At 37.0% G+C, this 105,193-nt stretch overlaps 2 protein-coding genes across 3 annotated transcripts in view; both read right to left on the reverse strand.

Moving 5' to 3' along the window:
- Positions 1-160, reverse strand: part of LOC306876668 (E3 ubiquitin-protein ligase Midline-1-like) — a gene marked incomplete at its 5' end in the record, with an annotated part of 25,903 nt that extends 25,743 nt beyond the window's left edge. The window contains one exon of one of the 2 annotated variants that reach the window (XM_079428010.1): positions 1-160. This exon is cut by the window's left edge and continues 527 nt beyond it. In XM_079428010.1, the coding sequence (XP_079284136.1) occupies positions 1-157 (157 nt within the window). The other variant, XM_079428009.1, reaches the window with a different exon arrangement.
- Positions 161-51,539: 51,379 nt separating this feature from the next.
- LOC306877461 (rho GTPase-activating protein 6-like) lies at positions 51,540-97,556 on the reverse strand (the record flags this gene model as incomplete). Its single annotated transcript, XM_079429227.1, has 13 exons — positions 51,540-52,274; positions 53,710-53,790; positions 54,830-54,987; positions 56,741-56,838; positions 57,545-57,724; positions 59,120-59,268; positions 59,729-59,879; positions 61,074-61,129; positions 61,408-61,603; positions 69,024-69,271; positions 72,452-72,520; positions 72,648-72,807; positions 97,110-97,556. The coding sequence occupies 13 exons, from the start codon at positions 97,554-97,556 to the stop codon at positions 51,853-51,855; spliced, it is 2,415 nt and encodes an 804-aa protein (XP_079285353.1). The 3' UTR covers positions 51,540-51,852.
- Positions 97,557-105,193: the final 7,637 nt, after the last annotated feature.

Genomic DNA, 105,193 nt, shown 5'->3' on the forward strand with positions numbered 1-105,193 from the left:
AGTAGGGTTTGCTGGACTCGTCGAGCATGGGACAGTGGGACACCAGAATGCGATGAGCGCAGTTGAAACACAGGCTGTGGGCGCAGGGCAGCAGTAGAGGATCCTCGAAAAGCTCCAGACAGATTGGACAAGTCAACTCCGACTCCAGTGTGTCCATCTTCAGTGAAGCGATGGGGACGTCAGCGAAACCCAGGGAAGCCGTTTAGCCGTCTGCGAACAAGCGAAACACAACCTCTGCTGTTACATTACCGCTCAAAAATTCCTGAAATTAATACATAGGCACTAGATTTAAAAAAAAAAAAGATTTTAGTTGTTTGCTCAGTTTACTTAACCCCCTTAACTGTCCAAATCAAGTTCTTAGCAATGCATATTACTAATCAAAAATTAAGTTGATATATTTACGGTTGGAAATTTACTAAATATCTTCATGGAACATGAAAGTTTTGGTATAAAAGAAAAATATTTCAAATAAATGCTGTTTATTCATCTGTGAGTCATGAAAAATCACAGAAATAAATTACATTTTAACATAGATTCACAGAGAAAACAGCTATTTTAAACTGTAATAATATTTCACAATATTTTGATCATAAATGCAGGTTTGGTGAGCAGAAGAGACTTCTTTCAAAAACACTACCGACCTCAAACTTTTGAACGGGGGTGTATATTGCCTCAGCAACCACTCAAAGCTTTCATGACTCATTTATATTTCATAATCATAAGCTGCAGGAAAGAAAAACCAAAAGTGAGACCTTTTTATCTTAGTCGATTCCCCTAAAAAAAATGATCCTGCAATTCCAATGTTCCTCCCGAGTAAAAGACCTCTAGGGTTTCAGAAGAGATCTCAACAACAGAGATCTCAGATTTGGCATAATTTGAGTGATTTATAGAGTCAAATTGAGTTGAGTGACATTCTGTGTCTAATCAACCAAATTTTAGAAAATTTGGTTGAAAAACAAAAAATTAGATGCCATGAATGCATATTTATCTAGTAATCCACTATTTTGTTGAGGGGGGCAAAATTATAGTATTCACCTGAGATTTTGAGGCAAATTACAGACTTTGTAAATGACTTCATCATGTTATTTTTATACAAAGATTAATCTGTTGGCTTCAGCAATCCTGGTTGCATTATATGGTGATGGTGATGGGGTGGTGATGGTGCAGTGGATAAGACACATGCCTTTGGTGTGAGAGACCTGGGTTCGAATCCACTGTGAGACACCAATGTGTCCCTGAGCAAGACACTTAACCCCTAGTTGCTCCAGAGGCGTGCGACCTCTGACATATATAGCAATTGTAAGTCGCTTTGGATAAAAGCGTCAGCTAAATGAATAAATGTAAATGTAAATATATGCCAACGGTGACAGCTCACAAAAGGGGAAAAAGCAGTTTTTGTGTATATTTTCCAAAGTTTGCATGGCTGCAATATTAAATATATCTTAACATCCTTTCAGATTAACAGTAACTGTGATTTTATTATAAGCATTTTAAAATGTAATATAATCTAATTACAGATACAAGTACTACATGTTTGAAATCAGACTACATATTCCAGATTACAAAAAAAATGGGAAAGCGGCAATGTCAAACAACAATAAAAGCACCACCCAGGTTCTGCATTGGGCTTGTTTGCATTGTGATTTTCATTGTTTAATATTACAATTCCATCTGCTGCTAGTACACTAAGGCTTTGTTTCTGACAGCCCCATCAGCGCAGATGTAAGCAGGCGGACTATCGGCCATCACGATAAACTGGGTGAGTTCTCATCATCCACTCATTATGTGTGAAAAGAAGCTAAAGCTCATTACTCCACAATAGCCAGTGAAGCTGTGTGAAGATGCAGTAATCACTGCTGGCACATCGACTGAGCAACTGTTTCTCAAAGCCATCAGGAAACAAAAGAACAATTGTTTGATGTTAATACAATATCTGTAAAAATTTGCACAGAAACAGTAAACGATGACCTTCCGTTTCTATATGAAGAGTCTTGAACACAATAAATTAGTTTAGTGATACACATATGTTGGTTTATCATTATTCGCTCTCCTTGAACCCAAATGATGCTCCTATTACACAAAAATATAACATTTTTCATATTTTGAAATAATAATAATAATAATACTACCATATAATAAATGATTCAAATGAAAGAATGGCAATAACATAGAGAGCAAACACTATACTTGAGAATCTTTGATGAAGTTATGTGGTTATAACCACAATATGGAAGCTCAAATAAAATATATTATATTAATATTAATAAACATATGTGGGTTTATCATTATCTGCCCTCATTTAACCTAAATTCTGCTCACATTACACAAAAATATATATATATTTTTTTACATTTTAAAATAATAATAAACTCAAGAAAACTCAATAATATAGTATAATAAATCATATAAATGGAAAAATAAAAACTGAGCCTCTCTGAATAATTTTTGAATCTTAAAATCACAATAAAGAAGTTAAAACAAATATGTATTAGGTTATATTAAAAAACTAGTTTAGCAATGCACATATATTGGTCTATCATTATTTGCCCTCCTTTAACCCACATTATGCTCCCCTTACAGCAAAATATGACCTTGATTTCACGTTAAAATAATAATAAAGTCCATAAGAAAAATCTATATGATATAATTTAATAATACAAATGGAAGATATATATAGAGAAAACACTTATATTTGAGCCTCTTTGTCTAGAATCCAGCTCATTCATCTACTTCATTTCTACTTTTAATGCATCCAATTAAAAGATAATAAATCAAAAGCTGTGATGAATGATGAGGATGAGTGAAACGGGTTAAAGTATGAATCCGATGCATCAGGATCAATTCATGTTTAACTGTTCAAATCCATTCAGAGCAAAAAATGACTAAACATTTACTGAGTTCAAACTCGCAGTTCAACAGAACAAACGTGGTCCAAATATCTCATTTCTACAGGAATTAACTTTAAAGTATTAAGCTTAAATATCGGGTTTCCAAACCCTTTGAGAGCTTTACAACACATTTGATTCTCACTCGAGAGCGTTTAAAGTGAAATCGCATGTTCTCCGGAGAGTACGGTACAGTAAATGCTGTCACACACACAGTTATTACAGTACACAGCTGTGTTTGACCCACCGATGGATTCCGCGTCGCTTCACGCTTCACAGCCATTTCCAGAACTTCTCTACAGATTCAGAAAGAGTGTTTTTCGCGGAAAAAAGCCCTTGTGCCAGGGCAGGAATCACAGATGGTGCAGTCACCCATAACACGATCATCCAAAGACACTGCCGGAGCAGAGCGCTGCCCTCACTCTCACACACACACGCACACACAGACGCACGGAGACACACACAAACGCGCGCGCACACACACACACACATGTTGGTTTTTGTGGTTTATGGGGACTCTCCATAGGCGTAATGGTTTTTATACTGAACAAACTGTGTGTGCTATTGCCCTACACCAACCCTACACCTAAACTTAGCCCTCACAGGAGACTTTGTGCATTTTTAGATTTTCAAAAAAACACCATTTAGTATGTTTTTTAAGCCTTTTGAATTACGGGGACATAGGCAGTGTCCTCATAAACCACCTTCATATTGTAATACCTCTGTCATACCCATGTCATTATACAAATTTGTGTCCTCATAAACCACATAAACATGCACACACGCACACAGACACACTCACACACACACTACAGATGGGAAGTCCGACCCATTTCCGCGAATCGGTTCTTTCGAGCGGCTCTTTCACTGAACGAGAGAGTCGTTGATTCTTTTGCGTCATCGCGTAACCCTTGACATCACGACGCCGCATTTTAGATTAACTTTCGTTCACTTAATGAAATGTCATCTATCGTTTGAAGTGACTATAAAAAGGGAGCAGAATTTTTTCGTTGACGACAAGTGTATTTATGACCCAAAATGTAGTAATAAAAATACAAGAAATAATTACTCCGAGGAGAATTCTTTAATAGACCAGATTAATTGGAAAAAAGCATGGCTCTTACCTTATAAATTCTGTGCCCCAATAAAGTTAAAGAAACACATTTAAAGATTTTGCATAATATATACCCCACTAATGAGATTACATCCAAATTGGGTAATCTTCATTTGAATTGTAACTTCATTTGAGTCTATTGATCATCTTTTTTTTTAAATACCTACTCATATCCACCCCTAAAGACCCAGTCATCTCCACCCCTAAACCTACCCATCTCCACCCCTAAACCTACCCATCTCCACCCCTAAACCTACCCATCTCCACCCCTAAAAACCCACCCATCTCCACCGCCTAGATGTGTATCCCCCTGGATCTTTGTTCTGCAGTGAGGGGCTACTGCATTTCTCTGCAGTTTAGTGGATTTGATGTAATAACATACTTCAGTGATCATGGATTTGAAAATGATAAAGCATATTGTTAATTTTAATGGGGAAGTTTCATATTCATAAAATGAAGTGGTCAGGCTCCAAACCAAACTTTTCTCATTTTATAAACGATTTCAAGCTGTATTGTAAGGTCCTGTGTAACTGCACAAGTAAAAGCCTATTAGAACTCATAATATTGTAAGTAAGTATGCTATTGTATAAAGCGACGCCCCATTTATTTATTTTTTTGGTCTATTATATGCTGTAACTGTCCTCTGGCACTGTTTCAGTATATTAATGTTGTTCATCTTTTTCTATTTTTTCTTTACATCTGAATGTTTGGCATAATAATAAAAATAAAAAATAAAACTTTCCAATAAACATGCAAGCATTTCAGTGCTCTTTTACACTGATTTACTATTATAGTTGTTGTATATTTTGAATTGATCTTGACACCGGTTAAGTGATCTTTATACATATTTTATAAGTGGTTTTGTTGTTTTTGTCATTTTTAAATGTCTGAATGGTTTTTATTAAGTTTTAGATTTTAAGTTAATTTTAATTTGTTTTAGTTATTTTAATACTTCAACTTAAACTAAACGAAAATGAGCTGTGAAAAATCTTAAAGAATTAAGCATAACAATTTTTGTATATTTTATTGTATTTCAGCTGTTTACATTATTACAACAAGTAATTAATGTTTTATATTTTTATGCTTTTAGGTTTAGTTTATATTTTATGAATTATTATTATTATTGTTGTTGTTGTTGCAATTTCATGGATTTCAGTTATTCATAAAAAAATACATTATATTTTATGTAACTATTGCAAAACAAGCATTAATTAACTTATAACTTATATTATAATTAGAAATTATACTTTAATATTAAGCTAATTTAATATTATTAAATTACATAAGACCTTATATTACATAAGTTAATATAATATTAATGTTTTGTTTTTGTTTTTTTCCTGTCTTTTAGATAACTCAAAAATACACACACACACACACACACACACAAACACACAATTCAATTTAAGATTAACTGATCAATTACTTGATTAATTGAAGATTTCTAGAAATCACCACTAGTCCGAAAGGAATCAAACGAATCATTTAGTGGTTTTTCGAACTGACTCGAGAAAAGATCCAACTCAAAAGAATGATTCGTTTGGCGAATCGGACATGACTAATAAACACAGAGAGAGAGAGAGTGACTGTAAGTAAAATTAGCACAACAGGAAAAGCTGTCCGATAATTCCAGGAAAAGCGACTCCACCCTGAGAAACACCGTTTAAAGAGAAACGAGAGAAGCGCAGAGGGTCACTGTCTATCTGCCGCTCACAATGCGCCCTTCATCCGAGTGCCCTCACTAGGGAATGACTTCATCTTCAATCTATACATGTGCGAAAGACAGAGAAGAGAGCAAACAAATTTCATTTACTCATCACTCCGACTATCAGCGCGATTAAAGCAGACTGAGCTGGTTACCCGTGTGTAATTATACCTCACTGCTGTCCGCTCAATTGGTTTTGCTTCACAACCCACGTTACACGCATACCCTATAAAGAGTCCTTAATGTCTTTGAAATGAATTAATGTTACCATGAACTGAAAGCCCGACAATGTGAAAATCATTATGACAGGCTGAAGATGCAAACACTGTGTGTTTTAACATTAGCAGGACACACATGGAGCAAACATTGGGCCAAATATTGTTTTATAGCCTTAATACCAAGTGACAGATGGATTTGTATCAAAATATCATAGTTTGTTTGGACACATGGCCTTTGATGACCTTAGCACTGGGGTTTTCTTCTCTGTGACTGCAGTCGAGATCATAAAATGTATTCAAAGGATATTGCAAATATCGGTAGGCTATTGGTAGGTAAGTAAATAAATATTAAACTATAAATAGCATATTGATAATTAATATATATACTGTACACGATTTCTCTTTTCTTTATTAATTTATATTAATTATTTTTATTGTCTTTTGTATTATTGATTACTAAATTATAGTTAATATAAAATATTAGTTTAAATAATAAAACAATAATATATATATATATATATATATATATACACACACACACACACACACACACACACACACATATATATACATATCGGGCAGCTTTTCCTGTATATATATAGAGAGAGAGAGAGAGAGAGAGATGTATTAATATTCTATAAATATTTTTATTGGTTTGTTGTTAATATTAAAATTAATGTAAACTAATTAACAAAATAATGTATATTTTTTTATTTAAATAAATGAATAGATGTATCATATAAAATATATTAATTACTAATATGAAATATCTATATACATAATTTAAATTTTATTTATTTTATTAATTTAATAATATACAATTATATATAAATAATTTTATATTCATACGTTCTATATATATATTATATATATTTTTTGTTTGTTTTTTCATATAAATTTTATTAGAGCACAGAGTAACGTTTGCAATGATATATGTTAAGTTTAACAATCATAAAAAAATTTCACCTTTCACCAAACTTTTACCGATATCTTTGGCGTGGAAAGACGCACACATTTCAAATTTTCCACGATTAAAGAGAACACTAATACACGTGTGGAGCAAAAATCATGGCTCTGGGTTCTTATGTATGCAAGTTATTTAAGGTGTTTCAACTGTACACGTCTCAAATGTACTCAGTCTACCCTAAATGTCATAAAAATAATGTTGCAATGCAAAATGCATCTTAACAGTTCTCAAAATATTAATTTTATTTATGCAATGTATATTTACTTATTTCTTTCATTTGATTTTGGAATGAAAATCTGATCTGCGAATGAGACTGGCTCCACTCCCATCAGTGACAGTTATTAAATATGTATCATGAATAGAATTTATTTCCTGATTCGGCTGATCTGCGATCTCACTCGTCTCGGCAGTTTCACAGGCTTGCAGCATCTCTCTGCTCTCATGGAAAATGAGTTTTGACCGAGCGGGTCAGTTTTTCCTAGCAGCTGTCCAAGGCTTCAGAGCAGCTCACGTCAGACGTGGACTCAGGACCAAATGACTATCACACACACAGACGACACTCTCACACAAAAGCACACTGACCTCCAGTTAAACACCGCAGACCTGCCAGCTCTGAGCACCACTGAAAACACTATCTTACAACACTGCATTACACTGGATACATCGTTTGTTGACAGAAACTTATGAATCAATAATACTGCATTTATCTCGTCTTTATTTGCATGTGTGGCCTTGAGGCAATCCAAAACCTTTCATGAATGCAAAATAATCTAAAGTCTGGGCACATAAAACTGAATTAAAATTAAACAAAACGTCTCCAGTTTACGTTTGTTACCATGGTTCCCCGAGGGAACGAGACGCTGTGTCGAAAACGCTATGGGAATGCCTTCAGCGTGACCACGATCTGAACCACATGTATAATCAGTCCAATGGATGGGCGAGACGTCACGGGCGGGGTGACGTAGCGACCAGGAAGCTTAAAAGCACATCTGGTGGAACTGGCATCAGCTTCTAGGAATGAAGCAAGCGCTCGCAGTATGGCCCTGAGACGCAGAGTCTCGTTCCCTCGGGGAACCATGGTTACATACGTAACTTGTAGATGTTCCCCTTCAGGAAATCGAGCTGCGTCGAAAACGCTATGGGAACGAGATGCCCACGCCGCCAGCCTTTCAAATCCCTGCCTAGTGTGGAAGAGCATAACTAAGGTGAGAGAACAGAGGAGCTGGGAGTGGCTAAAGTGGGCGGGACCCGCGCCCCGAAGGCCAACTTCTGGGAGGAGTGAGCCTTGACCCCCAAGGAGAGATCAGAGGACTCGAGGCTATGGAATAGCATCCTGATCCACCACTTAGCATAAACTTCTCTGGCCGGAGGCCTCAGCGCACCGTGGAGGAAACGTGTAAATAGGGGGTGTCTGACCACTGACTGGCTACCAAGAGGGGCGTAGTAGGCTGCTATAGCCGCCACGTAGACCTTCAGGGTGTAGTGGGTCAACCCTGCAGAGAATCGGGCCTGCAAAAACTCCAGCACTGAAAGGAGATCCTTCCTGACGAGAATCTCCCATGGAGAGCCGTCGAGGAGAGAAATCAGGTCCGAGAACCATACTCGGCTCAGCCAGAACGGGGCTACTAGCAGCAGACGAACCCCGTCCCGGCACACACTCTCCAGAACTCCTGGGAGCAAAGCGATTGGGGGAAAACCGTACAGACGAAGCATCAGCCCAGTCTGTACCATAGCATCCAGCCCCAGTGGAGCTGGATGAGTCAGAGAGAACCAGAGGGGACAGTGTGTCACTCGAGTCGCAAACAGGTCCACCTGAGCCTGGCCAAAAACTCTCCATATCTGCTTCACCTCCATTCCACGGGCCTCAGCCCCTGCCTCGACAGGATGTCTGCTCCCATATTGAGATGCCCAGGAATGTGAACTGCTCTCAGTGAGAGGAATTTACCCTGGGACCACAGAAGTATCTGGTGCGCCAGCTTGTACAAGGGGCGCGAACGCAGACCTCCCTGGTGGTTGATGTAAGAGATCACCGATGTGTTGTCGGTGCGCACCAACACATGGTGATCTCTTAGGTCCGGGAGGAAGTGTTTCAGTGCTCGAAACATGGCCAGCATCTCCAGGCAGTTGATGTGCCACGTGAGATGGCGACCCTTCGACAGACCGCGGGCAGGGTGGCCAATCTTGACTGCTCCCATGACGGATGAGTCCGTCGCTAACGTTACACGGCGACAAGGAGATCTCTGCACTGGGCCCTGAGACAAGAACCAAGGTTTCCTCCACATGTCTAAGGCATGTAGGCATTGCCGTGTGACCTTAAGCATGCGGAGCGGGTTTCCCCTCGGGGAGAACCCCTTGGTCTTGAGCCACCATTGTAGGGGTCTCATGTACAGCAGGCCAAGAGGTATCACGTTGGACACAGCTGCCATCAGACCCAGCAGTTTTTGAAACTGCTTGACAGTGAGTGACTGGCCTTCTCTCACTCTCTTGACTGCCGTGGTCGAATCCCACACCACGCCCAGATAAGTGGTTCTCTGTACTGGAGAAAGCACACTTTTCTGGCGTTAAGTCTTAACCCCAGCTCTTTCGTGTGGGTGAGAACGACATCTCGATGTCGAACCACCATCCGCTCTGAATGAGCTAATGTCAACCAAACATCAATGTGGTTGAGTATGCGGATGCCCTGGAGTCACAGAGGAGCCAGAGTAGTATTCACACACTTCGTGAAAGTGCGGGGTGAGAGTGCAAGACCGAAAGGAAGAACCCGGTATTGGTAAGCTTTGCCCCCAAAGCAAACCTCAGGAACTCCCTGTGATGGAGAAGGATGGAGATGTGGAAGTATGCGTCTTTTAGATCGATCATGACAAACCAGTCCTCAGACCTGGTCTGAGACACGACCTGCTCAATAGAGAGCATCCTGAACTTCAATCGCATGACTGAGCAGTTCAGTTGACTCAGATCTAAAATAGGATGCAACCCTCCATTCTTCTTAGGAATGAGGAATTACCAGCTGTAGAACCCGGACTCTCTGTCGAGAGGAGGAACCACCTTGATGGCCTCCTTCCTCAAGAGAGTTTTCACTTCTTGTTCCATTACCAGAGCCTGCTCAGGACCCAGCAGTGTGGGACTGACCCCGTTGAAAGGCGGAGAGCCGAACTGAATACAATAGCCTCTTTCTACAGTGTGCAGGACCCATCAAGACACATTTGGCAGTAGTTTCCACGCTGCCAAATAGTCTACTAAGGGAACCAGTCGCTCGAGACTGACCTCTGGTGTGCTTAGAGCTGCTAGCTCGGCTCTAGCTAGCTGTGCTAAGCTCTAAGACAGGTGGAGCGTCAAGCCGGGGGAAGAAACCATGGGGCGGGCGCTGGATCTGGTGGTAAATAGAGGTGGGACAATAAATAAAAAAAATGTTAATGATGTAAATCTAAAATTAAAAAAAATGTATGCTTAACACCTAATAATATAAAAATAAAAATAAGAATGTATGCTTAAGACAATAAAAACAATTTTCTCAAGATATAAAAAATAAAATACAAATGTATGCTTAAAGCAATAAAAAATTATTTGCTAATGATATTAATATAAAATGAAATTAATGTACGCTTGACAATAGAAAATTGTGCTAATTATATAAACATTTATATTAATTAATGAATATTACCTTGAACTGCAAAAATCTAACAATATGCAAAATTATTAACATGACATATATTGAAAACAAGACTTTTAAAGTAGTAAAAGTATCACGTAATATTTTTCAGTAAAAGCGTCTACATTCTAAAACAAGGAACAATACTGATTTAGAGATTCTTTGTCATATTTGGATGTTAAGCATTACATTTTTAGGAAGTAATTAGTCATGTCTCTCACGTGGCTTGATCTCATTGATCAGTCTTGTGCCGGCTGTTTTCCATCGTCCAACTACTTAAAAAGCCCCTTAAACTATATCACCATGAACCAAACTGGCACTGGCGATCAATGAAAGCACACATGGTGCCAGACGCTGTGCCATCTGCATCACAGATCAATGCTGGCTGGATAATGTTGTGAGAAAGAGCCATCCTTGTTTTACCAAACATCCAGAGCTTTCAAATGACGTGCTTTGAGGATCCCATTCAATCCCTCATCATCCCTGCAGTGATTATTGACAGATTCCAGCCCTGCCCTGAGAAAACCAGACCTTCTCTGCTGATAAATACTAACAGAAGGTTCAGCCCAGTTCTGCTCTTGATCTCACCTCCAAGATATTTCAATAGTTCACTCGCTGTTGTTCTTCTCCCAGCAACACAACTGTGGTAGAGTTTGTAAGTTTTGTGCTCCAAAATGTATTAAAACAAGTCACTGTATAAGTGCATTAAAATTAATTTCCTCTTCACTGGCATCATTTTTGCTCAAAGTCTTTTAATCAACTAATATTTTGGTGATTTTTAGTGGATGTATGAAGTTCACGCATGCATTATTATCACATTATGCAGGGATGTTCACTAGTGTTTGACAACTAAAGATCATTGCTTATCTTTTTAACACAAACTGTTGCTCCTTTAATTTTAAATTAATTTATTTATTTATTGCATTTAATTAAATAAATTTGGGGATATATTTGTGAATTGTATTTTTATTTCCAACATGAACTAGTTTTTTTGCATTTAATGCGTTGCATATTTTTAATGAATTGCATGCATTAGAGCATGCATTTTTATATATTGTATTGTTATTTAAATCAATGTTCAGCATCAAGGTGCCATGCATTAATAAAAATATATATATATATGCAAAACCTTTAGTTAAAACTTTATGCACATGTTTACCAACCATTGCATTTCTACTGTTTTATCACTTCCAACATAACTGTTGTTTTACTGTGAAATGTTTGATTTGAAAAGTCTGCTTGTTCCATTTTCCTTTAAAATAGCTTTTCACTTGATATTTTTGCATTGTATCTGGTTTAAACAAATTTTGGGATATATTTGTGAATTGCATATTTTTAAAGCATGCATTTGTATTTTGCATTATTAAATAAATCAACGTTCAGCATTAAGGTGCCATTCATGTATAAGTTGTTCAAACGTAATGCATAAGTGTGACAACCAATGCATTTCTATTGTTTTATTATTTCCAACATAACACTAAATTTTATGCATCTTTCGTGCAAGTATTTTATTTTTTTTGTAACGTTTACGTTATGAAACTTTCCTGATTTTTGTTACTAGTTGTTTCAGAACATTAAAAAGTAACGTTCATATATTTTTTGTAAAATTATATAATGGAATGTTACCTTAATGTTCTTGCTACTTGTTAATTGCATCTTTTTACAGCATGCATTTGTGTATTGCATGGTTAATTAAATCAATGAATTGTAAAATGCATTCATAAAACGTGCAGAATCTGGAGTTCAAACGCAATGCACATGCTGTGGACTGAAATATGACATCTTAACAGTGACATCTATTGGTAGTTATTAGAAAAATAGAAATGTCCCGAGATAAACTTTCAAACATCTGAGGCTCTGCGAGTTTTCTTCCCACCTTCTGGCAACAATCATGGAAGTAAAGAGACTGACGAATGGAATCAATGGCTCCTACTGACTTATTACTTTCACAGACGTCAGAAACTGCTGAATCTGCAACAAAAAAAGCTCCTCGAAGCTGCCTACGCCTGTGTCTGTACTCAATATAGCGCTGAAAAGTGTAAATCACTTCTTTGAAAGCACCTGAAGGAATGCAGAGTCTCTTCTTACCTGCAACATGATGAAAGTCTCGCTGTCAGATGAGAGTGCGTTAACAGAAGCCAACAGGCTAAATGAGTTCAGAGAGCTGCTGTGCTTCACTGGCGTCTTTCATCTCTGTTTCTGCTCTCTTTCCATCTCTCTCTCTCTATCCGCCGTCATTCCCTCTTCCATTTCTGATAGAACAGCAGATCCCGCTCATGACGCACCGCCCAACCAGCCAATCAGAGATCGGGGGCGGGGCGTATGCAGTGTGGGCGGGGCTGAGTGAAGGTTGTTTTATTTCTGTGGAATACTAAAGAAGAACCTTTTCAGCTGATGTTGTATGGAAAGTGCATGGAAAGTTTGGTAACACTTTACAATAAGGTACCATAGTTAATGGGTTACTCCACCCCAAAATGAAAATTTTGTCATTAATCACTTACCCCCATGTTATTCCAAACCTGTAGAAGCTTCGTTCGTCTTCAGAACACAATTTAAGATATTTTGGATGAAAATCAGGAGGCTTGTGACTGTCCCATTGACTGCCAAGTAATTAACACTGTCAAAGCACAGAAAAGTATGAAACGCATCGTCAGAATAGTCCATCTGCCATCAGTGGTTCAATCTGACTTTTATGAAGTCCAGCAGATATTCTCCAAAATGGTGCTACGCTGATGTAGAGGAGATGAATTGTTGAATAAAGACATTATTATTGTTTTCTTTGCACAAAAAGTATTCTCGTAACTTCATAAAATTAGGGTTGAACCACTGATGTCACATGGATTATTTTAAAGATGTCCTTGCTACGTTTCTGTGCCTTGATCATGTAAGGATCCTTGCTGTCTATGGGAGGGTCAGAGAGCTCTCGGAATGCATCAGAAATATCTTAATTTGTGTTCCGACGATGAACGAAGGTTTCACGGGTTTGGAACGACATGAGGCTGAGTAATAAATTACAGAATTTAAATTTTTGGGTGAAATGCTTTAAAATATTTGTTATTCTGTTCTAATGCTAGTTAAAGCGCAGTTGAGCTCACAAGAGTCCGAAATTCTCATCCGGAATGTTTGCACGTTAAAAAATAAATACAACCTCGTGTCAATCGTGTTTACACACTGCCTCCGAAAGTTTCTTCTGTCATAAAACAATTCCGATCAGGTTCGGTTTTATGCGTTTTAGCACCAGTAGCAAGTATTTTGATAGGAAAGGATGATGAATATGAAAATTCGAAATTTCGTGAGCGGAATCCAGTCATTTCAATATGAGCTCGCACAATCAGATTTCTATTGAAATGAAATTAGTTCATGTAAGATCTGGTCCATTAGAGCTACACCATGCTATTTTTTTTTTATTTTTTTTGATAAATACATATAAAAATTATGAAATTTTTATATATAGCCTACTCATTATTGAAAGAGTCTAATCGTGCCTTTCTTTAGCCAGATGCACTTTAATAAACCTGTAATAATGATTTATATCTTAATGAATTCAGTCGGGACGGATTTTGCGGGAAATTGCACACAGGAGCAGAGCGGAAGCGCAAACAAAACAACGTTCTTCTGATTTTAATAACGTAATAAGTATATTTAATTGTTAGTTTATCTTACACAATGCAGCTACCTAATGTTAATAAATGGAAAAGTGTTACCGAAAGAGTAGTGTTCCAGAGAAAAATAACAGCATAAAGGTTTGAAATGACATGAGGGTAACAAGACCTTTAAAACTAATGATTAAAATCGGCAACAAAGGCACGTTTAGTTCATGCTATACCGCACAACTCATGATGACAGTGCTGAGAAATCCAGTTTAATTATCCCACGGCTGCCAGTCAATGTCAGCAAGAGTTAATTATCTTATGGAGAGACAGGGACCGAATCACTGTGTGACGAGCGCTACATAAATGTCTTCTAATAGAGCTACATTATAGTCTTGAAGGTCTCTGGAAGCACCAGCTGATGCACAAAATGACAAATTGCATTATAACGATATTAAGTGCTTTAAAATGTATGGAATAAAAGGCGATTTCCTTCACATCTTGAACAGGCCAAACTCATGTTTCTACAACATGTGTGACGCTGAAACATTCAACACATTGCACAACTTATAATTGGGTGTTTCTCAACTTCAGGCACTTTTCCAGTATGTCACAGGGGTTGATTTTTATTCAGACTAACATATTTGAACTCTTTGTTATATGAAGGTCTCATCAAAACTTTTTGGGAACTTTTAATCATGACTTCATCTTTTAGATTCGCTAGAATTTTCGATTTTATTACGTTAAGTCTTAATGTATGAATATCAACCATAAAAATTTTAATTCAAACATTTTTAAAACTACACTGTAAAAAAATTATAATTTTGACCTAACTCAAAAACATAAGGCAACCTATCGTTAACTCAACTAGCAACCGACAACTTAAAGCGTCATATGATGCTATTTTATAGAACATTATTTTGTGTATTTGGTGTAACAGAATATGTTGACATGCTTTAATGTTCAAAGAACACATTATTTTTCAAATACTGTACATTATGGTAGTTCCTCTATGCCCCGCCTCTCTCAAACGCATCATTTTCTATAAAGCCCCTCCTTCCAACAAGTGCAGTCTGCTCTGATTGGGCAACTGACCCAGTGCGTTGTGATTGGCCGAACACCACAAGCATGCGTCAGAAATGTAACGCCCCTTTCCATAATCGTGAGCTTCAGCTTTCAAGCTAGTTTTACCATCAGTTCATCAGAGGGGAGCAGAGTCGCGTGACAGACACAGTGATGATGCTAGTATGTATTTGCACACAAGCCGCGGTTAAGATGATTTCTGACGGGCTGTACACACTGCTGTGATGTGACCCTGTTCCCCTCACACACACACACACACACACACACACACACACACACACACACGACCGGTTACGCTCAAAACTCCACATTTGAACAGTCAATAGCAAATGCTTGAACTAATAACGAAACATATTTACAGTCGCTGATTCAGAAGCGTCAGATTGTCATAGCAAAGTCAGAATTTACCCTTTTTTTTATAGAAAAAGCCTTCGTGCACAGTACTCTACTAGGTTCACGAAACTGTCGTCCGTGAAATGCATTGCACAAATTCGAACATTTGAGTTTTGCTGTGTTGTAAACAAATCTTAACCAATGATCTGCTTTCGGAAGGAAAAATAAAGTGACTTTGCTTTCTCATAGAAACACACAGCGTCTCCCTGACCCAGCTACATCAACACTACTGCGATTACTGAAACCACGCGTGAACATGTGGGCGGCATTACGCAAATATTTACACTTTGTGATGTAGACATGTGGGGGTGTGTTTGAAAGAGCCGTTTTAGGGGGGCGTGGACAAGTCTTAACTTTTATAAAGAATATCTCTTTGGGTTTGAGACTTTAGTCTTTGCAACTTTAGGGATCTCATCTATGCACGAACAGCTTGTACAGTAACACTGAAACTTTTTACATTGGTTAGTAGAACTTTTCAAAAGTTGGATTTTTTTACAGTGTATGACAATCAGATAATAATTTCATATATAGTTTTAAAAATCGCAAGAAACAGTATTTTCTTTTAAAACGTACTCAATAAACTTTGACAAACAAAACTAGAAAAATAGTCTGAAATATACTAATTATTATAATAATTGCATTAAATAATTTATAAATATTTGCAAATTATATTTACTACATTTCAACTGCCATTTCCATCAAAACCAGCAAACTAATGAAGAAAAAAACTAATATAGTTTTTAAATGTTAGTGTACTTGTTTACAGAAGATGGCAATGAAGAGCTTGAGATTAAATATAAGATGCATGATGTAATTAAGATAAATATGACTTTTTGTGAATTTTTTCCCAATTTACTAAATTATGCACAAAGCGTGAAAATATTATTAAATACATGCACTCACTTTAAAAAAAAATACTGATGCAATAGATACACAAATTCAATATTATAATAACTTATAATATGTTGTGTCAGCTTAAAACTATAGTGTTCATGTTGCCTTAAAATTTAAGTTTAATCAACTTGGATTAAAAAAAAAAAAAATTGCAGTGAAAACTAAAAAATGTCAGTTCTACTAAAATGTTTTCAAACAAAATGCACAATCTGAGATAGAAATGATTGTTTGTTGGTTGACCGATTGACAGAACTCCTTTGATGATGTGCATTTGTGTTTTGAAAATGTTAGTTGTCAAATTGTTTTCTAAATGCTCAAGAAGGCAAGAAGTTCCCAGCGTTGAAGAAGCAGCCACTTATAGATTTAACACGCCGCATTTGAGGATTTGACACGCAATCTGATCGCCTGCTTTATGCACTCTAGGGAAACGCTCATTTCACCCAGCCGCTTTCACTAAACAAACGTTTATTCTGCTCTTTATGAAAGCGTCGGTGTTTCCAGTCAGTGCCGTTGTGTGCGAGTGTGGAAATACTTTGGTCGGCTGCTGTAATATTTCGTTCCCAAGTCTGTGGTAAAACTGAAGAATGCTGGAATTTCTGTAGTTAGACGTGTTCACCCGCACTGTTTTGAGTTAGATGATGTTCATCAAATGCAATGTTCACCAGCTCTTGTTAGCAAGAATGCTATTGATACCTCCAGCCGTCTGATATGGATTGTGATAATGATTGTTCCACATATGATCTGTGGATCTGTGCCTGGAGCGTGCATTTTTTCCAAGCCTCGCTCTGGCATTATTCTACAGCTGTAATTCTGTCCAAAAACCTTCAGCCAAAGCAGAGCAACAAAACCAAAACTTCAGTGAGTGTGCAATGGTGAACACAACTAACTAACTAACTAACTAGTGAGTAAACTGAGGAACAGGGCTGAGAGTCTACCAGGAACTGATATCGATTCCAAGATGAGATCATGAAAATCTGCAATTTGTGAATTGAAGGGCGAGTTCAGATGGAAGTTAATGATGCTCGTTGTTTATCCCAAGCCACGTTTCCCTGTAAAATGCAATGGAGTTGCACAACTATATGCTTCTTTTCTGAAGGATGTATTAGTGTTTGTGCAGCAGTAGTAAAGTGCCATTGAGTTCGTGATAAATTCAGGTTTTAGTCTTTGATTCTGTGTAAAAAAAAAAGAATCAGAATGTAATCTGTAATCTGTTTTAATGGCACCTAAACAGTATATAGTTGAACAGATGCAAGAAAGAACACCAATCAGAATTCAGTATCCAAATATTACAGAAGGCCATCACATTTTGAATGGTGAACAAATCAATACGAAAAGTTTGAACCTTTTAAATCGTAAATTTCTCTCAAACTTCAGCTATCAATAACTAACCAGCTAGCTAAATAACTAAATAAATACAACATTAAAATTATCCACAAAATAAAGCTCAAATGAAAACTGCATGGTAATAAAAAATAAATAAATAAAGCTAAATAAATACAAATAAATAAATATGCACCCCTAAAATTAAAATTATCTACAAAACAAAGAGACTGCATGGTAATAAAAAATAATTAGAGATGAATGAATAGAGCTAAAAAACCAAACAATTAATAATTAAATAACGAATACATAGATAGATAGATAGATAGATAGATAGATAGATAGATAGATAGATAGATAGATAGATAGATAGATAGATAGATAGATAGATAGATAGATAGATAGATAGTAGCACATACTAGACTATAATTAAGTGCAAAACAAAGTTTACATGAAGATTGGATGGAAATAAATAAATAAATACATAAATGATAGTATCACTAATACTAAAATTGACTGCAAAATATAGTTTGCATGAAAACTGCAGGATAACCAGTTCAAGCTGAATTAATTGCATTAGTTTGTTACTTTAGATTTAGAGATTTAGAACAAATCCTGAGCAGAATGACTGACACAAACACTGTAGAAAGAAAACAGTTTGATGATCAGTCATCTTCAGCGGACCGGATATCAAACAATCAGCCACTGATACACAGCAAGCAGAAAGCAACAAACAATCTCTCCTCACCAGTCTGAGATCCAGCGTTTGGCCATTTCTGAGACGCTCGAGAGCCGTGTCCGTTCCTTGAGCACCTTAAGAAACAGATGCTAAATGTGATATTTTCCCTCCAGCACTATTGGCAAATCATGCCGGTGAGTAAGAGAGATCCCAATCCAAACCCCTTCCTTCAAGCCCTGAGCTTTTGTATCTGTATTTTTGTCTCTGGACACTTTAGAGGTAAATTTCCCCCCGTCGTCTGGCAAAACTGCCACTCAAAGTGGAGAAACATCCGGAGGGAGGCGTCTGTGGTCACAGACACTTGCTAATTAGGACAAAAGCATTAAAACAAGGACCTGACAGCATGAGGGCTGCGTCTAAATAACACCTCTCATTCCCAGTGCTCTTTTCAATAAACCTATTGTTTGTCTTGCACTTACCTCTGTGTCCCGTGTCTATCTGCTGACAGCGCTCATTTGCATGGAAATCAAGCCAGGCTGCATTCACTTTAAAACAGGCCGTGAAAAGCTGATTCAAAGTGAGTAGTCGACTTCCAGAGTGAAGGGGCTTTTTTAACCAATTTGTACCCAGAATGCTCAACAGAGCCAGTGCATAGCCATAGGCCTAAATTAAAGATTTATGTAATTGAATTGCATATAAACAATAAACTAATTCCGTTAAAAAGTATATGAACATGGTGCAAATATGGCTAGCTGTGGAATAAGCAATATTCAGTTATAGATAAAATTAGAGATTTTTTTCCAAATATATAAATCAGCAAATAACATACTTTACAATATTCCAAAGCACAAATAAATTAATATATTACAATATAAAACTAAAAATAAACTTAAATTTTAAATCTTTTTTGTATTTAATTTTGATCTCTAGTAGTTACATTTTGATGACTGTAAGATTAGAATGTGTTTTTTAATGTTTTTTATTTTTTGAAACATTTTGAAATATATTTTGACATGGACATTGTGTATTTAAAACACATTCGGTTACAGAAATCTGACCTAGTTCATTTACAGTCTTTATGACGGACAAATATGAATGAATATCATTAACTTCATTAGTTTTTAGAACTATATAATCCAAATGAATGAACATTTTATATGCAATTCAGATACATAAAGCTTAAATTTAGTCCTAGGCATACATATTTTGGGTGCAGACTCTGCTCCATTTTTATGGTTTAAAGATAAAAGAAAAATATTCCAACTAAATATAAGATTAAAAAAAAAGTTCCGTAGTATATGCCACAAATTTTCAATTTACTAGGAATATTTCTGTATTTAAAATCTGGAATAATTACATCATATACTGGACTCCTGTAAAATATCCCATAGAAGTAATAACAGAGAGTAAGTTCTTTTTGAAGGTCTTTTGGGGTGAACTGCTCCTTTAAAACCATTGCATGCTTGTCATGCCAGCTGTTGCCATGGCGTTCTGCGGGCATCTGCCACACATCTTGGCAGTCGTGTAAACCCAGAGGCTCCTTCACTCTCTGAGACACTAAGGAGTTTGGGCCAAAGCGACTGGATTTAAAGAGTCGTAATGGCAGAGACTTGTCTACTGCAGGTTACATGTAAACTAGTCCCAGCCTGAGTTGTTCCGCCCACAGACGGGTTTACCAGCACCAGAGTTTCTGAGGTCAGCGGCATCAAACGCTATGCAGAGTTTATTTTCAGACGCAAGATATTCACTCAATATATTCTGCTTGGTTCTGCAGCATTCATCATTTTCATTTAAAAATAAAAACTAATACAAACTACTGATAAAAACTATAATAGTATCTCAGTCATGCTAAAATAACACTGAAGACTTATTATTATATGAACAGAATTCTCATATTTACAGAATCTGCCTAGCAACCTCCATTAGCACCTTAGTAACCATTTATCAACACTCTAGGAACCATTAAGAACATGTTTGCAGCTGCTAAGCCACTTTATTGTCATTCTAGCCTTACAACAAGTGTCCAGCAGAAAGAAATAGCGTTTCTCAGAGCCCAATGCTCAATGTGTGTAATAGTGCAAACATAAATAACAAAACCAACATTAAATAAACATAATGTACATCATGACAAACACATAATATCATATACATTACTATACATCTTAAGGTAGTGCAAAAATGGGTGTATTGCACATAATTACACTATGAGTGTATAATCAATGCTGCTCATCTTAGCAGCTATCTAGAACAAATTAGTAACTGTTTAGCAACACCTTAGCAACTGCCTGTAAATATCTTAGCAACCGTCCTAGAACCATTAGGAATACCTTAGCACTGGTCTAGCAACTATTTGGAACACCTTTTAAACTTTTTAAACTATCCAGAACACATTTGTAACTGTTTAGCAAAACCTTAGCAACCACCAACCAGTCTTACCAGTCACCTAACCTAACCCTAACCCACACCTTAGCAAAAACCCTAGCAACTGCCTAGCAACCACATAAAATACCTTAGCAGTGGCCTAGAAAGACAAGCAAGGAAATTTTCAAACTCAACAGTGCTTATTTACATAATCTGCCTAGCAACAGTTTAGCAACCTCACTGAACACCATAGTAACCACTTATCAACATTCTAGGATCCATTTAGAACACTTAAAAAAAAAACACAAATTCAAAGGAAATTCAATGACTTTTGCAACTGCTTAGCAACACGTTAGCAACCGCCTGGCAACCACCATAGCAGCTGCCTAGCAACCAATTAGAATACCTTAGCAATAGCCTAGAAACTGTTTAGAACATCATAACTTCCACCTTACCAACCTCCCTTGCAACTGCCTGGCAACACCTTAGCAACCACCCTAGTAACTACCTAGCAACCTCCCTGAACACCATAACAACCACTTATCAACACTCTAGGATCCATTTAGAACACTTTTGCAACCGCTAAGCAACACCTTAGCAACCACCATAGCAACTGCCTGACAACACCTTAGCAACCACTTAAAGAAGTAGCCTAGCAACCATTTAAAACTTCTTAGCAACCATGCAGAACACATTAGTAACTGTTTAGCAGCACCCTAGCAACCACCCAAAACACTATTGTAAAAGTTGTCACTCCACAGGGCTTTTATAAACCCTTTCAGGCGAATGTTTGTCAAACTTTCCTTGTCTAGTTAAAATATAAATGATCTCTTCTTCCTACATCACACGTGAAAAACACGTTCAATCTGAGAGTAAACCTATCAATTTGATATGTGCAATATATGTGTCCCTCCTTTCATTTTCTGTCATGCTTATTATAAAAGTCGATGCAAAATCCATGCATGTTTTGCAAATGAAAGTTATTTGCTGGCGGTGATGAAGCGGCCTTGAGAGAGGATCGTATTGTATCGACATCAGTTGTATTCAGTGTTTGCCAGCAGCAGCAGTGTCAGTGAATGACTGTATGCTAAACTCATCTCTGTCATCTCTGCCAAACGCCGTTCTGCCCTCCTGCCAGCGATTCACAAGCTACAGCGATTCAGCTCCAATAACAAATGCTAAGCATTATTAATTTAGCACGCTTGAATTATACATCAAAGGACGCACTGACCGTTTCAAAATCAACAGAAAATATTGCTTTAGGCAGTGAGCTTGTACAACTGTACATTAAAAAGCCATTTAAAGCAATGCATATTATATTTGGCAATGTTTACATCATCAGACAGAATTATAAGCATGTGCACATTTGTGTGGCTCTACTAAATTAATGCAGTGTTTCCAAACCTTTTGAGCAATGAATTTCAGTAATAGCCTAATATTTGTTTTAACATTTAATAGATTTTAAAAATATATAACAATAACTTTTAATTTAAGTGAACATAAAACAGTCTTTACATAAACTATAAATTGAATATAGAGTCATCTTTATTCAAGCCACTAAAGTTAATCAGCGAAGAACAGCGAGTTTCTCTCAAGTCCTGTGATTTCCATCAATGACAGACTGCAGCAGGTCTTACTTTAAAAGCAGCGCTGTATCTTTAAATCCTGACACACATGACGCAGATCTGACACACATCCAGTTTTCTCCCAACTCTTTGTGGTCATTTAGGAGTTTTTAAGTCATTTAAGACTGTGCTTACTAGGTCACCAAAAACTGGCATTTTGACATAATTTTGAGGGGGTTTTTTGTCTGTAAAAGCACTTTCTGTGCGCGTCAGTGTGTTGATGCCTAGTACCAAATTAACTTCTCTTTTGCATCTTAAAGGATGCCAAGAAAAAAGATGCTGCATTAATTGCATAATTAACATGTTAATTTTGACAGCTGTAATATATATGTATAGTATATAGAGCTGGATAGATTACTTACAAGTTGTAGTCCGTTACTGATTACAGATTACATGACTGTAGTTAGTAACGTAATCTAGGTTACTCATTTTAGGTAATACATTCTGACTACTTTTTATGACGATTTTACTTTTTATGTAACTTGTTTTAAGCTTACCATTAAACAAACCATATTCATATTGACATAAAACAGCAAAGAGAAAGGAAATATATTTCATTTTCAACCTGGTCTCATAAAAATACGTACGTCTGTGCACTTTCTGTGCGACACCGTTTTACGTACCTTACTGCACATTTCGCCGCAGTTTCAAAGAGAAATGTGCATTGAGTGGCGCTAAAACACAAGTTAAATATGTGAACCCTGGGTTGATATAGGTACGTATCGCTGTGTTTTTATGATGTTGATATAGGTACGTATCGCTGTGTTTTTATTATGTTGATATAGGTACGTATCGCTGTGTTTTTATTATGTTGATATAGGTACATATCGCTGTGTTTTTATGATGTTGATACTGTCAGGGTTCTGTCACTTCGGTCTAGTTTATTCATGGTTATGTGACGGAGCCCTGACACTCCCTTCTTGTCTTGTTTTCTGGTGAGCGCGCGGCTTCGAGTGTACTCGAGCTGCGCGCTCTCTTGTCTGCGTGCTCTGTTTCATGTTGGGGCATGGTGTTCGGATCCCGGCACTCCTGTCTTGTTCAGACTCTGTTCTGGTTTTGTGTCGGGGTTCGGACACTCAACGCTCCAGGGTTTGTTCTTGCTGGGGAGCATGCGATTTCGAGTTCGCTCGGGCCATGCGCTCCTCTGTCCTCTGTGTGTGTGTGTGTTTTGTTCGGCACGCGGTTCGGTTTCGGCCGCGTGCTTTCTCGTTTTGTTTTGCTCCGTGTTGCACCCAGCTGGTGTTTTTTCACTGGCTGCGTGCTTTCATGTTTGTTTTTTGTGAACACGTGGCTTATGAGTCTTCTCATTAGCTGCATGTTCGTGTCCTGTTTTGCACATGGCTAGTGATTTGTTTTGCTTGTGTTTTTGTTTTGTGTGAGCACATGGCTTGTCTTGTTTGGTTCTATGTGCCATGTGCTCATGTCAATTGTCTTGACCCCACCCACTTTGTTTCCTAATTATTGGTTAATTTGCCCCACCTGTGTTTACTCATTACCCTCCTCATTTGCTCCCTTTATAATCTCCTTGTGTTTGCAGTCCTGTGCGAGTTCGTCGTCGTCTTTACCCGGTGTGAAGTCCTGCCCTGCCCTGCCCTGCCCTGCCCTGCCCTGCCCGTTTTCCCCTACGGGGTAGTTTTTGTTGTTTATTTTATTTTATTATTAATAAAGCCCTTTCCTCCTGCAAGTGAGTCCTCGCTCTCATCCCTTCTCCCCACAACCCTGACAGGTACGAATCGCTGTGTTTTTATTCTGTTGACACAGGTACGTATCGCTGTGTTTTTATTCTGTTGCTACAGGTACGTATCGCTGTGTTTTTATGATGTTGACACAGGTACGTATCGCTGTGTTTTTATGATGTTGACACAGGTACGTATCGTTGTGTTTTTATTCTGTTGACACAGGTACGTATCGCTGTGTTTTTATTCTGTTGACACAGGTACGTATCGCTGTGTTTTTATTCTGTTGCTACAGGTACGTATCGCTGTGTTTTTATTCTGTTGCTACAGGTACGTATCGTTGTGTTTATTCTGTTGCTACAGGTACGTATCGCTGTGTTTTTATTCTGTTGCTACAGGTACGTATCGCTGTGTTTTTATGATGTTGACACGGGTACGTATCGCTGTGTTTTTATGATGTTGACACGGGTACGTATCGCTGTGTTTTTATTCTGTTGCTACAGGTACGTATCGCTGTGTTTTTATTCTGTTGACACAGGTACGTATCGTTGTGTTTTTATTCTGTTGACACAGGTACGTATCGCTGTGTTTTTATTCTGTTGACACAGGTACGTATCGTTGTGTTTTTATTCTGTTGCTACAGGTACGTATCGTTGTGTTTTTATTCTGTTGCTACAGGTACGTATCGCTGTGTTTTTATTCTGTTGCTACAGGTACGTATCGCTGTGTTTTTATTCTGTTGACAAGGGTACGTATCGCTGTGTTTTTATGATGTTGACACAGGTACGTATCGTTGTGTTTTATTCTGTTGCTACGGGTACGTATCGCTGTGTTTTTATTCTGTTGACACGGGTACGTATCGCTGTGTTTTTATGATGTTGACACGGGTACGTATCGCTGTGTTTTTATTCTGTTGACAAGGGTACGTATCGCTGTGTTTTTATGATGTTGACACGGGTACGTATCGTTGTGTTTTATTCTGTTGCTACAGGTACGTATCGCTGTGTTTTTATTCTGTTGACACAGGTACGTATCGCTGTGTTTTTATGATGTTGACACGGGTACGTATCGCTGTGTTTTTATTCTGTTGCTACAGGTACGTATCGCTGTGTTTTTATTCTGTTGCTACAGGTACGTATCGCTGTGTTTTTATTCTGTTGCTACAGCTACGTATCGCTGTGTTTTTATTCTTTTGACACAGGTACGTATCGTTGTGTTTTTATTCTGTTGCTACAGGTACGTATCGCTGTGTTTTTATTCTGTTGCTACAGGTACGTATCGCTGTGTTTTTATTCTGTTGCTACAGGTACGTATCGTTGTGTTTATTCTGTTGCTACAGGTACGTATCGCTGTGTTTTTATTCTGTTGCTACAGGTACGTATCGCTGTGTTTTTATGATGTTGACACGGGTACGTATCGCTGTGTTTTTATGATGTTGACACGGGTACGTATCGCTGTGTTTTTATTCTGTTGCTACAGGTACGTATCGCTGTGTTTTTATTCTTTTGACACAGGTACGTATCGCTGTGTTTTTATTCTGTTGTTACAGGTACGTATCGCTGTGTTTTTATTCTGTTGTTACAGGTACGTATCGCTGTGTTTTTATTCTGTTGTTACAGGTACGTATCGCTGTGTTTTTATTCTTTTGACACAGGTACGTATCGTTGTGTTTTTATTCTGTTGCTACAGGTACGTATCGCTGTGTTTTTATTCTGTTGCTACAGGTACGTATCGCTGTGTTTTTATTCTGTTGCTACAGGTACGTATCGTTGTGTTTATTCTGTTGCTACAGGTACGTATCGCTGTGTTTTTATTCTGTTGCTACAGGTACGTATCGCTGTGTTTTTATTCTTTTGACACAGGTACGTATCGCTGTGTTTTTATTCTGTTGACACAGGTACGTATCGTTGTGTTTTTATGATGTTGACACGGGTACGTATCGCTGTGTTTTTATGATGTTGACACGGGTACGTATCGCTGTGTTTTTATGATGTTGACACGGGTACGTATCGCTGTGTTTTTATTCTGTTGCTACAGGTACGTATCGCTGTGTTTTTATTCTGTTGACACAGGTACGTATCGTTGTGTTTTTATTCTGTTGACACAGGTACGTATCGCTGTGTTTTTATTCTGTTGACACAGGTACGTATCGTTGTGTTTTTATTCTGTTGCTACAGGTACGTATCGTTGTGTTTTTATTCTGTTGCTACAGGTACGTATCGCTGTGTTTTTATTCTGTTGCTACAGGTACGTATCGCTGTGTTTTTATTCTGTTGACAAGGGTACGTATCGCTGTGTTTTTATGATGTTGACACGGGTACGTATCGTTGTGTTTTATTCTGTTGCTACAGGTACGTATCGCTGTGTTTTTATTCTGTTGACACGGGTACGTATCGCTGTGTTTTTATGATGTTGACACGGGTACGTATCGCTGTGTTTTTATTCTGTTGACAAGGGTACGTATCGCTGTGTTTTTATTCTGTTGACACGGGTACGTATCGTTGTGTTTTATTCTGTTGCTACAGGTACGTATCGCTGTGTTTTTATTCTGTTGACACAGGTACGTATCGCTGTGTTTTTATGATGTTGACACGGGTACGTATCGCTGTGTTTTTATTCTGTTGCTACAGGTACGTATCGCTGTGTTTTTATTCTGTTGCTACAGGTACGTATCGCTGTGTTTTTATTCTGTTGCTACAGCTACGTATCGCTGTGTTTTTATTCTGTTGCTACAGGTACGTATCGCTGTGTTTTTATTCTGTTGCTACAGGTACGTATCGCTGTGTTTTTATTCTGTTGACACAGGTACGTATCGCTGTGTTTTTATTCTGTTGACACAGGTACGTATCGCTGTGTTTTTATGATGTTGACACGGGTACGTATCGCTGTGTTTTTATTCTGTTGCTACAGGTACGTATCGCTGTGTTTTTATTCTGTTGCTACAGGTACGTATCGCTGTGTTTTTATTCTTTTGACACAGGTACGTATCGTTGTGTTTTTATTCTGTTGCTACAGGTACGTATCGTTGTGTTTTTATTGTGTTGCTACAGGTACGTATCGCTGTGTTTTTATTGTGTTGCTACAGGTACGTATCGTTGTGTTTTTATTCTGTTGCTACAGGTACGTATCGCTGTGTTTTTATTCTGTTGCTACAGGTACGTATCGCTGTGCTTTTATTCTTTTGACACAGGTACGTATCGTTGTGTTTTTATTCTGTTGCTACAGGTACGTATCGTTGTGTTTTTATTGTGTTGCTACAGGTACGTATCGCTGTGTTTTTATTGTGTTGCTACAGGTACGTATCGCTGTGTTTTTATTCTTTTGACACAGGTACGTATCGTTGTGTTTTTATTCTGTTGCTACAGGTACGTATCGCTGTGTTTTTATTCTTTTGACACAGGTACGTATCGTTGTGTTTTTATTCTGTTGCTACAGGTACGTATCGTTGTGTTTTTATTGTGTTGCTACAGGTACGTATCGCTGTGTTTTTATTCTTTTGACACAGGTACGTATCGCTGTGTTTTTATTCTTTTGACACAGGTACGTATCGCTGTGTTTTTATTCTTTTGACACAGGTACGTATCGTTGTGTTTTTATTCTTTTGACACAGGTACGTATCGTTGTGTTTTTATTCTGTTGCTACAGGTACGTATCGCTGTGTTTTTATTCTTTTGACACAGGTACGTATCGTTGTGTTTTTATTCTGTTGCTACAGGTACGTATCGCTGTGTTTTTATTGTGTTGCTACAGGTACGTATCGCTGTGTTTTTATTCTTTTGACACAGGTACGTATCGCTGTGTTTTTATTCTTTTGACACAGGTATGTATCGCTGTGTTTTTATTGTGTTGCTACAGGTACGTATCGCTGTGTTTTTATTCTTTTGACACAGGTACGTATCGCTGTGTTTTTATTCTGTTGTTACAGGTACGTATCGTTGTGTTTTTATTCTGTTGTTACAGGTACGTATCGCTGTGTTTTTATTCTGTTGTTACAGGTACGTATCGCTGTGTTTTTATTCTTTTGACACAGGTACGTATCGCTGTGTTTTTATTCTGTTGATACAGGTACGTATCGCTGTGTTTTTATTCTGTTGACACAGGTACGTATCGCTGTGTTTTTATTCTGTTGACACAGGTACGTATCGCTGTGTTTTTATTCTTTTGACACAGGTACGTATCGCTGTGTTTTTATTCTGTTGCTACAGGTACGTATCGCTGTGTTTTTATTCTTTTGACACAGGTACGTATCGCTGTGTTTTTATTCTGTTGATACAGGTACGTATCGCTGTGTTTTTATTCTGTTGACACAGGTACGTATCGCTGTGTTTTTATTCTTTTGACACAGGTACGTATCGCTGTGTTTTTATTATGTTGACACAGGTACGTATCGTTGTGTTTTTATTCTGTTGCTACAGGTACGTATCGCTGTGTTTTTATTCTGTTGCTACAGGTACGTATCGCTGTGTTTTTATTCTGTTGACACAGGTACGTATCGCTGTGTTTTTATTCTGTTGACACAGGTACGTATCGCTGTGTTTTTATTCTGTTGACACAGGTACGTATCGCTGTGTTTTTATTCTGTTGACACAGGTACGTATCGCTGTGTTTTTATTCTGTTGCTACAGGTACGTATCGCTGTGTTTTTATTCTGTTGCTACAGGTACGTATCGCTGTGTTTTTATTCTGTTGACACAGGTACGTATCGCTGTGTTTTTATTATGTTGACACAGGTACGTATCGCTGTGTTTTAATTCTGTTGCTACAGGTACGTATCGCTGTGTTTTTATTCTGTTGCTACAGGTGCGTATCGCTGTGTTTTTATTCTTTTGACACAGGTACGTATCGCTGTGTTTTTATTCTGTTGTTACAGGTACGTATCGTTGTGTTTTTATTCTGTTGTTACAGGTACGTATCGCTGTGTTTTTATTCTGTTGTTACAGGTACGTATCGCTGTGTTTTTATTCTTTTGACACAGGTACGTATCGCTGTGTTTTTATTCTGTTGTTACAGGTACGTATCGCTGTGTTTTTATTCTGTTGACACAGGTACGTATCGCTGTGTTTTTATTCAGTTGCTACAGGTACGTATCGCTGTGTTTTTATTCTTTTGACACAGGTACGTATCGCTGTGTTTTTATTCTGTTGTTACAGGTACGTATCGTTGTGTTTTTATTCTGTTGTTACAGGTACGTATCGCTGTGTTTTTATTCTGTTGTTACAGGTACGTATCGCTGTGTTTTTATTCTGTTGATACAGGTACGTATCGCTGTGTTTTTATTCTGTTGACACAGGTACGTATCGCTGTGTTTTTATTCTTTTGACACAGGTACGTATCGCTGTGTTTTTATTATGTTGACACAGGTACGTATCGTTGTGTTTTTATTCTGTTGCTACAGGTACGTATCGCTGTGTTTTTATTCTGTTGCTACAGGTACGTATCGCTGTGTTTTTATTCTGTTGACACAGGTACGTATCGCTGTGTTTTTATTCTGTTGACACAGGTACGTATCGCTGTGTTTTTATTCTGTTGACACAGGTACGTATCGCTGTGTTTTTATTCTGTTGACACAGGTACGTATCGCTGTGTTTTTATTCTGTTGCTACAGGTACGTATCGCTGTGTTTTTATTCTGTTGCTACAGGTACGTATCGCTGTGTTTTTATTCTGTTGCTACAGGTACGTATCGCTGTGTTTTTATTCTGTTGCTACAGGTGCGTATCGCTGTGTTTTTATTCTGTTGCTACAGGTACGTATCGCTGTGTTTTTATTCTTTTGACACAGGTACGTATCGCTGTGTTTTTATTCTGTTGACACAGGTACGTATCGCTGTGTTTTTATTCTGTTGACACAGGTACGTATCGCTGTGTTTTTATTCTGTTGACACAGGTACGTATCGCTGTGTTTTTATTCTGTTGCTACAGGTACGTATCGCTGTGTTTTTATTCTGTTGCTACAGGTACGTATCGCTGTGTTTTTATTCTGTTGACACAGGTACGTATCGCTGTGTTTTTATTATGTTGACACAGGTACGTATCGCTGTGTTTTAATTCTGTTGCTACAGGTACGTATCGCTGTGTTTTTATTCTGTTGCTACAGGTACGTATCGCTGTGTTTTTATTCTGTTGCTACAGGTACGTATCGTTGTGTTTTTATTCTGTTGCTACAGGTACGTATCGCTGTGTTTTTATTCTTTTGACACAGGTACGTATCGCTGTGTTTTTATTCTGTTGACACAGGTACGTATCGCTGTGTTTTTATTCTGTTGCTACAGGTACGTATCGCTGTGTTTTTATTCTGTTGCTACAGGTACGTATCGCTGTGTTTTTATTCTGTTGCTACAGGTACGTATCGCTGTGTTTTTATTATGCTGCTACAGGTACGTATCGCTGTGTTTTTATTCTGTTGCTACAGGTACGTATCGCTGTGTTTTTATTATGCTGCTACAGGTACGTATCGCTGTGTTTTTATTCTGTTGCTACAGGTACGTATCGCTGTGTTTTTATTCTGTTGCTACAGGTACGTACTGTGGCGGTTCAGAATTCAAATAACTGAGGTCTGTCCCTAAAAGTTAATGCTCTATCGTTTTGGAAATATGCCCTACACAACGCACAAACACACACACACACACACACACACTATATATAAATAAATACATATATGAATATATATATAAAATGTTTTATATATGTGTGTGTGTGTGTGTGTGTGTGTGTTTTGTGTGTGTATATGTACATATTGTATATTTCTACAGTAAATGCAACTTAATTTCTTGTTACAGAGTCATATTCTTAATATTATATTCTATATTTATTTTTTTATATTACTTTCTGTAACTTTTCCATAGCATTATAAGACTTATTTGCAGAGATGTTTATTTTTTTATTTTCCTTTTACTGTGTTTTTCTTCTATTAAGTTTCATAAACATCACAACATTGTTGCAGTGCAAAAATAAATGTACTCACAAAGAATATTTTCAGCTCAAATATATCAAGGTTGAGCATTACTAGAAAAATTATTATAGAAATAAAATACTGTATATTGTTACAATAAATTATACTTTTTTTTAATTATATTTAATTCATTTCAAAAACATTTACAGGCCTTGGAAATCACAATTAGTTTTTCCAAAAGCGTGGGAACCCTATTAATAAATAATCACTTCTTCTTTTAAATGCAATGCAAACTTTAATAACTTCATGAACTACATAATCACATTTCCAGATTGAGTTCTCTATTCAGATCTCATGAGCGCTGGTAACTGACATCATCCGCTGCTCAACCATAACTAACTAAATAAGTAGGTCATCAATTAAAAGGACAAAACAACACACTAGTAAAGACATTCAGAGTGACTTACGGTGAATCTCAGCTGAGTTTCCACGAGTAAACAGCTACTGAGCAGAGCAGAGCAGAGCTGATGTACAGACAGACGCATGTGAAGGACAATGAAGCGCTGCTGTGTGTGTGTGTGTGTGTGTGTGTGTGTTCATGCGAGTGTGAAGCGTGCAGCAGCATCATGCGTTACTGCATGCAGGGAACCCCTCGAACAGACATGCTGTCGGCCTCGACACGCCTCTATCTCTCACAACAAAGGACTGCTAATGGTCATGTGTGACGAGGCCCAAGCACTTCACAAGAGATTAACAGCAGCTTAAAACCAACAGACAACTCTGTGAATGAACCACTGATTCACACGAGAAACACTCACAAATGATTTGTAGAGTTTGGCATTGTTGCATGTGTAAGACGATGCTCTCATAAACATACTTTAATAAACAGTAGGCTAATACGAATGAAAATACACTGTACGTAAATGAATTATTTTGTGCTGAACTTCAATGCTTTCTGTGCAATTATGAATATATATATTAAATTATATTTACATATATGAATATATATATATTTTAAAATATTTTTATAATATATATTATGCTGTGCAATTATTTACATATTTTAACATTACATTTACATACATATGAATATATATACATATATCTATTTATTTTATATAATATATTATGCTTTGTGTGCAATTGTTTATTTTACTGTTATTTTAAAGTTACATTTACATAAAGTTACAGTTACATATACACATTTACATGTATTAAATTTGTATTATATTATATATGAATATGAATATATACAAATATACATTATTTACAAATTTTAATGCTACGTTTACACGCGCACACACACACACACACACACACATGTGCTTTGTGTGCGTTTGCTTACATATTTTGGCGTTACATTTGCATATGATTTACATTTATTCCATTTTATTATATTATATTTGAATTTATAAAACATATTACATTTACATATATGAATATATACATTTATATGATTTGTGTGCGATTACGTATATATATATATATATATATATATATACATACATATATATGTTTATTACACACACACATATGTCTGTGTGTATATAATATAATTAACATTATTTTGACAATTTTATTTTTGAGTTAAATGATGCTCAAAAATAAACTATATTAAAGAAATATTTTAATTACCATTATATATAGCTTTCTGTGCATTTGCCAGTGTTGTGAAAGAGTTTGAAATTGTAAATGAATGTGAATTCTTCATGCGTGTGGCTCTTGGCTGTTGTATAATTAGCAGGGGACATCATCTGAATTAACAGCCGCTCGTTAGGCTGTGAGGAGCTCTGAGAGCGCTGACCCGAACAAAACTCTCTCTTCTGCTCTTACAATAAAGAAAAACCCACTGCCCATCTCCCATCATGACTGTATGTTTGTTATGCCTCTGTCAGTTATTGTGGTGTGAGCTGTTTCAGAATGAACTGTGATTGGTCGCTTTACACGTCACTCAGATGCAGCTCCTCCTGTGATTAGACAGGATGTGAATCTGCGTGGGATCGACAGATGAGCACATTTAAACTGAGAGGGAGCTCACAAGCACCCTTCAAACCCGTCCCACACGTCACACTACATCACCATTAGAGACGAGCACAAGTGCGCCTCAATCTGACCTCCAGTAAAATATTCATGTTACAAATAAAACTAGACTTTCACATTTCTGAAGAAAAAGTCAGTTCTTTCCCAGTTCTGAAAAACACTACCTCTTTTTAAATTAAACTTAATATATAAATATGTTATATTTTTTAATAAAGTTTTATATATATTATTATGTGTATTATTTAATTTAAATAAATATTTTTTTTACATACAGTATATGTAAAGTTAACTTTACAAATGTTTAATGTCAATATTTCATATAAAATGAATATTTAAACATTGTATTATTATATAAATAAATACATTTTATTTTTATGTACATTTTATTTTTGAGTTTAATGTAACTATTACGTAAACTAAAAAATAAATATATGAATTATTTTACATACATAAATATATGATTTTACATTGTATTGTTATATAAATTATTATTATATAAATGACTTTATTATTGAATTTTGTGTGTATATATATATGTATAGTTACAGTAAATTATATCCAAAAGTAAAAGCTATATATAAAATACAATTTGTTATGAACATTTACACATATATTTACGTTTGCATAATGAATTATTGAATTGTGTAAATTACGGTATATATATATATATATATATATATATATATATATATATATATGTGTGTGTGTGTGTGTGTTTATATATAGCTTTATGAAATCAAATAATTAATTTTATTTTCTAAGTCTATTTGGTGTACATTAACTAGTATATTAAAAGTATGTTCATAATTATGTGATATTTATCGAGGCCTTTCAGTCGATTGTTGAATAAACTGGAAACACATAATTACATTATAATGCTGAGTTTAATGGTCATTGCTGGATTTCTAGCCTGAAGTCTTTCAGTGTGATGTCTGTGGAGTTTAAGAGGCTCATGTCATTCAGATTTCAGACCTCCTCAATGACATTATTACAAACATCACCGCTAATGCTGAACATGCCATAATCATAGCAATATTTCTCCAAACAGGAACGCTATACCTCTCGTTTAGTGTGAATAAAGTGCAGAAATATTTGAGGAACCACAGACCTCCACTGCAGAAAGATGATCAGAAAAACATGCTCATGTTTTAGTTGAATGCGTATTGAAAAAATCTGAAATGTTGATGGACAACAGATCTGTCTTCATGAGGATGTTGCACACTTTACACACCACTTCTGCATCGTTAAACGATCCCACACTATACGAGGCTGGAGTCTCACCTGCTTCCCCATGATGAAGATGATGAAGATGACGCCGTCGCTCCTGATGATCATCTGAGAGAAGTGCAGTGAATCTGTGGTATTATTATGATCTGGGTGTGTTTGCAGGCAGGTTCACACAGGAGCGCCGTCACTTAACCCTTACAGAACAACACTACCCACTTCAGTCAGTCCTCATACTTCATACTTATTTAAATCTGCATGCCGTCGGTATATGTTCTGTGCACAAGAGGAGAATTTTACAGCTGCGATCAAGTGATCATGACTCTAGTCTAAAAAACTAAATGTATAAAGGTTCTTATTATTATTTTAATATTATTATCACCAATATTATAATAAATTTCACTTATTAAACTTTTGTATTTATTTTTTATTATTGAATTTATTTACATTTATTTTAAATAAATTGATTAGTAGTAGTAGTAGTTTAAATTAAATTTAAATTAATTATTATTAGAAATAATATTAATAAACAAATAAAATGTAATTAGGTTATAAACAAACAAACAAACAATATTAAAAATAATTATTAAAATGTACTGTATATATTATTATTTAAATGTAACATTTAACATTGATTTCTGAAGATCATGTGACACTGAAGACTGGATAATGATGCTGAAAATACAGCTTTGAATACAGAAATAAATTACAGTTTAATATATATTCACATACAAAACAGTTATTTTAAATTGCATTAATATGTCACAATATTACAGATTTTACTGTATTTATAAACAAATAAAAGCAGTTTTGGTGAGCATCTTTCTGAAACATCAACAAACTTAATCATTCTAACATTTTTACTGTAGTGAATCAAATTCTAGAAGCAAGAAGTCTTTTTCCACTATAGTCTAATTTAGGCTGGATATAATGTAGGTTAGGAATGAATCACACTGTTTGTGCTGTTGTTTGTTTATCTGTGTTTTTAGTTGTTTGTTCAGGATCTTAATGAGCTTAATGCTTTGCACACACGTGCTGCTCTGAATTCTCCAGCATGTTGAGAAGAACCTCTATAAAGTCCTGCTGCAGAACATTTGGTGGTTTGGGTTCAATGCAAGTGGAAACAGAGCTATAAACAGCAGTCGCAGGAATTTCCCTGCTTCTCAAAGCCTGTAAAGAAACTTTCCTGCTTTTATCAAGGCACCTCTCTTTCTGCCGCTCCGCATGGTTACCATCCGTCTGTACGAGCCGCTCCCAGACACCCTGCAGACGCTCAAAATCATGAGTAATTGTGGCTTTCCAAGACAGGCTTATTGTAGTTAATAAAAACTAAAATCTTTTCAAATTCATTTTAATTTAGCTAAGCACTAATATAACTAAAACTGAAATAAAAATAAATAAACAAAAAATAAAGAAAAATATTTAAAGAAAATTTCGAAATCTTAAGATTAAAATAAAAATTTTCAATATAAGAAAATAAAATATATAATCAAAAATATTTGTTGTTGCTGTTTAAGGCCAGGTTATTATAGTATAACTAAAATGATAAAAAGACAAAAAAATAAATTTAGCTTAAATTTGAACTTAAAAATAAAATAACAAATAAATATTTATTTATTTAAATTTAAATACATTTTCAGTTGCCAATGCAGCATTTCTCAATTCCGTTTAGTTTAACTGATTTGATATACTAAAATAACTAAAAATGGAAAATAATAATAAAAACTTTCAAAAAATTAACTAAAACATATTTAAATGAAAATGATAAAAAACAAAAATAAAACAAATTAAACAATTTTTTTGTGGCAGTTCAAGGCAGGTTTATAATTGTAACTAAAACCGTAAAAATAAACTAAACAAAAACAAATAAAACACTTTTGTTATTTAAAATAAATGTTACCTGAATTTAAAAAAAACTAAACTAAACTAAACTTATTTTATTTCAGCTAGAAAACATTTGATATTTTCATTAGTCAAACTTGATGTACTAAAATAACTGAAATGGGAAAAAAGAATAAAAACTATATAGACAAAATTACTAAAACTTTAACTAAAGTAAAATAAAAATAGAAAATATGATAATACAATTTAAAAGTTTAACAAAAATGAAAATGAAAATGGAAAATATAGAAATAAATGAATAATGATACTAAAATAACACTAGTTTAAAGTGTAATTTACAATAAAACACAGCGCAGGAAGAAATAATTTCATCTTTCCTGAAATAAATCAAAGCAAAACATCCAGAAGCAGAGTTTGGGTGAAATCAAAGATCCTCTTGATGCTGTAATTATTTCCATTCAGCCTGCAGTCGCTGGGAAGGGCGTGAGTGTGTGTTAAGTGTGTGTGTGTGACTATGAGTGTGTGTTTCTGCTGCGGTGTTTGGTTGCTCTGTGTTTGAATGATCCATATAAAAGTGTTTTGCATAGCTGTAAAACAGACATGCATGAACTTGACGAGTTTACAGAAATGTTTTAATGCCAATGAAGGTAAAATATGTGAGTGGTTTAGATCAGAGACTCTAAACCGGACGCTCACAGATCACAGACAGCAGGTCAGCAAATAATGTTACATGCAAATAATACCATGCAACTAAAAGCATGACAAGCATTAAGATACAAAAGGGTACGAAAACACTTCCTGTGATCAATCAAACCAGAGTTGGTTAACTGAAACAAACTAACTCTAAAAATATTTATAGAGACTTTTTTATTTAATTTCAGTTAGTTGCCAACATTTCTCATTTTCATTTAATTTAACTTGATATACAAAAGTAACTAAAACTAAAAATGATTTAAAACTGTGTATACAAAATTGACAAACACACAACAAAATGACAAAAAGTTTATCTAAATTAAAATGACAATTGAATACACACACACACACACACACACACACACACATATACAGTATATATATATATATATATAATATATAACAAAATATATTCAAAGAATTTGTGGCTGTTCAAGGCAGGGTTATTATAGGAAAACGAAAACGAAAACCATAAAATTGTTGTTATTTAAAGGGACCTATTATGCAAAAATCCCTTTTACAAGGTGTTTGAACACAGCTGTGTGGCCGCAGTGTGTGAAAACAACCAGCCTGTAATGGTGAAATGGTGTTGTGTTTTGGGATGCACTAACAAACATTGGAGTCTCCAGAGATCTGAGCCGCTGAGGACACTGTGGTCAAGTTTCATTGTTTAAGTAAATGTCCCGGAAAAAATCTGTAAAGTCCCCAATATGTGTAGGGATTAATACCAACGTGAACATCAGCTCCAGACAAAGTAAGTATCACGCGTTTGTTTTCCAAATTGCCTTTCTGAAAGAGCCTCTTGGCACTCTGTAAGGCTAATGATGCTAAAGCTACCATTGTCTTTGTCTGTTTTCACTGATGCTATCTTCATGAATGATCGTGAATAGGAATGTGGTCGTTAAAAGTTGCATATGAAAGCAATGTGAGTCGATCGCTTGAGTTTATTGAGCTCATAATCACGAGTGGGACTTATTAAGTTTGTGATAGCATGCCATGCACCATGAGACCAACTATGTTTTTTTCCCGCCGTTCTCCCTGTCTGTGTAATTCACAAACATGAATTTATTATGCACAGTATAATCAGATGACTGACTTTTAAACAGAGTATGTTTTCTGTAAAGATAACAGGCTTGTACTAATAGTGGAATGTTTATTTGCAAAGGCTAGCACTGCCTAATAATGAGGAGCTTGAGCTCTTGAAGCTCCACCCCAAAAACAGCTCATTTGCATTAAAGCAACATATTCAAAATCAGAGCGTTTTGGCTCACACTCTAAAAGTGGCAATTTTAACAAGCTCTAAAAAAATTTTGTCGGGTATTTTGAGCTAAAACTTCACATACACAATCTTGTAAAAAGGAGCATAATAGGTCCCCTTTAAAATAAAACATAATAACATTTTCTAAAATAAAATAAAATAAAATATGAAAAAACATGTTATTACAGCTATTTGCTAAGGAAAATATTTTTTATTTAGCAAATGAATAAAAACAGTCAAAAACGAATGAAATTCACAAAAACACACAACGTTCAAAACATTTTTGTTATCTGAAAAAAAACAAAAAAAAAAACATTCTAATAAAATTTAAGGTGAATTTAGGCTGCCAAGGCAACATTGCTCATTTTCATTCAAACTAAAATAAAAATGATTAAAAGCTAGACAGATATATTTTAAACATCAAAAACTTATAAAATGTCAAAAACACAAGAAAATTACTAAAACTTTAACATTTAAAAAATATAAAAATACAATTGCGTTTCAAATATTTAAAAAAACTATGATAGTGGTTCAATGATATTAAAACTCTGAATCAAACTCACAAGGATGAACATCTTTTCTAAACCCAGAATCACAAGAGCTGAATAAAAATGCTTGAATCGAACACATGGAAATAAAGAGTTTTTAAACGAGCGTCTGCAGTCAAACATCTGGAGATGTGATTGGGATTCAGTGGAGGGAACACACACACACACACACACACTCTTCTCAGGCCTGGATAAAGCCTGCGATTGTTTCTGAGGTTCAGATGGATGAATTCTCCTGTGACGATGTGAGGAAATGAATGTTTGATCAACAGCACAAATACAGCTTCACTCTGTTCCTCTCTTCTGATTTAATGACCTGCTCAGAGCTGAATTCAAGATCTCTGAGACTCCACAACGAACGCTTTACTGCTAACATTACATATAAAGATGGTCAAATAGATGAACAATCCTGTTCAATAGCATTTCAGTTCATTCTGAATGATCATTAAACTGCATCTCTATATTCATCCTGTGGGTCCTCTTAAGGTGTAAATGTATCACTTTTTTTCTTTCTTAACCTGGCAACACATCCCTTATGATTTTACTACAAACAAAAAAAAAGTTTGCTATACTTAAACCATGGTGACCACAAATTAACCATGATTTTGCTACATTAACCATAGTTTAACCATGGTATTTGAAGTAAAACTGTGGTTATACAAAAACACAAACAAAAAACCCCCCCAAAAAACATGGTTATTACACTTTTACGATAATAAAATATTAGAAATATTTCTGTTTTAAACCACGAAGGCTGATATCAAGCAATGTGCAAACTTAGCGCAAGAGTTATGCCGGTAAACGTCTTAACTTCAGTCAATTATTCAGAAAGTGAAAGTAACAAAACTAAAAGCTAATGGCGCTTTGGCATCTGACGCTGCATTAACGGCACATATTCTCTTAGAGATGACGAGATACGAATCTATTTCAATATATGCTGACAACGGTATATGGCTGATATATAACTGTCTTGAGTTATTCCTTTAAAGGTGAACTATTATGCTCCTTTTTACAAGATGTAAAATAAGTCTCTGATGCCCCCAGAGTGTATATATGAGTTCTAGCTCAAAATAGCCCATATTATTTTTTATAGCTTGTTTAAGTTGCCACTTTTAGGGTATGAGCCAAAACGTGCCGTTTTTGTGTGTGTCCCTTTAAATGCAAATGAGATCGACTCACATTGCTTAACTACCACATTCCTATTTACGATTATTCTAGTAGCATGTGAGGGCAGCATCAGTGAAAACATGCAGAAACAATGGTAGCTTAGGAACATTAGCCTTACAGAGTGCCAAGGAGCACTTACAGAAAGGCAATTTGAAAACAAAATATGATGTGCTTACTTTCTAGCTCAAACAACATGGACAACATGGAGGCGCGCACAGACGCAGTGGCTTCTCTCTCTCCTGACAGAACAGTGTTTTCGTGTTTTTTGTCTTGTAAGTCGCAATGTTTTTGTACATCTTCGTCGCGTCTACCTGTCTTTAAGCGTGCATACAGTCGTGAGTTTCTGCTCGATGTCGGCAGAATCACATATTTAGAGTTAAACTCTAAAGAGCTGCGGGACCTCGGTCTGCTCCGAAAGCCCTCTCCATCACCGACCCCCACTACTGCATCTCGCCCACAGCGGAGGCGCTACACGCGGCGTGAGAGGAAGCAGAAGAGGGGTAAGCGCAGAGGTATCCGAGCTAGGCTAGCGGCCAACCCACACAACCCAGCTATCCCCACCATCGTACTGGCGAACGTACACTCTTTGGACAATAAACTGGACTACATCCGACTACTTCGCTCTACTCAGAGGACTGTAAGAGACAGTTGTGCTTTTGTGTTTACAGAAACATGGCTTAACAACAGCGTACCGGACTGCGCCATACAGCTCGACCAGCTAACATGCTATCGAGCTGACAGAGCTCTCGTCGAGGGAGGTAAGATCTGCGGCGACGGGCTTTGTGTTTACATCAATGATGCATGGTGCCGCGACGCTGTTGTGGTCTGCAAACGCTGCTCACCCTTGGTGGAGTTTATGATTATTAAGTGCCGGCCGTTCTATCTACAGAGGGAATATACAGCCATACTGCTCGTTGCTGTATACATCCCTCCCAGCTCCAACAACAACAACAACAGGAGTGAGGCACTAAATGATCTGTACCAGCACACCAGTGAGCAGCAGACAGCCCACCCAGATGCTTTTCTCATCTTGGCTGGGGATCTCAACCACGCAGATTTAAAGAGTGTGTTCCCAAAAAATACATCAACACATAGACTTTCCAACTAGGGGAAAAATACTTTGTTTACACCACCCAGAGAGGAGATTAACCCCCCCACCTCGGAGCCTCAGACCACATCACTGTCATGCTAATGCCTGCATACAGACTGCTCGTTAAAGCCATCAAAGCAATACACAAACAGATACAAGTGTGGCCGGAAGGGTCGTCAGAGGCACTTCAAGACTGTTTTGACACCACTGACTGGAATATGTTTAAACAGGCTGCCACATACAACAACACTACAGACCTCCAAGAGTACTCAGAGACTGTCACTGCCTACATCACCAAGTGCATTGATGATGTAACGGTCACAAAGTCCATCACTGTCAGGGCCAACCAGAAGCCTTGGATGACAGGGGAGGTCTACAGACTTCTGAAGGCTCGGAACGCTGCCTTTAGAGCTGGAGATGAGGAGGGCCTGAAGACAGCTAGGGCCAACCTTTCCCGCGGCATCAGAGAGGCCAAGAGACAGTACTCCAGGAGGATAGCATATCGTTTCAGCGACAGCAGAGACACTCGGAGCCTGCGGCAGGGGATACAGACCATTACGGACTACACCACACCACAGACCTGTGACAGCACCATCCCCCTGCTGAACGAGCTGAATGTCTTCTTTGCTCGCTTTGAGGCACAAAACAGCACCACTAGGGCAGAGAGTCACAAATCACAAATGGGCGGGACTTTTTCCCTTCAGTGAAGTGTATAAAAGGAGAATCTGAAACTGCTCGTTTGGAGAGACTGTTTTGATTTTGTTACGGGGTTGACAAGACGTGAGACGTGCGGATCCATTTGCAAGGCTTTATTGCAAAACGTGGTCAAGACAGGCAGGGTCAATAAACAGCAGACAGGTATGGCAGAGGCAAGACACAAGAGCAATCCTAGAGCAAGCGTGGGTCGACGATCGGCAAACAGTATCCAAAACAGGGCAAGGCAGAGAGAATAATCCGGGAACACGGGCAGGAATCAAAACACAGGCAATCTAACTAGGGATACAAGGAACGCTTGGTAATGTAACAAGGCTAACAATACTCAGCGATGAGCCAGAGGAAGTCCCAAGCTTAAATAGTGTGTGTGATTGGTGATCGTGATTGTGAGATGGTACTCAGGTGTGAGCGTGATCAGTGTGAACAGCTGTGAGTGATTAGTGAGTGCAATGGATGGTGGGAAATGGAGTCCAATGTGCTGTGTAGTGTGAAAGTCCATGTGGTGAGCGGGTGACCTCTGGTGGTGAGTGAGTGGAAGTGTATGGCCAGGATTCGTGACAGATTTATTGGGATTATAAAAAATGAGTGGATTTTTACCATTATAGGCTGGTTGTCTTCACACACTGCGGCCACACGGCTGAGTTCAAACACCTTATAAAAGTGATTTTTGCATAATAGGTCCCCTTTAATATTTCTCTTATGACCTGTACAAAATGAGAAACGTATTTCATGTTAAATTTTATTTCATGTTTTTGAAAGTCGGAGCTTGAAATAAAGCTGCTCTCAATTTTCACTGATGATTGCAGTGTCAATAATTAAATTATAGGCCTATAAATCATTGTATAAATTAATAGACTTATTTTATAAGACCTTTTTAAAAACATATTCAATGAGGTGTAAGCTAATTGTAAACAGTATCCAAAGGGGCAAGGCAGAGAGATAATCCAGAAAAGAGAGCAATAGTCCAAACGGGGAGCGAACAGAGTCCAAACGGCAGAGGCGAAGGGTAAAACCAGAAAACACGGGCAGGGTCAGACACGGAAAGGAAAACAAGGCAAGACTATGAAAACTAAGAACGCTTTGTAAGGTAGCAGGCTAACAATACTCAGCGGTGAGCAAGAGCAAGTCCCAGGCTTAAATAGTGAGTGGTGGTGATTGTGAAATGATGATCAGGTGTGGGCGAGATAGTGAACAGCTGTGCATGTCGTCAGTGCAATGGATTGTGGGAAATGGAGTCCAATGTGTTGTGAGTGAAAATAGTCACTGTGGTGAACGGGTGACCTCTAGTGGTGGTTAACCGGGAGAGCATGGACCAGATTCGTGACACTAATAGCCTAATGTTTAATTATCCTGATGCGCTATGAAATTATTGTGGGACAAATTAATTGTAATTTAATAATATAAGTAACTTAATAATAATAATAATAATAGGCCTGATAATAAGAAGAATGTAACTGTCACATTCACTGGAGACCGGGAACGAGGAGACAAGGGAATCATACATCAAACAGTATTTATTGACCCAATCGCTTGAACACAGGAGTCGCAGGAGACACAGAACACAAGGAATGACGTATAACAGCTGACACCAGAATCAGGGAACACAGGGCTTATAAACAGAGGAGTAAGCTAGATAATAAATGACACACGGCTGGGGACTAATAAACTGATAAGCAAAATGAGGACAGGAACAGGAACTAACCAAATATGGGCACGAGAGGACAGGAACACAAGACACAGGAACACAGGACTGACAGTAACAGGCCTACATAAATTGGAAATGCTAAATCCTCTTAATATTCCAAATATTTGATGCTTTTGACAATATCTCTGGCTATAGCCGACACATGATACGATGCAACCCAGCACGGGGAGGTTATCGCGCTTTGATTCGCGTGCTTCGAAACAGTGAATCATTTTGAGATGCAATGTTTTAATTGATTCTGAGTTTCGAAAAGTTCCATTTCATCAATCACTCTACCTGTTTTTTAAAATCATTACAAGCGATGTCGTTCGAATCGGAGCGGTTCCAGCATAAATGACTCACTCAATTGAATTGACTTGTCTGTTGTGTCTTTATTTTTTGCATGTTTATACAACACTGACAAAACTAGTGAGATAAGCAAACATTAGTACTAAGTAGTAATACATATTTGAGAAATTATTGTTGGATCTGATTGTATGAGTCTATAGAGTCAATGTAAAAAGAGCAAATGGGAGAAGCAGATGAACACAAAACAGCAGAACAACATAAAGTTGAAAAGGGTAAACTATGCCATTCAGCTGAACTGTGCTCTTATGTTTGAAACACTTTGGCTCTTACATGTTCTTTCTCTGCTCATATATTTAATGTGCGTCCTTGAAAGTGCACAGTTTTCTATTGTATGTATTTAACTCCTCAATATCAATGGTATGACCTATTTCAGATGCATCTGAAATTACAACAACAGTGGTTACATACACATATATTTAATTGTTTGATCAAAATTATTGCTAAGGACAATTTAGTAGTCACTGGATATTGGGACATGCCCCTATAATGTCCGTACTAAATTCTACACCCTTTTATTTTATTAATGTACTAAAAGCAGTGTATTATGTGTAGTAGAGTATTATGAGAGAGAGATTGACTAAGCGAGTGTGATCACCTGCATCTGATCCAGCATTCAGTTTTCAGCTCAATCTCATATTCACAATAAAACATTAGTTTGAATGAGGAAAGCAATATCTTTGTCGTAGGGTGATTTCCGATGACAGCGCTGCTCAGTGCATTTGTTGACTGCATCTTATAAGGTGTTTATAAAAAGTAAAAATAACTTCCTTGTTTACAACCCTGTTTCAGTCTCTTTCAATATAAAAGTATTTACCACTACTGCATTATCTTTATTAACAAACTGCATATTTGAAGTCTAAACAAGTAAATTCTCACCTAAAAACTCTTAAAACTACATTCCGTGACACAAAAATAGTATTATTTATAAAATGATAATGGATTTGGGCGTCCGCCATGACACTTACTGTGAGAAATACTGCAAGCGGAGTGATACAAATGGTTCACTAGAATATTGCACCGCTGGAAGAGGCTCTCAGCCAATCAGACTCGAGGATCAGAAATAACTGTTGTATGAATATAAAAATCATACTGAACCAAATCTAATTATAAATTCAAAAATATTATTATTATTATTATTATTACTAACAGTCCCTGGCAGATGTGGACAGTAGTGAAGTATTTTTACTTTACTCAAGTAAATGTAAAAAGTATCTGTAATTTATCAGAGTGTTTTTCTTGCACGATGTCATACTTTTTACTGCACTACATTTTATAAATAAAATTTGTTGTTTGTTTTACCTTTAATACTTAAGAACATTAAAAATGTAGTACTTTCTTGTACTCAAGTAAACCTTTGAAGTACTTTTACTTGAGTACAAGTAAGAAAGTACTAGATTTCTAATGAAATTAAGTATTAAATGATATTTAATATGAAACGTAGTGCAGTAAAAAGTACATGGGGAAGTTGTGGCCTAATGGTTAGAGAGTCGGACTCGTAATCCAAAGGTTGCGGGATCGAGTCTCGGGCCGGCAGGGATTGTAGGTGGGGGGAGTGAATGTCCAGTGCTCTCTCCACCCTCAATACCACGACTGAGGTGCCCTTGAGCAAGACACCGAACCCCCAACTGCTCCCCGGGCGCCGCAGCATGGCTGCCCACTGCTCCGGGTGTGTGTTCACGGTGTGTGTGTGTTCACTGCTGTGTGTGTGCGTGTGTTCACTGCTGTGTGTGTGTGTGTGTGTGTGTGTGTGTGTGCATGTTGGATGGGTTAAATGCAGAGCACGAATTCCGAGTATGGGTCATCATACTTGGCAGTATGTCACTTCACTTCACTTTATTATGCTTTGGAATGTTGTGAAGTAGAGTTTTCTAAAGAAAAACACTCTGATAATGTGCAGACACTTGAAAAGTACTTTTAAAGCAGAGTAAAAGGGGCCTCTGGTCCCTGGCAACCACTCTTTTTTACTGTCACTATTTTTCAGCTCCGTCCCTCTCCATTATTCTGGTATCGCCCACTTTTAGTGATCCAATCAATTGCTTATGGATGAAATCAGTCTTTTTCTCACTGAATATCGTTTTTTTTCACTCTGAAAAGCTTTGAGTGACAGGCTATCATCTGAGGATCATGCAGCAGCAGACAGAATCTGTCATAAATCAGTGTGAATGCTGCTCCGTCGGTTGAGCCGTATATCACGGTTAACTGTTAGTCAGAGCGACACACAGCTGTGCTGCAGATTGGCTCATAAAGCTGAAGCACATGTTACGAGACAAGGGGAATCCCACTTGTTTCAGCTTGTTTCATCAGGAAAGCAGCTCGTCAGACGACAGTCTTATTCTGCAAAAAACTTCAGTCACCATTTAGCCGTGATCATGTATTTTCTTGTGTCTGTTGAGCATAAAACACATTTGGAAAAATGTTCAAGCTGCTGTTTTCCATGCAGTGAAAGTGGAGGGTTTTACTAAAAAACTATAAAAATGTAATGAAATATGACTCCATATAACTGCATATGACATATATTTACATTCTCCCACTCTCTCTTGCTATTTTTAGTAATTTATATATATATATATATATATATATATATACAGTGCCCTCCATAAGTATTGGAACAGTAAAGAAAAAAATTGCTCTGTTGGCTGTGGACATACATTTAATATAATGTTGTTGTTCTTTTAAAAATACTTTACTAATTTACTACATTTATATAGTAAATTTATAATAAGATTTTAAATGTTTACACATATTTTTATATATTTAGGGATTTTTTTTAAATAAATAATAGTAATAATAAATTATTTAATATATATTATATATATATTTGTAAATGTATCATTATATTTGGGATTAGTAAGCTTTATTATTATTATTAATATATTATTTATAATATATTATTAATAATTATGTATCATATCAATATTTATAAATTAATAATTATATTTGGGTTAGGAAGATGTTTTTTTAAACAAATCAATGCTTTTATTTAGCAATGACATTAAATGGTTTCAAAGTGACAGTAAATACATTTATAATGTTTCAAAAGATTTCTATTTCATAAAAAGGCTGTTCTTTTCAACTTTCTATTCATCAAAGAATCCTGAAAAATACTAAATACATAATATATATAAAAGATTTTACACATTCACATATAGAAAACAGAGCTTTTTTGTGTGTTCAGCAGAAGCGCACACATCTTTCTGATCTGCGTTTGTGTTTCACAGAAAAATGAAAGTCATTCGGTGGGTTTGATCATCATGAGAGGCCGTTTATGATTTCTGGGTGAATTTTCCTTGAAATCATAATAACAGACCTGACGAGACATGAATCAAATTTCCCACATTTTCACCAGTGAATTTCCGTGATTTTTTCAAGACCTTTCCTTGACTTCTCTAGGCCTGCTAACCACAGTTTTAAACTTCCCTGCCATTTCCAGGTTTTCCATGATTGTGGGAACCGACATGACCCTGGAGTCCGGAATTCTCAGACCACAATATGGTTTGTCATGTTCTAGTTTTTTAAGCACACTCAAACATTTCATATAAATCACTCAACACATCGAAATTATACTGTTTTCTTCTTATAATGTGATGCTTTACTGTAGTGTTTTAAATGCTGAATGTGTTTAATGTTCATGACTGAACTGAACTCTTGTGTCTCCCTCTAGTGGCTTGTCTAGTAACTACTCAAACAGCTTTACTGCTAAAAATATGTACACCGCAAAAAATCATTTTCTTACTTAGTTTTTTTTGGTAACTTGTTTTCCAGTACAAATATCTAAACATTATTAAATCAAGATACATTTACTGGAGAAGCAAAAGGACTTTATTAAGTCTCGTTTTCTAAAAAATGGGTCAAAATTAAGTGATTTTTTTTTGTAGTTGTTGCTTAAAACAAGAACAAATATCTGCTAATGGGGACAGAATTATCATATTCATGAATATTATTTCCTTGTATCAAAATTTAATTCGTTTTTGATTACAACATGTTTCAGATTTCAGTTTTTCAGGTTTTTATTTTGTTTCTCAATGAAATGTATCTTGATTAAAAAAAAAAAAATACTGAGTTTTTATTTATTTCATTTTTGCAGTTTAGGATCAACCCCAAAATGACAATAAAATTGTAAATGTAATCAATAAAAAGTAAAAAAAAATGAACGTACCTTAATATAAATGTCTGTAATCAATCATCTGTAGCCATACTCCATAAAGACCTGTAAAATACAAGAATCATTGTAAATGATTGAATCAAGGGTGCACCATGAAATATTATAAATAAATAAACCAAAACTACTACATAATCATCTCTTACCAAAACTGCTGCGTAGGAAGAATGTTCAAGCTACTGTTTTTCATGCATTATAAGTAGAACTAAATAAATTAAATTAAATAAATAAAAAGATTATAAATGTTTCCATCCATATATTATTAATATTATATATTAAATTTTTATTATTACATTTAATCTGATTCATTTTAATTGATTAATATATATATGTATATATATATATATATATATATATATATATATATATATATATATATATATATTAATAATTGACTATATTTATAGTACTTTTACAAAAGTCAAAATATAATTAGAAATGTCTAAATTTATAAATAATATTTTATGTGTGTGACTTGAACAGGTCACTCCATCAGCATACTGAAATGTGGCAAAAGCAAAAGTCCCAGAACAGAGCCAAGATCCGCCAAAAGCCTCGCTGTCCACTTCACTTCATCAGATCACTCGACTGTTTGTAACTTCCTGTTTGAAAGGAATGTGAATGTGGCTTCATGCTCCTGGGAAACCAAAACAATGGACTAAATACAAAGCCTAAGGAAACCGACAAGCATAAACACACAATATTTACAGTAAACATCAATCTATTTGTAGTACAAATAAAGTACAATAACTCCATTCTGAACGGAAATTAATGCTGAAGTCTACAGGGTTATTATAGTAAATAAAACAAAAACCATTAAAAACATGTCCGTTACTTGAAATAAAATTAACTGAAATAAAAAAATAAATAAATAAATAATAATAATTTTATTTCAGGTAATGCCAAGGCATAATTTTTCATTTAGTTTAACTTGTATTAAAATAACTAAAACAAAAACTGTATTAAAAATCAATAAAAATAAAAAAAAATAAAAAATTAAGTAAAAATGACACCAAAAAAACAAACAAAAAAAAAAACACTAAAATGAAAACAGAAAAAAAAAATAATAATGTTAATAAAAACTAGAATAGTATCTAAATGGTAGTAAAATAACACTGTACTGTGGAATAAAAATAAATCTTCATGTTGCACAGATGGACTTTGAGAGACATTCATTTTATTGTGTTTCTGAACTCAGATGCTTTTGACTACAGGCAAAAAAAAAAAAAAAAAAAAAATCTAAATTAAAGCACAACCCAAAAACCCAATCTAAGGCTCTTGGAAGAGTTTCATTGAATTCTATTGTGTATGAACTGCATGATGAAAACAAAGAGACTTTGATACAACGTCATAAAACACTGTATTTTGGTCTTTCACCTACTATTTGGATAAAAATAATTGATTATCAAAATATATATATTTGTTTTATAAAATGATCAACATTATATCACTCTCGGCTGTACACATACCACAAATATCAAACAGAACTCTGACAGAGAAAATAAAGAAGTACTAAAACTCACTTATAAATGTATAAAACTCATATACAGGACATGATTGCTTTGTTCTTCATGTGGTTGTAATTTAAAGGAATAGTTCACCCAAAAGTTATACTTAGCTGAAAAAATAAAATAAAAAATGCTCACCCTCAGATCATCCAAGATCAGGATGAGTTTGTTTCTTCATCAGGTTTGTAGAAATGTGTCTCTGCATCAGTGTCTCAGCAAAGGATGCTCTGCAGTGAATGGGTGCCGTCAGAATGAGAGTCCAAACAGCTGATAAAAACATCACAATAATCCACACCACTCCAGTCCATCAGTTAACATCTGGAGAAGACAAAAGATGAAAAACATCCAGCATTAAGATGTTTTTAACTTGAAACCATATCCATAATCCATAAAAATATATCTCCTGTTAGAGCTGTTCTGGAATGTTTTAGCTTGTAAACGCTGGTTGATCTGTGCAGATTTCTCTCCTGATTCAGACCAGAACACTTTTTCACTGGAGGAAGAGTTATTATGGATTATAGACTCATATTTGAGTTAAAAATGTCTTCTTGATGGATTAGTTTGAGCTTTTGTCTTCTCCAGATGTTAACTGATGGACTGGAGTGGTGTGGATTATTGTGATGATATATCAGCTGTTTGGACTCTCATTCTGACGGCACCCATTCACTGCAGAGCATCCATTGCTGAGACACTGATGCAGAGACACATTTCTACAAACCTGATGAAGAAACAAACTCATCCTGATCTCTGATGAACTGAGGGGAGGAAATTTACAGCAACATCAGTCAAGAAATAACGTTGTTTCAGAGGCAGAACAAATTATTACATTAAAAAAATATATATAAAGATAAACATGTTTCTTCAGAATAATGTGCCCCATTGAATCACAGGTAAGTAGAACCAGGAACATGAATTAACAGTCATTTTGACTTTAATATCTGAATATGGTGAAGATAAAAAAATCTTATTGATTTTATGCAGATAAAGCAACACTGAGGCAACAAACTAACTCTGAAATAAATCATTCTGTGATGATTATACACTTTATACACAGTGGTAGCATACTAGTGGCTAATTTAATAAATAACATTAATAAATAAATACATTGGATGTTGTATATATGATGTTCTCTATGTTTGCAGCACTGTAATTCATCTGAAATGCTCGTTACCTTATGAAATGATGACGTGACGACAGGAAGTCAAATACTTCCTAAAACATAATCAGCGACAAAATCAACTGATGATGAATGAAAGAAGGATAAAGCTGGAAATATGAGGCATTATTAATAGATAAATCTGAATGAATCTTTAAATCTCCAAAGCGTGTTTAAAATCAACTACAAAAAAATAGAGTCTTTGGAAATGACCAAACTACTGAATGGAACTGAACTGAACTGCAGTTATTTGATATATTCTATATATAAATTCTATTGAGCTTCATCTGAGGCTGAAGTGAATTCAGAATTTAAGGCTTATTTTCAGTTCATTTGAATTGAACTGGCCACAACACACAGAATGCAGAATTACAATTTGATTTGCAATCTATGGAATTAGAATTAAAATTCTATTCAGATAAATTAATATAACTGTTAAAAGAGTAGTTTAATTCTTCGGTATAATTACCAATGACCATGTTCATACACCCAACACATGGTTTTGGAAAGAAGTCTCTTCTGCACAGCAAGGCTGCATTTATTTGATCAAAAATTCAGTAAAAATTTGAAATATTATTACAATTCATAATAGCTGTTTTTTGTGTGAATATGTGTTAAACTGCAATTTATTCCTGTGATGCGCAGCTGAATTTTCAGCATCATTACTCCAGTCTTCAGTGTCACATGATCTTCAGAAATCATTATAATATACTGATTTACTGCTCAACAAACATTTCTGATTATTATCAATTCTGAAAAGATTTTATGTTTTTGTAGAAAGTGTGATATATTTTATACAGGATTCACAGATGAATTGAAAGTTCAAAAGAGCAGCATTTATTTGAAATATAAATCTTTTGTAACATTATAAATGTCTTTACAGTCACTTTTGATCAATTTAAAATGGTTAATATTTTGTAAAAAAAAAAAAAAAAAAAAATCATAATGACCCCAATCTTACATTTAAAACATTAAAATATTCATCCCAAATTTTTATATCAATAATATATATTTAAAAAAAATAATAATTATCTGTAAACAATGTGCTAACATTTTGTGGTGCCTCCTCTCATTCCAATTCAAATTCTAATTCAACATTCTGTGTTCTGCCGATTCATTTCAAATTCACTCACAAATTAAAAGTTCCTTAAAGGGACAGTTCACCCAAAAATTATCATTTTGTCATCCTTTATTCATTCCAAACCTGTATGCCTTTTTTCTTCTGTGGAACATAAAATAAAATATCTTGAGAAATGCCTCATTCAATGAAAGCCAATGGGGTCCTTCAAATATCTTCTTTTGATGACAGTAAGTTCATTTTTGGGTGAACTGTCCCTTTAAGAAGCGTGTTTCACACCATAGTCTCTGGAAGTGTGTCTATGCTGTCTGATGACAGGAGTTGCCATATTTGCCACTTTTCTGTGGGCCAGTCTGGATGCTGCTCCGCTCCGAAGCTCTTCGATGGCATCTGTGATGCGGCACCCTGACGGGAAGTGACACGTGGCTGCATGGACACGGCAGGAAGTCTGTCGGGAAATGCCACCATCTCCTCTGAATGGTGAAATGCAGTCCGGTGGCTTGATGCGATTGGATGCATTTGATGGCGCGGGGCGCTCAGAGGACTGCCGTCTGCACTGGTGACCTGCAGGCGCGCTTTACATTCAGCGGTGATATTTGTAGGGGACGCTTGAGTCTCACGCACAGGTTCTGTGTAGTTATCGTCATCGTAGAAAACATCAGAGGAGGCGCGTTTATACAGGTGTCCATCCGAACCTGAAGGACAGAGACACATTTCCTTATTCATAACCCTCATAATGAGTTCAGGACATTTTGACCTGGAAGAGATGTATAAAAATGTCTAAAAAATTCAGTTTTTAGTAAAGGAATGAAACATTGCAAATGCTTTTAGACCCTTAAAATACATTTTACATGATTTTTACAAATACATGTCATTTTTTCAGATTTTTTACAAATATGTTTTAAGAGATATAACATGTCTTGTGTTCGGCTCATTTTTGACCCAGGTATGTATGGAGTACCATTAGTGTCAAAAATACTTTTTGTAAAATTAGTGTCCAAAAACTTTTGTAAAATACACTACCGTTCAAAAGTTTGGGATCAGAAAGATTTTTTATGCGTTTCATAATGCTTATGAAAGTTGCATTTATTTGATCAAAAATATGGAAAAACAGTAATATTATGAAATATTATTGCTATTTAAAATAATGGTTTACTATTTTAATATACTTTAAGACATAATTTATTCCTGTGATGCAAAGCTGAATTTTCAGCATCATAACTCCAGTCTTCAGTGTCACATGATCTTCAGAAATTATTCATTTTCACTATATCTAACACTTTTGGACTGAATTTTGTTGATAAACATGAATGTGCATCTATTGACGAACCACTGCAGCATGAAAAAAAAAAAAAAAAAACACTTTTTTAATTTGAAAGTGAAATGTATGCAATTAAAACAAATTTATTTAGTTTTAAAAAATTTGTTTTGTTTGATATAAATATGTAGGTTTCATAAATTTGGTCTGTTTTTCAGCAATCATGAGTTATAAAGTCAAACAAACTTAATTTCCATTCATTTTAATGGGGTTAATAAGACTGATCTTGCTGTGATAATACAATACATTTCTAAGGTTCATGAAACATTTTTAGGAAACAAAAACTGCCATTTTATTCTCATTTTCTTATTTATATTCTGTATTCCCAAAAATACTTTTTAAGAATCTTATCTTTTTTTTTCTCTCTGAAGACTGTTCTTTAGACAACACTCAGGAAGAATTCACATTTTTGAATATTCTCAAAAGTCATCAGAAATAACTTTTTTTAATTTTTTTATTAAGGGCTGCAAAATATCACTATTATTTTAGTTTTGACACCGTAAATTACATTTTTTGAATTTACACCACAATTCAGCACACATATGTGTATGTGGTTGAAAAATAATACATTTTAACCAAAGGATACAGATTCACTATCTGACCATTTAAATACTGTAATAAAGATTATCAAAAGAACAAAAGTGAATTGTGTAAAGACAAAATGTTAGTGCTTAATGTTTCCCTTTGATTAAAAGAACTTCTACTGTATAAAATACAGTGTATTGCATAATACAGGATCGATTATGTGGTTCTTAAAACTCTCATGCATAGTTTTTTTTTTGACTGACATGTCTTTTGTTTCGTGTTTGTACCTGTGAGCAGTTTGTCATGAAGTCCTGACAGAAGAGCATGTCGTGTTCGCCAGATACGAGCCTTATCATGCATGGTTTCCCCTGAGGAGAAGAGAATATTCATTACTGACACGTACAACTCTCACAAAACCTGTGCTGCCTCCTTTCAACACATTTATAAGACAGCATTACATGAATGCAGATTTTGTGCTGTGTTGAGTTCAGGTAAAAAAAATTTAATAAAAAATTCTATATACACATATACACATACACACATGTATGTGTGTGTGTGTGTATATATATATATATACACACACACACATACACTATATTGCCAAAAGTATTGGCACCCCCTTCTAATGATCAGGTTTGACTACTTTAGTAATTTCTATGAGTACAAATCTTAATGTTTAAGCATATAATGATATTCTAGGGAATTGTGTGCTTCTAATGTTATAGCAACAGTTTGGACAGAACCCTTTTCTATTCTAACATGACAGTGTCTCTGTGTATAAGACACGCTTCAAAAAGACATGATTGATTGAGTCAGTGTGGAAGAACTTGACTGGTCTGCAGAAAGCCAAGTCCTGATCCCAGCTGAACTCCTCTGGTGTGACTTTATATGCAGACCTTGAGCCGGAAACTCATCACCAAACACCAATGATTTGTATAGACACTGTATGGACAAAAGTATTGGGACACCCCCTTCTTTCGAACAGAAGAAGGCACTTCCAAAACTGTGGCAACAAAGATGGAAGCATAACTCACATATTTAAAAACTGTATTTCCATCTCTGTTGCAACAGTTTTGGACGTGTCTAAAATGACTGTACCATTATACAAGTCATTGGTGTTTGGTGATGAGTTTTTGGCTCAAGGTCTGCATTTAAAGTCACACCAGAGGTGTTCATCTGAGATTAGGACTACTATAATGCCCCTGGTTTGATCTAATATTACTATTTTACCCAATATTTGTGCTGTGTGTTTATGCTTATTAGAGTATCAGTAGCAATAACCTAATGACAAACTCCATTCACTGAGAGTTTCTTGTGTGATGCAGATGTTGAGCACTATTTGTATGAGTTCTCATTTAAATCAGTGGTCAGTATCACTGACGTCTCTTCATTAGTGAATAAACCCACCGGCGCCGGCTTGTGAGGCTGAGAGGCAGAAGTTATCAGGAGCATGCTGGAGGTTTGTGGGACTCTGATGCTCGGGTCCTGATGGAAGAAACCACTCTGAGAGCACCGGAGAGTTGTTATCATACGGAGAGATTTCTCCACTCGAGCTCTTCATGTCTCTGCAGGACCACAGATCCAGCACAACATTACAACACTTCAATTGTTTATAATAGAATAATATAAATTATACTAAATAATTTACTTTATTGCTGTAAAAATTAATAATATTTAAATAATTATATTTATTATAGTATATTATATTATAAATATACTGTATATATATATATATATATATATATATATATATATTATAAAAATGTTTTTAATTTTGTAGTTCATGACACAGAGTAAACCTAATAAATTTTTTACCCCTTGGAATAATATATAACATCATAATAAAAATGTATAAAAGAAAATATAAGCCAATATGATTTCCTTTAATGCTGTGAAAATAAATAACATTTATATATTGTTATTTATATAATATAATATAAAGCCCACAAACTGTCATTTCATATTAAGAAAGACCTTTGACTATCTTTGTGCACTTTTTTAACAGTTTATATATTCTTCATTATTTTTTTAAACTTGGAATTGTATATAATATAATAACAAAAAATGATAATAAAATTATTTATGATATAATTTACTGTAATGCTGTGAAAATAAATAATATTCATAAGTAATATAATATATTTTTGTGTACTATATGAGTGCTTTTTATATTCTTATGCCCGTTTCACACCGCAAGCGTGAGCGGCGTGTGAGCAGCGCATATGTTTTTGGGCGTGCATGTTAACAAATGAGTGCATTCACACTGGGAGCGGGAGCAGGAGCAAAATTGACCCGATTAACATTAAAAATAACACAATATGAATTTTCATAATCACCATATGAAAAAATTAAATGCACGAAAACTCACTTCCACGAGTTTTTCCCCAAACTCCAAAGGTCTGTTAAATTAATAAAACTACAGGCATTTGTGAGCTTTAATATTACTTTTTCAATTCAATTATTCAATCCAATTACATCTTTCCAAAATGTGTCTTGGATCTCAGTGCATCTCACATCAATTCACATAGATAATTACTAAACAAACAATAGATGCACCTAATACAAAAAAACAACATTATATACATAAACACACGGCTACAGTACATTAGAATAGTGAGTCCTTTCTATTTCCCAGAGCCCTATTTGAACCCCCAATTCTGATTTATTAATTTTATAGACTGATACACAAAATACTTAAGTAACAGCCAATTCAATCTAGCATATGCAACATACCTTCTGTTAGATGGCAAAAAATAATATTCCTGTCAGACATAATTTTTCCTGACAGGATCGGCAAATTTTTCGTATACACATTGAAAACTTAGCTCAAGTTTATTGTGTAAACTACCTATATATTATATAGCATGTTATTTACATGTAGTGTGGGACAGAGGGGAGGAGGCATGGTCATGGCATGGCCATATCATACATCAAAGCACATGGCACACAGTGTTCGGAGGAGAACGCTGGAAAATATGACAGAAATGACGATACTCGTCTGTATTGCATGCAGTACAAGCCACGGTTCAACTGCACGCGACAAACGCTGCCAGTGAAAGCACAATGTGCACGCTCTGCATGCGCACTGCTCACGCTTGTGGTGTGTTATATTCTTTATTAATACTTAAAATTGTAGATAATATCAAAAATTTATAAAATATGATAATATTCATATATTTAATACAATACAATATAATATAATGCAGTCTGATGAATTATTACTGCACAGTTCTTGTCTATTGAGGGTTAATCAGTAGTAGTGGCAGGTATAATTGGCTCGTCAGTCTTGTTGTTCAGAGGAGACTCAAAGTCACTTACTCACACTGTGGTGTTTTCCTCCTCAGCAGATAATCCACCACATCACTGTCCGTGTCCAGCAAACTCAGCAGAAGCTCGTTCTGCAGCTCCGCTGAGATCTGCGGCACAAATCACATCAACACCTTCCATCAAAACACAGCCGAGTCCAGTCACACCACTGACACACACACAGCTTTACAGGGGCTTTAGCATTGGGTGGCTATCAAACTCTTTACAAGGAATACAATCTTTTTACATTAAGAGACACAGTCCAATGCACAGCCGACTCAAAATCACTGAACTGTGACAGGACATTTACTAAAAGTGACTTTAAAGAGCTCATATCATGAGGAAACAAACTTTCCTTCATCATCTGAGATAACAATATTTGATTATATATATATGTATATATAATATGTCCAATATTACTCAAAGGAAATTGTGATTAGCAAAATTAGGACCGTAGGAAATAAATAAATATATATATATACACACACCTTAATAATGTTTGTTTGTTTTTAATTTTTTATGTAAACTATTACCCCTTTAAAAGGATGCAATGTTTCTATTCTGCAAGCATACTTGTCCTTCATTCAAACAAATGGTCCAAATCATCTCAGCAGCCCTTTTTTGGGCATGCCAGAGAACTGTGCTGGAAAAGCCGAGCGTTTTAGCGCTGAGCAGCATAAACTACACCTCAAGCACTTTCATAAAACTGTCATAACAAACAGCCATAGAAGTGGTGATTTATTTTTATTGTTGTATTTTCTCTGGCTGGGCATGCTCATATCTCAGTCATAAGGTCATGGTGCGTGTGTGATGTACCGTGAACAGGGACTGGTGCGTGTCGATCATGAGCTGCACCACGCTGATGATAGCGGCGCTGTCCTCCATTCGTGCCGAGCTCTCCACGCTGAACTCCTTCTCTGAGCTCTTCTGCTTGTGCAGCAGGTTCGGCCCGAATATGGTGGCCAGGTTCAGAGACGTCATCTTATTACCAATCACCTATTACAGCATAAATAACACAAACACAGCCATCATTTCTAACTGCATTGAGCTCAGTGAACTTGTGGGTTTGTGATCGTCCTGAAAAACAACACATGACCTCCAAAACCTACCGTTTAGAGACTTTTATTGTGCTTTCAAGTGCTTTTGTCCTTTTTGTAGTTTGACAGATGTTGTCAGCATGATGTTTTATGGAAAAAAGCTGCAATGGTCATGGAAGGGAAAAAAGGATTCCTTTTTTTCATTCAATTAAAATGTACTAATCAAAAAGCTTGTGTAACTGAAATCATGAAACTTACACAATTTAACAACACTATTTTTTTATTTAACAAAAATGTATTTTTTAGGGAACTATTTTTTCTTTTTTTTTTGTTCTTTTTTTTTTTACCAAATTATTTTTTTTATTTATTTTAATAATTTTATTTTTTACTAATCAAAAAATTATGTCCAATTTAATTGGAATCATGAAACTCACACAATTTAACAACATTTATTTATTTATTTTTTTACTAACCAAAAATCACGTCTAATTGATTGAAATCAAGAAACTTGCACAATTTAACAACCATTTTTTTATTATATTTTTAGGGCCCTATGAAATCTGTTTTATTTGACCCAAATTCTATGTTTTCCATTTAATTTTTTCTATATTCTGATTTAAGTTACATCAATTTTAGTATTTAAAAAACATGCATTATTAATTAAAATAATAAAATGTACATAATTTAATAAGTTATCAACTTTTTAACAAAAATAAATTTTTTAGGGCCGTATGAAATCCAAACTAAATGTAACAAATTCTGTTTTCCGTTTTTTTTTTTTTTTCCGATTCTGTGTTAATGAATTAATCAAATTTTGATAATCAAAAACATGTCAAACCAAAACAACTTTTAAGTTTAAAATTTATTATTATTTATAATTTGTATTATAGTTTAATTTAATTGAATTATTGCATTAATGTTTTTACAATAATAGGTCCCTGTGAAATGTTTTATGTTTTAGAAAGTCTGTGCTGTCTGTTTAATTTTTTAATGTAATCAATTCCTTTAATAAAGCTAAACACAACAGACATTTACTGACAAATTCCCCTGGAAGAAATACATAAAAATTATAGTGATCAAAAAACATGTCTAAGACAAAATGGGTCTTGTATGGGTTTTGTAAAGCATGTTTAACAAAATGGGTCTCTAAAAATGTCCAAAAATGTATTTTGAGTGAACGGACCCCAACTATGTTTTTTCTTGAAGTTTAATTGAGATATTCTATTAAATCAAGAATCAGGACAGTCGTCTAAATTACATTTATACAAATAAATATGAATGAAACAAAACACATTCGGCTTGCCACAATTTTGCTTAATTGTAAAAATCATCACAAATGAACCACACAACTCACCTCGTTTCCATCAGTGTCCTGCGAATCCTCCGCGTGATTGGCTACATCTGACAGGAAGTGAAGTAAACACTGAAGGGTGTCGCTGTTGCAGGCGGGAAGCAGACAGATGAGTAACTGTATGACCATGTGCTGATCCGCCTTGTCTAGAGCTGCACAAACACCACAGAGAAGATAGAGAAGAAGAAAGTGTTGATTTATTAAAGGAATAGTTCATCCAGAAAAAAATAAAAAATTTACTCACCATCAGGTCATTCAAGATTAGGATGAGTGTGTTTCTTCATCAGGTTTGTAGAAATGTGTCTCTGCATCAGTGTCTCTGCAATGGATGCTCTGCAGTGAATGGGTGCCGTCAGAATGAGAGATGTTAACTGATGGACTGGAGTGGTGTGGATTATTGTGATGATTTATCAGCTGTTTGGACTCTTATTCTGACGGCACCCATTCACTGCTGAGCATCCACTGGTGAGCAAGTGATGCAATGACACATTTCTACAAACCTGATGAAGAAACAAACTCATCTGCATCTTGGATGGCCTGAGAGTGAGTATATTTTCATTTTTGGCTGAACTATTCCTTTAAGAATGGTTGTCTCAGCATTGTTTTGCTTACATGTGCAGCTGATAAACGCGGAGTACAGTTCTCTGGTCAGCAGAGGATCAGGCATGTCTCTCAGAAACTCTTTGAGCAGCGCCGCCACGTCATGAACACTGTGCCGCTGATCCAGAACAACATCGGCACCCTGATCGAAGGCTTCACGAAGCTGAACGTCACAACAAACACACGTCAACACTGTGAGAACTGACATCGGTCTTTAGAGGCTTCACATACTTCTTCCACCAATGAAGTCGCACAACCTTTCCAGTTATTTGGGATTATTAATCCCAAATAACTGACCAGCAAAGACCAGCAATTGTTTGGTTACCCTCATTCTTCAAAATATCTTATTTTATGTTCAGCACAAGAAAGAAATTAATACAGGTTTGGGACAACATGTGAGTGAGTAAATAAACTATCCCTTTAATGACAGTCGGCAGCATGTTTAGTACTGTCCCTTTAAGACCTGCACGCATCTACAGACATGTATCCATTTTTCTCTCAACAGTTTACTTTCATTTTAGACATAACGAGTGTGTTTTAACAGTATTAGTGCAAAAGATAACTTAGTTCAGTAATCAGGTGCTGTTTGAAAGGGTTTTCTGGTGTATGCGCTCAGACCAGCGTGTGAATGAATCATTTAACCGACAAGTGCAGTGTCCTGTCAGAGTAACTCTACTGCTGTATGTCATGTTGTACAGTATATAGAGACGGAGGCCAGAACTGTATTTGATAGAATATTTTCTGGTCGCACGATACTATGATATTTCTTCAAAAGCAGATCGTGGAGAGATTTTATCGTCCACGATCAAAAATCGTCATATTGCACACCCCTAATTCATTCATATTTTAATTCATATGATTTCCCTCTGTAAAACCTTTCACTGCTTTCCGCCATATTTACAAACAAAACAAAACCTACGCTGCATGCTGCGACTGTGTGAGATTGTTACTACCTTTGCTTAATGTTGGACGGTATTTAGGTGAGTTTTTATAATCCTGGTAAACAAATGGTTTTAATCATAATACAGAATATTAAACGGTAGCACTAACTGTCGGGAATTTCATCTTGTGGTCAAACTAGACCCCTTGTAAATCTTTAGCGACCCCCAGGTTGGGAACCACTGATCTAGATGACGAAATATTTTATAATGAGAAAAATATACAAAATAGAATAAAATGTCGTTATTTTATTTACCTTTATTTAAATATAATAACTGAAATATTCATTTAATTTCATTTCATTATCATAATATTTTGCTTTTATGTATTCTGGTTTCCTTACTGTCATTTAGTCAGAAAAAAATAAATAAAAATTGAAATTAAAATATATCTAAAACATAAAACATTTGATTCTCACCTGTCGAACTCTTTTCTTGGAGCTCCCGACCCGGAAAATGCCCACCGTCTGCAGACCTTAACAGCAGCAAAGCAAATAACCGGCAGTGTTACGTCAATGTCTATATGGAAACAGTCTTAAAACTGTGTTTAGACTACGCTCTAGTCTGGCTGTTATTGTGAACTCTGAACAGAAAAGTTTTTTTTTTTTTTTAAGGTTTTCTATTGAAACAGGAAGTTGGGGCAGGGCTTATCCAACCTTAAAGACAACCTCAAACTGACAGATGTGACCTCAGGACCACAATTTAGATTTTTAGGGGCTCCTTAAAACACATTTGGGTTTAGGTGGCACTGACCATACTTCTGCAGGTGCTGGCAGCAGCTGTCCAGAACGCGCGGCACCTGTCTGTAGATGGGGTTGAGGCTGAGCTTGGCGTCGCTCGTCTTCTTCTTCTCGCTGTGTGACTCCACAGGCATGGAGAGCTGAAGAGCCTCCAGCAGACGAGAGTGACTGTCATCCAGATCAGTGATGCAGTCCACAGACATGCCGCCCTGCAGCGGTCAAACACAGATATAGACACTTCTGTCAGCATATACGGCTGAGAAATACAGTTTGAACCCTATTAAAACCATTGCATTATTATTAATAGCATTACTTAATATCATAGCAAATACATTTTCAATATGCAATAAATCATCATCCCTGATTGTCTTGAACAAACTAAAGAAACATTTGCTCATGTTTTCTGTATCAGTTTCAACACAATTTGGTTTTTAATGACAATTTTATTCCACAGACGGTGTTTTTTATGGTTATTTTATGGTTATTTTAGTGCTTCAACAAAAGAGAAAAGTTGGCTCATCAACCAGCTGAAATAAAATAAGTTTTGCGTAAATATAGCAGAATAAATATGTAAATAGACAAATGAATAATAATAATAATAATAATAATAATGATCATTAATTTATTATTGTGCCTGAAAAACGTTTTAATTATTATTATTGATTATTAATATATAATTGTCACAAAAAAGTGTTTTTATGATCATTATGATGAATTATTGTGTCAAAGAATTAATGATTATTACTTTATTGTGTACACAATTTTCAAGTCAAGTCCAGTCAAGTTGAGCTTTATTGTCATTCCGCTACATATGGGGACATACAGTGGAACGAAATGTCGTGCCTCGCAGGACCACGGTGCTACATAAATACAGACATACAACAATGAAGTAAAAAAACACTTTAAACCTATACACAACTAACCTACTCCATGTTTCAGGAGATAGGGGTGGGGGGTGGTCCATGTTTCAGGAGGTAGGGGTTTGCATGGGGTTTCAGAGGGGGGCAGAGTGGTTTGAGTTCAGGGCTCTCATAGCCTGGGGGAAAAAGCTGTTGAGCAGTCTGGTGGACCGGGCTCTGATGCTCCGGTACCGTCTTCCTGATGGTAGGAGCTGGAAGAGACTGTGGGAGGGATGGGTGGAGTCCTTCACAATGTTGTTGGTTTTGCTGGAGCATCGTGTAAGGAAGATGTCCAGGATGGAGGGGAGCGGGGCACCGATGATCTTTGCAGCTGTGTTCACTGTCCGCTGGAGGGTCTTGCGGTCAGCAGCACTGCAGTTCCCGTACCAGACAGTGATGCAGCTGGTCAGCACACTCTCAATGGTGCCTCTGTAGAATGTGGTGAGGATGGGTGGAGGGAGACTTGCTCTTTTCAGCCAGCGGAGAAAGTGTAGGTGCTATTGTGCCTTTTTGGAGAGTGACATGGTGTTGGTGGTCCAGGTGAGATCCTCTGTGATGTGCACCCCCAGGAATTTAGTGCTGCTGACTCTCTCCACAGTCAAGCTGTCGATGGTCAGTGGGGGGTGGTCAACAGAGTTTCTCCTGAAGTCCATCACAACCTCCTGTGTCTTCTCCACATTGAGGGACAGATTGTTAGTGCCACACCATTCAGCCAGCTGTGCCACTTCCTCTCTGTAGTGGGTTTCATCGTTGTTGCTGATGAGACCTACCACTGTTGTGTCATCAGCAAACTTGATGATGTGGTTGGAGCTTAACTTGGCAGTGCAGTCGTGGGTCAGCAGTGTGAAGAGCAGCGGGCTGAGCACACAGCCTTGTGGGGCACCTGTGCTCAGTGTGGTAGTGATCGAGGTGTTGTGGCCGACACGGACTGACTGAGGTCTTCCAGTTAGAAAGTCCAGGATCCAATTACAAAGGGAATTGTTAAGGCCTAGCAGGTTTAGTTTATTTATGAACTGTTGTGGGATTATTGTGTTGAATGCCGAGCTGAAGTCAATGAACAGCATTCTAACATAGGAGTCTTTATTTTCTAGGTGGGTAAGAGCCAGGTGAAGGGTGGAGGAAATTGCATCGTCCGTAGAGCGGTTTGGACAGTATGCAAACTGGAGCGGGTCGAATGTGTTGGGGAGGCTGGTTTTGATGTTGTGCATGACTAGCCTCTCAAAGCACTTCATTATGATTGGAGTCAGTGCTATGGGACGGTAGTCATTTAGACAGGACACAGGTGATTTATTTGGTACCGGTATGATTGTTGTGGATTTGAGACATGTGGGGACGACTGCCTGGCTCAGGGTAGTGTTGAAGATACCTGTAAGCACATCTGTCAGCTGTGCAGCGCAGTCTCTCAGAACACGGCCAGGTATGTTGAAAGGACCCGCAGCCTTGCGTGGGTTAATCCTAGATAGGGTCTTCCTTACGTCGGCTGGAGACAGACAGAGCGCCCGGTCATTGGGAGGTGTGGGCAGTTTTTGTGCAGGTGTGTCATTCTGCATTTCAAACCGTGAATAAAAGTGGTTGAGTGCATCGGGGAGGGATGTGTCCTCATCACAGGCCTGTGGCGGGGGCTTGTAGTCAGTGATGGTCTGAATGGCTTGCCACAGGCTCCGTGTGTCTCTGCTGTCTGTGAAGTGATTGTTGATTTTTTGAGCATATGACCGTTTTGCATTTTTGATGCCACAGGACAGATTGGCTCTTGCTGTTTTGAGGGCTGCTTTATGTCCTGATCTGAATGCTTCATCTCTGGTCTTTAGCAGCCCACGAACCTCTGCTGTCATCAATGGCTTCTGGTTTGCACGTGTGCTGATGGTCTTGGTGACTGTCACATCCTCAGTGCACTTTTTGATGTAAGCAGTCACAGTTTCAGTGTACTCATGCAGGTCTGTGTGGTTGTTGTAGGTGGCTGCCTCTTTAAACATGTTCCAGTCTGTGCACTGAAAGCAGTCCTGTAGTGTTGATGTGGCATTGTCTGGCCATACTGTGATCTTCTTTTGAACCGGTTTGGCGAGTTTGAGAAGTGGTCTATATGCTGGGATTAGCATAACAGTGATGTGGTCCGAGTACCCGAAGTGGGGGTCGGGTACAGTCTTGTAAGCGTTCTTTACTGTTGTGTAAACAAAGTCCAGTGTGTTGTTTCCCCTTGTTGCAAAGTTCACATGTTGGTAGAATTTTGGCAAAACTGTCTTTAAGTTTGCGTGGTTGAAGTCACCGGCTATGATGAAAAAGCCATCGGGGTTAATTGTTTGTTGTTCACTGATGGTGCTATACAGTTCACGAAGCGTGTCCTTAGCGTTTGCACACGGGGGGATGTAAAGCATGACGAAAACAATGGCCGGGAACTCCCACGGCAGATAGAACGGTCGACACTTCATTGTTACACCAGTCTTTGCAGATGTACACACACAAGCCACCTCCACGGGTCTTACCAGACAGTGATGAATCTCTATCCGCTCGGTAGCCCATGCTGCTGAATGGCGGAGTCCGGGATGTTGTCGTTTAGCCATGTTTCGGTGAAAACAAACACACAACAATCCCTTGCCTCATGCTGTGTAGACCGACTGAGTTGAATTAAGTCCAGTTTGTTTTCCAGAGAGCGAACGTTTGAGAGCATGAGTGTTGGAAGAGCCAGTCTTGTGGGGTTAGCTCTTAACCTAGCTCGTATACCTCCGCGCTTACCACGCTTTTGTCCTCTCTCACATCGCTTGCGACGCTGCCTTGTGCAGGTCAGTAGCGTCAGTAGGCGAGGCCGCGGTCTCAAGGTCCGGCTTCCGCAGTAAACAAAGGCCTCGTAGCTTCTCAGTAGCCGCCGGCGAGAGTTGGTGATTGTATGCGTTGCCGATATCCAAAAGACTTTGGCGATCATAGATGAGTTTTAGGGTGATTTCCGTATGAATTAGCGGTAAACTGACACTATTTGGAGAAGAACAGACGACATTAAAAGACATAAAAGCACCGTCTTTGGGACCCGGAGCAGCCACTGCGTCTGATTGCGCCGCCATCTTGGATCTTTTTAATGATTCTTATTGATTATTACTTTATCATTGTGTCAAAAAGTTTTCATATGTATTATTAATCATTAATGAATAATTACACATTTATTATTGTCAAAAATTATGTAATAATAATACTTATTATTAATTATTAATTTATTATTGTGCCAAAAATGTTTATTGATTATTAATTTAGTATTGTGTCAAAAACATTTTAATGATTATTATTATGTACAAAAATGATTTAATGACAATTATTATTGATTATTAATTTATTACTGTGTCAAAAATGTTATAATGATTATTACTTATTATAAATGTATTATTGTCTCAAAAACCTTTTTTCTGCATATCTGTCATGAATCTGGTCTATGAACTTCCGTTAACTCACCACCAGAGGTCACTTGCACCACACTAACCGTTGCACGCCACCTAAGACTACAATTCCCATCATCCATTGCACTGACGACACACAGCTGATTGCACTGATCACACACTCTACATAAACCATGGACTTCCTCTTCCTCTCGGCCGAGTATTGTATTGAGTTTATCACTCCCCTAGTGTTAGCTGCCTTACTGAGCCATTCTGTGTTTTTCTGTTTAGTTCCAGTATTGTTCTACATTTATAACTCTCCTAGTTTTAGCTGCGATACGGAACCCACTTTGTTGTCATAGTCTTGCCTTGTGTGCTTTTCTAGTGTTTTGAATCTTGCCCGCGTTTCCTGGATTTACCCCTTTGCCTTGCCGTTTGGACTCTGTTTGCACCTCTCTTGGACTACTGCTCGTATACCTGGATTATCTCTCTGCCTTGCCCTGTTGGATATTGTTCGCCGATCGTCGACTCTCGCTAGCCCTAGGATTGCTCTGTGTCTTGCCTGTACCATATCTGTTTTCCGTTGTTTGACCCTGCCTGTTTATTGACTATGTTTATAAATAAAAGCTTGCATTTGGATCCGCACGTCTCACGTCTCGTTCGCCCCGTTACAATATCAGTTATGAGATATTTCAAAATATGATAATGCTTTACAATTCTATCGATTCCATTTGTCAACATGAACTAACAATAAAAACACTAAAGTATTTAGTAATCTTAATTAATGATCATTTCAACATTCACTTTAAATATTACATCACCGGACCCTTACTGGACCCCCTGCAGTTTGCCTACACAGCAAACAGGTCTGTGGATGATGCAGTCAACATGGGACTGCACTTCACCCTGCAGCATCTAGACAGACCAGGGACTTGTGTGAGGATGCTGTTTGTGGACTTCAGCTCTGCTTTTAACACCATCATCACGGACACCCTTCACAATAAACTAACTCAGCTCTCCGTCCCCACCTCCGTCTGTCAGTGGATCACCAGCTTCCTGACAGACAGACAGCAGTTAGTAAAGCTTGGTAAATTCACATCCAGCACTCGTACCATCAGCACTGGAGCTCCTCAGGGCTGTGTTCTCTCCCCACTGCTCTTCTCACTCTACACCAACGACTGCACATCTAAAGACCCCTCTGTCAAGCTCCTGAAGTTTGCAGACGACACCACACTGATCGGCCTCATCCAGGACGGTGACGAGTCTGCTTACAGACAGGAGGTTAAGGAGCTGGCTGTCTGGTGCAGTCTCAACAACCTGGAGCTCAACACGCTCAAAACTGTGGAGATGATTGTGGACTTCAGGAGAAACTCCCCTGCTCTCCCCCCACTCACCATCATGAACAGCACTGTGACTGCAGTGGAGTCATTCCGATTCCTGGGCACCACCATCTCACAGGACCTGAAGTGGGATATTCATAGATTCCATTGTCAGAAAGGCCCAGCAGAGGTTGTACTTTCTTCGCCAGCTGAGGAAGTTGTTCAGAAGTTTTCAGCTGCCACAGGAGCTGCTGAAAAAATTATACTTTCAAGTCTGGAAGTCGTGGCCTAATGGTTAGAGAGTCGGACTCGTAATCGAAAGGTTGCGGGTTCGAGTCCCCGGCCGGCAGGGATTGTAGGTGGGGGGAGTGAATGTCCAGCTCTCTCTCCACCCTCAATACCACGACTGAGGTGCCCTTGAGCAAGGCACCGAACCCCCAACTGCTCCCCGGGCGCCGCAGCATGGCTGCCCACTGCTCCGGGTGTGTGTTCACAGTGTGTGTGTGTGTGTGTGTGCATTTGTTCACTACTCACTGCTGTGTGTGTGCACTTGGATGGGTTAAACGCAGAGCACCAATTTCGAGTATGGGTCACCATACTTGACAATACGTCACGACTTTACGACTTTTACTTTACTCCGCCATCATTGAATCCATCCTCTGCACTTCAATAACTGTCTGGTTCAGCTCAGCTACCAAATCTGACCTCAGAAGACTATGGAGAGTAGTATGGACTGCTGAGCGAATCATTGGTACAACCCTCCCCACTTTCCAAGAGCTGTACTCATCCAGAGTGAGCAAAAGGGCTGGCAAAATCACTCTGGACCCCTCACATCCAGCACACTCCCTCTTTGAACTGTTACCGTCTGGTCGACGTTACAGAGCTCTGAGAACCAGAACGACCAGACACAGGAACAGTTTCTTCCCTCAGGCAATCCATCTCATGAACACTCAACAATAAATGTGGAACACACAACTATAATACACTATCCATTCACCACACCCACTTATTTTATTTTTATTTTCTCATTTCTAATTTGCACATACTTGACCTGTACATACATAGTTGTCTATATTATATATTGTGTTTTTGTTGCTTTGTACATTGCCTATTTGGATATTATTATTTTATTACCTGTGTCCTGTCCTGTTGCTGTCCTTCTGTTGCACTGTGGAGCTTCTGTCACTACAACAAATTCCTTGTATGTGTAAACATACCTGGCCAATAAAGCTCATTCTGATTCTGATTCTGATTATTTTACACACTTGAGCTAACATGAACTAATGATGAATAGTTCTAGAATAGACTATAATTGTATACTGTAACAGATGCATTGCTCATTGTTAGTTAATGTTAGTTATGCATTAAAGGGGTCATCGGATGCAAAATTCACTTTTCAAGTTGTTTGAACATAAATGTTCGTGCAAATCATTCGTGATCCAGCTTTATCTACAGAAGAAGTGAGTATAAGGGTTTTTTATGATTCTTTGCAAATCACCTTTCCTAATAATGTGCTAGTTAGCCAGTTTCACGGCTGAAGTTTAGTATGCTCCATAGATATCTAGATGCCTCATTATGGACTGTTTCTATGGGCCACGATACATAAGCCATCCGCCATTTTTGGAACAGTCTGCGAATATTTGAGCGCATTTGTGTGCTTCTACAACAGCAAGTTATACACTTGTATATCTTTGAATATTCATTGATTATTATGGTGAATGCGAGATGGCTAACGTGTCAACGTATCTGGAGTGGTCGAATAGGGATCTTCACATATCTATGGTCTGTTTGTCACACCACAGAAGAGAGGGGCATTTAAAGAAACATGGACTAGATCAGCGTGCTGAAATCAGAGCTGATTTTGACAGGTTTAAAAAGGTGTTTTTTACACTACCATTGAGAATTTTAACCAACGTATGTTATAGACTTTTCATTAAGACCCTAAAGAATCATATCAACTTGTGTAAAATGGGCATCCGATGACCCCTTTAACTAAAGTTAACAAATGGGACCTCAGTGTAAGCAGCAGTATGGTTTGAAGCGTTACTCTACCCGTCTGCGTGAGCGCAGCGCCGTCTCCGGTGTGCCGGGTGTGGTTCCCTCATTGGGCGTCTCGGAGGATGAGCTGAGGGACGAGTTACTGCTGGAAAGCTCCTTGTTGGTGGATCTGCGGCCTGTCAGGTGCAGGAGGGAAGAGACGCGGTCCGCCGGACTCCGCTGCTCCTCCTGCAGCTGCTTGTGCCGCCGGTCGTTCACAATCACCTGCGAGAGCGGCACGCCGAACGCCTGAGGATCCGACTCTGACAGAGAAACACACACATATTTACTTCTGCTGCTCTAATCCAGGACTTCACTAATTTACTGCCAAAGAACAAATGCCTTTGAAACTCAAATATTTACATGAAGTCAACCCGGGGTTTTAAGTTAATATTTATTAATGTTTTACTCATGTTTACTAACGTTTTAACAACACAAAAAATAAAGATGAGATTAAATAAATACGAATAAAATATATATTTTATTTTGGCTTTATTACTAAATAAATGTGAAGTAAAATAATATCAAATAAAATAATTGTTAATATTTATTTATATGTGACCCTGCAGCACAAAAGCAGTCATGAGTAACACAGGTATATTTGTAGGAATAGACAACAATACACTGTATGGATCAAAATTATACATTTCTCTTTTATGACAAAAATCATTAGGATATTAAGTAAAGATCATGTTCCATTAAGATATTTTATAAATTTCCTACCGTATATATTGTATATCAAAACTTCATTTTTGATTAGTAATATGCATTGCTAAGAACTTCATTTGAACAACTTTAAAGGTGAGTAATTACTGCTATTAATTAAAACAATCATTAGCATACTGTACATAATAATGTTTTATGGTTTTAATTTTAGCTTCAGTTTTAGTTTTAGTTATTTAGACTAATAACCCTGTTTTTCATGTGATTTCTCCAGTGCTTTTTACTGCAAAGCTTTAGTTCTGGTTCTTTAGTCAAGGATTTCCCAAACTTTTTGCCTTTGAACTAAATATTTACATGAATTCCCCATGGTATTTTAAATTCAGATTTCAATAATTTAACAACAACAACAACACACGCATACACACACACACAAATAAAAAATGAAATAATAATAATTAAAAAAAAAATTCATATATACATAAAAGGATATGGATATTTTTGATGCTTATAAACAAATACAAACCTGACAAATTCATTAAGCAATATCACACATAGACACTCCTGCTTATTTCATATTGCTTAATATGTAAAGTAATAAAACATGGCATATACAAATATTTTTGTATTGTGGCATTCTCACAACTTCAAACACAAGCGGTTTAATGTAAACATGAAAGGAATGCATCCGGTGCGAGTCGTCGGAGGTCTGATCTGCAACACAAATAATCGGAGCGAGCACGGCGCGTCTCAGATTGTTGTTGTTATTTCTCGAGGCAGTCGGAGCGCAGCGGGAGCGTCTGCATTCCAGCACACATTACTGCGCAGCCGCTGAGGCGGATCACTGCTGTCACGCTGCATTCTGGGTCGAAGCACTATATATTAAAATCATAATGGAGCTATAGGACATCAGACGTACAGTATGAGAGCACTGTGAACATCTCTAATATTTGGTTCTTCATTTAAACCTATAAATAAATGTTTTAGGATCTAAACATGAAGATATAATGTAAAAGCAGATTGTGCTCCGTTTCTATGTGACTAATCAAACGGGAGTAAATGAGTGTCATTGATCATGTGACTCTTTGTTCAGACGGTCAGATGTTCTTCCACTGAAGCGCAAGATGATATTTGGAACATGTTAGCAAATGAGAAGTGCATAAATGGACATCTGCTTATAATATTTACTCACATTTACATTTAGTCATTTAGCAGGTGCTTTTATCCAAAGCGACAAATGAGGAGAATGGAAGCAATCAGAATCAACAGAAGAGCAATGATACGCAAGTGCTATAACAAGTCTCAGTTATCTTAACGCAGTACACATAGCAAGTTTTAATTATATAATAAATCTAAAGAAAACAGATAGATTAGAAAAATAATAGAGCAAGCTAGTGTTAGAAGCCTTTTTTGCTTTTGCTAATTGTATAATAAATAAAAAGAAAACAGATAAAACACAAAAAGATTAGAGCAAGGGGCAAGTTTAATACTTAACATTTAAAACATTCAATTAATAAATAAACATTAATACTGCGAGGAATGCTCTTCTATTGTAATTCACTTTGGATTAAAACATCTGCTAAATGCATAAATGTAAATGTCAAATGGTTTATTATTCACCAAGTGGACACTGTGCTTATATTCTTAAAATAGGTCACATAACTATTGATATATTCGTCTATGGTTAACAGTGTTATTTTTGTATTAATGAGATACTTTTTTTTTGTTTTTGCTGTTGTTTTGAATTAGACTTAATTTGGTCTTCTCTGCATTCATGTTAATTTCTTTTAAACTTTTATTAATTTTGATGTGTGTTTTTGTCATTTTTATTATTTTTGTTATATGTCTATATCGTTTATATATATAGACAAGTCAAAATAAATGAAAATGTAAAAACTAGCTGACATATAATAAATGTAAGTTTTTTTTAAATATTTTATTATATTTCAGTAAAATTTATTTCAAGTAGCAATTGATGTTTTTAGTTTTAGTTTATCTACAGAGTTTTTAAGATCAAATTAGGACCCTTTTTTAAGACCTGCATGTTTTATTCTATATGAATACTGAAATTGGTTTATATACCAATGCATCAATATATTGTTGTTGATATAATAATAATGTGTTTAAAGAAAGGCATGATTATTGCTCTGATACTTCTCTATATTGAATGTGTTAAATAATAAAAATAAGACAAATGTAAAAAAAATTCTGCATAATGCCGGACTTTTAATTTTAAACCTGCCTGAAATACACCAAATATACAAAACAATTAAATATACAACATGTTAGAATATAAAAACAAAGTGATCATTATGATAAATTATGACAATATCTTACAATAAAAAATAGACAAACTATGCATAAAAACTCATTTTCTGTTTAATACTGCTTTGACACAATCTGTATAGTATTAAGCACTATTATAAATAAAGGTGACTTGACTAAATGCATGGTATTCATTGATTTTGACTTTAAATGTTGCTCACATTTGATTAAATCATCGCCTTTTGAAGTTTGATAGACCATATTGTGATTCCTCTTTTTAGCCCCAATATAGACCTTTTAAAAAAGATAATTAGGACTTTTGTTATACCATTTAAGATATGTAATCGTTTTTACAGCCTTAAAGCATTTCTATATCTCATTAAGATGTTTAATTTGTCATACAAAAGCAGACACATCTAATCAAAGAAATCAGATCTGACCATTATTTCTCGTGGTCAGCTTGCAGCTTTAACTTCTAGATGTGCATGAAGACAAATATCTAAAAACCAAATGCATACCTTTGTCTCTCTTTTCCTTCGATAAAGAATCCAGCTTCCTCCTGAGTGACTTTTTCCGCTTCTGGCCATCTGGAAAAGACATTGCATGCAAAACATCAGACGCAGAGCAGAAAATAACAGCAAAGCTTTAAGACAATCAAACCAGTGACACTTCAGGACGTCTCTTAATTATTGAAATGTGAGAGTCTCGGTGTACCTTTGGGGATGGTGATCTGGCATCCTAAATCGAAGTCTTTCATCAGTCTGACCAGAGCGACTTCCTGCAGCCGGACTCTCTCCAGCTCCGACAGACTCTGAATGGAAACCGACTGCATGTGGAAATTATGACCGGCTGTTTTCTTACAGGTGAAATCTCCCTATGAAAGATGCAAAATAGACACACAGAAAGAGAAATTCTTTAATAAAGCAGCAGCAGCATCAACTAAATATTACAACATATACAAATATGCACTGCTGGTCAAAAGTTTGGAATAATTAAGATTTTATGTTTCATTAAATACCGTTAAGTCTCTTCCGCTTACCAAGGCTGCATTTTTTCAAAATCAAAAATACAATAAAATGTGAAATATTATTTAAATTTAAAATAGCTGTTTTCTATGTGAATATGTGTTAAACTGTAATTTATTTCTGTGATCTGCAGCTGTATTTTCAGCATCATTACTGCAGTCTTCAGTGTCACATGATCTTCAGAAACCATTATAATATACTGATTTGAAACATTTCTGATTATTATCGATGTTGAAAACAGTTGTGCTGCTCAATATTTTTGTGGAAACTGTGACAATGCGATTCAAAAGTCTGAAGAAAGTATGAATTAAAAAAAATACTTTTTTCTAGCACTGATGCATTAAATTGATCAAAAGTTACAGTAAAGACATTTATAATGTTACAGAAGATTTCTATTTCAAATAAATGCTGTTCTTTCTGTTCATCTGTGTATCCTAAAAAATATAATGTATCACAGTTTCCACAAAAATATTGTGCAGCACAGCTGTGTTCAACATTGATAATAATCAGAAATGTTTGTTGAGCAGTAAATCAGTATATTATTATGATTTCTGAAGATCATGTGACACTGAAGACTGCAGTAATGATGCTGAAAATACAGCTGCAGATCACAGAAATAAATTACAGTTTAACACATATTCACATAGAAAACAGCTATTTTACATTATTATAATATTTCACAATTTTAAAGTATTTTGATCAAATAAATGCAGCCTTGCTGAGCAGAAGAGACTTCTTTCCAAAACATAAGAACTATGTAATTATTCCATGTATAAGTATGTTGAGAACGTTTCTCATTGGTGCATCTCATTTAAGGATTATAGATAGATAGTTTTTTATTTGGTAAACAAATATGATTTCTGGAATCTAAAACTTGAATCATAGGCTTGTGTTTTGTACAGCAGCCTCTGAGCTCATGTCAGGTTGTTTCTCAATGGAGAATGAAGCTCCTGGAATCCTGCTCTTATGCTCTGCTGGCTTTATATTGTGATGTTAGGACAGATACAGTTAAACACACACAGCGTCTCTATACTCCCCCAGAATAAGCCCAGGTCTCTGTGAACATGCAGTGACAAGCACTGGAGAATTCCTGCGCTGACGTTCTGGCAGACGTTTGCTGATCGTCCGGATCTCCTCGGACTTGAGAAATCGAACCCAGACTCTGGCAGGCGCTTGTGTTTTATTGGTTTGCTTTTACTCCTCTTTGCCTTGCAGGGCTTTCTGGGAATAATCACTGAAGTAAATTTAGCCGGGAGTCTCAGACTGAGTTAGATCAGATGACACGTTTAAGACAATAAATTAGTGATTTTCACAAATCACTAACAAGTTGTGTAACAAAAACCGTCTGGCAGGACTATACTGGCAGATATAATCACCTCTTCTTATTAATATTAACCTCTTCATTATGAAAACATGCCTTGATTATTTTAACTATAGTTTTTACAATATTTTACTACTTGTAGCTATTATGACCATTTGAAATAATTAGTAATTATTAGATACTCACGACCTCTGATTAACCAGCCTCGACCAGATTATGCTTTCTTTGATCCGTGTTGAAGTGTAAACTATCATGAGTCCAGATCCAAAGAGGCTTACAGTCCAACAACAATTTCTAGGGCCTTTCTAACAATTACAGCTGAACTTCATGACATTCATGGATCATCTATTCCTTTGAAAACATTATTTATTCGTGCAGCTATTTTCTTCCTGGAACACATTTTCTTTTGAAGAAGCTCTTTTCAATGTAATGGTTCATTATGACTAAGTACCAAAAATGAAAATCAAAACAAAACGGTAGTCCATATGACTAATGCATTATGTTGCACGTCTTAAGTCATGTGATTCTTTGTGTGGGAAACAGAATTTTGATCATTTTCTCTTCTACTGCAGCTCTCTCCTTTTATTATAAAGTAAATACCTCCTATTATGGGTCATTGCGTAGCGTATGTGATGTGCAACTGCACTTTTTTGTTATTTCACTTTTCTGCTCTAGCCAATCTCATAAACTTGGACCACATGCATGCCTAACAGCACAAGTCAAACATTCACAGAGCATTTCCTTCCCAGCTGCACAGGGTCAGCACTCAATCCAAACACCAGCAGCTGCTCATCTGCTTGCATAATAACCCAGATTAAATCACACGAGCAAAGACATTAGCTGCATCCACTCAAAATGAGATCAATAAAATAATCATATATTTTTAATTATTCTTTTTTTTCTACTGATACATGGTAAATTACCTAATGGAGTGCCTTAAAGGTGAAGGAAAAAAATTAGATGGGGGAAAAAAAATTCATTGCTTTAACTTTCTCTTGCAAAGGTATTGTGTTTCCCCAAGAAATTTTCCATCCGCTCATAAAACACTTGTTTTATTCTCGTAAGAGTGTTGCATTCCCTTCAGAAACTTTGCATTTGCTTGCAAAACATTTGCATTTTTTGCTAAATTTGTGTTCGCTTTTGCAAAAATATTGTGTTCTGCTAAGAAACTTTGCATTTGTTCCTGCAAAAGTGTTGCGTTTCCCTGAGAAACTGCGATCATTCTTGCAAAAATATTGCATTCTCCAAAGAAAGTTTGCGTTCCACTAAGAAACATTGTGATCACTCTCACAAAAGTGTTGTTTCGCTAAGAAACTTCGCATTTGTTCCTGGAAAAGTATTGGGTTCCCAAAGGAAAGTCACTTTGCATTTGTTAGTGAAACATTTGCATTCTTTCACAAAAGTATTGCATTTCACTAATAAATTTTGTGTTCCGCTAATAAACTTTGTTCCTTCTTGTAAAATTATTTCGTTCCCATGAGATACTTAGCATTTGTGTTCTTTCACAAACGTATTGCGTTCCCCGAAGATAATTTGTGTTGGCTTGAAAAATATTGAAAATGATTGCGTTCTACAAAGGAACTTTGTTTTCGCTTTCACAAAAGTATTGTGTTGCACTAAAACTCTTTGTGTTAATTCTTGCAAAAGTTGTTGCCATGAAAAACTAACTTTGCATTTGCTTGCGTAACAGTTGCATTTTTTGCAAAAGAATTGTGTTTTACTATAAAGAACTTTGTGTTCGCTCTCACAAAGGTTTTGCGTTCCATTGCAAAAGCATAGTTTCACCTCATAACTCATATTTCCATCACAAACGTTTTGCATACGAACTGAAAGGTTTTGCTAAAAGCTTTGAAAGCGAATTAAATTTTTCTCAGGCGAAAGCAAAAGTTTTGTAAGAGAGAACAAATGCATTGAAATAAAATTTATAACACTTTACTTAAAGCTTTTATGTATAATGCATAATAAAAGAGGTTTTAATGAATTAATTATGCCTTGTAATGCACCTTATAACGCACTGTACAATCTCATGAATAATCGTAACCACAGTTAATGCATTGAAACCCCTACAATATGCATTTTAAATTTGGTTATAGTTATTTACAACATTTATAATGCATTGTACATAAAGGCTTTAAGTAAAGTGTTAACAAAATGTTTCCTCCCATCTTGTTTTTTTTTTTTACCATCACCATGTTACACATTTATTGAACACTTAATTTCAAATGCATGGCAAAAAAAGCATTGCAGCTATAGCAGCTTCCACTCTTTTGGAAAGACTTTCCATTAGATGTTGGATCATGGATGCAGGGATTCACTCCCGTTCACTCCCAAGAGCATCAGTGAGGTCAGGTATTGACGTCGGGTGATGATGGTGTCTAGCTCGCAGTGTTCAAGTTCACATCAAAGTTGTTCAGATCAAGTCCTTCCATACCAGACTCAACAATTCATTTCTAGATGGGCCTTACATTATGCAACCTATAAAGCTGATTTTAAAACCACAAATATCTTGATGCCACACCTGCATAGATAGAACACAATGTGAAATTCATTTACAACAAATACAACAGATATTTAGAGGTGTTGCGCCATTGTGGTCAAATCTGCACAGACAGTTCATCTGACTCATGTTATATGAATGAAAAATGTCATCAGAACATTACATGATGGCATTCTTTCTTAAGTACTACACTACACACCCCACTAACACCTGCACTTCATCATTCTCCGACATCAAATCTCTGCTCTTCCCGACAGCGGACGAGCTCTCCCACTGAAATCCTGAGAAATATCAGCGAACAAGATAACGTTTGTGCACAGATGTGGAATTAAACAAGGCTGGATTCACATAAGCTGCATTCGGTCACAACATAGTGTGAACTACAGAGTGTATGTAAATCTGATCATTTGGAACACAGAAAATGCATATATATTACATACACAAAAATAATAATCAGAAATGCTTCTTGAGCAGCAAATCAGCATATTAGAATGATTTCTGAAGATCATGTGACACTGAAGACTGGAGTAATGATGCTGAAAATACAGCTTTGATCACAGAAATAAATTACAGTTTAACACATATTCACACAGAAAACTGATATTTTAAAACTGTAAAAATATCTCAAAATTTTTACTGTATTTTTGTATTTTAAATAAGTGCAGCACTGGTATGCAGAAGATACTTCTTTCAATAACACTTAAAAACATTTAAAACGTTTAACAGCAGTGTATATATAGTGCAGCATTTCTAGCATTGTATCATAAAATATCAATATCAAGACAAGCCAAAAACCTTGTCAACCAAGACAACTAACATCCAAGGCATCAACAACACAAAATACAATAGCACAGGGGGAAAAATGAAAACAATAAGCAGGAGGCTTATTTAGTAAAGTATAATTTATTTATTTATTTTTAAAGATATTAAGAGAAAAGTGCAAACACGAGTCGCTTCATCCTTTGGTGCTGTAGTGCCACTCGACGACTGCACACTAACCAGAAATGAAAGCCTCGCTCATCAGCATAAAAGGTGAGCAACAGTTTCATCTGAACAGCTGTCTAACAAGAGATACTTGAGGATCCTCAAATAAGCATCACATTTGTGTCTGATGGTAATTTCAGGCCAGCTGCCCAGCTTCTCCACGACGATTTCACCAACGCTATCGCATTAGTATTCATAAGTATTCAATCATAACATGTGTTTCTAATACACATACATTTATATCAATGTATGAACAGCTTCTAAATGCTTTTATGGATGTACAAATTTACATACAAATGTTTACAAATCCTTTGAGGTTCTCAGAAATGCAATGAAAACTATGAATTTAATATTTGAATAAATTAGATTAATTAAATGTTTAACAGCATTACATTTAACATGTTGACATTATAATGTTTTCACTCAGTTCTGTGTGATTTCTAAATACTGCCAACATGTACAGTTCTATCAGTTGTCAAAACATACAAAAAAAGTGCAGCATTTATTTACAAATACAAAGGGCTGCACAATTCATTTAAAAACAAAACAAAAACATGATATGGCTTAGTGCAATTATCTGATTTCAAAGGCTGGAATAGTTAAAAAGTTCAATTGTTTAATGTTTGAAAATGAAATTAAGCCATAAATATTATTATTTTAATTTCAGAGTTACAATAGTAATTTTTATTTTCAGTTTTTATTTAATATTTTGTTCTATGTTTATTTAGTAGTAATAATTATTGTTATTTCATACACATATTGATATATAATCACTTTTTTTTTTATCAGATTTTAAATCACAATATTTATCAGAAAAAAAAACGAACAATTCGATTTGTCCCCAAATCATGCCGTCCTACAAATATAAATGCGGAACTAAAAATATACCAACTGAAATGCAGACAGCGAACAAAGTTTTCTCAGTCTTCTTGTGGTTTTTCCTCACTCTGGATCAGTTTAGCCACTTTCGTTTTGATAGGAAATAAGAGCTTGGGGATTCGGGGGCTTCTTTGAAGAATTTCTTAAGGAAAACAAACAGTGCTGCTTTCTTATTAATGCCGTCTTCACGCTATGCTTGAGTCAAAGCATCTTGGGAGTAAGGTTCCCATAGGGAAGAAAAAAAACATGAGTGAGATCTCCTTAAAATCTCAGTTTCTTCTCAACAGCAATGAGATGGAGCGCAAGTGGAGACTTTTTCACCTGGTTAATCTCATGCATTTTCACTACATTTTCCGAAGAAATCTCAACAACATTTCAAACTACTCAGATTTCCCAAGAAACCACAGTCTGCAACCACAAAAATTGAGATTTCAACATTATTGCATGTCAAATTATTGATTCATTAGTGTCTGTTTTCATTGTAAACTGAAAAAAAAAAAAGACAAAATTCTTGACTTTCTGTCCCACCAATGGCTAGAAGATGTCAAATGAAATCTCTCCCAGAGAAATCACAGCTTCACAGCATTGTTACGTGGTTTCATGCGAGAATGTCACATTCACAGACTTATCACTTCCAGCTATTGAGACACTGAAGGGTAGAAAGTGAGTCCTCTGGGTGTGTCACTTCCTATGTGTCTTTTTCTTCTGAATGACAAAGTAAAACAAGTGGACACATGCTTTTCCTGGGGGTGCACATCACAGAGGATCTCACCTGGACCACCAACACCATGTCACTCTCCAAAAAGGCACAACAGCACCTACACTTTCTCCGCCGGCTGAAAAGAGCAAGTCTCCCTCCACCCATCCTCACCACATTCTACACCATTGAGCGTGTGCTGACCAGCTGCATCACTGTCTGGTACGGGAACTGCAGTGCTGCTGACCGCAAGACCCTCCAGCGGACAGTGAACACAACTGCAAAGATCATCGGTGCCCCTCTCCCCTCCATCCTAGACATCTTCCTTACACGATGCTCCAGCAAAACCAACAGCATCGTGAAGGACTCCACCCATCCCTCCCACAGTCTCTTCCAGCTCCTACCATCAGGAAGACGGTACCGGAGCATCAGAGCCCGCTCCGCCAGACTGCTCAACAGCTTTTTGCCCCAGGCTATGAGAGCCCTGAACTCAAACCACCCCGCCCCCTCTGAAACCCCATGCAAACCCCTACCTCCTGAAACATGGACCACCCCCCCAAACCTTACCACACCAAAGAAAAAACTGTATGGAACTTTTTTTGTGCAATTGGAAGTGTGTTACACACAGGTGAGTGGGCCTGTAGAAACCACCTGTAGTAACACACTCTCCTCTATGTGCACTAGACACTTTACACACACTGCTGCGTGTACACAATCCCACAAAAGACTCAGCAGTATATGTGTTTACATGCTCATGCTCTACAAATCATCCTGCTCTGTTCCCCAACCAGCTGCTTGACTCAAAATGTCTCTCTTTGCACATGCACAGTATTTATGTGAAGCATTCGTATAGTTTGTATATTTTATCTTCTATTTTTTAGTTTGTATAGGGTAAATATTTATATATAGTATACTTATAGTTAAAATCTGTCAGTAGGTTAGTTGTGTATAGGTTTATAGTGTATAGATTTATAGGTTTATAGTGTTTTTTTACTTCATTGTTGTATGTCTGTATTTATGTAGCACCGTGGTCCTGCGAGGCACTCGTTCCACTGTATGTCCCCACATGTAGCGGAATGACAATAAAGCTCAACTTGACTTGACTTGAACTTTGTGAGGCACTATTGTTTGTATAACTGCTTTGGAATGAAAGATGCATTATGACAAGTGCTATACAAAAAAAAAAGAAAAAAAAAAAAAAAAGTTTAATGTGTCATTGTCCATCCAGATTATACAGTACAAAACTGAGAAATTAGTTAAGAATTTCTTAAAAATTCCAAATAAATTCCTGCCAAGGAAATGCAACCCCAAAATATTGGGTCAGTAATGTTTTTTTAAATATTATTTTTTTTTTAAAGTCAGGAAGGTTGCATTAATTTGATTAAAAATACAGTTAAATTGTGAAATATTATTACAATTTAGAATAGTTGTTTTGTATGTAAATATCTGTTAAAATGTAATTTATTTATGTGATCAAAGCTGTATTTTCAGCATCATTACTCCAGTCTTCAGTGTTACACGATCCTTCAGAAATCATTCTAATGTACTGATTTGCTCAAGAAACATTTTGATTATCAATGTTGAAACTAGTTGTGCTGCACATTATTTTTGTGGAAACCGTGATACATTGTCAAGATTCTGATGAATAGAAAGTTCAAAAGAACAGCATTTATTTGAAATATAAACATTTTGTAACATAAATGTCCTTACAGCCACTTTTAATGTGTTACTGCTGAATAAAAGTATTAATTTCTCTAAAAATCGTTTACAAAACTGTGAAAACCTTGAAACTAAGACATTCTAATCCGTTCTTGCACATTTTATTTGTGCTGGACTAAAATGTTATAATTTTTTGTAACTAAAATTCCTCTTTCTGTCATTCAAATTCCAAATTGAAAATCCAATGGGACTTGGTCAATTCACTTCAAATTCATACTCATGACCAGTGTTGGGGGTAAGCAATGCGAGCAATGCGAGTTATGTAATAATATTACTTTTTTCAAGTAACTAGTAAAGTAACGCATTATTTTTTAATTTACAAGAAAATTACTTTTTCAAAAAAAAAAATCATCTCACTCGCAAAAAACAGATTTAGTATTCATCAAAATGAATTAAAACTTTTATTAACCAATGTCTTTGCTGCTGACCTCTGATGATCCAGTTCAACCATACTAATAAGCAAAAATGACAATTGTGCTCCATTGTGCTTCATTGCTGACGAGTGTTGAACCTTCTTCTCCTGTGTTCTACTGGACAGACGTAAATGTACTTTTCCTTCAGCCTGAGGTTTATTAATTACACTTTTTGGTGTGAAAGGGCTTTTATATTTGCTATGATTAGAACTTCCTGTATTAAAAACAATCAAGCCCTGCTCATATTTAAAAAGTAACGCAAAAGTAACGTAACGCATAACTTTCCATAAAAAGTAGCTAAGTAATGTAATTAGTTACTTTTTTAGGGAGTAACAAAATATTGTAATGCATTACTTTTAAAAGTAGCTTTCCCCAACGCTGCTCATGAACTGAAACGAGCCAATTTGTTCTCCAATTCGTCTGACTCAAACAATACTAACTAAAGATACAACAAAGAGTTCAACTGTTCACAGAAATCTCTTGAACAATCAATTTTAATAGCTGTGATGATGTAAGAGCATTAAATATCACTTTGTCTCGTTCCCAGTGTCATACCCCCGACTGGCACAAAGAAACAGGAAGTACCACATTCTGGGTTTCAACATCACTACATTAATCACTGAGTCAGTCAGGACGCACCCTCACAGAAGAACACATGAAAGTCATACAGTGGCTGCCTGACAACGGAAACATGTCTTCCTCTCGCTCATTTCAACTCTTTCCAACCAGACTTGAAAGGAAACAGGTGTGAGAAAAATTCAAGATTCAAACAAACTTCTTTTGTTGGCCGTACAGCATTGTTGAAGCTGATAACAATGGATTTAACTGATACATGAAGTAGGAAAAACTCATGCAAACACAACACTTTGCAAAAAGACCAAAAAAAAAAAAGTGAGTGATGCTTGTCCATGCAAAAGTTGTCGCAAAAATTAGATCATGTGCAACCGAGAACAGAAGTGAAATACAGAACATAAATGTGACTCATGCACTCATTATAGGAACAGTTGTCACCATTCATAGGCCTACAGACTAATGCATCTGCTTCATCATTGCAAACGTGCAAAAACAGACACGTCCCTTATGTGTTGCCAAAAAAAAAAGCTTTGATGCAACTTGCAGACCTAAATGGAGTGCTGCAATCATCTATTTGCATGATTAATTTATTTGCGCAATCATAATCTTGACTTTTTAAAATTATTATTATTATAATGTGCGCAGCCATGATATGGACCAATTGGCTTAGGAAACGTGTTTTTTAAAAGAAGAAGTCAGTTTTCAAATCATACCTCTGTTTTTCCCAAACCATACAGGTATCTATAGATGACAAATTAAGCCACTTTTATGCATTAAAGACACTCTAAAAGGAATTTCATCAGAAAACTTGTCTACTTTTGAATGAGTCAATCAAGAAAAAAACAAAAAAAACAAGGTGTATTGATGAAGTCTACCAGCAGAGGTAAAACAGACAAACTTTGACCCTATAGGTAAAGCATTTTAACTGAACAATTCACCCAAAAATAGAAATAACCTGAAAATGTGCTCACCCTCAGGTCATCCAAGATGTAGATGAGTTTGTTTCTTCATCAGATTTGGTGAAATGTAGCATTGCATCACTAATTCACCAATGGAACCTCTGCAGTGAATGGGTGCCGTCAGAATAAGAGTCCAAACAGCTGATAAATACATCACAATAATCCACACCACTCCAGTCCATCAGTTAACATCTGGAGAAGACAAAAGCTGCGTGTTTGTAAGAAACAAATCCATCAAGACATTTTTAACTTCATACTGTTGCGTCATAAAAGTCCATCATCCATAATAACGCTTCCTCCAGTGAAAAAATCCATCTCCTATTGTCTCTCACATCAAAATCCACCCACATAGGCCTATTTGTTTAAAGCTGTTCTGGACTGTTTTGGCTTGTAAACGCTGCTTGATCTGTGCAGAGTTCTCTCCTGATTCAGACCAGAACACTTTTGCACTGGAGGAAGCGTTATTATGGACTCTTATTTCAGTCGGAAGCAACGGTTTGAATAATAATAAAAAAAAAAGTCTTGATGGATTTATTTCTTACAAACATGCACCTTTTGTCTTCTCCAGATGTTATCTGATGGACTGGAGTGGTGTGCATTATTGTGATGTTTTTATCAGCTGTTTGGACTCTCATTCTGACGGCACCCATTCACTGCAGAGGTGAAATCTGATGAAGAAAAACTCATCCACTTCTTGGATGGTCTGAGAGTGAGCACATTTTCATTTATGGGTGAACTGTTCCTTTAACACTAGGTGTAAACAGGGCCACAAATCTGCAGTATGAGCATGAACATGTGCTGCACATACGTGTGTATTTGCAGCAATACACTGAGATGATTGGCAGGCAGAATATAAAGAGGTTAAAGGTTATGCTGATACTGATGTTGCAACTGCTTTAAATGTAGCTTTAAAAAGGTCCAACCTCAGGACTAGCTTTTTCCACTCATCATTCTGGAAAATCAGATACATGACTTTGGGGATCGGAGATGTTTATCGCATGTTGCAACTGTACTTGTCTGGAGGAGATGCAATAATCTAAACCATCTTAGTGAAAACATTGAACCACTCATGGTCTCTTACACTGGCACTGCTCCAACTGAAAACAGCTTAAGGTGAGTCAGTCTTCACGAACATGCCCTACATTCACTGGTCTGTGAACGAACCACATATTCTGCAAAGATCTTGCTATCTAAACTCAATAGTGTTGAATCACAGCAACCTGTCAAAGCTAAAACACTGACTTCCATAGAATGATGCATTTCAAAGGGAAACAGGACATTCAAGGAGGAACAAAATTGCAAAATAAGACCAGGAACTTGTTGACTTCGAATACTGCCTAATTTTAGACATTCCCAAGAGACTCTCCATTAGCACTCAAAAGTGCATGTTGGTTTTATCGGTGGTAAAGACCACTGCAAGCTTGAAGATTCACGAAACTGTTGAACATGAAAGAAGACCTTAAAAAGACCCCAAAGTGCTGTTGTACTCAGTTGACAGTCTCCAGTGGGAAGAACTATTTGCATGGGTACCGCTGCCAAAGATCAGGTCATGCTGCTCTGCTGTGAGAAATAGAAGCGGAGGCAGACTTCATGTAAACCAGATGTCACTTCGCTGAAGAATTACGCTCCACTCTTACACGGTTTCTTATAGCACATGCAGTACAAAGACTTGCTGCAGACAATTGCAACACAAAGTATACGGGACTATAAAAGAACAATGTGGGCTTACTGACTAAAAAAAAGCTCATTCAGTTTAATTGTTTTCAATGTGAAAATAGTGAAAGAACATGCCGTTTTTATTGTTCTTTTCCTGTTTCGTTATTCTACAGAAACAGAAAATGCCAAAAAAAGCTATTTCTCAATAAAACATTTAACATAACAGCTAATATTTTAAGCCAAGTCTAAATGTAAGCATTGCACAAGAGCACAGATGAATGCAATTTGACCACAGATGGGAATTTATTTAAAAGAAACCCAATAAAAGTTGAATGCGGCTGTATTTTAGTGAGATATATCAGAGCACTTTGCCTTGAGATCTAAACATTGTTAAGCTTGTTACTGCAACAACAGTCTGCAACAGGCAAAGAGGGAAGCAAAGAAACACAAGTAATACTGTTGTGTCTTGCAAGTCTACTACTTTAAGATGTTTCTTGTCTGTGCAAATGAGCCATTGTGGCTGCTTATAAATCAAAGCATATATTGCAATGCACATAAGAAAAAATATATGAATTTACTGCCTACAGATTCCAGCCTTTATTAGTTTTCAAATCCAACATTTAAGACTTTTTGTCATTTTGCAATGTGGTTTCAAACCACCTACCAATCAAGAAGCATGCATTTGAGTTTAATGTGGCAAAAACAAAAAGTCTGCCTTTTGCTGCCTGTCAGTTTCATTGGCCAAATAATAGAAAGAGCAGTGCTCTAAAAGACTCAGCTGAACTGCTTTATAGGAGGAGCTTTATAAACTCCAGATTCCTGAGAGGTTAGGTAACTGTTACAAAGAGATCTCCCCTTTGGGCTGGCCAACACAAACATCTACAAATTTGGTGTTTTGGTATCTCAATATTGTAGTATGGCCACAGTTTGATAAAAAAAAAAAATGCATTATTTATAAAGAGGTGTTTGTTGATTTGTCTCTAATCATATATGCTTTAATATTGTAATTTCATTAGATCACCAGGGCTCGCAAAATTTCTAAATCCCTGGTATCCCTTCGGGCAGGTACTCTTCAGATTTTGGTAGCCCGAAAATTAATAAAATAAAGACCATAAATGTCAATCAAAAACATTTTCAATACACAAATATCAAGGAAAGAGTTTTATTTGACTATTTACAAGGTATCTGCAGAATTCTTAATTTAAGGCAATTTGAAAAATTATTTCTTATACCATTTAACGTATTTAAAACTGTCTAAGGCCTTAAAAACTCTTCAGTTTATTCGTATCAAATTTAAGGACCCGTGGGAGCAATGTTCCCTCTAATTTGTTTTCTTGCTGAGCAAAACTTTTCTCTATTGGCCGGACATTTCTGTCACCTGAGCAAAAGCATTCTTTATACCAGACCTGTACAGCATGCACACACAAAAGTGTGTAACTTTGAACTTTAATGTGCTATTTATATTTGATTTGACCCTTGATGTAACTAAATGATGTATATTTTAGGTTAGCTGAGAATTTTTTTTTACTGAACAATACACTGCATAATTACATAATTTTTTTTAAAGAAGTTTCTTATGCTCATCAAGGCTGTATCTATTTAATAAAAAACACTGAATATTATTTCACAAAATAATATTGTGAAATATTATTGCAATTTAAAATAAATGTTTTCTATTTTAATATACTTTAAAATGTAATTAATTCCTGTGAAGCAAAGCAGTATTTTCAGAGTCACACGATTATTTAGAAATCATTCTAATACGCTGATTTATAATCAATGTTGGAAACAGATGTACTGCTTTTTTATTTTATTTTATTATTTATACTGTATTTTTTGGGACCCGTGATATTTGAAAAAAAATAAAAAGTTAAAAAGAACAGTGTTTAGATAATATTGTAACACAAAATCTCTATTTTGACTATTAAAAAGTTTGGGGTCAGACATTTTTTTCTTTCTTTTAAAAAAAAAACGTTTAAAGAAAGTTCAATAAACTTTATTCAGCAAGGATGTGTTAAATGGATCAAATTGATAGTAAAGACTTCTATTGTTAGAAAATATTTAACATTTTGAATAAATGCTGTTCTTTTAAAATTCTTATTAATCAAAGAATCAAAGAAAAAAAGAAACACAGGTTCCAAAAACAATATGCAGCAGCACAACAGTTTCAACACTGATAATAAATCAGCATATTATTATGATTTCTGAAGGATCATGGCACACTGAAGACTGGAGTAATGATGCTGAAAATACAGCTCTGATCACAGGAATAAATGCTATTTTAAAGTATAGGTATTACAATAGGAAACCAATATTAGAAATTGCAATAATATTTCACTATATCACTGTTTTTTCTGTATTTTTTAAATGAATACAGCCTTGATGAGCAAGAGACTCAAAGTCAAAGGTCAATTATTTATCAGGTTTATAATATAGCCCTAACATAATATATTACCAAAACAAACTATTTAAACTGATAGAATAGAATAGAAACTGAAGCAAAACTTAAGCTGAGATCTGTAAGTTAAATATAAAAGCGTGAACATATGAATTCTTCTATATCTGTCTAAACATGGTTATGAAGTACAGTTTGTACAATACTCTTGTGTGTGACTGAACATGTTTCAGAGTTTTGTTACCCATCCTCCGTTATTTCCAGCACTTAATCAAGCCACTCTTCTTTAATACATGAGGACGTTTTATTTCATTTCATTTTATTTTATTTTATTTTATGTCATTGCGTTTGTGTTGTCTCTCATGTTGAGTGCACCGCAACCATTGAATTATTCAGTTTCTACAGCGACTCATTTGGTGCATCGTTCTCTTTCTATGAAACCTGTAAACCGCATTCACCGGCTCTAACTCTGTCGTGACATCAGCTCTACAGCAGTTTGCCCGAGCATTGCTATTCTTTCCCTTTTACTGGCGGCATTTAATCAAATGGCTTCCCAACTCATTTTTGTGTGTGCGAGAGGCACATTATTTCTCTTGCACTGCGTGGGAACCCTGTATTTAAGGCCCGTCGGGCAGGGCAGTGATACATTTTGGTAGCCCGACTGGAAAACACAGTAGCCCCGGGACGTCGGGCTAGCGATTTTGCGAGCCCTGATCACATTCCTGATCTTTGCAAAGCTACTTCAAAAAAATAGCACTTTCACAACACCTTGGTATTTCCTGGCACTTCAGACATGTGTGAGATTAATGCCACTTTAATTTACCCTGAACATTTAACACATCTTGACAACAGGTTGCACTTCAGAAAGTCCCATTCACTGAACTGCACATTATTTAGTCATTAAAGCATGCAAATGCAATTTTTCAATCAGCTGACAATGACAGCAACAATGCACATCCATTTTGGTCTCCTATTATCCTCATCCCATTGTGCACTTTACTGCATTGAATTAGTCATTTTTCTACGGTTTCCAGTGGAATTTAGTGTTAAGTTCAATGGTTTGAGGATGATACGTTTATTAAAGTCAGGATCAGCAGCTAAACCACTGTATGAGTTCAATATCTTCAGTTGTCTTTAGGGTTAGTATTTTATATCTGTATTGGATTCTGCAGTGGAGGAAAGCGGATATTCCATGAAGACTTCCATGCTGTCTGCTGCTGAAACCCTGAGGCTGGCAAGAGTCACGCCAAGTCATCTGTCTTCATCCTACCAGCGCTGTCTGCTGCCTTCGACAAGCTGAACCACTAGATCCTCCTGTCCACACTCTCTGCGTGTCTGATCTTCAATCAACCAAACAGAGTTCATGTCACAGCCTTCTTGGTCTCACTCCACTGGTTATCTTCAGCCGACTGCATTAAATTCAAGGCTTTGACGTCAGGCTGTCACTGGAACAGCGCTCTCCTACCTCAATACACTCCTACAGGTCTATATTTCTTCCCATCCTCTACATGGTCAGTAAGCAAGTGTCACTTGGTTTCATCAAAACAGAACCTATACACTGTCGTTCTGTGGTGGATCTGCTGAGATCGTCACAACCTTCAAGAAACTTTCCATAAATTGTTTTTGCTTTTCTCTATTTGTGCATTTTATTTATTTCAGCTCTAGTTTCTATGCAAGCACACTTTTGGAGGGGGTGTGTGGCCAAGTATGGTGACTGTATAAAAGGTTCCTGGAGAAAGATAGACTTTTATTGAAAGACTTCTATTTTGATAGTTTAAAGAGTGCAGTTCCTGATGCATCCAGTAGGAGGTACTATCCTTCTAGTTTTCTGCAGGTTACGTTATTATATTACTGACTGATCAGCGGCATACCTAGAAGTTCCTTCCTGCCTGTGATTTGGATGTTCGTTGGTGTTTTGTGGTTCAAAGTGTTAGTACATGACCTTAAAGTAAGTTTTCTTTGATTTATACATTAAGCTATGTTTGGAGTGTATTACTTAACTTTGTACATTTTGTTTGGGCATGCACGGGCATGTAACTACCCGCGGGTGATTGCTTGATAAGCAAGACGTGCGATGCAATTAATGCTAAATACAGAGTAGTTTACATTGTAATCGATCTGTTAATGTGATGCTGCATACAGATTATCCAGCATTATTGTTCCTTTGATAATGCTATTTGACAACCTGCATTCAGTAATATCTTCCGCTACCAAAGTCATTTCATATGACCAAACTAATAGTTATATAATCTTCGATTGCACATCTCCTGCATATTTAGTGTTTGACTGTTATTTAGAGACAATGAATGTGTATCCATTTATTTTAATACTAATGTTATGTTCTTGTTATTTTTAGACTAATATTCAATACACTTTGGAAAGAAGTTCCTGTCTCCTCATTCTTTGTGTCCTGACCGACACTTCAGGAGTGTATGCTGATGTATAGTTAGAACCAGAGCCTAACAGTCTCCTTTCCTTTTCAACAACTGGTCCTTCGAGCCGGATTAGTGTTCATTCCTGAAACCATGGAGTCCGATGAGGAGATCATTGGGGCAACCAGACCAAAACGCCAAACACGTCCACCCGCCCGACTCCAAGACTTTGAAGTACAGTATGTAAGGGGCAGACCTGTAACTGAATATGCTAGCTCACCTTCCTGGGAGGTACCTTCTCATATGACACCTCTACAATCATCATGGGAGCATCCTGTCTACCTTGATGATGATGCGGCTCCTCGCACAGTCCCTCGGTTGAGACCAAGCTTCAGTTATACAGATCACAGGGAAACCCTCCCTCAGTCATTCATGTCAGCACAGCGGCCCAGTTATCCTGAACCTGAACCCTATAATGAGCTCCAAGCTATTCGCCGAGAGAATGCACAACTGTTGCAATCACAACAAGCCTTCCGTGCTGACCTGATGGAATTGAAAGCAGTTCGTACTGAGTTCAATGAACTTGTAAAAGTTGCCCAAACTCTTAGGGCCGACCTTAGCCTAAGTAAAAGCCATCACAGTCCTCCAGTACGACCAGTCCCCCACTTGCCATCTGATCCTCCCGGCCACATAGATCAGACAGATCAGATGTCGGCTGATGTAGAAGAGGGTTTTGAGCTTCCCCCTTGGCCTGAGCCCGAGCCAGAACTGAGAAGAGGTATGGAGACTTTAAAGTTATCGAAACCTAGCCCCGCTACCTACGAACCAGAGGTACCAAAGTATTCCAAGATTTCCCAGGCTCCCCTTTCACAAGCATATCAACCTTCTCAGTATTATTCTCAAAGCCCAGATGTGCTACCTCCGCCTCCAACACCTCAAGAACTCAGAGAGTTGTTATCCTCAGCTGCACCGCCCTTATATTGGAAACCCTCACGGGCCCAAATTCCAGTTCCCTCTTCCCAACATGGGGCCATACCAGGTCAGGCAAATCGTCCAGCCCCCCCAGTTAAGGTAGAGTCAAATATACCACTTTTAACCCACACCTCAAGATCAGAGTCCGTCTATAGAGGGCCTACCCCTTCTATCCCCAAGTTCAACCGGCCAGATCCAAGCGAGTTCGCCAGACTTCGAATCGCTTTGGAGAATCTGCTTCCTCCAGATGGGACTGAACTTTTTAAATATCAAATACTCGTAGACCACTTAAAGTTGGAAGAAGCTAAGCTGATTGCAGAAGCATTCCTGAATTCCCTTACCCCTTTTACCGACACCATGGTGGCCCTTCATGAGAAGTTTGGTCAGCCCCACCAACTAGCATTGAGGAAAATTGCCAGTGTCCTGGAAGCCCCTGATGTGAAGCGTGGGGATACCATAGCATTCCAGAAATTTGCTCTGCAGGTACAGTCGTTGGTAGGGTTGTTGAAAACTTTGGGATCTGAAGGTGACATTGAGCTGAATTGTGGGTCACATGTTGCCCGTCTTTTGAGCAAGCTTCCTTCTGATCAGAGAGCAGAGTTCCGCCGTCATATGTTCCGGCAACCTGGAACTACACCTACTCTGCATGACCTCTCAAACTGGCTGCGCTATGAAGCGTGGTGCCATGACTTTGATGTTGAGATTGCCTCACGAGGATTTCAAGACCGACAGCCTTCTCGACCTGTACAGAGTAAAAGGACTGTAGCCGTTCTTCATGGGGTTGGAGAGACGCAAAATTTTACTTTCCAGTCTCCTCAGAAAGGTACCACTCAAAAGACAAAACCAATTGAAGTGAAACGGTTCTGTCCCTTCTGTGATAGTACAGAGCATTATTTAAGTCAGTGCAAAGAATTTGCTAAACTCACCACTGACCAGGCCAAAGACTGGATTCGAGACAATAATCGCTGTTGGCGCTGTGCCAGGACTCATCATGCTGCTCAGTGTGACCTGAAGAAGCCCTGCAACCTGTGTCAAGGGAAACATCTTCGTCCTCTTCACAAGGTAAACGTCAGATCCTCCCAAAATGATACAGTCAGTGATGAGAGGACCTGCCTTACCAATTCCTCTCCAGACAGATTTTACCTGGACAAACCCATTGTTGGGAACCGTGCCATGCTCAAGGTAGTACCTGTGCATATTCATTATGAAGACCGTACTTTAGATACCTTTGCACTTCTGGATGACGGCTCTGAGAGAACTATCTTGCTCCCCACTGCTGCCAAAGCCCTCGGCATTCGGGGCACACCGGAAGATCTTCCCTTGCACACTGTGCGACAGGACATTGAAGTTCTTCATGGATCGTCTATCTCCTTCCAAATATCCCCAACCTACAAACCACAAACCCTGTACAAGATTGAACATGCCTTCACTGCGGACAGCCTCAATTTGTCTCAGCAGTCTTATCCTGTGGATCAGCTACAGAAGAAGTATCAACACTTACGTGGTCTTCCCATCCTGCCAGTGAAAGATGCTCAGCCTCTACTATTGATTGGATCAGATCAGCCACATCTCATTACCCCGATCGAACCTGTCAGATTAGGATCTCCAGGTGGACCTGCTGCTGTCCACACACGCCTGGGATGGACCCTCCAGGGCCCTGCCTCATTCATGGGGCGGCCTGCATCCTCCCAACAATGCCTGCTGACATCTGTCCCTCCAACACAAGATGAGCTCTTTAAGAACGTCCAAAGACTCTGGCAGATAGAAGTTGTCCCCCACAGGGATGATAGAGATGTGACTCGATCCAAACAAGATCAGGAGGCTTTAAAGCTACTTGAAACCAAGACCATCCGCACAGAAGTGAACGGCATCCTTCGACTGGCAACACCCTTACTACGCCAGAAGGATATGCCTCAGTTGCACGCCCCTAAGGAGTCAGTCATGCCTAACCTGCGCAGTATTGAGAAACGTTTGTTGAAGGATCCAGTGAAAGCAGAGACCTACAGAGCAGAGATGGAGAAGCTCAAGCAGACAGGAGCTGTCCGGGAAGTAACTAAAGAGACAGCAGACTCTGACAAATGTTGGTATATACCTCACCACCTTGTCAGTCATAATGGGAAATCTCGTGTTGTTTTCAACTGCTCCCACCAATATCATGGGCAGAACCTCAACCAGTATCTGCTGCCTGGCCCTACACTTGGTGCATCGTTACTTGGAGTGCTCCTCAGATTTAGGGAACATCCAGTCGCAGTAAGTGGTGACATCAAGGCGATGTTCCATCAAGTCTGCCTCCTTCCTGATGATCGTCCCCTACTGCGTTTCCTCTGGCGTGATCTGAAAATGGATGAGCCCCCTAAAGTCTTTGAATGGCAGGTGTTACCATTTGGCACTACATGCAGTCCATGCTGTGCCACTTATGCTCTGCAGCGCCATGTGATCGAGCACAGCATGGCTGATGAGTCTATTAGGTTCTCAGTAGAGAAATGTTTTTATGTAGACAACTGCCTTCAGAGTGTGGACACCCCTGAGGCAGCCAGGCACTTGGTTGACAGACTGAGAGAGATGCTTTCCAAAGCTGGATTTGAGATAAGACAGTGGGCCAGCAATGTCCCCGGGGTTCTGAGTCACTTACCCACAGAAGCTCAAGCTGAGAGCCTGGAAATTTGGTTAGCTCAAGATAAGACCGACATATCAGAGTCAACCTTAGGCCTACTCTGGGACTGGCAGACAGATACCCTGTCGTTCAAGCACCGACCTGTAGTGTATGAGGCTCCCACCCTCAGGAACATTTACAAGGTCTTAGCTACTCAATACGACCCCCTGGGACTTCTTTTGCCCTACACCACGCGAGCAAAGGTTATAATCAGGCAGCTATGGAATAAACAACGAGGTTGGGATGACCCAAACTTACCACCAGAGCTCCTGCGGTCATGGCATATCTGGGAGAATGAACTTCAGTACCTGCCAAACCTCACCCTACCTAGGACTTATGTCCCTCCTGAGGTGGAGAAGGATGGTGCCTCCCATGAAGTCCACATATTTTCAGATGCTTCAGAACAGGCATACGGAGCTGTGGCATACTTGAGGACCACGGACAAGAGAGGCCAAGTGTACCTGTCGTTCATGGTAGCTCGATCCCGGGTGGCCCCCAAACGTTCTCATTCAATTCCGCGATTAGAGCTTTGTGGAGCACTTGTGGCCGCGCAGTTAGCTAAATTGCTTCGGAAGGAACTGACCTTGAAAATAGAGACCACAGTGTTATGGACAGACTCTTCCACTGTCCTTACCTGGCTGAGCTCTGAATCCTGCCACTACAAAGTTTTTGTTGGCAATAGAGTCGCCGAAATCCAGGAACTAACAGAAAATTGTTCCTGGCGCTATGTGGATTCTGCTAGCAATCCCGCAGACGACCTCACCAGAGGCAAACCGCTGACTGTCCTTACCGAGATGAACAGATGGTCTCAAGGACCTCCTTTCTTACTCCAAGATCCAGCCAACTGGCCAGTGATGCCAGGTACAGACCCGGCAGATGACCCCACCGAGCTACGGAAGTCTGTCTTCTGCGGCACAACGGCAGTACCACCCCAACCCATTATACCTGATGCTTTGGACTGTCATACTTGGCAAGAACTCCTGGATGCCACTGCCAAGGAAATTCAGGTGAACCCTACCTCTGCTTCCTTTCCTGATGCGGACGATTATCGTCGAGCGGAGATCCTTATTCTTAAACGGGTTCAACAGGAGTCATTCCCCAATGACTATGAACGTTTAGAGAAAGGGAAACCAGTGTCTTCTGAAAGTCGCCTTCTTACCTTAGCTCCTGAACTGGACAAATCTAGTAGTTTAGTCCGAGTGGGAGGTCGCTTGAGGAAAGCTGAGTGCATTGATGAATCTACCTTACACCCCATTGTTTTGGACGCTCATCATCCAGTTACACAGCTACTAATTAAGCATTATGATTGCAAGCTACATCATCCAGGAGCTGAGCGTGTGTTTGCCGAAATCCGGCGCCATTATTGGATTATCCGTGGCCGTGAAGCCATTCGTCGGCACCAGCATAAGTGCTTTGAGTGTCAGCGTTGGAGAGCTCAACCAACTATTCCCAAAATGGCAGACCTGCCTTCCGCCCGTCTCCGTCTCCACAAACCTGCCTTTCACTCCTGTGGTGTAGACTGTTTTGGGCCAATGCTGATTAGAATTGGGAGACGCACAGAAAAACGCTGGGGGATCATCTTCAAGTGTTTAACCACTAGAGCGGTACACTTGGACCTCCTCAATAGCATGACTTCTGATTCCTTCCTAATGGCTCTCAGGCGATTTATAGCACGAAGGGGAACACCAGCAGAACTGTGGTCAGACCAAGGTACGAATTTTAAAGGAGGTGAGAGAGAACTGAGAGAAGCCTTTACTGAAATGGCTCCCGAGTTACAGAAACAGCTTTCTCGTCAAAGGATCCATTTTCAGTTCAATCCTCCAGCAGCCCCACATTTTGGAGGAGTGTGGGAGAGAGAGGTACGATCTGTAAAGTCAGCCCTTCATACCACCGTAGGAACTCAATCAGTTCCAGAAGAAGTCTTGCTGACCGTCCTTTTAGAGGTGGAAGCTATTCTGAACTCCAAGCCTCTAGGTTATGTGTCATCTGATGTTGCGGACATTGACCCAGTGACCCCAAACAGCCTGCTCATGGGGCGGCCAGACGGCTCCTTGCCACAGGTAATCTACCCAGAGTCCGAATTGTTGAGTCGAAGGCCCTGGAGGCATTCGCAGGTTCTAGCTGATAACTTCTGGTCCAGGTTCATCCGAAACTACCTTCCAGGCCTCCAGACACGGCAAAAGTGGCAATCCTCTCTCCCGGACCTAACAGAGAAAATGGTCGTCATGATTGTTGATCCCCAGATGCCCAGGGCTCTCTGGCCTGTTGGGCATGTCATCAAGACGCACCAAAGTTCGGATGGACATGTCAGATCTGCTGATGTGGATATTAAGGGGCAAGTCTACACTCGACCAGTAGCACGCTTAGTGATCCTCCCAACCCTGCCCGAGAGCGGGACCTGTCTTAACTTAGGGTGACCCGGTAAGTCACCTTTTAGTAGGAACAAAGTTGCGCAGCACCTTTGGGGGCGGCTGTATAAAAGGTTCCTGGAGAAAGATAGACTTTTATTGAAAGACTTCTATTTTGATAGTTTAAAGAGTGCAGTTCCTGATGCATCCAGTAGGAGGTACTATCCTTCTAGTTTTCTGCAGGTTACGTTATTATATTACTGACTGATCAGCGGCATACCTAGAAGTTCCTTCCTGCCTGTGATTTGGATGTTCGTTGGTGTTTTGTGGTTCAAAGTGTTAGTACATGACCTTAAAGTAAGTTTTCTTTGATTTATACATTAAGCTATGTTTGGAGTGTATTACTTAACTTTGTACATTTTGTTTGGGCATGCACGGGCATGTAACTACCCGCGGGTGATTGCTTGATAAGCAAGACGTGCGATGCAATTAATGCTAAATACAGAGTAGTTTACATTGTAATCGATCTGTTAATGTGATGCTGCATACAGATTATCCAGCATTATTGTTCCTTTGATAATGCTATTTGACAACCTGCATTCAGTAATATCTTCCGCTACCAAAGTCATTTCATATGACCAAACTAATAGTTATATAATCTTCGATTGCACATCTCCTGCATATTTAGTGTTTGACTGTTATTTAGAGACAATGAATGTGTATCCATTTATTTTAATACTAATGTTATGTTCTTGTTATTTTTAGACTAATATTCAATACACTTTGGAAAGAAGTTCCTGTCTCCTCATTCTTTGTGTCCTGACCGACACTTCAGGAGTGTATGCTGATGTATAGTTAGAACCAGAGCCTAACAGTCTCCTTTCCTTTTCAACAGTGACCCCCCACCTACAATCCCTGCCGGACCTCAGACTCGAACCCACAACCTTCAGGTTACAAGTCCAACTCTCTATCCATTAGGCCACGCCTGCCCAAACATGAAACATGGCATTGCAGTAGTGCTGGCTCCTGCAGGATAAATTGATTGTGAAGTTCCTCAGGACAAAACACTTGATAAATGACTAGACATCAATTTAGTCATTCCAACTATTTTGAATTAGAATTTATGGTACGGTGATCCAGAAATTACCATAAAGTGTCAATCTCAATGCTGAAACTTGGATGCATGCTTTGTCACGATTATGCATCTGATCAGGCATGATATACTGCCAAGACTCATTTAATGAAGATCCAACTTGTTAACTTTACAGATATAAACAGCCGCTTGGTTAAAACTGCCCATATGCACTCTTTAAATTGCAATAAAATCACTGTGAAGTTTACATTTGAGTTCATATTAATTACAAGACTAATTAAACATTTGCATATATGGGAGAGAAAAAAAATGTCACACCACATGACAATTTAAAATGAAATTAAATTAATTAAAAGTCAGTGAAATCATCATCCTTTAGCAATATATATTTAATCAATCATGATGTTTATGAGCATTTATCAACAATGCGTGGAAAAACTCATACTCGAGAAAAGACAGAACAACCTGGATGGCCTGACCAAACAAGCCTCATGATTTATCATTTGCAAACTTCTATTCAAACTCTGTTCAAGAGAGTGAAGCCAAACAGCATCCATGCCAACAAAACATTCATTTTAGTTTGAAATCTTCAGTGCAGACTGTATGTTTTATAATCTTACCTCCGATTTACAGATATTGTGCGAAACAGCATCCGACTGAGGCAACTTTCTTTGAAGCCACTTTCTCGGTGAGAAGATGTTGCTGGAACCAGAGAGATGTAGAGATAAATCCCTGGACGCGTTGCGTTTGCCGCTTCTGTAGTCAAAATGAAGACTGGAGATCGACGAAGCGTCTGAAGATGTGGACAAACTCGACGTAGAAAGACGCGGTTTGAGTCTGGGGTGCGCAGCGAGGCTTTCTGAAGCGCTTTGGCTGTTAGTAAATCCAGCTGTGGAGCTCGAGCTCAGGCAGAATGAGCGATGACCGCTGGCGTCTCCAGGCGTCGCGCAGTTTCTGATCAGCGCAGAATCCAAGCTGCGAGTCTGGTGCAGTTTCCTCTTTGCGAGGGTTTTAGAGCCCGATGAGGAACATGAGAAGACGCTGTTTAGCAAGCCTTGCGCGGACATCCCTGCGATATGAGACACAGACTGACGCCCCAAACACAAACCCCATGTGAACGCGACTGACTGAACAGCTGCCGATGCTTGTCTTTCAATGTATTTTAAAAACAAATTACATTATCTTATCCATCTCTGCTGTATTTGTCAAGGGATGTTTCCACTATTCAAGCCAAAAAGCGCGTCAGTAAAGTTTCTCAACTTCATCTCTGTGAACGATCCCACCCTCTTCCTCCGCCCTGCCTCGGTGTCTCTGAGAAACTGAGGCAACCCTTCACACTTCTCATTGACTGACGGTTTAGTTATAGGTTTTAATTGCGCAATGACTTTCACTGGAATCTAAAAGAATTATAGAATTTCTATGCAACTCAAACTGCCTTTTAGCGCGTCTCGCTCAGTTTGCGCAACATCTATAGGCCTATTCTATAGATTTCTAAAACAAATATGTTTGTAAAATATGTGTAGTAGCCTATTTAAATATATATTAAATTGATACATAATGACTATATTTAAGTTTTCTTTTATTAGTTAATAATTATCTTAACTTAAATTAAGTGCTGATGCAGCCTGTTGCTATGGAACGCCTTTTAAACGCACTGACTGCGGCCCAAATGACACATACACTATGCACTTATACACTATGTAGGCTACTTATGCACTATGTACTCAACTATGTAGCGTAAGCATTTTATAAGGTTATTTTGTCAATAATTGGAGTCTGGTAGACCCTCCCCCTTCGCGACATAATTAAAGCTGCAACAGCCACATTTTATAACCATTTTCAAGGGCTCAAATGTAATTGGACAAATAAATATAATCATAAATAAACTCATAATAAAAAATATAATCATAAATATTTTGAGAATCCTTTGCAGGCAATGAAAACTTTTAAACAGATTGGAGTTGGGTACATTTGTCTTATTTTGCCTAAATATATTTTTTTCATTTAGTACTGCCCTTCAGAGGCTACAGAAGATAACCTTCAAATTAAAAAAGTTTACACCTCCAGCTCTTAATACATGGTTTTTCCTTCTGGAGCATCAGTGAGCGTTTGAACTTTCTGTAATAGTTGCATATGAGTCCCTCAGTTGTCCTCAGTGTGAAGAGAAGGATCTCAAAATCATACAGTCATTGTTGGAAAGGGTTCAAAATACACAAAAATGCTGCAAAACCAAATAATTTGTGGCACCTGAAGGATTTTTCTGAAGAACAGCAGATAGTTTAACTGTTCAGGACAAACAAGGGACTCATGAACAACTATCACTAAACAAAAAACACAGCTGTGGATCATTCAGATAACACAGTATTAAGAATGTTAAGGATGTAAACTTTTGAACGGGCTCATTTTTATAAATTCAACTAGTATTTTCTCTTGTGGACTACATGTAAACATCTTTTATGTGAAATATCTTATTCATAAACAATAACATGCATGTATTTTGTATGATCCCTCTTATTTTGGTAAAATAATTAACATTTTGCAGATTCTGAAAGGGGGATGTAAACTTTTGACCTCAACTGTATATATATATATATATATATATATATGTATATATATATATATATATATATAAGAGACTGGGACTGGTACTACACTTCCTTTAATTCTTGTAGTTACCCAAAGCCTTCAAAAAGTCAAACAGCATGAAGCAGCTTACAAGAAACATTATTAATATGTTTTATATTTTGTTGTTGCGTAAGACCAGAGGTGCCTAAACGTTTTGCTTTGCAGAGCCAAATTCAAACATGATTAAGAAAATAAATGTTTCATTATTTCAAGCTATGTTATATTAAAATGTACTTTTATTTGAGTAATTTTACTTGCATCCGTTACATGTAAATATAAAACAAGAGGTTATAATAAAACATAAGCATGCCTCAGTGGCATGTTTTTTGACTGTTGAATTGCTTAAGTCATTCTTCTTCCTGTCATTCCATTTAAACTTCCAACTCGTGATTGGAAAGGAAGCCAATTCTTCTGAAATGTTTCCAGCCTGTAACTCACTAACAGAGTAACGTTGACTGCTTTGCTTGTTCACCGCAACAGTTCAATGGTCTCCAGAGAAATCAGTTTCAGAAAATATAAGCTTTGGTCACAGTTCTTCACTTCCACACCCAAACGCTGCTTAATTTATACTCACAGCATGTCAACAATCAGTCCCCAAGGGCTGTGCTCATATATATAAACCATTTTTCCCCTTCAGAATAGAGCTATCCATCTTAATTTGAATATCATAACGCTGCACGACTTCATAAAAACTCAGATCAGTCTTCACTATGGGGAAATAGGATGGATGTGACTGCTGGGGAAGACAAAGAAGAAGAAAATAGAGGTTAAAAGCTCCATAGACATAATAAAAGCCATCAAATCTCCCCAAAGAGACAAGACTTTGCGTTAGATCTGCAACATATTATTCCAGAGTTTACATGATACCCCAGAGCTTCCCGACATGGGGTTATTATCTCATTTTAGCACCGGAAAAAGGATCTCCAAAGACCTCTTTTAAAGTCTGTGAATGTAAACAAATAAGGGTGTAACCGAGAGCATGTCAGAAGGTCTCTATACTGTAAATGGATGTATAAGACACATCTATGTTCATAATTGAAATGAGACTCAATGGAGTTACAATTAGAACTCAACTATTGATTGTAGAAGCAGCACTAAATAGTCTGTAATATTCAGACTGAAAATGTACATGTGTTTTTAAATACTTTTTAAATTGTTGTTCCAAATCTGTCTGCATGTTGTTGTTCCGTGAGACTCAAAAGATGTTTAAAAGAATGTTGGATGTTGTAGGTTCAAAACAAAATTGAACCCATAACTTTAGACACTGAGACATTTTTCTAAATATCTTGTTTGACATGCAAATGGACTTCTTATGTGCCAATTTTTTTTATTATTATTTTATGATTTTAAGCAAGAGATAAGAAAGAATGAAAATATGAGTACATGAACAAGATGTGTATTTGCTATTACAGGCCAAACTCTCTATAGCCATTTCAAATTAGAAGCAACCACTGCTTTTTAATCATGATCCAAATGAACTGCGCAGACTCAGGCTCCAAATGAATTGCTACTGCGCAGATGCTGGTGTCTAATGAATCACTATGGCATAGACTCAGGCTCCAAATGATGCCATTTTCGCAAGATGACTATATTGCGTTTTGGCTTTTTACCAATTTTACAATTTTGCCAGTGTAAGGGTGGTTTCCCTGCAATGGTTCAGGCTGTAGGATTGCCGAATGACTAAAGAAACATAATCAGCATGATGGTATAAAACTGTACATTTCTAGTCTATTACCAGCCGCTGCCACTTGACGGAAATAAGCGCAGTTAGAATAGCTAAATATGTGTGAGATAGTTGCTATTGTGTGAATATATTGTTTTGCAATAGGTGGCTCTTCAATATTAACCTTGAATCAAGACTAGTTAGCACATCATTTATAATTGAAATGGTTTAATAACAGTATTTCGTTATGTTACACTTGAATTGGTTACAAAATAGGTGAAGGATGGTAAAACATAAACAACTAATTGTACCCAGCATATATGTAAAATGTTACCTGAGAGAGAGAGAGAGAGAGAGAGAGAGAGAGAGAGGGCAGAGCCAGCAAAGACTAGAGGCAGCAAAGAGAAAGAGACAGAGCAACAGTTACAATCTTCTTTTATCCCTCCCTTGACCATGTGACCTTCAAACTGACCAATCAGCAGATTACAGATTCACCCACTGTGCAAACGGTGTGACAATTAGCAGACCCCCAATGTATCAGGAATACCAAATGGCCCTTTTGTTACTCAAGATAGGTTTGGGACAGGAAAGCAGAAGTTTTTGATTATTTTTGACCCCACACCAGGTTTTGGCTAATATTAACCAATCTAAAATCTGCATTAAAGTTAAGAATGTAAAGATAAAGTTTGATTGGTTATGTAATGCTGGAAGTTGTGGCCTAATGGTTAGAGAGTCGGACTCGTAATCCGAAGGTTGCGGGTTCGAGTCTCGGGCCGGCAGGGATTGTAGGTGGGGGGAGTGAATGTCCAGCGCTCTCTCCACCCTCAATACCACGACTGAGGTGCCCTTGAGCAAGACACCGAACTTTTGAGGTCACACAGATAAAATTCTGGGAGCGTATGCAACTAATGTCACAATTTTAAGCCCTGATAAAACTAGAAATGTTAAGGTCATCAAGACAAAATTTCAACAAAAGTCATGCCTTAAGTTAAAAAGGTCTTTTGTACCTAAAATACTTTAAGAGCTGCACATTATTAAGGGATATTGAAAGAAAAACTAATCCAAATGTGTGCATTAACTGTATGTTGACAAGACAATTAGAGATGAAGAAACAGAAACCTGAGACAGACACACCCTTTCATGCCATTATATTTTTCAGTCAGTTTATTGTCTTCACATCTGAACGTTTTCTGGACTCTTGCTCAACTGACTGATTGCACAATAACTGCAAGCTGTTGAGTTTGAATGCATTCAGACTCTTAAGACCTCAGCGTTGGCAGGACATTATCACAACGACATGATAAACATTGAGGTTCGTGCCTGGATGTCGGGGAAACTAGACTGATGTGACGCATTTCGGCCTTTGTTTTAGAAATAAACCAAATGGCAAAGACAGACAAAAATGCACTGCAGTCTGTTCAGTGACAAAAATAAGTTATTAGTCTTATATTTCTGTTGGGTCTTGACCTATAAATGGGTCTCATGTCTGTTATAATTGGTCACAGACGGCAGGGACAAACAACGATGAAAGCAAATGATGAGACGTGAAACTAACCGCATGTTTAGAAATACATGTGTTTGCAAATCTGATTTGTGGCATGTTTTTCATTTGAGTACTCTTGCGCAATTTCTTCAAATGACTCATAAAATTGATACAGCAACATTTCTAAAAAATCATAATTCCATACAGTTATATAATTTTTCATTTAAATTAGACCAACATAATAAATTTAATTAAACGATAACCAAGATAAGATAATTAATTAAATTATAGTAAATTGATTGAATTAAGTAGCACCAACAAAATAAAATGAATTAAATAAATAAACCTTAAATGCATTCAGTTAAACTGGAGTGACCAAATAAGATCTAGTTTGACAAACCTAATAAAGTTCATTTACACTTACATTAATGTGACCCAATCCAACTAAAGTATGATAATCTAATGAAACTGGCTGGAATGAAATAAATTCAATTCATTCATTATTAAATTAAATTAAATTGTGGTTTAAAAAATCCCTTAAATTAAAGAAAATGTATAATTTTTTTAAGTGAATTCAACAAATGTTATTTTATTAAATACCATGAACAGGAAATACAATTTATTTATCAATCTTAAAATGTTAAGGCTTTAAAAAAAAAAAATCTATATATCTTAAAACTTTAAAGCTTTTTAAACATTTTTTTTTACTTTGTCAGGCTTTGTGAAACCAACATTCATAATTTGTCTGGAAAAACTTTGCTTTTAATGTTCAAATTCTGATTAGTTTTCATTTTCCTTAAATCAGTTGAGAACAGCATTGTTTTTATATCATTGAGGTACTATTATAATTTTTATTGATATTTCGAATTAGTTTTTATTTTAATATTTTCAGTTTTCATTTGAATTTTGGTAAAGTTTCAATAATTTTGTTGTATTTTCTAATTTTTATTTAGATATTGTCTATATAGGTTTTAATTTTTATTTCAGTTATTTTGGTATATCAGCTTAAACTAAATAAAAATGAGAAATATTGCCTTGACAACTAGCAGAAATAAAACAAGTTTTATATTTAATTATTTATTTTTAGAGTTCACGTTTAGATTTATTTCTATTATTTTATTTTCAGTTCAAGTTTGTCTTATTTCAAGTATCAAACTTTTTTTTATGATTTTAGTTTCGATCTAATTAACAATAATAACCCTGGTTGAGAACCACTGACCTTGAAGAACTTCCCACAAAGAAATAGCATTTCAGTAATTAATTAACTCAATTTTGACTCTTTCAAAAAGAGATGAATAATTGATGCTTTTGTGTGAGTGTTTTGGGCTTTTAGGGTGTGTTTGTGTGGGCAGTTGTTAAGATGTGAGTGTTCCTGAGCTCTCATAAAGACACCTGTGATGTGTGTGTGTGTGTTGCAGTGGTTTTAATTGTACTGTGAATTATAAGGCTACCAGTGGATGACACACACACACAGACAAAGAGAGAGACGGTGTCAGCTCCTTCCCCTCACTGACACACCTGAGAACCGGCCCGCACCGGTGACGCCAGCACAAAACCAGTGACTAACCCCATCACTGCCAGCCTCTGTTCACATGACATCACTCACTCTGTCTGCATCAGTGTCCCTGTGGTGAGATCTGGGAATAAAGCGCAGTTCCAGTATTACGCACTAGTCTGCGCTGTTGCACTGTATTTGCTGCAGCTGCTGTCAAAACAAAAATAACAGAGAATCTGGCATACTGTGCGTTTATGTTACAGTAATTATTCATCTTTGTTAATGTTAGTTCAGAAAAATACAGCTGTTCATATTAGCCATTAAATAATATTAACAGAGGCAATATTTGTTTTCATTAATATTTTAGTAAATGCTGAAATTAACATTCAGTGAGAATAATACTGTAAAAGCTTTAGAAGTATGTTTAATCGGTAGTTAATTTGAACTATTGTTAACAAATGGAACCTTATTGTTTTAGAGCTTTTACGATTTCTGTCATAATTTCTATTTAGTATGTCATAATGTCAACTTTTGTGTCATAGTCATATGTTTTATGTCAATATTGACTTTTGTCTTAATGATTTGTTTATATTTTACATCGAATATCGAGTGTTTATGTTATAATGTTGACTTTTCATGTCATAAATTTGCAATTTTATGTCATGATTTCACTTTTCACATCATAATTTAACTTTTTATGTCATAATTCTGACTTTTATGTCATAGTTATGAACTCTTATATTATATGACATTCTATGTCATCCTTTTGAAATTTTCATATCATAATTTCAATTTTCCATGACATAATTTCGACTTTTTGTCATGTTTTACTGAATTTTTTTGTGTAATGATTCCGCCATACTATACCTGTCATAAGTCTCAATATGTCATAATTTTGACTCTTCTCCTATGATTTTTTTGTCATAATTTTAACATAATTCTGGCATAGCATGTCATAATTTCTTTTCTTTGTTTTTGGTCATAATTTAACTTTTTATGTCATAATTCTGACTTTTATGTCATAGTTATGACCTCTTATGTTATATGACATTCTATGTCATCATTTTGAAATTTCATATCATAATTTCAATTTTCCATGACATAATTTCGACTTTTTGTCATGTTTTACTAATATAATTTTTTTGTGTAATGATTCCGCCATACTATACCTGTCATAAGTCTCAATATGTCATAATTTTGACTCTTCTCCTATGATTTTTTTGTCATAATTTTAACATAATTCTGGCATAGCATGTCATAATTTCAACTTTTTATGTCATAGTTATACATTTTCAAGTCAATTTTGACTTATATCATAGTTATGACTTTTTATATTGTACATTATAAGACAGAGGTTTTATGCTAATATTGACTTTCTGTGTCATAATATTTCATTTTTTGAAGTTTTATGTCACAATTCCAACATAGAATGTCATAA

The sequence above is a fragment of the Barbus barbus genome, assembly GCF_936440315.1.
Source record: "Barbus barbus genome assembly, chromosome: 11".
Lineage (NCBI taxonomy): Eukaryota > Metazoa > Chordata > Actinopteri > Cypriniformes > Cyprinidae > Barbus > Barbus barbus.